Source organism: Fundulus heteroclitus, chromosome 15 (genome assembly GCF_011125445.2).
Source record: "Fundulus heteroclitus isolate FHET01 chromosome 15, MU-UCD_Fhet_4.1, whole genome shotgun sequence".
Classification (NCBI taxonomy): domain Eukaryota; kingdom Metazoa; phylum Chordata; class Actinopteri; order Cyprinodontiformes; family Fundulidae; genus Fundulus; species Fundulus heteroclitus.
Genome location: NC_046375.1, coordinates 15,186,004 through 15,330,182, shown reverse-complemented (window position 1 = coordinate 15,330,182; position 144,179 = coordinate 15,186,004). Strand labels below are relative to the sequence as shown.

At 40.2% G+C, this 144,179-nt stretch overlaps 3 protein-coding genes across 6 annotated transcripts; 2 read left to right on the top strand and 1 right to left on the bottom strand.

The window, feature by feature from the left end:
• The first annotated feature begins 38,066 nt into the window (after positions 1 to 38,066).
• On the top strand, positions 38,067 to 86,039 carry sgk1 (serum/glucocorticoid regulated kinase 1). Of its 4 annotated transcripts, XM_036147499.1 has the most exons (14): positions 38,067 to 38,427; positions 38,853 to 39,027; positions 42,793 to 43,032; positions 63,185 to 63,400; positions 65,662 to 65,725; positions 81,032 to 81,107; positions 81,322 to 81,397; positions 81,534 to 81,722; positions 81,852 to 81,983; positions 83,029 to 83,265; positions 83,378 to 83,473; positions 83,606 to 83,761; positions 83,877 to 83,966; positions 84,544 to 86,039. In XM_036147499.1, the coding sequence occupies exons 2-14, from the start codon at positions 38,905 to 38,907 to the stop codon at positions 84,709 to 84,711; spliced, it is 1,863 nt and encodes a 620-aa protein (XP_036003392.1). In that variant the 5' UTR covers positions 38,067 to 38,427; positions 38,853 to 38,904; the 3' UTR covers positions 84,712 to 86,039. The 4 variants fall into 4 exon arrangements, with proteins under 4 accessions (XP_036003392.1, XP_012724257.1, XP_021175290.1 ...); XM_012868803.3 differs by lacking the exons at positions 38,067 to 38,427; positions 38,853 to 39,027; positions 42,793 to 43,032; positions 63,185 to 63,400; positions 65,662 to 65,725 and adding an exon at positions 79,246 to 79,395; XM_021319615.2 differs by lacking the exons at positions 38,067 to 38,427; positions 38,853 to 39,027; positions 42,793 to 43,032; positions 63,185 to 63,400; positions 65,662 to 65,725 and adding an exon at positions 79,531 to 79,749.
• Positions 86,040 to 97,714: 11,675 nt separating this feature from the next.
• slc2a12 (solute carrier family 2 member 12) lies at positions 97,715 to 113,344 on the top strand. Its single transcript, XM_012868825.3, has 6 exons — positions 97,715 to 97,850; positions 98,506 to 98,629; positions 106,396 to 107,691; positions 109,733 to 109,855; positions 111,581 to 111,713; positions 111,799 to 113,344. The coding sequence occupies exons 2-6, from the start codon at positions 98,536 to 98,538 to the stop codon at positions 111,890 to 111,892; spliced, it is 1,740 nt and encodes a 579-aa protein (XP_012724279.2). The 5' UTR covers positions 97,715 to 97,850; positions 98,506 to 98,535; the 3' UTR covers positions 111,893 to 113,344.
• Positions 112,660 to 122,708, bottom strand: tbpl1 (TBP-like 1). The gene is made up of 7 exons (XM_012868827.3): positions 122,572 to 122,708; positions 120,219 to 120,433; positions 120,032 to 120,114; positions 116,873 to 116,936; positions 116,160 to 116,263; positions 115,666 to 115,760; positions 112,660 to 113,757 (listed from the first exon to the last, which is right to left on the bottom strand). Exons 2-7 carry the CDS (start codon positions 120,351 to 120,353, stop codon positions 113,678 to 113,680), a joined length of 561 nt encoding a protein of 186 aa, XP_012724281.1. The 5' UTR covers positions 120,354 to 120,433; positions 122,572 to 122,708; the 3' UTR covers positions 112,660 to 113,677.
• Positions 122,709 to 144,179: the final 21,471 nt, after the last annotated feature.

Sequence of the window (144,179 nt, the reverse complement as noted above, 5' to 3'; positions counted from 1 at the left end):
CTCACACCACACATTGTCCATAATTTCATATATGACACCACTTCATGTTGCTCTATCCTGTAAAATCTTGATAAAACACATTTGTATTTTTTGCTTGTCTCTTGGGAAAATCTTAAAACGTTCAAGGGGTAGTAACACCTGTAAATGAGTTCAGGTGGACATTAGAGCGCATTTAAGAGCACATCATATGTCGTTCCTGGATTATTAACTTCTTTTAACCAGCCTCGATTGACTCAATTCTGGTGGGAAAAGAAAAAAAAAAAACACTTTAAAAGCCAGCGCTGACGTCGTTATTGACTTTGATGACGACTGTTTATGTTAGGCGCTGTGTACAGATGAAGGGGGGGTATTTAGTGACAAACACACAGGTAGAGAGAAAAGGCAAAGAAGAATAGGAGGAGGAGGCGGAGGAGGCCAATGTTTTGGCTTTGACGACAGAGCACAGCAAAAGTGTGCGAAGGGTCCGGGCCAGAAAGGAGCCAGAGTATAAACATACAGGAGGAAATGATGCGCGTACGCCCATAAATGAACATGAATGAACACTACACTAAGGTTACTATAATACAAATGTGTGCACACACAATGGGTCATACAGTAAGCTGCATGACTGACTGCGTTGTACTACAATGGACATTTTGTCGTTCATGCCTTTATTCATACAGAGTCACCTTCAAATATGAAAAAATGGAAAATACGTAGTTGTTTATTAACAGCATCTACATCATCTACTTTACTCCTTTCGATGCGGAGAGGCAGCTGCTGTACTTTGATCTCCTGCCGGATAACAGAGCTCCTTACGCCGTCTCTAAGGTTTAGCCTGGCCACCCTCTGGAGGAAGATCATTTTGGCCGCTTGTTTCCAGGATCCGGTTCTATTGCTCATGATCCATAAAATCAGAAGCTTTGCTTTTTAGCTCAACTCTTTCCTCACCATGATAGACTGGAGCAGAATCCACATCACTGCAGAAGAAGTCCAGGTTTTCTCCAAGGTTTCTCTCCTTGACATGTAGCCCCCTCAACCTGATAAGTGGAAGACAGTGGATGGATGGATGAGCTCCTTAACCAATTTATTTACATTTATAAAAACTCAACAGCTCACAGAATTTTTGTTGCATTGTTGTTGCATTTAAAATAGACATTTCTCAAATAAAGTCTATTGTTACAACTAATCGTGGATCCCTTTAGGGCCTTGTTTATGTATTTATGCACCCTGAGTGATCAGATCATGTCCAAACAGAGAAAATACCAGATCTGAGCACTGCTTAAGAGAACACAATTCTGCAAAATTCTCAGTCTGAGAGGCAGTTGGTTCAGCTGCACAGGCAGAACGAATCAACCCATGAATCAACTGAGGTCGTCACTAGTTCTTTCCGACAGGTATTATACCGACTGTTCCCAACGCCACATCAGACTCGCTCTTCAAAAATGCCCAAACCATCTCTTTAGGAGATATGGAAGTTATATTATTCACCCTATCACATAAATCAGCCAAAGGAAGTATGCAGACAGATGATACATGATCATTTTAGGCTGCAGAAGAATGGGATTGTACTTGCTACGTTGCTTTCCTTCAACTCGTCTCAAAATCTAAATACACAATAGTTATCGCAAGCAATATGCAAAAATGGAGATTGCTGTTTACACAACAGGGATGTCCTACTAAAATCTTTGGTGTTTGGGATATTGATACCATCCACTGTTTGAATCGTTTTCAAAAAATCCTCCTCCCAAGTAAAGAGGTAAAAATGACTTGTGGGTCTAGAGTTTCCATTCCAAACTGCTGCACTTGTAAGAGGAAGCTCAGAAATGCTGGGTGCTGACCCTGGGGATAGTTCTGGGAGCCGGCCAATCAGCGAACGGAAAGAACTAGAAGTACTGCATTGCAGAGTGGACAAGCAAAGTTATGCTCTGATTTTTCGTACAGAGCTTTTTCCATTAATTGCATACTAGCTTTTTATTTTCCCCATTGATGTCCACAGTTTGCTCCAGGGAAAATGGATGAGTTCAGGCTGGTTTATAAAACCTGCCAGCATCCACCAACTGTTTTAGTAGTGCATTGAGTCTGTGCTGATGAAAAGTTACAGCAGCTGCACTTTAAGTCAGAAATTCAGATTTTTCATATTTTATTCTTATTTATCAATCTTAAAATACATTTTTAGTTATATATTATAATTATGTTGGGCTGCTTTGAATGTTTTTAGAAAAGTCTTGTTCTGGGTCTTGCTGCATTTTACTCTAAGAAAGCCAAAAAAAAAAACCTGAGCCGGCGTCAGATCTGACTTAAGTCGTGCGCTGATGCACAAAACATTAAAAGGAAAGACTGAAAAGAATAGAGGGCCATCAGCTCCTCACAGACCATCAGACGCTTTATGCTTCCTGTGGCTTTTGAATGAGCTGCCCCCACCATAAGGGAAAAAGGATGGGTTGAATAAAAGGTTTGGGTATTCTCCGTGGCTCAAAAGGTCACTGATCAAGCAAACAACATAAGGATTTTTGCATCACTTCTTTTTAAACTCTGCCTTTGCTTTTTACCAGACCTAAACCTCTTTCATGGGTGCCTTTATATAGCGTGTGTTTGCCTGTGACCTGCAGAACGCCAGATCAGACTGCTGTCTCCATGGTAAGGGGCAGTTTCCTGTCATCAAAAGGCCATATTTCCTGTGCTACGGACACAGTTACAGTGTAGTGCATCGCACATGTTTTTGCATAAAATGTAAATCCACTCACACTCCATAAATTAAATGCTGATGTAGATTTTTTTTTTTTTTTTGCCACGGATTTTACTGATGTGCAAAACCACCTTAGACATAAAAATAATAATAAAAAAAATCCCATTGTTAGCGTTACAGCATGTCACAGAGGCATCCTAGAGGAAGCTGTCTCAGCTCTCGAGAAGTCGCACCGAGTGCATGACTCATTTTTTTGATCTTGATTAGACCAAAAAGGTGGAGCTGAGCTGAAAACTGGCGGCTGAGTGAAGTTTCAGGCAGAGCTATGTGAGGAGGAAGCGTCTCAAAATAGCAAAGGCAGCCTCGTGCCATTGTCTGAACTGTTCCAGTGTCTTTTCTTTTCCTCTTGTACACTTCATCCCTCCCTGTTCACCCCACCCCTGCATTATACTGAGTGGACAGTAGACACACAGGCACCAGGAGGGAAACTGTTTCTCTGCACGCTACTCTTTTTGGATAGCGATTGTAATATATGGGTGCAGGGCTAGAGGGAGGGGATCTTAAATTAGATGATCTTGCAGACCAGCTTGCGTTGCATTGCCCCATCCAGTTCATTTTGAACTCGGATCAGTTAAAGCGCTGTTGCTTGCATTTAAAGTACATTTTTGCTCTCTGCGGGGTGAAAATTATTTATTAGCGCAACACATTAAGAGTCTGACCTTTCATTCACATGGATATGAAAGTTCCACATTACATTATGTTTGAATCAAACCAAAGAAATGTCAAAGGAATTTCTCGTGACCTTTTCATCTCATTCCAAAATAAAGATGTGACCAATTGCTATATAATCATGCAGAATCACCGAACCGGAAAGCCGTTCTGGACACCTGAGGTTGTTTTAATAGAAAACAGGTAGTGTGTGGTCCAAAATCTCTGCCTAAAGGCAAGGGGAAAATAAACTGTATTGAGAGAATTTGTTTGATTTTCTAGAGAAGCCTTTGTCCTATTAGTCAGTCAAAAGTCACAAGGCATCTCACAATGTGCAAGGACCAAGTCTAAGGATTCAGATTAGTACCAAGGATTTTACTAGATTTACTGGGATTTTAGTCTTATATTAACCTGAGTAGTCAGCCCGGAGCTGCACAGTGTCGCAGTGAGTAGCGCCACTGCTGTTGCCATGCAGCAAGAAGGTTCTGGGTTTGATTCCTACCCTTGCCCTTTCTGCATGGAGTTTGCATGTTCTCCCTTCCTCCCACAGTCCAAAACACATGACTGTTAGGTTAATTGACCTCTCTAAATTCTCCTTAGGTGTGAGTGTGTGTGTGAATGGTTGTTTGTCCTGTTTGTCTCTCTGTGTTGCCCTGAGATAGATTGGCGACCTGTCCAGGGTGTACCCCGCCTCTCGCCCAGTGAATGCTGGAGATAGGCACCAGCAACCCTCACGGGGGATAGACATGTTGGAAAATGGATGGATGGATGGATGGATGGATGGATGGATGGATGGATGGATGGATGGATGGATGGATGGATGGATGGATGGATGGATAGTCAGCCTGCCTCAAGTGGGTAGCTAAAGAACTGCAGATATTGGTATTTCTGTGTTGATTACGGTGAAAGTTGTTTAAAATTCTGATTTTCAAATTAAAATTAATTTAGCTGTTTTCTGGCATTTAATGTTTTTTTATATTAAGTACTCATATAAGTTATTATTGAACACAGTTTATAAAACTATATACAAGCTATACATTTTTAAAAATATTATATATATATATATATATATATATATATATATATATATATATATATATATATATATATATATGCCCATCTTCTGTCTGATAAAAACACACACTGACTCTTATTTGACTCTTATTTGACTGAACTCATGTATGACTGTGACTGTGGCACCACAATATCTGATGAAACTGTTCTTCTGATGGCGCTTGACATTTCAGTCGGCGTAGCATTGCTCCCTGCGCTGTGAGGCAGTCAGCGTCTTTATGTAAGAGCATATGGATCAAGCAGAACCAAAAGAGCAACACGGAGTGGCGAAAGTTTGATGAATTTCCACAACATTTCATGTGGTGTGTTTGTGTGAGAGTTTCATCATATTTGATCTTTATATAGGAAGCACTTGGAAGCACAGCAAATCTACAGGAGCTTTGAATTTGGCTTGCTGACTACTCAGAGATTAGACGAAAGACTGAGCACACAGGAGATGCCTTGGACTGAAAACCAATCACTTTATTCAGTGAGAGATTTCTTTGGTTTTATGATTTTAATTTTATGTGTTATTGTACGATCTTAAGAAGCAAACAGGATCCATCAGTTGCAAGAAAGGAATGCAAATGTGTGTTGAAATTATTATGAAATTCAGCAGGCTCAGTATCTACCTTACTCTCCCATTTACTGCCGCCCATTTTGCCCCTTTTGGTTTTGGTTTAGTATATACGACTCATTTGGGTACAAAAACTAGCTGTTTGCTGCAGGATATTTCCATTGGCCAATGTATAACAATCTTTAGTGAGATGGAGATTTGTGCATTTATATGTTCTTTGTATTAGAGTCCATGGGCTTTTGCCATTGAAAGCACTCAATAACAAATTTTTTTTACATGTATATTTTTTCATACTCGGTTACAAAGCAATGGAGGCTATATATTGAAAAAGAACATATCACAGAACAAATCACAGAATTGCATTTACATTTATTCAACTATATATTCTAGTTTCATTTGTGTTCACACACACACACACACACACACACACACATATATATATATATATATATATATATATATATATATATATATATATATATATGTATGCAGAATTTTTATTTAACCCACCAGTGATCCAACAGCCACCAATTGATCATCTCTTCACATGGTTATGTCATGATTAGATGAAGGTTGTGTGCAGGTTTGCTCCAAAGACAAATTAATTTCCCCCCCAGGTGTTAAAACATCAGTTTGTCGATAAATAATTTGTTTCCCTTCACCCACTGAGTAACTGAAATATATACACTTGTCAGGGTTTTGGGTGTGTTGTGTCTGTATGATGTTCCTCTTTTTCCTGGAGCTGCAGGTTTCCCTGGCAGGCAGAGCTGAGTAGTGCACTCCTGTGTACCTACTGTACACAGGAGTCAAATCAAGCTCATTACCTGTAGCTGAAGAGAAGCTGCCTGCCGGTCAATCAACGCATAACTTCCAACCTTTGCGTTACCTCTAGTCCTTCATGTATTGCTCTGTCTACTTCAGGCTCTGACGTAGACAGAAACATGGTTTAGAAACTATCCACACTTTGCACTTTCTTTGAGTTCATCCAGGAGTTTGAGATGGCTGTTGATTATCACGCTGGTGATATTGAAACCAATCTCTTGACTTCTGCCTGTGGTTTCTGCACATTAGCCACCACCTCTGGATGAAACACAAACACTCTTAAAGGTGCATTTTTTTTTTCATGCGCTTGATGAACCCATTAAGGACGAGTTAGCCTTACAAGATGAGCCGCTCTCTTTGAAGGAGCTCATTACATTGGCTACCAGATTGAACAATCATCCGAGGGAAAGAAGAAAGGAGAGATTAAAAAAAGAAGGTATACTCACAAGCTGAAGTTACCTCTCTCCAGCTTCACATCCACCTCTCTCTCCTCAGGCCTGCCAACAAAAGCCCAGAGAGCTACAGACTGGTCACACCAGGCTTCCTCCTGAGGAATGCATTTACTCTGGGACCCATGGACGCTTCAAATACCCCGTTACGACCGATCCGAGTTCCGTAACTGAGATAACTTTCGAGTGTAAATGGATCGCAAACTGAACTGAACCATGCCAGACACAACCGGACCGCGCTAAATCTAGACCAGTTCCATGTGTGGGCTCGGCACGGTTCTCTGATAACAAAGAGCACATGAGCAGACCGCGTCATCTCCTTACAGTCAGCTGACTAATTTTGCGGTTTCAGACATCAATAAAAATACTAGCTTCCTTACCGTGCCACACGATTTCCAGTGATGATTCTGCTTAGCAGTGTGATGAACCTCAGCGTCTGTCGTTGTTTTCTGCGTCTGTAAGCCCTGATTAGACGTTCGTTTGTCTTATCCACGTCCCACAAGCCGACTCCGTCAAGTAAATTCACCAAAGGTTGCCTTCTTCGCCTGACTCTCCGCAAACAACGAAATATCACAATTATAACCAAGCATAACTTCCTGAATGTCACGGGCGCCGCCATTTTGATTTGCTTGAGTCCCTCCTTGAATCCTAGAGAGCAGTAGTACCGTAGATTGTCACTAGGAGGCGAGGAACCTAGATAGCGTGATGTGTAAATGGTCGTCAGAACCAAGCTCGGCTCGGTTAACTGACCCAAGCTCGGTCCGAGCTCGGCATGGATCGGTTTAACAAGGGTAGTGTAAATGGGGCTAAAGACTCCTGCCCAGTATGGCCAAAACTGAAGGGTCCATCAGAAATGTCAGGGCAACTGAAGGAGAATACCACTTCCTGCAACTCTCATCTTTAACAATGATTCATGCAATCTGTGAGCCTTTTGCAGGCAATGGCTTTTGAATACCCCAGGTGATAGTACTAGCTTATAGAGCACATCTAGAGATTCATCCATTGGTAAATGTTTGTTAGGAATACATGCCGATTGCCAGCCAGAGATACCACTTTCTCTGTTAGCTTCAAGTAACATGCATCTCCAGGAAGGAAACGTGATGAGGAGAGGAGGCTAATTAAACAGGGAGAGGAGATGCAGTATGGAGGCGAGCTCAGGAGAGTGCGGGGGAAAGCACTTCATCATCAAAAAGGCTAATTAAAAGAATGACAAAACTTTGTAAGCAATACTTTTGAGCCTGAGATCCTTTTGAGGACAAATCAGGACAATAGTGGGGGAATATAGAGGCAGAAGCAGGGAGACAATAATTGCTGAAGAGAGATGAGGGAGCATAGATGAATACTACAAGTAGGAAAAATGTGACACCCCATTTCCTGTCTCCCCTCCCCATGAGTCTGACCACCCTCTTTGAGATAGATTTCCCTCGTCTGTATGCAAGGCATGTCCCCTTCTCCTCATCTACCTCTTTGTGTTCTGTGGCCATGGACACACACACACACACACACACACACACACACACACACACACACACACACACACACACACACACACACACACACACACACACACAGGCATATCAAAATGATTCAGTCACTAAGTAGTTTCACCAGGTTTACCGTCCTCAGACCTGTCCCCTGTGCTCATTGGCTCAGGCGCTGCTGTGTCTTGGCCAATACCGTCGCAGCACAATTTTATAGCCATGGTGGTTTCAATGTCAGCGTGTGCGCGTGTGAAAATACTCTGCATGCGAGAGAGGGAGAGGGGACGAGCAGGACAGATGGTCAGAACGGAGCATTAATAAACAGCAATGTGTACGCGACAATGTCTGCGTCTGACTCAGAAGCGAAGAACAGGCGGCGTACTGACACTTGAAAGGAAGCTGAATTATTTAACTCTGAAAAATGCTTGCACCCAGAGTCTTTAGGTGCCCCCCCCTTTTCCTTATCGCACAAGTTTGTAGTTAAAGAAGCACCAAGGGACAACGATCAGAAACTTTCTTGAGCTGTACATATTTATTATTTGCACATTAAACCTGTATTATTACACCTTTACGACCAAGACAGTGATGAATTATTACGTTGAGCACCTTGCAAATGCCCTCCCGGAGGCAACTGGTTGCACTTGAATTGATTTAGGGGTGTCAGCATCACGTAAGCCGTGTGCAAATAGGGTTTACAAATACGTCCTACTTTATGTTAGTGTATGACATAGAATACCAATAACTACATTCTTTGTGATTGAGACGCATTGTCAAAAATCAAAGGTGCGTGAATACTTTAGCCACGTGCTGTACGTAATATTTTAACGTCATCTTGGGAGTAAATACCTTTTAATTACAGTGATTGGCCTAAATAAACTGCAGTGTAACAATGGATAGGTTTCGTTTCACGTGGCTGTAATAAACAAGGTTCTCACGGCTAAACTATTTGCTTTGGTTACGAACTGGGGAGACGCTTGGACTTGCTTTCCGCCATGTCTGCGAGAACAGGTCCTATTTATTCCCTAAAGGCAGAAGTAACATGCGGCTAACGTGTCTGCCATCGAGCATACAAGAACTGTAAACAAGTTATTCATACGGCTCGAGTCAGATTTATGGACTTTACAGGCGCTTTCTCACACTTCAGATCCATACGGATGGATGGCTGATTGGATGGGGTATGCTACATATATGCAAACAATAAATCATTTAGCCAAAAGAAAAACAATTCAATTCAATTAAATTTTATTTATATAGCGCCAATTCATGAAACATGTCATCTCAAGGCACTTTACAAAGTCAAGTTTAATCATATTATACAGATTGGGTCAGATTATACACATTTCTCTACAATATCAGATAAGTATTTGCATAGTACTACTACTGCTAAAAGTAATAATAATAATAACAATAACCTTTAGGACATTAAACATAATAATAAAAAAGTTACATCACACAAGTATGCTGTTTGTTTTCTTTGCTTTCGGCACTCGGCCCACTCAATCTGATACAGTAGCAGGTGAAACAAAAGCCAGGTCCGTTTGATGTTCAGTAGCTCATTATGAGTCACGTTTTTTTGCTCCGCAAGGCTTTTATTTGCTGGGTATAACCATTTAGTAATCAAATGATCCCAAAGCAGATCATACGATCAAATACTCATCAGAAAATGCACATATTTGATGCCAAAAAGATCTTTCAGGCTTACAGAGTGACACAATCCCTAATGGGAACAAATACCACGGAGTGATTTGATTTGAGGCGGCGCACTTTTCTTCTTATTTATGGGGTTTTATTTTCATTCCTTTCCCTTTTTGTCAGGAGAATTCAGTTTTTTTTCTCCTGCAGCTCAGTATTCCCCCTCAAACATGACCAAAAGATTTCCATTTCAAAGCAGCTCCACGGTCTCTGAAGTCAGAGGATGAGTCTATTCGCACGTGTTTGTGCCTGGGCGAATGCATGTGCACGTCGGGCGGCGGAGCTCGTGCAAAAGCGTTAGCCTGCTCCACTCTTCAGCAAGGATAACTTCAATAAAATGCGCTGCTCAAGTGTTCAGGGAAATGGCTCTTTCCCTGTTATGGTGGCATGAAAATGTTGACTTTAATTTATAATAAAAAAAAGGCATAAAAATGAGGGTGGTGAAAAATGCAGAAAACCAGAATTAATTAATTCCGAATCTATTTGAATTGCTTTATCTTGCAAAAACAGAGGATTGTGTTAACACCCAAAATTGATGTTATTAGACTGGAGCTACATATGGTTTGTTTTATTGAAATGTGATGTAGGGGCAACGGGAAGAAAATGAAGGGGAAGTCAAACAAAAGCTAAACCAGGGGTGTCAAACATACGGCCCGCGGGCCGGATCCGGCCCGCCGAACTATTTAGTCCGGCCCTGTGGCTAAATGCATTATTATTATAAAAAAAAAATGTTTTTTTTGTTTTTTTTCCAGTGTCCTGTCTGGCAATGTGGCAATAAGATGCCACAAAGACCTCATCAGATTTGACTTTCACAAGTGGACAAGATAAAAGGAAGAGAATGATAAAACAATTATTGAAAAAAACATGTACTTTGTTTAATTGAAAATATGCAGTTCCTATATTGTCCACGAGGGGCGCTGTGTTTTAATTAGCAGATTAAGCATCAGGTGTGGAAAAATTCAAATCATTTCTTAATTTTTATCTGTTTGATGTATTTTGTCATGCAGAACAGTGTTTTTAAGTTCCAAAAAATGTGAATAAATGTTTTTCAACATTGTACGATCACTGTGATCAGTTCTTATGCATAAGTAAATGTTTAACTGAGTAAAAGTATTGTTGAAATTGCACATACTTTTCTTAAAAACGCTGAGGTTATTCATAATATATTGTGTAAAAGTGAAATTAACTCAATATAAAAATCAACAACAAGTCCACATTTATTAGTTCTATTTAATCTTGCAATGAGTTAACTCGTGTGGCCCTCTTGAGATCAGATTAAGCTGTATGCGGCCCCTCAACCAAAATGAGTTTGACACCCCTGAGCTAAACAGAAGCAGTGTTTTGGAGATAATGGTGATTTCCTATGTTATGTAGTTTTGAAGCCTTAAAGAGTTAGTTCATTTTTATTTATTTTTTATTTTTCTGGAAGTGAGGTTCTGTGAAGTTATTATTATAATGGTTTCATTACCTTTGGTAGAAAAATGTCATATCAGCAGGTTGACAAAGTGAGTCCAGCGTTTTTAATGAGCATATGCCGGAGGATTGCCGCTCTTCCCTGCAGATGAATTCTCTGCAGATGTCGGGTTGAGGAGGAATAGTGACTGCTTTTAAAACCTTTTTTAACTGTAAACAGTTGTCTCCACGCTCGCTCAGCTGCTTTGAGCACGTCCCGTTTGAACTCGGCAGCTCCCACACTGAGCTGTGAGCAGTGATTTATCAGCCTCCGAAGTACAATAAGGACTTTAGAAATGACTCTTCTGACTTTTTTTTTTTTGCAGAAGTTATGCCAAAGTTCTACTGAGTTCTTATGGTTCGTGATTTTAATATTCATGTGTCTTGTCTGTTTTTTTAACCTGTGGCTCAGTCCTTTTTAAACCTCATGGGCTTTTAATCTTGTGCAGCCTGTGACTTGTCCCACTTATGAACATGGGCACACTCTTGATCTGGATTTAGTTTATGGTTTACCTGTTTTTAACCTAGTGAATAGTGATCCAGTGTGCTCAGACTACATGCCAGTTTTAGTGCAGATTAACCGTGTAACGTTTTTTAATCTGAACGTTGCCGCCCCCAAAGACTGTATGAAACAAAACTGCGGATCTCCACTCATGGTTTTGCTCCACCTGCAAAATAGATTCTAGATGCTGTGGCGCCATTAAAAAATCATGCCTTCTAGAACTAAGTGTGAGCCAGCGGTAAAATATGACACTCTGGCTGCCAGGAGAGAATGTTGCAGATCTGAACGCAGATTAAAAAAAAGGAAAAAAGGACAAATTACAGGTTTTGTTTTAAATGTTAAAGGACTGGTGGCATCTTTACAAAAAAATGTAAAAGGCCGCTTAAAAAACAAGGGGCTGCATTGTGGCACAGTTGGTAGCGCTGTTGCCTTGCAGCATGAAGGTATGGGGTAAAAGCACTTCCATAATACAGTACATAAATAAATCTATAAAAAGTATAATGTTCTCGCCTCAAACGATCTGAAAACGTACTTTTGAACAACAGCAGCAGAAAAGGGAGTGTTTAACCTACCACTGTGAGCTCTGCGCTGTCTGGAATGAAGCTGCAGCCGCGGTGCATTCAGAGACGGTCAGTCTGAAGAGCGCATGCGCGGCTCCTATCTTCGCACTCTGTGCTCCATTAACCAGCCTTGGAAACCGTGACGTCAGACCACTGTTGTGAATTCGTATTCTCAAAGAAAAAATCCGTATTCTCAAGCAGCCGCTGCTGTTTGTGCTCATAAAGAGTAAAGCACAAATTTAAACTTGAAATTTGTATTTATTAGGCGCCCGCCTATGCATTGAAAATGCATGGCGGAGGCCTTATGTTATGCACCTAATAAGGGTCCATCACCGTTAATACAGGCCGAACCGTAGGGTCTACCCCCACATACTATACATCAAAACGTTCGTCTCGACGCCGTGAAGCGGGCTTTTTGTACTTGACGCCATTTAAAGTTACCGTGGTGACAAAATTAACCAAAAACCACTTCTCAAAACCACTTCCTAGACACAGTTGACCTCGCAAAAATGCAGACCTCGGCATGGCACTTTTTTTTGGTACAGTGGTTTAGGTGTTGGGCTGGTGCACCAAAGGTCGCAGGTTCGCAACCCGCTGGGGGTACCAAATATTTTTTATTTATTTTTTACAAGTAACAAATAAACAATGTGAACAACTGATATAAATGAATGAATGATGAAAAAATTGCAACAGCAAGAACTACCCCCCGGCCAATACAGCACCACTCACCTGTGGGAAATGGCGCTACACACCATTTTTGTCAAATGTTGAGTTCTGGGCCCAGATTTGGTGAGGCTTAGTTGCTAAAGGAGGTCGATCTGACACATGGCCTTTGGTGAGCTTTGGTGACATTAAGTATTGGCACCCTTTTTGAGGAACTTCCCAGTACAGGATTTGAACCAAACTAACAGAGTACAATCACCCGGTGATACTGGACACAACCATGTTAGTGGCTAACGCTTAGCATGTTGCTAACCGGAAGTAGCTCTAGGAAGGTCTCACTAACTTCTGCTTCACAGTGGTTGTACTTCCTTTAGTAGTTTGTAATGCCTTTAACATTTTTATTCACATATTTAATTTTTTCATGCTACACTGAAGTATTTAATCATTTTTTAATAACACCAATTTTCCATGCTGCTAGGATGCAGACCTTCCCCTGTCGGAAGCTTTGCCTTTGACGGTTACGCGCACCACCAGGCGGGCGCCTTCTTCAACTTCTTCAGAAGTTGAACGTTTCTAGTTAGTTATTGAAGTTGTAACTATTTAAACTGTATGTTGTATCTTTTGAATGCGATTTAAATTATTATGAGTTTACAAATGTTTTTTTATGCACAACTTCTGACTAATATGGACACAACTATCCTTTTATGTACAAGTTTATTATGGAAGCACTCTTACCCCATATAAAGGTCCTAGGTTTGAATCCCAGCCTGGGATTATCATGTTTGTATGTTCTCCCTGTGCATGTGTGGGTTCTCTCTGGGTACTCCAGCTCCCTTTCATAGTCCAAAAACCCAACTGGTTAGGATAATTGGTTTCTCCAAATTGCTTGTTTTGCTGTTGCTTAATTACCTATTTTTAGATAAAGAACTCATAAACACTGAATTCAAACTCAACCCTTTATTCAGCCAACTTTTTACCAAAACTGCAAGTATTTAAAAAAGAACACTATGGACTCTTTGAAGGGGCCAAGCTTGGTGATGGAGCATTACTGGATCTGCGTCTGTGATTGGTTGGGAGGATGTAATGACATGATAGGCTAGAATGCAAATGAAAGGAAAACTGTTCTTCTATTGGACTTTTTCATTTACTCTTTTTTTTCTATTGCATTAGATATCTATTGATTGATATACATTGCTACTGAATTGTTGTCCAGCCCTACTTCATACCAGCAACAGTCACCTGGTCCCTTCCAGTGACAACAGCATTCATGAACAAAATAAATTGCACAAATTGCCTGTTCCACACAATAAATAAAATGTAGACATAACAAAAACTGTCACGGTTGTTTTAAACCAAGATTTTATTGTAAATATTCTGTCACAATTCAAAACATAAATAATTGAGGGACAGTAAATGTTTGCAGACTACAGAATAAAGATGAGGTATGGCTTAATCAAACAAGCAAGAACGTTGATGGAAAATATAGAGATCAAACTCTCTGGTGCAGACAGTGTTCTCACCCACTTTATCACAGGCTCACACAGACAGTGATGAACCCTCACCTGCTGTGCGTTTAAACCTTTTGCACTTTTTTTTTTTTATTGAGAACGGTACTTCCACCAGGGCCCAGAGTTTGCCCTCTGCTCACAACCTCCTCAGTCTGCCTCTGTGACCTCGCTGCTATTTTTGACAGCTTTGAACCCGGGCCTCTGTCGTCTGTGCAGCAGAGGTTAGTCATTTAAAGCCTACAGATTCTCCAAATGATGCTATTCCTCCTTGACTATTTGAAGAGGTTATCCCCTATGTAGGGCTTCGGTCCTTGCCCTTTTGAATAGCAGTCTGTCCTCTGGTGTGGTCCCTGGAAATTTTAAAAATAGCAGCCATTGATTAAGGAACCCACTCTTGACCCATCTATTCTTGCTAGCAATAAGCCAATCTCCAAAATGCAATTCCTTTAGAAGCTTTTAGAGGATTTTAGGTCAGGTTTTGGATCTGTACACAGTTCATAAGCAGCCATTTTAAAACTTTCTAACAATTGAATTCTAGAAAAAGACTGCTGTGGCTGTGTCCTCGTCCTTTTAGATTGATCAGCCGCTTTTGACACAGTGGATTACAGGGCATACTTTTTTTTTTTTTTTACAACTCAGCTGATTTATTGCAATACACTTTATAAAGGAATCAGGGATTTTTGTATCTCTCAGCTTCAGAGGGACAGAAAATGCTATTGCATGTCTTTTAAATGGCACCTTTATAGTTTAACCCCATTTCCCATATTTAAGACTCCCTTCACTGGATGACTGCATAATTTAGGATACATTTTGAAATGATTGTATTTGTTTTTAAAGCTTCTCATGGCCTTGCCCCACCCTTCCTGTCCGAGCTGTCACACCTCTACACACCTTCCTGTTCCCTCAGGTCAGCTGATCAGCTGCTCCTGAGTGTGCCAGAGATGAAGCATAAGCTCAAAGGAGACCATGCTTTTGCTGTGAAAGCTCTGAAATGATGGACATCAGACAAGCCTGTTCAGAGTCTGTTTTCAAATCCCTTCTTAAAACCCACCTCTGCTCCCAGGCCTTTGACACCATGTGAAATGTTGGCTTATGAACAGCTTTTAGTCATCGCATTTCATATTTCATTTATTTCCATTTTACTTTTTGGAAACTCCCCATTAACTCCTGTAAATGGGGAGTTTTTCTTTCCACTGTCGCTTCATGCTTGCTCAGTATGAGGGATTGCTGCAAAGCCATGGACAATGCAGACGACTCTCCCATTAACTCTACGCTTCTCAGGAGTGAATGCTGCTTGTCAGGACTTTGATGCAATCTGCTGGGTTTCCTTATATGGGAAATTTTTGACCAATCTGTATAATATGATTGAATTTGACTTTGTAAAGTGCCTCGAGATGACATGTTTCATGAATTGGCGCTATATAAATAAAATTGAATTGAAAAATTTAACTTCAACTTGACTGTGTCAGGATCCCCACCGGTCCTATTACTTTGATTTAGATTCCTGGGGATCCTACAGTTCTGTTTGTGTTTTTTTGTTTGTTTGTTTTTTTAGCAATTGTATGATTGTCTCATTATTTTAACAGAGTGGTGTTTTATTTATTGTAGTTCATATATCATCGGTTTAACATTGTATCGTGTGACTGCTTTTTCATTTATTCTGTACATAGATAGCACTTTGGCCCTCTGGGTGTTTAAAGCGCTCTGCAAATAAAGCTGGTATGGTTTTTTTAGTTCAGATTAGTCGATTGGTAACAAGTCATCAAATTTCGGGCAGTTTTAGCTGACTTTGGAACAACTCAAAATAAAAATGTCTGATTTGGTTAAAATGCCACTGTATATTAGCAAATACTAACAGTCTACAACTGTGACTCCACCAATAAGCCCCTTACAGCTCCTTAACAATAACTTTTTTGTATCAGTTGTGCAGCAGCATTGAAAACAGTGTCTCCCAGTTGTTTGAAATCTATCCCAACTTACTCAGGATCAACTGATTTGTCAAATATGCTCATGAGGTGGCCTGATAAAAAAGGGTCTGCTTTGCTTTTTAGTCGGCTCAAGTTTTGCGCATCTACTGATCTACTCATCAGTTTTTGATTACTGCTCTGGCTGAGAGAAATGAGCCATTGTATTAAGACAAACCTATACCCCAGCTGAAAGAGAACTGAAAAAGGTCTCAAAGGAAGTTTTTACCCCCCCCCCCCCCAAAGGAATTATAGTTCATTACAATGCCTTTGTTGTTATGTATAGTTTTTAATTACACTTATAGTGTTTGTGTGGAGAACTTATCCATTAACAGCATGAGAGAAATAAAATATGTTTAGTGTAATGTCTGTGTAATTACAGCTGTTTGGTCTAGGCCTCAAAGGTTTTTACAGAACTCGTGTTGTTATAAGATGCCAAATATTTCACAGTTCCATCTGTTATAAAGCTTTTAATCAAACGCTCTGGCTTCAAAGTTCAAAAGGTACCAGTGATTCTGTTAGAAATATCTTTTTTTATTATTAAAGTGGAACCCTTTTATTTTACTTTATTGAGTTTTACGTTATTGAATAAAGTAAAATTCAATAATTTTACTTTTATTGAGTTTTATCTTATTGAATAAAGTAAAATTCAATTTAAAAATTTATTTTACTTTGTTTATTATAAAGTCACATGAACGGTGCCGATAATTGTGAAAGGAACTCTAGTTGCTGAGCGAAAAGCCAGTGTTTGTAAAGCCTTCCTCAGCCAAAGTGCTTTACAAGCATCAATAAAAGATATTTTGAGAGGCCTTCATCCCATTCTGGAAAGCGTTGCACAATCAAAGGATAGTAATGAACACAGACTTCACCAGAGTGACGAAGCAATGCGGTTTATGTTGAAAAAAACATTCCATTAAACCCATTGTCCTAGTGGGACGAAAACACCGCGTGCATTACATAGCATTCTGGGATGTGATTATTATTAGGGTTTTCCCAACAATTGATTTCCATCACCAGCAAGAACAACATGTCTACTTCAGTCACTGAGTCACTGGAAAAAAGTCAATATTTCTTATGTACAAACATTCAAAGTTTAGAAGACCTGGATGAAACCAAAGTGAGAACTAGTTTGGGTCAAATAAACGATAAACAAGGACTTTACAGACTAACCAATCAAATTCCCACACAAGCTGTTCCTGCTTTTTCATGCGTATTATCCATAAAACAGAAGCTTTAAAAGGGTGAATGTGTTGTTGTTGTCACCATGTTGTCAATCGTCACAGTGCCAAATACATTTTTACACGATAGCTGAGATTTTGTTTTGATTATTTAAATAGTAAAACAAGACAGTTTTACTCTAATTCAAAAGGAAGGCTGGATCCAAACCTTTTTTACCCAGTTTCACACTCTGGAAAGGCAAAATAATAAAGACGACAACAACTTAAAATACAACGTAAGTATTATTTGCTATTTTGGGGGGCAAGTTGATTTAGAAAATATCAATTAGAGCGTTGATCATGTTTGTGGCATAAGACAAGTTTGATCTGGAGGATATTAGCAGTATGGGAGTATATGTAGGGGAGCAGGGAGTGGGTGTAATATAAGAGCTCACAACTCTTCTAGAGATAAGAAATCCATGTAAAACTGAGAGAGTGAACCGCAAGCCTGGGAGATGAAAGAGAATAGGAGAGCAGCAGAAAAAAGGTTATTCTCACAGGAATGACATCTCATCACTTTTCCCATGCATGTATTACAATTTTGAACTTATATATAGTATGTTTCCCAATATTTTGTTTATGTACAGTAGATAAGGCTGTGAATAACTTATGTGCAATAAGCTATTTAAACAAGGTGCTATAAGCCGTGCATTAAGCCTGTGCAATAATCCTGTATAAACTGTGCAATAAGCCTGTGCAATAGTCCTGTATAAACTGTATAATAAGATATGTGCAATAACATATTTATACATAGGAGTGTACAGAATTGTATATTGTATATAGCTGCATAACTGTATCTAACTGATTGTACTTACCTACTTTGACACCTTCTTCTGACTTTTGACTATTGAGCCGATGGGACAAGTGAATTTCTCCACTGTGAGATCAATAAAGCTTATCTTATCTTAATAGTATGTAACATATTTTGTATTAACAAAAAACGAGGGCGAATTACTAGAATAAATTTTTGCTCATTTGGGTGTGAAAATCATTTCAATTAGTTCTTCAGTGTAAACAAGAATTTGATGCCAGACCTAAATTCTATGGGTAGCAGAAGATAAAACCATACCCCTGCTTTAATGCTAAGTTTCTGCCATGCTTTCTGCCAGGATCGTCTGTTTTGGGTTTTTTTGGGCGGGTTCACCGCTCTCTGCTCTGCTCCGCTAATTCACAGGAGCAGCTACACCTGTTGATACCCATTTCCCTTAATTTCTCCCGCTTCTGATCCTGCATTTACATGCCGGTCTCTCACAGTCATTCCCTGCCAGATTGTCAATAGCCGTTGAGTGAATAGCTGTCCAGCTGTCCTTGTCTGCATCGCCTGCAATGATCCCGTGTTCTTGTCTTTGGATTCTCCTGTCAAGCCTCGCTTAGGACACCTCATTGGCTCTCTGGCTCCTGGACGTGACCTTGGACTGTTTTTGACCACGAGCCCAGCCCTTTGTTCCTGTTTAGCCTCTCCTGCCTACCAACCTGTGCATGACCCCTGTTTGTCTCCTGGACCTGCTCCTTGCCTCCAGCCCAGTCGGCCATCATCTCCTGCATTATTTCAGCCTGCACAGACTCTTCTCTGCTGTCCTACGGACATTAGTTTTCCTGCACCAGGGTTTGTTTATTTTTTATTATTTTTTCTAGAAATAAAATTTTAAGTGCAACAATTATGTGGCTTGAAGCTGAGGTACTCTGTTTGAGCATTACAGTTTCTTCATAAAGAATGTGTCTATTGACACAAAACCTACAGAAAATTGCTGTGAGCATCGACCTTCATTGAACAGAGGATCAAACCAACATGAAATGTTGAACGGCTGCAGGTAGAAAACCGTGGTGGACAGTTTACATTTTGCTTCCAGCCTGGAGAAAACAGAGCTATGGCTGGTATTGGTTACATCTCAAACATAATGCATTTTATTGTAGTTACAGAGTAGGCCATTACATTTTAAACCAACTTTGTGTCAGCAGCAACAGGAAGACCAAGGTACATATGAGACAAGTCCGGGATAAACTAGTGGAAAAAACTAGAGTATGATCCACAAATGGAAAGAGTAATGGCACAAACCTTTCAACACATGGTCTTACACCTAAACTGACAGGCCAGGCACGGAGAGCATTAATCAGAGAATAGCCTGGAGGCCCTTGGTGACTTTTGAGGAGCTACAAAGATCCATTGCTTAGGTGGGAGAACCTGTTAACAAGGTAATTAGTTGTTCCCTCCATTAAGAAAACCAGTAAAATACAATATAAAGAGATCTACTCAGCACCTGGAGAGACGGCATTTCAATTTTCTGCACCCTAGAGACTTAAAGTACACAAATAAAGAATCTAATAAAAGAAGAAAAAGTGGATTTGGACATATGTCCCCTATAATAAAATTGGCATAAAGAGTTTTACAATTCTCACATTTTTTTAATCAAATTTTTACCATTCTAAAACCAATGTATACACCCATCAGTCCAATACTGGACTGCTACAAACATTTGGCCCAGTCCAAAAGTTGGTTCTGTTAATCTTTTTTCCTTCCACTGCACAATCATGCACCATTTTATGTTGGTCTATCACAAAAAAAAAAATCACATCAAAAAAGATCAAAGCTTTTTGTGTAAATGTGATAGAATGGGGGAATAAATTCAACAGGTTTGAACACTTTTGCAAAGCACTGAATGCTGAACGTCCTCTTTGCATCAGCAGACGTGTTAACGTGATGGGTGTCCTCCGTGCCACGGCGTCCCATGGGACTAATAAAGCTCAAACTCTATTAAATCCATTAGGCAAGCTCATGGAAATGTTCTACTCTCTCCCTCATCTTGAAAAACGGACGTCTTCCACTCACCGCTTTTGTATTTGTGCAACGAGAAACACAAGCAGTGTCCCCTCTCTACTCAACCCTTTCTTTATTTTTCTAAAAAAGAAGGTTTGCGCTGAACTGAATCACTAACACAGCAGCCCAAGCTAACAATAGCCCAGCCTTATAAATGAAACCAAGTAAAGCAAACTGGGTCAGTTTGCATTCTGTAGTTTTATAATGAGCTTTTTATGCTTTGATGAATAAACTGAATGAGATCTAACATTTTACTCGGTAGCCAGTGTCTGTAAAGGGAAGACTACACAACATTAAAACCAAACATATATCCACGACGCTCTGCAGTTTTTAACTTAATGTTTGCTTCATGGCCAGAAAATAAACGGGGTCAATTCATTTTAAAGGACTTCAAATAGTATGTCCACCCCCCCAAAAAAAATGCTTTGTGCGTCCAGTAGCTAAGGAGCTAGGTTAGCTTAACTTCTACTGACAACTCACTTTATATGTCACTGTTTGTGTGTGTTGAGTAAAAGAAAAAAGCGCTCTACATTCCTCAGAGAGAAAGACACAGACTCATATCCAATGCTCTTTATGAAAGAAACCTGTCAGCCCCTATCAGATCTCTCTTTCTCCCCTCTCCCTTCATCTCTCTCTCTCTCTCTCTACTCTTTATATTTGTCTTGCTCTGTTCTCTCACATCCACCCGCCCCCCCCTCCAGCTTTACCCCCTCTGTTTCTCATCTGGCTCTCTCTGTCTTTTTCTTAGAATCCATCAGGGTTTCGCTTTGAACCAGCTTTTCCTCTCGCTCCGTCCGTGTTGAGGGCATTCATGATGAAACTGAGATTCTTGCCTTACATCTGCTGGCCTGCATTTCGCCTTACAATACAGTAATAATAATAAAATAAAAAAAACTTTCAGGACTTTCCTTTGGAATCTGCTGCAAGTTCAGTAAGAGGGTAAATTATATAAATTAAATTAGCAACCCGTGAGCTTTTCACAGTTGTTCAAATCAACAGTTTCCACCTTCTTTGTCTTGCTCGGCCACTTGTGTTGCCTAATTTTGAACATGACAATGTCTTTTTTTCTTTTTTTCTATCAGCCTTCCTTGTCTTTACCCCCTCTGTCCTTGACCCTTCTTCATGGTGTTATAGGAGCCATGGGGGTTTGTGGCTGGTCACTGGTGTGGCGCCAGACAGGAAGCAGCTGACCGCATGCGCAGGAAGTTGGACAATAAAGGACACGCTGGATCTCGGGCATGAAGAGAGGGACTCTGGGTATCCATCGTGTGTCTGTGTGTTGGTAAATGTGTGTGTGGTGTGCACCATTGTTTTAAGAGGTGCCATGTTGCAATGGGACGGATGGCTGCTTGGTGCGCCTCTTACGCTTTTATCAATCCTGTCAGATGCTTAATGAATGCTCAAATGTATAAAAACTACATTGAAGTACATCGATTCTCATAAACACATCAGGTCTATAACTTTTCAAAATAGGCCTGAAGAGTGAATATTTTTCCAGGATTCAACGAAATTCAAAATGGAAATTGTCTAGGAGTGAAGGGGCTGCAATTCTTTCTGGCGAGCGATGGTCCCAAATGTGGATTTGGGACCATCTGGATCTTGATGAATACCATGAAGAGCAATGCAAAGTAAACTGACTGGCCTAAGATGAGCATAACTTCACATTGTGTGGAGGAATAAAACAATCCTGTCACAATTTCACACAAAGTAATGTGGACAGCAGAACCTTTCAAACAGCTCAGATTGGGAGAAGGCATTCAGGCCACTGGTGTGGTGTGTGGTGTGTTATTCTATGGCCAGGCCAGCCAGACCGTCCACACGTAGCCGGATATCTGGGAAAGCAGATGTGATTTTATGCGGTTTTGCCTTTCATCCACATGTAAACGACATTTTACATCCCTAAAAACAAATCATTTCAAAAACTTTGGCAATTCTGAAAACTCCAGGCAAAGTGGAGATTTCGAAAAACTCAGTTTTTGAGCCTTCGTCAGTACATGAGAAGACAGAGTTTTAGGGTGCGACGCTGACGTCACATGTTAAAGGCCATTGTTAAAGATTTGGCCATACAGTGGAGTAAAAAATGAATGCTGTCAGAGAGGTGCTGATTTGCACATTGTTGTTTTTGTGATTGACTGTTAATATGAGTCTAATCAATGTTAAACTGGACAAATTTACTAACATACAGTATCTCTGGTAGTTTATTTCCAACTGATGTTACCTGAGCTCCACACAGCATTTCCTGTCTTGGCCTCGATATCGAGATTTCAAAGTTAAAGCGTACATGGAACATTATTAACATTACAGTTGTTTCAGAGGCTTTTTGCTTATTTGTTTTTACAAGCCAAAGCTGCTCCAATATGTTGAGGTGCAAAGGAGAAAAAGCGCTTGGAGGTCAGCTGTTTAAAACAGGCACAATGCTATTCAACATCACTTTTATTTTGAAGGACTCTGACTGGCTCACATAGGTTCTAGCATTGCCACTGCCCCTATGCATGCATGGTCAGTGGGGAATTTTCATGGGTTTATGTGAATGAAAACATTTCTGAAAACGACCCTGTGTGAGTGCGGTATTATTTTTAAAAGCGATGTAGGGGAGATATTGGTTTTTATAAATACGTGTGTGCAAGGCCTTAGACTCTCCGGTCTAAAACTTACCGGATTAATCACAGCACGGGAGGCGGGAATTTATGATGCGCCACTGTTTACCCATAATGCACAAGCGCTTGTCTGTAACCATAACAGTCAAACAGAGCGATATTTTAATAATGCCCTTTATCATGTCCTGAATGAGCTGGATATATCTTTATGAATGCAACAACTGACTGCTGTAAGAGCTAAAAGAGAGCGTGTTGCTTGAAGTTTGTGTCACATCCGTAGTTCTCTGATTGGTTCTACCCTGTTAGTCCCGCCTTTGAAATCGGGTTCTACCACCAGTTTTCCCGACTGATAGGTCGTGTTTACGGAGTAAGTCAGTCTGGCTGGCCAGGCTGTTTATTCCACTGACATCTGCTTAGTCAGCTACCACATGGTTTAGTCACGTGGTTGCTGACCAGCCAATCAGATGCACATTTTTAAAAAGACAAACTAACACTGTTGACCTCACTTAAACTGTCAGATAACAAACCATACCATATGAACTTTATTTATAAAATGCTTTAAAACAACCACAGTTGTAAACTATAACCATAAATTAAAAGATCAAGAACATGTAAATATAGCATGGGAACAATAAAAGATGAAATATAATAAAACCAATTAATAAGAAATTGCAGGCAGTGGGGGCTTGTCAATAGGGGGCCCTCAAGCCGTGATCAAATTTGTAGGAAATCAGTGTAGACACTGTGAAGACAAATTAGGAAATAAATATGTAATCATCACATTTGTTCTCTCATATAATTACTTTAGATTTTTCAGCATTTCTGTTCCATTTTAGATGTGATTGTGGTTATTTGTATTTGTAGGTCTACTAATTTTAATGTTTCAATGTCGTGGGGTACCAGAGAAATGAGTGTGTATGTACGTTGTAACACTTATAGCTTCCATATGACTTACATGCTGGTCTCTAATTGGTAGCTTAAAGAGTCTCTGAAGCTCTCTGTGCTGTGTTCAATCAACGCTTTTTGTGTCATTTTTCCTCCGGTCGCATTAATTCATCATGCCTGTTAGTCAAAGCGACACCCCTGGCAGCTTAGATGAGCAGAAATGTACGTAACTCATCCATACGGATGCAAAAGGAAGTGTAAGACAACAACGACAAGACAGGAGAGACTGGTGCAGCGAAAGCAAATCCTATTATTTTTATTATTATTATTATTATTTACAAAACAATAAATTTACAAAGCTTATGCTGCAGAACTTAAAATAAATAAAGGAACTTGGAACAGACTGAGCAAACTTAAAAATCCAGGAGTAGACAAATGACCGTAGATGGATTTATGTTCAAGTAGAGTTTATTGTAGTGTGGTAATCTCCAACCAGGCACACTAATTAGGAATTAATTGAGGAGTCATTCATATATATAAAAAATGTCTGTGGTTTGAATATGATTAACCTCAAATATCATAGTTATTGCTGCTCTCTAAACCGCAGCCTTAAGGAATATCTTACTATATTAGTGAGTAATATAAACATAAAAGCACCAATCGCATGGAAGGAGATTATTGACATGCCTCAAGCTACCTTATGGACAAAAGACAGGAACAAAGCAAGTCTGTAAATAGTGCAGTTGTATGTCTGTGTGCTCCCAGTGGCTCCTGCACGCTTCCTTATCTGAAAACCATCGACTCCATTGCTCTTGTGAAGTCAACGCTTCCCATTGTTCCTGGAAAGAGTGGAATTTCGCCGCTGGTACAATGGGACAGCCGGAGCAAGGACAATAAACGAGGAAAGGTTCTGACATGGACGTATATGGCAGTAAAAACGACAACAGGAATTTTTTAGCCCTCTCTTTATATATATATATATAGATATCTATCTATATTTGTGTTTCAGGCTGTTTGATTTAGCTGTGGATCAGAGTAGCTCACTACAAAGCCAGTCCAACACAGAGAGGCTTTCTTTGTGTGCACTTGCTCAGTCAAACCAAAAACCCCATTTAGAGGTAAATGATACTACAGGGATCGTTGACACGTCTTCACTTACTTAGGCTTTCAAATGAAAAAAAAACAAAACATTCTACGCACCATTTGACTTGATCCTTAAAACCGATTTCCTGTCGTTAAATGAATCTCGTTTTGAAAGAGAAAGGAGAAGGAGAAATTTACACAGCAATTAAGATAAGATGCCACGTGGGTTGTGACAGGAATTAACGTAGGTTTAATATTGCTACATAGTAAAATGAAAATACTTTTTAAAATATTTTCTGTTGCTGTGCTTTCATGCCTTCACAAAGAGAAAAGCAGAGGGGTGGGAGTGTGATGGTATAGACTGTGTTTCAGGACAATAGCCCAATGCTTATGGGTATACTAAGATGCTGTTAGCAAATATCTGCTGTTTGTTTTAGTTTCCAGAGTCTATAAGGGGTAAAATACTGAGGTGGGTGTGTGACGGTATTAGTCTGATTTAGTGCAAAAGGTTTTAGGGAGGAAGATTAAGTGGTGGCACAATAAAAGCCTGCTGAGGGTGAACCATTTTCACAACTTGATTTTTTACTCCACCCAAAATGTTCAAGAACTTTAAAATCCAAAATATAATCGCTGGGCCCATCAAATTGATCAACTAAATATAAGTCGCCTTGAGCAAAAGGTGACTTAAAGAAAAATGAAGGAAACCAACTTTAACCCGACCCTAACCCAAGCGCAAAGCATATCTGTGCCTGTGAATGCCCAGAAATGCTTTTCAAACAAATCACTTTTATTTTCCAGAGGCCTGGGAGAGGAGATAAAATTCCTCATCGTAACTCAAAGATACTGCTTACATTATGTAAGGAAGAGTTCGGCGATGACCTGGGCAAGCGTGTCGGATGACATTCAGTAAATCAAACAGATTAGTTTTTTGGAGAAACACAGTAAATGTCTTTCTTATATGGCAGAGATAACGTCCAAAATAAGGCATATATTAAAAGAAATTGTTATGTAATATTCATCTTTCTTCCACTTTTTAAAGTCCCATCACCAAAACTGGACTTTTCATGGGCCAACAATGTGTGCTTAAGGCTTTGTTGCCCTTGTTGTGTGTGTTTGTGTGTTTGTTTGTGTGTGTTCAATAATGGCAGCTGGAATTTAAAGATGAAAAGATATGATAAATTGCCCTTTGAGGTCTGTCCTTATAGACACAGGACTCATTCGCTTGTGTGCCTGTGTGTGCATGTGTGCAGGTGACATGTTGCCGAGTCTCCAGGCTTATCCTCGTCAATCTTCCAGGCCAAGACCGCATCATTGAAAAGGTTACAAGACGTCTGCAAAGCAAGCAGACAGGCAAAGGCACTGGTGATTTTATGCTGTCACTGAAATAAAATAAAAAAAAAAGCAGGCAGAGAGGAAGAACAACAGGGTTAAAAAGAAGGTATTTCCCACAGTGCTAAGAATATGCAAAGAATTTACAGATGTTTCGGTCTAATAACCTTTGTTTGTCTGATCGTCTGGAAACATGTCATCCAAAATCAGAAAACCATTTGCAAGGCGTGAGACATGTTGCTGTTTCACATTCTTAGTTTGTGCACCGTGAATTCTAGAGAACGGAGTGTTTCTTTTCTTTGTTTCTCTGTCTGAGCAGCGTCAACATTGCCCCTTTACATACCTGAGCGCGTATCAACAACTTCTTAGAGGCATTACTCGGGTGATTTTTTGCCAGCGGCAGAAAGAGGCGGAGGCAAACACGTGAGGCAGGCCAACCACACGGCAAAATGAAACAAAACAAGGTCAGATATTGTTGTTTGAAACAGGTTTGTCAGTAAAATCAGATGTTTTTTTTCTGTTTTGGATGCTGTGGTTACATGAGATCCATCGTTGTGTTTGACTGGAATAGCAAAAATCTCCTCTTAAATATACATATTTGATTGCTTAAATTTGCATTATGTTGAAATTTTAAGGCTTATTGCTTCTGCAATATATTGTCTACTGGGAAAAAAAAAAACTTAAAACATCATGCTATTCAGAACTAATGTAATAGCACACATAATAATGCCTCTATATGTATATTAGAATATTTTCAGAATGTTAATTTGAGTACTTAATATCAAAAAGTTAAACTCGCATGTTATATACATTGTAATGAAAATCAATAAATCATTTTCTAAGAAAGTTTGAGTGTCACAAAAAACCAAAGGAAAATAAAAGTTTTTAACCAACAAATGTTATGCTATGGCCTGAGCAATCTTAAAGACTAATAGTAATGTGGGTGTCAGCCAGCAATCAGTTACTGATAGAGGACGCTGCAAATGGTGTTGCTAGAGAAGCCGGCTGTTAATGGAGCGCCTGTCAATTAAAAGTTGAGTGGAAGGAAAGAGTGCGGTAAACAAAGGTTCAAATGCAACAGACATGACCGACGCCTTGAGACGATTGTGAGACAAAGCTAATTTGGAGGAGAGTCATACGTTATGAAATGTAGCTCAAGACCCCCTGTAGACAGATGCATCCATGACATGAGCTGCAACAACTCCTGAAGCTGAGGCTGCTGCAGAAGCGTCTTCCCTGGACCAAAGAGAAAAACAAATGGAAGTGAAGCTCAGTAGTCCAAAGTCCTCTGTTCATATGAAAATAGATTTTGCATTTTATTAGGATATCAAGGCCCCAGAATTTGGACGGAGAGTGGCGATGGACAGAATGCAGGCTACTTAAGGGCCCGTGTGAAATTTTACAGTCAGTGATAATGTGTGCAGCTGACTGGCGAGAAGTTTTAGAACCCTTACGTCTGCTGACAAGCTAAAGACGTTCGTTTGGTTTTTCACTTGGTCTTAACTTTGACCCACAGTGCTAAACAAACCAATACCTCATTTAACGACCATGACGTCACTGTGCATGATGGGCCAGAAAACGAGAAAAGAAGAGGAAGATAGAAGACCGTGCTAAATCATGGAACAGGAGCCTGACCTAGTAATGACTGTATGTACTACACAGTTCATGGACATGCTTTCCCATAAGTTGACATTTTAGCATTAAAAATCCTTCTTTGCTATAACAGTCTAATTGCAAGAGGAGCTGAATTTCGGTGATACGTAGGTGTAAGTGCGTAATCATCAAAATGAACAAACTGTTTAAGTCATTCACTCTGAATTTTCCACATAGTATGAGTAACTTTTTGAATGAAGTAACTAAACTCTCTGTGATTTCCTAATTTAACATGTGTACATGTGTTCTGATTAGCTTGTAAATGCTGCTCTATATGTTCTCTGCTAGCATATAAAGGTCTCAGTGACATACTGTCATAGTGAAAGAATAGAAATATACCTTTAAATTTACTAAGAAACATAATGTGTGTTGAAATGTAAGCTATAGAATCACAGAATAACTCCGTAGACTGAATTGACCCTGGAAGAAAATAGCACATGGCCTGATGTTTCAGAGCTACTTTTCCTCGTCTGTCTTTGCCCTGCACGTGAGTCCCTGGAGATAACTGAAAGTGTAAAAGCTGACACATTGGTATTTTCAAAACTTGAGCCAAGTCTTCGAAGTACTTGTTTTTAAAAATAATAATAATAATAATGAAAACATGGAATGAATTCATGAGATGCCAGGGACTTTCAGCAGAACTTCAAAAATGTGCTGCAGGTGCAGCATGACAATTTTTTTTTAACTGCATTATTAAAGATAAAGAACAGGTTACGTAGCCTCTGCGCACGTCTCAGTAGCCATCCTGCGATCGCTCTGCATATCTTAGGGCATCCGTGACGGGTTGCAAACACTATGCGCAAACAAAAGTGAAACATCCAATCACACATCACATCCAGTCGGCAGATGGTGAACATCAGGTGTTTGCGTGTCAGGTGACTCTACCTTCACATCACTCATGCGACAGATCACACCACATTTTTCTCCCACGTGATTCTCTTTTTTAAACCACGCTTGTCCTAGTTCCCGTCCACAGCTGACAACTCGTAGAACACTGTCAATCATCGCAGATTAGAAATCATGTCTCTTAATCTCTGTTTTTGTCTCTGCTGCCAGCCCCATAACATGGCCATACAAATAAATAGATAAAAATAAGTTTGTTTTTTCTTTCCTGCTGGTTCATTATCTTATTTGAAACTCATGAAAACCTGGAACAGCTATCGCAATTTGTCGCCCGCAGCCTTACCAACATTGCTTTATGTCCAGCATAAAGCAATTTATTTATTTGTTTAACTATAATTGAATGTAATCGTCACAACCGTAATCAAAGGATCCTATTTTCACACTTGCTCATGTTAAGTAATTCTGCTGAGAAAACCGGCTTTTCTTGCCAGCTCAGAAGAATACTCTAAAGGAAGCTTTCGGCAAAAAGGGAATACAAATCCATCATTACTGAGTGAATCTTGATCATTTTTGCTGATTTTTTTAGTGCAACTATATTGAATTATTATTGTTAATTGGTTATTCCCACTAATAAACAGAAATATTAGGGGGGGGGATGAAAGAACAGCACAACAACTAGAAACCAATCATTTCACAAGACTGAATCAGCATCCATCCATCCATCCATCCATCTATCCATCCCTACATCTATCAATCCAGTTTTTATTACTTAAAATGTGCAGGAACCATGTAGGTTTAGCTTCCTATTAGTTGCTATAGGATTGCCTATGTGCACAATTAAGACATAAACAAAGATATAAACTGATATTATAGGATTACCTATATAATATCAGTTTATATCTTTTTTATAGTTAAACTGTTCTACTGAAACATCATTAGTTCAACTTATTTTTAGTCCAACTGTTTTTAATGTTCTATTTTGTTTCTACATTTTATTCCTACTTGCTTTTATTCTGTTTTATTTTCCTATACTTTAATCATGTAAAGCACTTTGCATTGTCTCTGTACTGAATTGTGCTATACAAATAAATTTGCCTTGCCTTGCCTTGCCTTATGTCTTCATTTTTTGAGGGAAATCGATCTGACAGAACTCCTCTTTCCCAATAAGTACAGAAGATAGAGATTATTACTGTCATGCCAAATAAAAACCTTGATCACAATATTAAAAAAAGGAAATAAAATATATCCCACAATATTGGAAAAAAAATAAACGGAAATAAAATATATCCCAAATTCAGGGACTGCCAGAAAGTGAGCGATGCGGTTGCTGCTCTTGTTTTAGCCGAGCGGGCTGTGGGATGATTGTCAGCTCGTGAACCAAGCTAATTGGTTCTCCTCTCTTCAGCTCTTTCCTTCTGTCTCCTTAGCTCAGCACTGCAGTATTGTGAGTTCCGCCGGGAGTTCGTGGCTGCACTCTGTCGCACACAAACAACACACTCACGCTCCAACACAGCTCGGGAGTGTGGCCAATGAACAAATTACCTACACTCCCAAAGAGATTCAGACTCTTCCTGTATTTGCAAACAGCTTCTGTACCAACTCCCACACATCTCTCTCTCTCTCACACACACACACACACACAACTCAGCACGAACAGTAGTCTTATAGCTGTGTGTATAAAGCTCATTAGACAATGATAAATTCAGTAAGCTCGAGTTTAGGCCCTGAGAGAACCTTGAGGCAGATTACACCTAATTAAAAGGTACGACGGAGACTGAAAGTCATATCCACGCACACATTTAAACAGACCCTGACATACAAAGTGGTGCTCATCACCCTATGTATTATTCAGATGTAGTTGTCAAAGTGAATAACTGTTGTTTACTCGCTTGTCTCATGAAATCCTGCATTTACTTGCAGCTTGATACCCTCACACGTTTTTTTTTTTTTCTTCAACGTAACGTGCCTCAGCTTCCTGTGTTGTTCCAACGCCTTCTCCCTCTGCAGATTATTCACACCTAACAAGCACTGTGGGTTTGTGAGGAATATGTTCTTTGCAAAACAAGTACTTATTTTTGAAAACATATGCGTTTTTTTTTTCTTCTTTGTTTGTTTGGTTTTTTTTCTCTGCAAGTCGCATCTGATGAAATCTGGTTCTTTTTTTGTTGCAAACGCACACAAAGTAGGGCTTCTATTTTAGGTGAGAGGAGAAAACCTCTGTGAGAGGGAAAAAAAAGCGAAGCACTTCTCCCTTTTGCAGACCCTCTTTGCTGCAGAGAAAAACTATGGTTAATTAATGACATTTTGGGGAAAATGAAAGATGGTGAGGCAAAAAAAAAAAAAAAAAAAAAGGGAATGTGTTTCAGAGAACAGCACAAAGCGTATACATTTGGGCTCACACGGTCTGGGCATCGTTCCCAAATTATGAGCTCACCGCCGCATATCAGCGGTCAGCCGATTTGTGTCCAGGAAACATTCAACCTTGGTCAGACGGTGCAATTTTAAGCAGATGAGCAGAACTCAAGGAGGCATGGGAATTGGCTGGGAGTGATGCACTGCAAACAGCTCAGAGAGCAAAGACAAAAATCACAGAAAAGTGGGAGAGAACCACTAACAAATTCTCAAGTTTAATTAGAGTCAACGTTTTAATGTGGACCTTTCAAACCCGAGGGTCCATTTTCCAAAAAAATGCATACTCATAGGCATTTCTCCACTTGTACAATGCCTAAACTTCTAATCTTGTCATTAACTAACATAGAGGTCCTGGAGGATGATGTGGATGTGAAAATTTGAGAGTATTTTTTTCTGAGCCTAAGTAAATGAGATTTAAATGCCACCAAAATAAATGTTTTTGTTTACGTGCAAAACGTATTACTTTTGCCGTAAAAAAGGAAATAAACATAATAAATTGTAACTACAACATCTTGGTTACATCTCTAGCAAGTTTGGTGTCCACACAACGAGCAATTGAGAAGGCATACATGTTCAGATTGAAAAAAAATGCAGGTGGACCCCTATTGTGCCAAAACTGTGCCATTTTGGCACAATTTTGGCACAATTTTTTGAAATTTGGAACTTATTCTTGAAATTAAAAACGTTGGATGCTATTATATATTTGTTAGATACTTTTATAGAGGAGTCTAAGATAAAGACCTGGACACATGATAAGTGTGTCTCGGTCTCAGTTAGTCAGCTATAAGCAAGTTGTTTTTAATAAGGAGCTTGAAAGGGGGCTCGTGGGCTTAAGGGGTTAAGAGGAACCTGTTATTAATGGGGTTGCTCCTGAAGTAGCACATCCTAACATAACATCCTATTAACATTGCTGAGGCAGCATTTTCAAAAACATGACCAAAAGTGTCAAAATACAGAGACCCACATATTTATTTTATTCAAGGGTATTCTTCGAGAGATTTTCAGCAAAAAGGTTGTAAAAAGTTAAGATATTACCTACCATCGCTTACTCTCTTGACATCTTCATTTGATATGCACGCATATCCCAGTGAATTACAATATCACTGAGATGTTTTTACAATGTACATCATTTCAACACATACGTTATAGATTCATTTCGCACATAACGCTACGTTTTAAATGTTTATTGTAGTTATCTTTGCTGATCATGGCTTATACTGTAACTGATTAGAATACGACAAGAGACCAATAAAGAAGTATTTTTAAAACAGAAAAGTTACGTCACGGCCAGTGATGGACAATAATTGGATACACTTACTCGGTTACACTTTAATCTAGTAACATTTTGAAAAAGTAGGTGGCAATTATCACCTATTTAGTATGTGTGAGGGGGGGATGCTTTTTAGTTCTTCCTTTGCACATTTAAATCATTCAGTTTTGGTCTATATGAAGTGGAACTACAACACTTTGGTCTGAAATCACAAATCCATATTGCGGTATTATTGCTAGTGGAAGTATTTGTGTTGCAGGATGTCGGATAGGTGAGCCCAAATTGACCAAAGATTTTAACCTGGCTGCGCGATTCAACACAGTGGGACCAAAATACAAAGGCGAACAGAGTACGGCACGGCTGTTGGTGTGCTCTGATTGGAGAATATGAATTAAGTGGAAAATAGAAAATTAAACTGTTTTCAGATCTGACCATTTTTGAGCATAGAAACAAAGCTGGCTGCCCCTGAGCAGGTCCTTTGGTATTCACTTTTGACATTCACACGGCCTCATCAGTGCACAATAGATCATATTACACCCCTAAAACCTCAGAAAATAGGAAATTTGTTGTCACGGCCCCTTTAAGAATAAATTTGGAAGAATACCTCCTTTAGGGTTGTTCAGCAGACAATCATTGACACCCTGCACAAGAAGGGTAAACCACCAGGCCATTGCCAGAGTAGCTAGTTGTTCTATCAATTAATCTATACTGCCCAGAGCACCATTTCAAAAAAGAAAGCAGGAGCACTTGGAGCAAAATAAGCTCCAAGATTAATTAATCATGGCCTGCTGCATATGGTGTTACACTGTAAGCACCGTAAGACAACATGCATGTACCTCTAGGAGCTAAAATGTCTGAAGGTGGTGGTTGATTTGTAGATTCTCACTTAAATTAGTTAAACTGGACAGAACTGAATGGAATAATTCTGCACATGACATAGAAATACATAAAAAAATCCATATTTATACATATTTATGAAGCCTTTCAGTTGATGAACACATACAAAAAAAGAGTCTTCTCAGATGTTTTTAAGGCATTAGGACCATAGTGGACTGAAACAAGCATGAAAACTGCACCGTGTAGATAGATCAAATCTGCAGTGAAGGATAAAAAACCCAGTTTGGATTTGTAAGATCTTTATTCAGTATATAAAAACAAAATAAAACTTCAAAGAATACCTGACCCAAAATGAGGAGCTTGCCCAGGATGCAATTTATTTAACAGTCACAATTGGCTGTATCTAAGAATAATAGGAGAAAAGTTGAGTGGAAGGAAAAAAGTGTGGTAGCAAAAGGGTCACAAGCAGCTGGGAAAGGCTAGCCTTGAGAAGCCTTGTAAAGCAAAACAAAGGGTTTCATCAGTAATAATCCATAACCACCCTAACAAGCACCTGAAATATATCACAGTGTGTGTCATGAGTCTACCTAGACCGTGAGTTTCACTTTTTAAATTGAATTTGAGAAATAAATAAACATTTAGATGATATTCTAATTTATTGAGATGCTACCATAAATCCAGCCAAGTTGATCCAGTAGGCTGAATCTAATGGCTGGTGTAGGAAGATCCATGGCCAAAGTAAACTCCCTATATCCAAAATGTCAAAGCAGTTTATGTGAGCAACACCTTTTGAAGTTTTAAACCTTTGCCACATTTTGACTGGATGCTTATTTACATAGAAGCCAATCGTTAGTTACTCAGAAAATAGAGGTAGGAGGTCGAAGCTTCCAATTGCCTTTCTGTATGAGACCCGTAGAGAGACTGGGACATGTTGTGCATTTCAGGTCAGCATGAGTGTCTGAAATAAAGGTAAAATAATATAAAAAGCTAAAATAGTAAAGTTCTTTAAGTGAGCACCATTACTCTAGTCTTATTCTAATATAAAGCAGTTTCTCTGACCAAATATAATTTACACACCATGGTCTCAGAATGGGGTTAACTCCAGAGTTTATTGGGGATTGCTGCAAAGCCATGTACAATGCAGACGACTCTCCCTGTGGCTCTACGCTTCTCCAGGAGTGAATGCTGCTTGTCGGGACTTTGAAGCACTCAACTGGTTCCCTTATATAGGACATTTTTGACCAATCTGTATAATATGATTGATTTTGACTTTGTAAAGTGCCTCGAGATGGCATGTTTCATGAATTGGCGCTATATAAATAAAATTGAATTGAATTGAATTGAATTGACCTCAATTTTATTTTTATCGTAGAAAAAATTATTAAATTCTGTGTATTGTGTGTATTTATGCTAAGAAATTCATGCCACCTTTTAAAGGTACGTACAATAATGTTTGCGTATTATAGTTCTTTTCACGTGGGGTAAATCTGCCTTGGTCCGTTTTTGAACCAGACCTTCGCTCTAGCAATCTACTGCAGGTATCAACTATGTGTTGTTCATTATTTGATGAGCACATACCCCATGGAGCTCATTAACAGTCTTAGACGACAAGTGTGTACCATTTCTGACCATCAGAGGGACTTTAAATGAGCCTCCATTGCTTCGTGTTGCAAGCTCTTCGACTCAAAGTCTCGCAACATGAGAGAAAATTTAAGACGTAAAAGAATTACCCAAATCAGAACCCTCTCTCATGCAGATGTGGTGCTTCTAATATTATTTTTTGTTTGTTTGTTTGTTTTTGATGAGGCTCTGGTTAAATATCACACTTTATCAGGCCTAAATTTATAGTAAATCTATAATTTATTGATTTTGGGAATATTCTATCGCTGTGTAACAATTTAGGAGAATCTGTCCTTAATTATTCTGAAGCTGCTTTTTTTTTATTCCACAAGAGCAGCATTGAACCTTTTCTTATACAGAATTATTCATGTGCAATGCAGTTATCCAGTTGACAGAGAATCTGTTGTGGTTATGTAAGGCTGTGCTGCTGTCAGACTATGTAATCGCACCCCAGAGCCCTCAAAGCTTTATGAAGAGATGTTTCGGCAAAGTAGGGCTGTTGTTTTTATCCTCCTGGCTGGATTCGGTGAGGTATTCCACAGGTGCTTTTATTCTTTATTCATGAGATGAGGCAAGCATTTAAAAGCTTGATCTTTCATCACTTCTGCGGTGCAACAATCCCTGAGCCGAGTCTATTTTCTTTTTCTCCCAGATGAATTTTTGAAAACCCAGAGCAATTTGGTACTGCAGCAAAATTTAATAAAGTCGCAGTTGAAGCAAATGTTGACATTAAATCATGCCTCCCCTTGCCAATCCTCAGAAACACTGTATCTGCTGTGAACCACTTCTGGGTCCTATGGAACCACACTTTCAGGGGTCCTGAGCTCGTCCTCACACACGGATACTTCTTGCAAGAAGGTCCAGCCGAGACTCTACTTCCCGCAGCAACTTCCAGCAGCTGCTGGTCATCGTCTACACTGCCAATATTCAGTCTGTTTTGTGCACATCCATCACTGTGTGGTTTGGTTCCTCCACAAAAACGGACAGGTCCAGACAGCAACAAACAATTAGGTAAGCTAAAGAGGCTCGTTGGAGCTGATCTTCCCTGTGCAGGTCTAAGGTCAGAACAAGGGCAGCTAATATCTCTGCAGACCGCACACATCCTTGACACAAACTGTTTAGACCGTTACCATCAGGTTGGAGCAACAGAGCAATGTTTGCAAAAAGAAAACAAAAAAAAAAAACATCCGGCACAGGAACAAGCTTTCCTCAAGCTGTCTCTGATGAACTGGCATGCTATTTGCAGCAATCCAACCATGCCTTCCTCTTTTGTAAAAACACAGTATATATGCATATTATTACTTTTAAAATCTTTATATCCCATTGCATAAAGCTGTATGCAAACGAAATTTTCGTTCTGAACGCACTCTTTGCATACAAAATGACAAATAAAGTTGTCTAAGTCTAATAAACTTGTACTTAAAATGACCATTGAGGGCAAAGTGGAACCAAAGTCAAATTCCTTGTTTGTGTGCACAAACTTTGGTGAACAAAGCTAATTCTTACGCTTGGAGGGGAAAATAACTGCTTTTTTTTAATAATACATTTAATATTTTACTTAAAATCTATCCAAGTTTACCTTCACTTGCTGGATTTTTACAGGACAGTTTGGTCCTTTGACCCTCCACTCATGCCAGTAAAAATAAATGTTTTTTTGTTGTTGTTTTTATTGCAAGTTGGTCTATTGCTTATTTTGGTATTTAAAGTTTTATGTCAGCACTGCTGAGTCACTTATCAATAATTTAATTACCAGAGCATAGCTCATTCATCATTTCCCTTTTAGAAAATAGGTAAGTATCTTTTATACAAACCTAATCAAAACTGACTCACATTCTGAATATTATATGAATACCAGCTGAAACTTCAACAAATGATTACGAGTATTATTTCATTTAGGCTGCGTGAAGGGGCTGTGATTGTATTATATTGTATCTGTTTCTAACTTTAGTTGTTTTTAAATACTCATCTACTCTGACATCCCAAAATAAAATTCAGTGCAACCAATTCCCCCTTTGTGTAATTTAATGTCAGTGTAAGCACAGCTGTTCTGTGAAGGCTTTAGGTGTTTGTTAGAGAACATTAGTGAACAAACAGCATCATGAAGACTGTCGGCAGACAGGTCAGGGGTAAAGTTGTTCAGAGCTTTAAAGCAGTGGCAGGCTTTAAAGCAATATTTCAAGGGGGCGTGTTCAGTCAATCATCTCAAAATGAAAAGATTTAAGTGGGTACGACTGCAAACTTACATAGGAATGACCGTCTACGTAAACTGACAGGCCGTGGACAGAAAGCATTAATCAGGAAAGTGCCCAAGAGGCCCCAGGTACCTCTGGGGGAGCTGAGCTGCAGAGATCAACAGCACATGGTGGAAGATCTGCTGAAAGAACAACTATTAGCTGTGCAATGCACAAATCTGGCCGCTAGTGGCAATAAATAAGCTGTTGTTAAAGGAAACCCATAAAAAGTTGAAATTCCAGTTTCCCTCAAGCCATGTGAAAGAAGGTGCCCAGGTAAGATGAGACTTGAGTTTTGGGCCTACAGGAAAAAGTTTAAGAAATCTTTTAATTTAAACATGTTTTACTTTTTTTACTTTTGATTGACTGTTTTGATGCACTAATGGCTCTTAAACAAAGCCATCAGACAATAAGTGAGCATAGTGAGAAGGGGCAAGACAAAGGTCCTAAGGTAGGAATCAACTGATCCCCTCTGTACTGTAAACGGGATGCCTGCCGTACAGCTACGTCGTGGTGTGGTCCAGTCAGAGCCCCAACTAAAGATTAAAGTGACATTGAGGCCATGGACATGGCATCATTGCATACCGAAATTAAAGAGCTAGTTAAACAGGAAATGTCATATTTTGAGCTTTCAATGTGAGCCAACATGGATTTGAGAGTGCTGGCTAAGCGGGACGGGTTATGAAAAGTTACATTTTTGCAACCGTCCATCCTTTCTTACAACTGTGCACAGCCAGGACGTGGAATCCTGTTAAGAAACGCCAAACCAGGCGATGGAACCGTTGCAGAGTAACAGGGCCGTGAGGCACCAAGCTTAAACCCAGCCAGAGCAAGTCAGATGAAACACGATTAAAATGTTCCCTGTGTTGAGCCTTTGCGGAGTTAAGAGACAACACTGCTCTCACTGCCCAATTTGGCCCTTCGCTGGGACAGTTTTAGCCGAGAGGATGAAAATCTGCGAAGGATGAGGTGTGACAGAGCGATGGATGGAGAGAAAATGGGAGGGGCTAACCTCGACTGCAGCGGAATGATAAGTGAAGGGGGGGAAAACAAGAGAGGGCGAGACGGAGGTGAGGAACAGTGCTGAAGCTGGATGGAGAGAGAGAGAGAGAGAGAAGGGGAGGGGAGGCAGCAGCTTCTCACTGCAGATCCTTTCATTGATAAAGTAGCAGCACTGCCTCTGGACACATCATCCTCCCCTCATCATGCACCCACACACAAACACTCCTGAGTTTTCCCTCTCACCTCAAGCTGTTGCACTGCTGAGGACACACACTCACGCACACACGCATCTCCCCGAGTGACATGCTTTCGCCAAACAACAACCTCATCGCCAACTCTTCTCGTCGTTTCCTCTCCATCCTGCCTCCAGGGAAGGAAGACTGGTAGTTGAGGAGGGAAACGGCAGGAGACACCTGTAACCGAGGACCGAGGACTTTGCCTGCTCTCTCTCTCTCTTGATTTTTGGGACGCTTGAAAACGAACAAAAAGGCTGCAGTGGGATCGGCGGGCTCAGCGGAAAACAACATCACAGAGGTACGGATGGAGGCGAGCGTTACGGCACACTTTCTGAGCGATATCTGCGGAGAACAAAGCTGCGCGAGCCTCGCACACGTTGCAGTTCAGAGATGCTTCAAGTGTGCTGAGACTCTTGTAAACAAAGCCATGTCGTCTCCACAGATCTCCATCTCTCTACCCATTTATCATCGAGCCCTTCTCTCTTTCTACCTTTTCTCCACATATCTTCCCAGCTTTGTTGAGTGTCCAGCCATCCCACTCTAATCGCAGCATCCTGCCTCTCTTTCTCTCGCATTCTGGACCACCTCCTCTTGTCTCACTCTCCTTCGACCCTTTTTTTTTTTTTTTTTTCCCGCTGCCACACAGAACCTCTCAGGTCTTCTGTCCCCTTGCTCTCTCGCCAGCGCTTTTAAACACCGTGTGTGTCGTTTGCTCCCTGCCAGTCCTCCCGTCACCCTGGGATCTACGGAGACAAGCGGAGTGCCGGCGTCGGCCATGAAGATGGTACACGGGGGAGGAGGATGTGGCGGAGGAGGCGGAGGAGTGGGAAGAGGAGGAGGAGAGAAAACTGCTTTCTCTTTTAAGAAGTGTTCTGCCTTTCAGTTTGTCAAGCGAAAGGTGAGGTTTTTTGTTGTTGTTTTTGGGGGGGGGGGGGATGGATTGGTAGTTTGCCTATTCATGCACCTGCAGATGCAGCTGTTCCCAATCCCTCGCCGTCTGGCTGTGCGTGGGTTTGAGCGTGCGTGCCAAAGATGATGTCATAGTTGAAGTTAAGCCACTCTGATCAGGCGAAAGATTGGATTCCCTCCGTGTCTGTGTGTGTGTGTGTGTGTGTGTGTGTGTGTGTGTTATGTGTGTGATTGCATCTTTCCCTGTATGTGTGCGCACTCCACCAACACTGTCGGATTAACAGTGTGAAAATCCTTCAGTTCAGCCTGGTTTGGATCATCCAGAACATACTGCTGCTGTGCTGTCACAAAGACAGCTCCCCTGTTAATGGGTTGCATGTACTCCCTTTGCTATTGTTACGTTTGCAAAAAAAAAATTGAGAAACATTTCACATAAAACTTAATCTGGAGCAGGTTTTGATGAATACTTAAACTGCACAATTAGGGATTTGAACAGTCCCCCCCCGCTCACCCCCCCAAAAAAAAAAATTCCTGAAAAGTTCAAGATCTACAAAAATATTTATCTTTGTTAAAGTTCAACTTAAAGTTATCTTTAAGTTGTACTTTGACTGTAATCTGATGATCTTCTGATTAGCTTTAAGAAGTACAAACATACCAGTGGGTTTTCCTCTATGGGGCCTTCCTTCAGCCGTTCCACAATTTGTCAAGAATAATGCCTATTTGCGTCATGAAAGGAAAACGAGATAGGGTTTCTCAAATTGTAGATTTTTTTCCACCTCCAGAAGTAAAATCGAATAGTTTTGGGTTATTCAATCCCCTTTACTCTGACGGCGCTAAATGAAGTGTAGTTAAGAAACAAACTTAGTAATTAGAGTCCACCTGTGAGTACTTTGAGAGGTTTGTTAGAGAACAGCTGCGAATAAACAACATCATGGAGACTGAAGAACACAGCAGACAGAGTTGCGGCATTTAAAATGTAAAGCAGGATAGGTTGCTCCTGATAGGGAGCGGTGGTTTTCTGCAAATGGCATAAGGAGCCCTGGAAGGAGCGATGGGAGCTTCCTTTTCTTGCCCCCAGAAATGATCTGACTCATATTTTACTGTCAGTACATAGTTACAGTTTTAACAAGTATTTCAAAAAATACATTTACAGAAAAGTTACCTACTGCAGCAGCTTAAAGATATAAAAGAATATTCAAAGCTATGAACATCTCACAGATGTTTAATACTACTCACATAATGAATAGTATGGTTTAATAGGAAACCAACCAAGATATGGCCTAAACTGAGAGCGTTAACCAGACAAACCGTTACAAGGTCCATGGTAACTGGAGAACATGAGAGAATCAGTCAACAAGAAAAAAAAATATTATTATTGAAGTCTACCACTTTGGCCTTTATGAAAGAGTGGTGACAAAAAGCCATTAGAGTTTTTTTTCCCTAGTTAGCCACAAGCCACATGACCTATGGAAGGTGTTCTGGACAAATGACACCAAAAGTGAACTTCCTGACCTGAATTTAAAGCTGTGTGTGAGATTAAACTAACACTGCAGGTAGAGACATACCCTAAAATAATAATAAAAAAAAAAACCTTTGCACCTGTAGTTGCAGGGAAACATGGTTGTACAAAGACTTTACTTGGGGGGGGGGGCTAATTACGAATGCACACTACACAGGTCCCCATAACCGGATGGATGGGGTTGAAATGTTTCCAGTTGAAAAAGTCTCCTCATTAAAAAGAGAATCCAACTGGCCATCCTTTGGATCCCCGGTGCATAGTAGCAAAAACAAAAATATCTATTTTGTGGCTTAAGTTTTCAGGAGGGCGCTGAAAAACAAACAACACAAAGCTCCTTATTACATGTTTCAGCGGTTGCTACCAACTGCAGTCATAATAACGCTGTATTTTACTTGGACCATTCCTAGATATATGTGGGGAAGTTGTTTCGTAAACTAAATTATCAAGTACAACGGGTGGTTCTTGCTTTGTCATACACCCTTGATATGTTGTTTTTTGTCATAAAACCTTCATTTTGTTGTTCGGAGGATTCTTATTGGTCGTACCCTGTAGGATGAAATATCAATATTAGAGAAACAACAAAGGTGCCTTCTTCACATTTGAGGGTTTTATGTTGAGTTGAAGATTTTTAGATAATTGGAACCAAAACGGTGCTGACTAAAAAGTGAGGCAACGCATTAGTCAGCTCGAGCCTTGCTTAGCTGATGAGCACAAGTGTGCCGCATGCTGTAATTACACCGAGCTTGACAAGCAGCACAGCTCTTGCTTTTCCCAATCTGAATAATTTACTGCTGAGATCAAACAGAGTGTCCTGACCGCAAGCGGTAATAGGAAGGAAACGACTAATATTTTCTTCAAGCTTGTGGAAAATCTGTGGACTGATGCATTAACTCAATCACTTGTGTTCTTCTCTGGGTAAGAAAAAATTAAGTTTTGTGCCTTTAAACTGAAGAAGATCACAAAGTATATCAAGCCTATCTGTCTGTCTCCTATGTGTCGCTGTCCTTCTGTCCCTGGATCTATTTAATGATCGGTTTGGGCAGCACTCCCTTCTGGGAGCAAAGATTAAGAAAAAAAAAAAAAAAAAAAGCTTTCAGCCAAGCATGAATTCACAGCCCTGAATCAGACATGACACTCGCTAGTTCTCTACTACACCACTGCGACCAAGAAACACGGTAGTGGCAGCTTTATGCAGTGGGGGTGCTTTTCCTTAGCAGATCTTTCCTTGCAATGTAAAGGATTAGATCGAAGTATGCTCCCGTGTGTTAGAGTGGTCTAGTTAAAGTCCGGTCCTAAATGCAGTTGAGGCAAGACTTGAAAACCGACGTTCACGCGCATAATTCATCCTCATTTCTTATCTTAGATCTATGTGCTGTTTTCGGATTTCCTTACCGCTCCTGCTGTAGTTGTTTTAGCTTTCACATGCTGGGGTGTTTTTCCAGGTTCGTTCTTCCTCTAGACCCAACATGCCATGACATGCAGTCTCACTACCCTTGACTTTAGGCACTCAATCTCAGCATCTCTCTCTCTCTCTCTCTCTCTCTCTGTCTTTGAGTCCCAGCTGCATGAACTTACTCCGTCACACAGCCCCGCGGTGTGTGTTTACTGAGTGTGCGACACGCGCAGCAGGGTGTTTTCTCAAAGTCCTCTCATTAAATAGCCTTCTTCTCCCCGTCAGTCAAGTGCTTCTGTTTTCGTCCGTGGCCTCTTCTCCTCCACTATATCTTTCCTGTATAGCTGCTCACGCTTGCCCACACTCACCCACGCGCATATTGTTTTGCAGGTGGTGGTGGCGGCAGCGGTTACGGTAAAACGGCTGAGTCACCGTGTGTGTTGTTTGCGTTGTTTCTCATGCACCGACCTGCACCAGCGCTGGGTGTATAAGGCTAGTAAACATGATCAGCGGCAACTGGCCGCACACGTGTTTAGAGCATGGACCTAGCAGAATTTAACATCCGATGATCATCAAAGGATCAGTTCAACATGGTTTGGCAACTGATGTATGTCAGTGTGTGTTGTTCCTATCAGGCAGGGCATAGCTGCACCTCCGTTTGAGTGCGTTTGTGTGATCCTCTCGAGCAGACATGTAATTTGGAAAAGCATGAAACTCCTCTGACCTTGCTCAAACACTGCAGCTGACAATGCTGTGGCTGCGTTTGCGTGCGAGAGCCGGAGGCAAGTGAAAGTAAGCTCGAACGGACAAAAAGTACATCGCTATTACTGTTTCCTGTCCAGGTACGGAGATGGATGAGGAACCCCAAGGTGAATGTGGAGAAGACCCAGGGGAAAAACCTCGTCTACCCATGTCCAAGGTGTCCACTGGCTGAGGACCTGTGGTACACACACCTCCCCTCGTCGTACGGCTGCTGCCACTACGCGGGCCTGCAGGGATGCCAGTATTACCAGCAGGAGCCGTGCTCGCCCTTCACCAAAACCGGGCCACCCAGCGGGCATGAGAAAGGCAAAAGCTGCAAGGTAAAAGATAAACAAAGGACGGTGTTTGTATTCTCATGACTCTGTTTGCAACGTCACCAGCTTTTACTGGGGTCTTTACAGGATTACTTAAAAACACAACGCTGACGCCACTACAGGGTGTAGTGTTTCTGAACTGCTTCTGGATTGTTACCACAACAGACTGCAGCTAACTTAAAGGAGCATCACGCAAGGTTGAGGGTTAAATATTATTTATTTTCTATATACATTGCCTCTATTTACCACAGTTGCCTCTATAGGATCCATTAGTCAGTTCATGAGAGAGTGATTTCTGTCGTCTTCTTCGGGCGTGTGCATGGGTGTGAAGCCCTGCAGGCTCTCGTTCACCTGGCTACTTTGTCTCTACCGCCATCGACCCATTAGCGGGAGAACACGGGCTGACTTCAGTACTTATTACTTACCTCAAAAGACATCACAGCTCTGAACAAAAGACCTGTGCAGTTGCAGCAGCAGATGCTTTCCCGCTTCTCTCATACACGTGCACAGTGTTGCTGTCATTTCAACTTGTCGCCAGAGGGGGCAGACCTCAGCAAAAACTCTGGAAGTTGTGTCATCCTCCTTTAACGCTCCTTCAGAGCATTTAGGTAGATTTACACACTATAGTGATATGTGTATTTAACATGTATATGGGTTTTGTGTTTAGTTTACACAAAATCTTTCATCAGCTGTATTTGTTTTAGTCATATCATCAATATTTATTTATTTATTCATTTAATCTTTTTTTTACTCTTAATATAAAATTATTAAAAACCACATGAAGTTTAAACTAGAAGCTCTAAAGCGCTTTTCAGCTTTCATTTATTGTTTGGTGTCAACTAAACTTTTTAACCTGAAAAAACTCATTTTCAATCAGGGATCGGACATTTCGTCCCTCAGTCTGTACATCTGCACCTTTTGGTCATTTAGAAAGTGACTTTTTATTGTATGAAAAGGAACAACATGTCATGGGTTGTGTGTGAAGTTTCTATCCGCTGTGAGGACATGACAGCATATTTTCTCCTTCAGCGATGTCTTTTGTATTGGCCTTGACGTTTTGCTTGTCATACTTGAATGTTTTGGATCATCAAGCATTTTTTTTTTATGCCAGATAAAGATAACCTTGAGTAAATGCAACAAGTAGCTTTCAAACTGCGATGAGGAGAGGGAGGAGTTTGTATCCAAATAAACTTGACTGTTTGTGAAATTATGTCAAATCGTGAATTTACTGTGACTTACCAGCATTTTTACTTAATCTCACCAGCCATGCCCAGGCCTGATCCCTGCCAGACCTGTAGAACGACAAAATCACTTCAACAGAACCTGTCTGACAACATGAAGTAGGCTGAAAGATCTCAAAAAGCAACATATTGTGCCCTGGTCTACAGAAATTAAAAAAAAAAAAATCAGTAAAGGGTTACAAAACTTTTTTGAAGGGTTTTCAAACTCCAGCGAACCACAGTGGGAACCAGACTAGGCAGAAATGGCATCCATGAGAGACTTCCAATATTAAAACCACTGCTTGGGTCATATTTACCACAAAACATCTTTTTATTTTAAATTCACAAAATGTTCGGGGCGGATCCCAGCTGCATAACGTTCCTGTGTCGCAGCAGTGCTGTAGCAAATATTACCAAATATTTAACACAATGAGAGACTCCAAATAACATTTATCGCTTCAACAAGTTTAACTTCGTATACTATCATTAATATTTTCGGGCTTCTAAAAATCAGCCTAATATACAAATGATGAAATAATGAAATTACTACTACCATAAGATTCAGCAAGGCAGATATTTTAAAAAGCAAAGAGCAAACATTCTGTTTTCTGTCCAGGAAGTCCTGAAGTTTTGTGGGATCTGATGTTTTTCTTACAGCGGTAGTGCAGGGAAGGGTTGAGACACGTGTTTGAACTATGACCATGACACCAAAAGCTTCCTATCTTAAGAGATTAAAAAGAAATACAAACCATGTGCCTCTTAAACTCAATTCAACTGGCTGCATTACTGCTTTATATAACTGAATTGAATAATTTATTAGGTATAGATTCCAAGAAAATACTTAATAAATTTATAGCAATGCCCTCATCATCTATCCTGATGGCAAAGTGACAAAGAGTGTTATTGTCCTAAAAATAGTATGATCTCCATTTACTCTAGCACACATGTTGTTAGACTGTGGGAGGCAACAGCAGAGACAGGGACACCATGCAAACTCCTAAAGACCCTCGCCAAGGCTCCAGCTGATGATGCTATTGATGCTTTTCAAACATCCCACTCTTCATAAATAAACTTAACTTTACAGTTATGCCAACTACTATGTATTTAGTGATGGTAGAATGTGCTGTACTTACCTTTAAACAATAATTAACCAAATGCGGGAAGGTACATGAAGGATTATTCAGGACAATATGCTCTATTTCATACTGCCTGTGATGCAATGGGAGTGGCCACCGTCTCACCTGCTGTTTGCACAGGCAATAATTTTTCCTCTCTGGTCTGATGGTGGGAATGTTTTCCACGCCATTATTTCGGTCATTTCTCAGACATGCCTCAGTTAATCCATTAGCATTACCAAAAAGAACCCAGGGAAGGCAGCGGGTAATAAAAGGATTGCAGAAATTGCCTTGTTTCTCTTTGTCCCGTCTTTAGGCGCCACCACGATTGCTGTTATGCAATACGGGCACAAAAGCAAACAAAATACGGAGGTTTACAGCTGCCCACAGTTTGTGAGCATTTCGAAAATGGACAGCGGGAGGCCCGCTTTCAGCCAGGAGTGCTGAGACTGTCAACAAACGCCTTGCCTTATAGCATTGTACCGTAATGTCACCGTAATGTGGCTGCAGCTAACCTTCTGCTTATCACTCATTCCACCTATCACTTCACCCCCCCCCCCCCTCCTTTGTGTTTGTGTGTGTTTTTCCAGTTTCCAGGGCATGAAGAGGGAATGAGTCATCACTATCCCATTGTGGCTATAAGCCACAATCTTTCAGAGTAAAGACTAGTTGTGCTGTATGGAAGAGTATTAAAGTGTTTAAGGAAATACATTTTCCTTGCAATCTGTTCTTTTTCCCATTTTTATTATTTTTTTTTTTTGGGTTGTTGCTTGAGGGAAGCTTCTTGCGCTTCACACTCTCTCTATTGCATATGTTTGGCCCAAGGGATAGTCAGGGATTTTTTGGAATGGGGTTATGAAAACGAACAGTTATAAGGTTGTGTAACCTGCTGTAGATCCGTTTTCGTTTTGTGTAAATCCAGAGTAATTGTTCTTAGAGCCCAAAGCTAATGGCTAGTTTGAAAGAGGCCAAGTCCAAAGAGAAACTCTTCCATCTAAATAAAAAAAAACTTAAATGTCAAAACCTCATGGTGGCATGCAGTAGCTAGTTATTGAACCTTTAAACCGTTGTCACATTTGAATTGTAGGGTTATTTTCACAGTTCGTTTACTCACAAAATAGATGTTGGAGGCAGATGATCTTCCTGTGTGAAACACACACAGAGGAAAAAAATAAATACAATTCACCATATTTCCAGTCAGTATTCAGGTGAAGCAGCATAAATTGCAAACACAATGCAGTGGTTATGGGGGGAACTAATTTAATTGATTTTTGCACTGCCTTACTTTTTAATTAGGTGGTTAATCGGACCAGAGAAGCCATACGTGTTTTGTTCTCAGTGGGCGTTTTTCACAGTGAGACCACTGGGGGTGCACCTCCAAACTCAGTTTCCTGCATAAATATTGACCGCCCAAAACAAACATAAGAACTGTCTTAAAGTTCTTACCACTGCATTTCTATAAACAGCTATGACATATTTGTGCTTTTAGTGGGTACATGACGTTCCACTTTGGTTTTGGACTCATGGAGCCGAGGCGTTAGCGTCATCTTCCAGAGAGTGACAAGCTTGGCAACATACCACATGGCTCACTGCCTGGAGTGCTATTCCGTCCGGGGGGGCAGCACAACTACTGAAAAAAAGCGAAAAAAGCTACGATTTCTTATTGTTATGTCTGTCACATAGCTATGCTGCATCATATTAGACACAAATGGAAATAGCTACACACAGGGAAATCAAACCTGATCCTAATCCTTATGCACTGATCTTGGATTGTTTAAAACAACCAGGGCACCATCGATTAAAGAGTTGCCACTGCCACAACCTCATTTGGCTTTATATTAAGAGAAGACGTCGTAAGAGTGATCTACTGCTGAAGGCCTTATTAACTGTTCGTAACGTTTGAACAGGACCTCACTTTAAAACTCCTGAGCTCGCTCTTTAAAATGTATGAATCCATAGTGTCTCTTATCTGGGAGAATAGCCTATGAGTGTGCAGAAATATTGCCTGGTTGCTCTGAGGTTAGAACAGGCTGCACAGAGAACACGGTGTCGATTATTTTGCTCTACAATGCATGTGGAGGCATTGTGTGCCTGATGAATGATTGACAGCAGGCCCATTTATCTCACACAGTAGCAGTCAGAGTGGATGTCCTCATCTGATCTTGCACTTTATTTCCAAGTACTGCAGGTCAAACTTTATTGTACACAAACACAATGTTCCATAAACACAACACGACTTTCTTCAAATCTATCCGAAGGCTTTGCGAGTCAGCCGCCTATAAATGGTTTAGTAAACATTTAACAAGCTTGGAGCTAATTTTGCTTCCAATGTAGGTTTCTGCTTCCCCCCGGCGACGGCCACCCTCAGCATGGCTCAAATGCAAATGGTTGAGCTTTCACCTTAATCTATCTGCCCATCTAAGTAGATCGTAGTTGTCAAAAAGTCTGGGACTTAACTGTGACCCTGATAAGCTATAGGTGATGAAAGCACATTTCTCCCCCTTATTAACTTTCTCTGCTCATTGCCTCCGTTCTGCTTGTGATACAAGAATTTGTAACGTTTTTAATCAGCACTTGGCAGCTCATGTGTTGCTGTGGTGGTCTGTTGCCAGAAGACCCGGGACCTGCGTATGAACTGAAATTAAATTTTCCTCAAAGAGGCAAAAAAAAAAGTAAATAAAATATAAATCAACGAACATCGGATTCAACCCCAGAGTTTTAATGAGCTTTTAGCTGCTGGGAGAGTAAATCCTACCTGACAGATCTCACCACCTTCTCCCTCCACGATGAAACGTCGACGCGGCATCTTTTTCTTCTAATTACAAAGTGTCAGCAGGATTAAAAATGCAAAAAGCCCGACCCATTGCTTTTTAGCTTTCGCCCCGCTGACACTTTCGATGACTGCGGGGAGGAAAGGGTCGCGGTAAGTAGTGGGAAGAACGGATCGTGAAATTTGGAGAGTGATGTCTGGTTGTGGCGTTGGAGCTGATGTGAACGGCATCGGAGGAGGAAACAACAGAAAGCAGAGTTCCCCCGCTTTATTACGAACCAGATTATGAGGTCATGCCGTGCCCTGCCAATGAGGAGGAATCAATAAATCCCCCTTAAAAGAACACACTGTGCTGTTCTGTAAACACACCAGCAAGACTGCCAGACACTCCCATGCATAAATGTAACGCAAGCACGGCCCTTCTGGTGATCTCTCCGATCAAACCTGTACGGTCCCCCCCATGAAGACTTGGTCAGAACCAAAAGAACGTGAACGCTCACTAACAGCTGCTTGTCCTGACGTGTTATCGCCTTCTGTGAGGAATTTCACTCACTTTCCAGGAAACGAAAGGTGCTGTCACGCTTCCCATCCTTCGCTGCCCACTGATGTTCAAGAAGAAAAGAAAACAACGTGCCAATGATATTTGCTTGTAGATGAATTACAGTTGACATGTGGAAACATGCAGTAAACACACTTACACTTCAGGGTGATTTAGAGTTGCCAATTAACTTACATGTGTACATGTTTCTGGACTGTGAGAGGAAACCGGGGCGCCAAGAGAAAACTCCAGACAAAAAGATCCCAGTTGACACTTTGGTGATGGAAAGTTACAGTGCCGGCGTTCTGCAACATGTTCTGCAAGTAATCATGCTGTTTAGAAATTTTATTTGGCCAGATTCTAAAAACACACTGGAAGGGTCAAAATTAGGGCTGGCCGATAATTCAATAACAATATATTTCAATCGATATACGTATATCGATGATAGAAAAAAGGGTCAATAAAAAGTTCAATAGAATAAAAGTTTTCCTTCCTTATACATTCTAGCCATGTAGGTTAATATTACAGTCATTACATCCTCCCAACCAATCAGAAACGCAGACCGAGGAACCTCTGTCACCAAGCTCCGCCCCCTTCAAAGGGTTAAGAGAGCATGCGTTCTTTTTTTTTCTTTTTAACTTGCAGTTTTGGTAAAAAGTGGGTGAATAAAGGGTTGAGTTTGAATTAAGTGTTTGTGTGTTCTGTATCTAAAAATAGGTCGCTAAGCAACAGCATTAAATGGTCAGGGCTGCACTTAAAGTATATGTTTTGAATTTGTTGATAATTATCATTATCTATCAATATTATTTGTATTTTATTGATCTACTTTTTTTCTATATGGTCCATCTCTAGTCAAAATATAATTGTTGAACCTATAAGAGCACAACAGACTAGCTTTTAAGGGTTAATATTTGCAATGCTCTGGTCCTTCTGTAGACTAGGGCTGTAGCAATCCATTCAGTTTACCACATGAGATAATGCACAATTTTTGGTCCACAAGAACAAGATGAAATTTGAACAATATTTGAGGAAAACTATCGTAAGAATGACCCTTAATCAGTTTAGGATATTCCAATCTATGTTTGACTGGTCAATACACTATGTTTTTTTTTAAAGCCTTCCTAATTATAAGATTGCAAAAATAAATGAATAAATATAGAAGAAGAAGAAAAATGTAAAAAATGCTCGTTCAGGTTTGATCTATCTACACACAGTCTTATTCAATGAATTCAGATTAAAAGTACTTTTTGAAAATAACAAACTCTAAGCTGGTATTAAACATACTTTTCATTAAACCGATTTTTTTCTGTATTAAAGGTGTTTTTATGGGTCTGGTGTAATATTCTAACTTGAAATGTTTTTGTATAAGTAATCTGTATAATTTGTTGCTAATGATGTTAATTGAGTTACTGAAATGAATACATTTTTCAATATTATTGAATATTTATTCAATGACAGCATTTTAAATTTTTATTTGCTAGGAATGATAAAAGGCAGGCCAAATATTCTAAAAACTGTGAAATAACCCTCTAGTTTTGAAAGCTTCTAAGCAGATGGTAACTTTACTGTTGTTGGCAGCTGATGGTTATACTCACCACAATGCTCACAAATTATTCAGGTTTTATCTGTCTCTTTGCCACTGCTTGCACACAAACTACTGCCACAAAGATGATTATAAAACCGGCGGAGGATTCTCACATTTTTGTATGCAAGGGTTTATCGATCAGCCTGACGAGAAAGAAGTCTTTGGTTAACTTGTCAGAACAACAGAACAGGGAACTAGAATATCAGGTTCAGGTGCTGTGAGAAAGAATATATATATATATATATATATATATATATATATATATATATATATCTTTGTCTTTGAGCTCGGGTCGATTGTCCCCTTCATCCTCCCAGGTCAATCTCTGTTGACTCAAAAATTTGCATCAAAGGAATTTGTTCCCTTTGCTCTTGTGTGTTTAAACAAGAACCACACTTTACAACTTGAGTTGAGGTGGAGAAAAATTAAAAGCAGGTCAATACAAAGAGAAATTTTAATTTTGAATTGGTCGCATCTGAGGAAATTTAACTTGAGCCTGTCAGATATAGCTGCCAGTAGCACCGGGGGGTCTAAGGGATGTGTATGTTTTTCATTTATCTAACCAATAGCAGTAAATGGTAAATAGCTTATACTTGTATAGCGCTTTATCACCCCCACCAGCAGACAATGGGGGTGTCTTCCCCAAGGACACAATGACTGAGACAGTCTGAACGGGGGATCTAACCGGCAACCCGCCAGTTAAAGCGCGACCTCCCTAACTCTTTCACCACCGTTGCGCATTAATTCAAAGTCCGGCCAATTGGGTGGCTAAATCCACAGATGTCCCAGCAGCTCTCAGCTTGATAGCATCTAACTCTGGACAGATTTGTGGTCTGGTGTGATGCTTTTAAACGGCACATTAACACAAATAAGACAGAGGAGACGTCAATGTTCCCCAGGAATGTATGGTCATACACGGTCAAAACATGAAACCGGCTGAAATATACAAACATCTAGGTGTTCCCATAGACTCTGACTTCAATTGGAAAACATACTTTGCAGTCATCGGCACCTTAAAACCATCAGGAGAGTATAAATGTTTGATGTCACCATGTTAATCTTTTACAAAGCAACAATAGACTCTATTCTTCGATACGGCGAATCCAGCTGGTTTGGAAAATATAAAAGTTAAATCCAAATCCCAGATTAACACAGGAAAAATCAATTGCGGGTAGAAACTATCAGGCATAGAGATAACACGATGTTTGTGTTGAACCCTGAGTACATTTTATCGACATCAGGACGACGGTACAGCATTCCACTCTGTAGACCCAACCGATATCAAAATTAATTCATCCCTCTGTCTATCAGCCTCATTAATGATTTAAGAAGGAGGGATGAGCTGGAATACAGGAGGCCTCTGAGGGCCTGTTGATGAATAGTTTTGAACTAGAACGGTTGTGGCTGAGTAAAATGTGTGTGAAGATGATTGCATGCTAATGACGGAGGTTTTTAACTTGTCTTTTGGTTCGCTTTGTTTTCTATGATGATTATGCATTTCATTTGACATTTTTAACGTTTTGTTATGTGGACTGTCTGGTGTTATTGCTGTGGATACTTCACTCCTGTCCAGAAAGAACCCCCCCCCCCAATAAGTCTTGAATATTGACATTTAAAAACTGGTGTTTTAATGCGTATTCTTCATTTGGCTTTGTATCATATCTAAGCAGATTTCTAAGTTTTTACAGCAATTTTTGGAGATGATTATATTGCAGGCAGCATTAAAAATATGGCCACATTATGTCTGAGTCTTCAGATCTGACTGAATTAGGACACCTTGTGAGGACTTATTTTCGAAGAATTTGCAGCAACATGATGCGCGGGGTGCTAATTACCTAACACTTTTCCAAGTATAGCTCCAAGTTTTTCAACTAATTCCTATTTATATTGTAAAAAGGGCTGTATTTTCTTATATAAAGCCAGACCGAAACTGCTTATCGAGCAAGATCTCATACCGTATATTATGTAAGGTCATAGTTAGCATCGAGGTTATCTAATAGTGACATTTTTTTCAGGCATTCCGTACAGTCTGGTGTAATTATTGATGGAGTGATGGTGTTAATCAGTGATTGTACTCAGAATATCCTGAGTTTCTCTGGCCCCCGTTTGTGTTTGCTGTCCAAAACTCAGTCATGCAGCACAACGGAAGGAAGGCAGGAAGTGAAGCAGAGAAAATGAAGGCTGGAGAAATCCTGAGAGAAATATGAAGGCGTGTGTGTCCAAGAGCAACCGGGGTTTTTATCTACTCCCATGTGTTCCTGTGAGACGTTGATGACTTTTGATTCAACCTAAGCCAAGACAGCACTAAAATCTAGTAGATAAAATAATAAAATCTAAGAATTGCTTAGAAAGCCTTAATGCAATTTGCCCATGACGTAAGCTAATTTTGTTACATTTCTGTGAGAGTCAGCTGGACCATTTTGTACCTTTGTCCTCAGGGACCAAAAAAAGCTCCAGCTCAGATGATCTGGCAGATGATCAGTAGGTCATGTTCATTTGTGATAAGTGTGTCAATGAATCAGGTGGCCACGTGTTTCATTCTCAGCAGAGATAACGCGTAGGCGTGTCCCTGTTCTCAATTGGGCGAGCTTCTTTCAACATTGAACACCAGCAAACCAGAGGAAGGGATTCACACAAAGACTGGTATTTAAGTTGGACTTTAGCTGTACTTAAGTGACAAAACTTGAGACTTGGCTTACAGACTTCACTCTGACTTGAGGTGCTGGACTCAAGTCTTGCAGCTGCAGCCAGCATAAACAGACAGCTATGAACCATTGTTCCCCAAAGTTCATTTGGGGAACAACGGCCCTCTGACCACCGCCAGCAGGCAATGCAGGTGAAGTGTCTTGCCCAAGGACACAACGACAGAGACAGTCAGTGCGGGGGATCGAACCGGCAACCCGCCAATTGCAAGACAAACTCCTTAACCTCTGCGACTTGGCACAGAGTCTTCCTCTCCTAAAACTATGTGGCGCTATTGAAGGCGTGATTAATTTGATGTGTTTTTAGATTGACAGGTAATAACTAAGTAATTCCCAAAACACTTTTGGTTTGTCGCAATAATGGTACTCCCTTTTAGTTCATCAGAAACGGGATATTAATAGATGTCACTTTAGATTTGTTATTGAACGTTGACTGTACTTTACAGTACAGTCAACGTTATTATTGCACCTTATTAGTCCCTCTGACCCCATAAAATAAACCACAGCAGTCAAGGAGAGTTTTTTTTTTTTTTTATTGTGTTGAAATAAAAAATGGTTCTTCTTTAAATTAGCCCGGACTTGAACTTGTCCCTCAACAACCCTGACTTGGTTTGCCTTTTAAAGACTTGGGATTTGATTTGGATTGTCCCTCGCAGAACAGAGACGGGGGTTGTACTTCCCCCTCAGAGACCTCTGGGTTTACTCAAATAGCCTCTCAAAGGCATGAGATTGGACTTGGATTGCCCCCAAAAGGCTTGACACTGAACCTGGACTCAGAAAAAAATACATGTGAACATCTCTGCATTGAGCAGACAAGGACAGTGAGCTGAAACAAAAGCTAAAGTCAGGTGTTACATCAGTTAACTTGTAAGTGAGATCTCAGTAATATAAATCCTCTCATCCACCTCTTACATGTTACCTGTAAAGGTTTTCTCAGAAAAATACAGGTGCTTTACTTTTGAGATGATTTTATAGCTGAGGTCAGAATAAACTTTTACTGGACTTTGTTCTCCAGACTTTGGCTCTTGACGTCGTCTCGTCTGGGAAACGGATTTACAGGTCACTATCAGCAGGGGAGAGCTCCTCGATATGGCTAATGATTGACGTGTTAAACGTCATATTTCAAATTGCAGAGCTTTACTAGTCACTTATTATTGGTTATTTTTCAGGCAAGGACATGAACTCTGTTCTCCAGCCATCACCTGTCTGAGTCTAAACTCTAAAGGCATGATGGAAAAGCAGGATCTGCTGCTGATGTAACCACTTTTCTACATTGTCAGGCATTCCTCTAAACGCAACATATAAGGATCCCAACAATAAAATACAGTGAGCGTGGAAACTTTTTAATTCCTCTGAGCCAGTCCTTTTTCATCTACTAGTTCATACAGTCTTAAGAACCCCTCAGTTGGAGTTAAGAGTTAGCTGCATTAGCCATTAATTGAATTACTGTCAAATGGAGTTTTAGCAGGCCCTGGGAGCAAGATGGCATTAGGAGGTATACCCCTCAAGGTCCAATTAGAGTTACAGCAAGAGCACTGGGAGCCAAAATCCCTTTCCAAGATGTTGGCTTGCCATGCATACTATATCAATATTAGGGCAAAATGGCTCTCATTCCTAAATTCAGCTTGTGATCTAATTGGCTCAGAACTTCCCTCTTGCTTTGTTACTTAACTCAGCAACAAAACCTTAACTCTGAGACCCCCCCCCCCTCCTAATTAGGTGTTTCAATTTAGAAATGCCTAAATAGAATGTTAATTAAAGAACTCACCCCAGACCTGGAACCCGAATCTGTTTTGCAGAACCTCCTAATCCTCTCCCCTTTCTTTTGTTGCACGGCCAAGCACACTGGCAGTCGATGCATGTGGCTTGTGCAGTGAACTGGAACGTGCATGGCACAATCTTTCATTTCTGTTCCAAACAGATGAATATATACTGCCTAAATATGTAGAGGGAATTTATTTCCACTGCTCCTGCAGCATTTTACAGCCTAGGCCTATTCTGTACCAAAAGAGCAAAAATATATCAGCTGCAGCTCACAGGCCTTCCTGGGATATGAGCAGTTATTTGTTTTACAGTTGTTTCACTGAAATCTGTCTGTTAAAAAAAAGAAAGAAAGAAAAATTAATCAGACAAATCTCATAGCAAATGTGTTTGAGAGACATAATTTCTGCATCACCCTTATTGAGTCAGAAATCTATATATTCAATTGGGATTTGAGAGTTTTGTTGTAAATCTGTGGATTATATGTTCCAGATAAAGCATCAACTGTGTTGGAGAAGCTATTATTTGCAAAGATTTCAGTCATCTGGAGGTCCAGCATCTGTCTATGCATGCATGCATTTCTATCACTGTCTATCATTGTCTATCATTGCTCTCAGTTTGAAAACTTTTAACATAGCAGGGATGTTTTTTTTTTTTGTGGGATTGAAGTAATAACTGTGCAGAACACTTTTAAGAGTTCAGCATCCACACTGCTTTTCACTAGTTTTGGTAGACATTTTCTTAAATCCTTTCATTTCGTTAACCCCTGCCGTATTCCATTTAACTCATGAACTTCATAACTTAAAAAAAACAAAAACAGTACACTTCCCTCCAAACAACTCCTCTTTGACTTCTCAGTTTCAAACTGTGTAACGTCCTAACATCATCCCAAACAGCCGAAACAGGAATTTCAAGATCCTTGAGAAAAACTCTCGTAACGATCTCAACTGTCCTGTTTGTGGACAACAGCATTTGAAATGCTCACAGCCGCGCTGTTGGTTGATTTATTTTGTTTGAGCTCTAACTTGTAATTAAGTAAATAAGCGCTGAATGATGCCAATTGTCCATTTTTTATTTATTGGGATATAGCTTTGATTGGAAACTTTATGCCTTGACATACTGGTTTTAAACAATTGATTCGGCATTGTTCATTTTTAGAGGTATTTAAAACAATGGCTGATATATTATCACATCTCCCTTTTACCATGTCTTTTTTTTTTTCATTTCTGTTCACCAGACATAACCAAATAAAAAGACAAAGGGGGAAAGAGAGTGGAGAGAGAGATCACAAAAAAATCCTCAAAGTCCCTCTTTTTTTCTACAGTTTTCATTATGAAGGATTTTGGAAATGATTGTCGTCCTAATCTCCTCTGAGAACCCAGTAATACTCATCTTCCATCTCCATGTTCTCGAGCTGAAGCCAAAACGACTGTATCACAAAGGTGCAGCCGCTGCCTGATTATCCAGTAATAATTTGCTCTTTGTGCTCCCCGAGTTATACACCACTTGTGTGGTTTGGCTTTAGCGAACAAACTTGATGGCTGAGCTTGAAATTGACCTAATTTGCATCCTTGTGAATTGAATGCGGCGCAGCTGAACAACTGTTGGACGGGATTTTATTCTGAACCGCTTCTTACTTTCATTTAAAGCTGCCGTATCTGTTTTAACGTCCTGATTACAGGCAAACAAACCAGTTTAGTGAATTATTGTTTTACATTTTCATTTTCTTGATGTGAAAACAAAATTAAAAGAAAAGCATTTTTCAGAATTTTATAATTGATGAAAGCTGTACGTATTAAAGAGGAAATAATAATAAATGTTTTTGTCAAGAATTTAACCACTGGAAACCTGATCTCAGTGTTTCTTGAGATATAAAGATGAAATAAGTAATAATGTCACAAAAGCAACCAGAACAGGTCCAAACACCGAGCAAGTGCCATTTTTCAGTCTTGAATTCAGAATTGTTCATCGATCGTTGCTCTTTAAATCTGCACATGTAATATAACGTGGAAAGACAAAACAGAAGGCAAAGAGCCAGGACCTTTGCAAGTGCAGGTTTGTATAAGACTGGCTCACTTTTCAAATTCTTTGTTTTTCCATTTGTATTTCAAACCAGCTTTGCTGTGGTTTTACAGCATGCTTTCATTTTGAAACTCCCACAGGTCAGTTAATGAGAAGTGAAACACATTTTTATTTGAAAATATCAGACTTTTCCAAAACCAAAAAGAAAAAAATATATATCTACAGTGAAATTGATGAAATTGTGGCAAATATCTCCATAGTGTCCAGGACACAAGGAAGGACGAAATAAAGCACATAAGAGATAAAATATGGGGAAAAAACACAATAAAGCAATGAAAGTAGGACACAAATCAAGGACGGGAAGAAGGTCATCAAAAAGGAGCTGATGTAGGAAACAAGGAAGGAAGGAAGAATCAAGAAAAAATGTAGGAGGACCCAATGAATGAAGGAAGGAAAGACAGAAAGAAAAGAGTTGAAGGAAGGAAGGAAGGAAGGAAGGAAGGAAGGAAGGAAGGAAGGAAGGAAGGAAGGAAGGAAGGAAGGAAGGAAGGAAGGAAGGAAGGAAAGGGCAAAGGTACAATTGAAGGAAAAAATGAAGGACACAAGGAAGGAAAGAAGCAAGCACGGAAGGAAGTGATAAAAGGTAAGGTCAAAGGGAAGAATGAAAGACACAAGAAAGGGAGAAAGTAATGAAGGAAGAACGGAAGGAAACAAGGAACAAAGGACATGACATTTTGATAATGGTTGGGAATAAAACTATTATCCTCATTCTTATGGACTGTAGAAGCATATGTGTTTATCCATCCATTTTCTGACCCACCTAATCCCTCATGGGGTCACAGGTGCCTATCTCCAGCGTTCGCTGGGCGAGAGGCGGGGTACACCCTGGACAGGTCGCCAGTCTGTTGCAGGGCAACACAGAGACAGACAACCATTCACACACACACTCCAATTAACCTAACAGTCATGTTTTTGGACTCTGGGAGGAAGCCAGAGTACCCAGAGAGAACCCACATATTCACAAGGAGAACATGCAAACTCCATGCAGAAAGACCCAGGGTTGGATTTAAACCCAGAACCTTCTTGCTGCTAGGCAACAGCACTACCCACTGTATCACTGTGCAAGCACTTGTGTTTACAAGAAGTAAAAGACATTTCATCCAAACATGTTTGTTTTTCTTTGTCACCGTGTTCTAAACATGATAAGGGGTTGATTGCTGATTTATTGCGGGGGGTGTTTCTGGTTGTGCACCAAACAGGGGTAAAGGTCACACCTTTACTTGCAAAACTAATAAGTAATAAAGGCAAGTAGATTTTAAAGAGGTCAGACTGGACAGAGCTAAGGAAGATATTCTGATGAGGTGTGAAAGAAGCAATGTTTTCATTCCCTGATTTATTGAGCCACGGCGCCAACGTGAACATCCTGGCCGTAGTATGAGAATTTCCTTTGGGCATAAAGTATCCTGAATTTGGGAGGTTAAAGGACAGATCTTTAGGGTCTTATGCAACTTAATCACTGATGGTGGCACAAAACGAGGTCAAAGGGCAGGAAGAGGGGTTGACAGAAAGGGGAGTCTGTCAAACATGTTCACTTATTCTTCTTCTCCATTTATTTTCTTGGCCCCATGAAGGAATGTTGGTAATTGTCTTAGGAACGCGGCGGCAATACTGACAGTACCATTCAAGGTTTCATTCAAACCTAATAATGGGAAACCTTGTGAAGAAAACAATCACACACTTACACATCACTCTCTCACTCTCTCTCTCTCTCTCTCTCACTCTGGCATTCAGTGCTAAAATCCTGCCGTATTTATATGCATGAGCGTAACCATTCACAGAAAGGAAAGGTTCTTCGCTGAGCCGCAAGTTCAGCCTCAAAGCCAGACGCACCCCGTCTCCCTCGCTCCTGCTGGAGTCCCATGCTGTTGTGGAGGTGATGCGGAGGGGCTGCCGGAGCAGCAGCCTTGATAAGATGTATCTGAAGCGACTGCAGTCTCTGAAGCTGTCAGCTCGCTGTGCCAAGGACACCCTTTACCAAACGAAAGGGCCGCCCTGGGTCACCCGGCCCATCCAGCTATGTAATTTGGTTTCCTCCAGAGCCATTCTTACCTTGACCCTAGCTTCTAATCTCCTATATTGTCCTGTAGTCATCTAATCTCTCTTCAGTGCGTGTGTGTGTGTGTGTGTGAGTGTGTGTGTGTGTGTGTGTGTGTGTGTGTGTGTGTGTTCAGAGGACATATTCTGTTTCTGCTTGTGATATGTATTCAGTCAGCATTGTCAGACACATGCTAAATGGTGATTGGGAAAAAAGGAGGTCTGTGGGAAGATTGTCCTCTGGAGAGTGTGTCACTGCAGCTGTCACTCAGGAGCAGCTCACTGCTGAGGCCGACACACGACTCGCTCACGGCCTCCTGTGCAAAGCAAATGTGTTTTATTCATGAAGTGGGAATGTTGGCTCTGTCGGTGTCACACATTTAAGAAATACATCCAAACCAGTCAAACAGCCTCGGGTAATTTAGTTCAATTCTGTCCATTTTGTATATATACCACCGACTCGCAACACTTATCAACTTAAGGCACTTTACGAGACAAACAACTCCAATTTTTATCAAAGGATATATAATCTAATTCTGTTCAGGTCAGTCCAGTTCATTTTAGTACTATTTAATCATTTTTTCAGAGTCAGATCACTGTCTTTAGTGCAACATAGTGAAATTCAATTAATCATTCAATACCAACTTGTAATTTTCTTTATTTTATTCAAGAAAGCCCATTCAATTGTTTTGTCGTTGGCTTTCCAGTAACACTTCATCTTGACCAAGCATTTGGCAACAGTAGAAAGGAAACACTCGTGTTTAACAGGACAACACTCTAAATACAAGATTTGCTTCACAAATATTTCTTCAATAGTTTGATAAAATGTTAGTTTCACTTAGTTTATGTAAATGTAAGACAACCCAAAATACCTCTTGTAAGATTAGTAATGTTATTATCATGCAACAAACTTCAGTACAAAACTTTGCCCCATTTTCAGCTTTATCAAGTAAATAACAGCGTAACAATTGTGCAAGTTTGGGTCGGATCAAGCTGCAGCAAAAAAAAATCATGTTTGATTTATTGCTCATATAATTAAACATTTGCATGTCCTGCTAAGTTGTAAAAAAAGAAAAGCAAATAGAAAATATAATTAAGAGCTCCACTATATCTGCGACAGGAAATTGCATCTAGCATGACCGGCTCATATCTATATCTTCAATAAAAGATCAGGTGGAATGACGTTAATAGTAGTAACTTTGCAAAAATATTGAAAATAAATCTTTAGTTTCACATCTAGCTCCGTTCAGGCTTGAGCAATGACAATCTTTTTTTGTGAAATGTCCATTTCTTTTTCCCATAAACATAACTATTACAATTCCGTCAAGGAAATGTAAGTATCTTTGTTCTGCCACAGTGGCTATAATATAAAGGGCATATAATAAATGATACCTTTTCAATTAAGTTCAGGATTATTGTACCTTTCCTGCGGTATGAATTCTCGCGGTATTTGTGCTTTCACAAACACACGAGCATCCAACTTGTACCGCTCAGGCTTCAACCGTTCGTATCCGCACCAAAAACGGTTCGAGCCAATCACGTTACAGTATTAAGGTTTAAGGCGGGACATACGGCTGCTGAGCTTACAGCCAACCCAACATAAACATGGCAGCGCAGGACGACGCACGTGTAGCTGCTGCTGTCACATCTGTTTTGTAAGAATCCACGATTTCTTCTATGATAGTAGAACAGCAAGAAATGCCTTGACTACCTGGCCTTCTTGTGGTTTCTCTTGCATATGTTTTAATTTGATACCGTGATTGGCTACAGCCAACCTTTGCTCGGCGAGGTCACTTCGCACAATCAGCTCAGAGAGTTCTGCTGAAATTCCCTCCTTTCCCCAAACGGATTCAATGGAAGCAGGCCCAGACTGATAATGTGCAGAACTAGAGTGCAATGGATTATCAGTCTGGCTGGCCAGGTTAAGGTAATTGCCCCAGAAAATTCCATTAAGAGCTGTAGCTTTGAGAGCAATTGAACCAGCACCCTTTAAAGGCATTTGGAAGCCTTCTGTCCCTATCTGGGTTTTCTGTTAATTTAGCGCAGAGGTGAATGAATGTTTGTGTAAGACATTTTCTGCCAGCATTTAGATAGATTATTCAGATAGATAATTTCTGTTCTAGTTCTGTCAACATGTTTCTCCAGGCAACTGATCAGATTAGCCTATTTTATATTAGTCAACAAGGTTGGGTGTGTCAGTTTAGTACCATTATCTGTTTTACTCATAAGGGTTTCACCGCAGGAGAGTGACATAAGTATCTCTGAAGAACGTTTTTCTCAAGCCAAAATCTATCATGACAGTCACTTTGTTAATCAATTTTTTGGTAGTCTTTTGCAAGAACAAACAAGACAGCATGTGGTTATGTTTAATGTGGTCTGCAGACATCAGCAATGTGTACTGTGGACATATAAAGCACAGAAAATGCAGTGAAGACAAATTGTTCTTACCCATTGAACTTTATGCTCACAAACAACACAACAGTGCTCTGGTTGTTTAATCCTTGCTAGAAATACAGATACTGCAAATAGCAAAAATGTATTGCAGGCTCATCTTTTGGGTTTGGGTTGTTCCTTCCCTAAAATGTAAGTATAGAAATCCTTCATAATCCTGTTGCAAAAAGGATTAGATACAGAGGGACTGTTTCTTGTAGGTGATGAAAAATGCATCTTCTTCACCCGATTATTTACCTGACTCCGCCAGATAGATTTGCTCCGCATATCCATCTGGAAACCTTCCGTTGAAGTAATTTTGGGAAGGGGCGGAAATACTGGTTAGCTGATTGGCCTATGTTGGTGATAGACGGGCCAAATAAACCAATCAGATTCGTCGTCGCTCTGTTACGAGCGACGACGAAAACACAACCACAAGCCAAGCTACTCTTGCTGCTGCAGGTAAAGGCTCGTTAGCTCAGCAAAGAAATACTCTGTAATTCCGATAAAACTTGCTCGATAGCCACGCTAACGCTAGTTTCATCGGCTGAAGCCGCCATGTTGTTTAGACTGAACTGTCGCGCTTCCCGTTGCGTCACACCTCAACCCGCCTCAAAGCCAACGCTGATTGGACGTTCGTTTGGTGAACGGCTCCAAATTTTCTTCAACGGAGGGTAACCAGACTGATCTGCGAGTGAAACCTTGAAAGCTCGCGAGATCAGGATGGTCTCACGAGGCTACCCGATTATATCCCTAAAGCAATTTTCTGCAGATGATCTTTGTAAAGTCTTCAGTTTACCCTGTTCTATGTTCAGTTCCCTTAAATACATTTGACATATTACCATTTAAAGGGACTCTTTTGTTAAGAAAAATATATTTTTTCCTTTTGCCGCTCTCCAGGTGTTGAGAGGTTTCTAGATGGTGCCCCCACAGTTATTACTACATCATTAAGTTTTTTTATGGGTATCACTTAAATTATTCAGTCATGTATATATTTATATGACAAATGTAATGTAAATTATTTCAATTATGCTGCGTTTTCTGATGATCTGTCAGCTATGTTAGAGGTTCCTGTTGTTTAGACCTGCCTCTATGGCTTGCTGTTCCTGAATCATTAGCGCTTCCACTGCCACTCTGAGTTTCACTGTTTTTAATCAGAACTTTAATAATTGTACGGTGGGTCATGACACAGAGCAACGTAGTTCCTGGTTCCATACAAGCTGTCAGATTGTTGTGGACACTGTGGCTCCTTTAAAGATGAGATTAATTAAAGCTGAACCTGAGCCGCAGCTCTACTCGTACTACCAGACGTGAGTGTCGCAGAGCTCAGCACATGTGGAAGAAGAGCAATTTTAATAATGACAATGGTAATAAAATAATTTACATTTCTTTTAAAAGCACACCTTTTATTGCAGGCCTTTAATGCCCAATAGGGCTTTGGTTTAATGATGGGTTTTGTACATTTTATATACTTGTATTTTATTAATTTAATGTTTATGTATATTTGATAGTAATTTGTACAGCACTTTGGTCTGTTTGTTTTTTAATTGGATTGGATTCATGTTTCACACTCAATATTGTTAGGTTATCTGACTCTAAAGTATGTGATATGTTCCCCTTTAAAGTTTTACAAATATTTGGGTTTTATTTGTCTCTTTTTCCCTTTATATATTTGATTCTGATTATGATCTTAGTGGATATTTGTTCTAAATGCACTAAAGTATGCTTGAGTCGTATTTTATATGAACATGACTGATGTTTAGCCTACACAAAGTAAATTTTTAGTATAGTTCTTAATTGATTTTAACCCCCCCCCCCCCCCCACCCCCCAATTAGTCTTTTTCCAAATTCACATAAGTGAAACCACTCTGTTCCAACTATTACCGAGCAAACAAAAAGTTTGATTCATCCTGATTTACAGGTGCGTAAGTGGAGGATGCTCTCTCGCCACCACAACGAGAATGCAGGCAAACAGAAGGAGGTGGAGTCTGATGTTCACATGGAAGGCTGTCAGTGCTGGGCGCTTCACACCTCGCCCCTCCTGGCCAGCCCGGTGATCTTAGAGTGCTCCATCTGCAGCGGACCCTACATCAGCTATGCCATGGAGGATACCTGGCAGCCCCGTCAGCGTACACAGGTTCAAGCTACTGATTAAGACATCCTACACACTCTTAAAAGTAGAGACGTGAAAGGTTTTTAAAGGTTACTCATATTTAATTAGATTACATAATGCTGTAATGTATAATCTAATTACCATTGATCAGAACTTGACCTATCTAAAAGTTTGGACTATTTTATTACTTTATTGTATGGGAAAATGTATCAGTATGAGACCGCCGGATTCGTTTGAGGGTTTAAATGCAGCTAATAGCCAGTTTGATTTAAATAGAAATAAAAGTTCAATAGATAATCAAGTGTGTTGCTGAATATGATAATCTGTACAAGAAAGAAAATAAATAACAGTTTAAGGATCAGGACGGCTTATTGCTGGTGTGAGGAAACCATTATTGTTGTTTACAACTTTTTCTTACTCAATAAAACTCAACAGTTGACGACAAGATAAAAAGCTACTATGACAGAAAGTAATGCCAGAAAATAACAATATTATCAGTTTTCCTCTTCAGGCATTTCTTTTACGTTAAATTATGAACAAGCCAACATAATCATGGTTTATTGAGCTTTAAAAGGATGTGCTATTGTTTTTCCTCTTCATAAAGTAAAAACCCAAAAAAGTAATATGATGGAACGTTGGTTTGAACAACAGATGGTTAAACGGAGTCTATGGATACACAATCCTAAAGAATAAATATACAAAATCAAAGAGCGAAACAGAGGGAGTGTGGCAAGCTTTTTACACTGCAAAAACGGAACTAGAAATAAGTAAAATCTTCTTAACATTAGTGTATTTGTCCTTGATCTGAGCAGGTAAATAAGATGATTTGCCAATGGAATAAGATTTTGTGCGCTTAAAATAGTAACAATTCATTTCAATCATCCTTTTTCAAGTGCAGGATGTCTAATTATCTTATTTTAGGGGTCAACATACTCATTCCATTGGCAGATAATCTTATTTACTTGCTCAAATCAAGGATAAATACACTAACTTTAATAACATTTTACTTATTTTTAGATCCGTTTTTGCAGTGTATGGGCCCAGCCCAAATGCTCAACTCAGCTGCTTAACTCACAAATCAATTTTCTGACAAATAAATGTAAATATTTCCCTTTTATAGTCCCACAGAGAGGTAATTTATCGCTGCATTCAATCCATCCCTTGGGGAGAAGTGTGCTGCCAACCCTGAGCGGCTCATGGGGAGGTTTCTGTGGTCAAGGGTCTTGCTCAAGGACCCAGAGTGACAGACAACCACCAACCTTTGTGGCCTCTCAAAGACACTATTACCTGGCTCTCTAACCCAATTGTCTAAAGGGAAACAAACAGAATCCGCAATTGTATGAGATTTATGGCTAAAAAGCTTTGCTAAAATAAAGATACAACCAACCAAACACACACTTATTTACTTTTATGGCTGAGATTATGAAAAAAAAACCTACATAAAACCCCTTATGAATTACTTGCTACTCATTAAGGGATTATGCAAACTGTACTCATATGTAATTGATGAATAAATAAAATAGTTTATTGTGTTATGATAATAATGGCTCCATCCTTTCAGAAACACACGTTGATCATTTCAAAATCTCCTTCACCCTTGAACACAAACAGGCACACGCTACTGCTCCCAGAAGCCAAACTTAAAGTCTGCTTTCAGAATAATAAATATGCCATGAAATATTAATGATCAGAAACTCCAGATTCTCTATCTCTATGGCTACAACTCCATCAGAGCTCTGCTGAATCGATAAACAACATAAGAGAGAGGGCTTGACAGAAACCGGGGTGGTGGGGAGTTGGGAGACTGTTAGCTTGCAGTGTAAATTTAATACGAACCGAGATGCCACAAAAAGGAGATGTGAACAGAAAACTGTATAGTTGTGTATGTGCGAGAGAGTAAATAGAAAGAAATGAGGCTACTGTCAGCAATAGCTCTTAAACAGGGATGAAGTGATTGGCAGAGGAGGCAAGCTGTTGAACACCCCTGAATAAGTGATACAAGAATTGAAATTGAAATAAACCGCATGCACATAAACAGACAAAGCGAGTGCCTCGTCTGGGACTGGCTCAATCTCAGGAGAAGACTCACGAGGAACTGTGGAGAGCAGCAGGGAGGAATCACAAACTAGGCTTTAAAACAAAAACAAGACACTTTAGAAAGTGGTTAACTGGGGAGGAGTAGACTTCTGTGAAAAAAAAAATCAGATATTCCTGCATTAATACCAGATTAATATATAAAAGCAAGAATGTAGATGTTGTCTGACTTCCCTAATTTCTCTCCCTAGGCGATGGACCTATACTACCACAATGAGTCGGAGCCGGACAGCTACTGTTGCCCTGGCGACAGCAGTGAGTACTCTGCAACAAATGTTTTTGTTGTTTTTGTTCTCTGGTTCCTCCTTTTCCTCCCACCTTGTTCTTCACAGCTTTCCAAAAAGCTGTAACTGCACAGCCATTCCCATACTCCCAACTTTTTCTTTTCTGATCATCACCCACGGTCGAATCACCCTTTTTTTTTTGCGATGAATTTTAAATGATCCACTATTCATTTTGTTTTGCTCTTCTCATGTTGTTGCCTTCCCTTCCGAACCCGATGACTGGATCTTACCTCACCGCTTGGTCCTTTAAGCCAGGATAATTGCCGTTGTCGGAAAAAAAAAAAACAGATTACTGTTTGTTTTGTGGAATGTGCCAAAGCAGTAGTTAGAGACACAGTGCTCAGGATAGATCATTGAGCACAAAGCACGGTGACCTTCTCTGTTTACAACCTCAGTCCAGCTGCTGATAGCATGTGAACTGGTGTGATTGCCTCTTGGCCTAGATATGTGCCACTGGGTGAGAGTCCATCTCGGTTTATTGCCAAAATGACGGTAAGTCATTGAACTTTAATTTTCCACGGGAGTCTCCATTTGTGAAACACATGACACTCCAGTCTAAAGGACAAGAGCTAGCACAAAATTCTTTTGTTGCTCCCAAATGTGATAGTGATAATGTGTGGATTCACACATCTAAGAAAAATATATGTCCTTAGCAAGTATACCAGGGACCCCATGAGGGATAAAGCGGATCAGAAAATGGATGGATGAAGTATCAGGGAGTTTCTAGATGATGAGATAATTTATTAGTGGGAACCAAGTGTGTGTATGTGTGTGTGTGCGTGCGTGTGTGTGTGCATGTGTGTTTGTGTGATGTATGAAAAAGTAATAACCTCCTTGGTACTTTATAAAGAGCAGACAGACAAAAAAAAAGACATCATACAACTGCTGCTAAATTTTGTTGTATATTAGTTATGTTTATTCTACATGAACTGTAATAAGAATCAATATCATAGATTGTAATTGGGACTCTTCATTAGCAATAGAGACTGAAATACAGTTGCATCGTTTGTGTGTGTTTTTATATGGGGTGACCATATTTTGATTTGCCAAAAAGAGGACGCTGAAACAAGGTATCCATATTTTTGCTTACTTAAAGAAAACTCATAGGTTTAACATATTCGAAGTATGTTTTCTCTGTGTGGTCAGAAATAATAGTTAATTACTGAATTTTAGATGGCCTGTAATAAATCAACAAGCACAAAAATTACTTTAAAATCACCAAGGTTTTAAAAGAATGACTCTTCTGAATTTTGTATTCAACCTCCTTGTTATCCATTTATTTATTTTTTTGCTGTCGTCTTGGTTTTAAGTATCAGGTTTTCGTTGCTCAACAAATCAGCGTGAACGTTTTTTTGCAAGAAGCGTCTTGGAAATGATATTGCACAAACAGAATCCCATACAGTGACTCAGCAGTAAGCAGCTTCCTCTCCTTGAGTCCACCTGCTGTGCATCAGTGAGAAAACTCTCCCAACATTTGCACTGTGTGAAATCTTCAGTGATTCTGATTGATGGTTTTTATGCTTATGGCCTCTTCAAAATCTCTGGGCCGCTTCTGGTGCACACGAACCCTTTGCCCAGGTGTAACAACAAACTCAGTCAACTTGTGCAGCCTTTTTATGTTTTTCAGTCTCCGTGTGGCCGTCGACATCTATGACACCTTGGTCATAGAAGGAAGCACACATGCCAGCTTTCAAAGGGTGCCATGCATCACACCAGTCAATTTAAGCACATGCCTGTTGGTTTGATTAATCTACGAATCCCCCACACCACTCCTCCCAGGAAGCCCCGGATAAAACGGGGAAAAGCGAACACATCCCGACAAAAGAGGACGTTTGGTCACCCTGGTTTGCAAGCATAAAACTGGGTCAGCTCTGTGCAACGGCAGCAAATTCAGTTTAGGATCTGTGCCCCCCTCGTGGAACATTCTCAGGAAGAAATGTGACAAGAACCACTTTTTGATGAAAATGCTTCCTTTTGGCAGTGGTCTGCCTGTCAGTAAAGAGACTTCTTTTTTTTTTTTTTTTTTTTTTGGGAGTGTGCAGTGAGAAATCCAGGCAATTATAGAAGCTGCTGACAAGTCGCTCCTGTGGCCTCTGTTGTCACACCGCTACACCCTGTCGCTCCAAGTTCCGCAATTAGTGGCTGCAGGAGCGCTTAAAAGTTGCACAGTGTAGCTTGTGTGAGTCGTTCTCAGCAAGGGGCGGCGGTGTGCACAAAAAAAGGAACCGTTAAAAGAAAGGGATTTATTTATTGGTAATAATCATAGAGCCAAACTTGTGACTGTATAATCTTACAGAAGCTGCACCTTTATTGTGTTCTGTAATATTGGAGGCGCAGAACCTTTGGCTCGAGGAAGTCTTAGTAAAAGCAGCAGTAAGTTTATCATCCAGCTGCAGTGCAACGAATCAGCATTTCAACTCCCAACTGTGCTGCTCCTCTTTATCAGGCACTATTGTATAACATGTAATAAATCCAGGATTTTAACACTGTGTGTATGTGTGTGTGTGTGTGTGTGCTGTTGTGCCTGTGTTCGCTGTTCAACTTTCTGTCCCACATTATTAAGATTTAAAACACACTAGTACCAGCTTGCCACCCCAGCTTAACGGGCGCACCTACTCCATTGCACGCACACATTCGCAAATAAAGGACAAACATATACTTTACTGATCCTTTAAAAGAGACTCCATGTACAAGTACACTGAAGCATCTGAGGTGCATGTCTGAACATGCTGGCACATCTACCTGATTGCATAATAATTAGGTCAGAAACCATTAGAAAAGTGGCGAGATGTTGGTAATTCTTGATAACTTTCCCAATCTCTTTGAATTCTTCGTTTGGGAAACATACTTAAGGATGAAATTTTAAAGCTTTCCCAGTAACAGCTACAGTGTTCATGCACCTTGAAGGATTTCCCATTCTACATGTTTCAGTCACAAACCTCTGCACATTTTATTGGATTTTGATGCAATAGACCTACTCAACATAAGGTATTATTATGAAGTATTATTCTCACAAACAAGTCTCTGAAAGGCATGGCTGCATCCGTGCTCAGGGAGCCAGTCGATGTTTTGTGGAACCACCTTTCACTGCCGGCAGGCTTCCCTAATTGATGTTTTTCCTGCCCAGCCTGTCAGTTTACATGAACGGCCATGTCTGGGTAGATCAGCGGTTATGCAATAACCCTTTTCAATTTTAGGATGATGGATTGAACAGAGCTCTGTGAGCTGCTTAAATCTTAAGATATTGTTTTATACCAAACCCTGCTTTAATCTCCTCCGCTACGTTGCCTCGGACCTGTCCAGCATGCTGCTTGGTCTGCATGATGGGTTTATTCCCCTGAAGGTATTTCACAAACCTTTGAGGAGCTTAAAAAAACACTTTCACTTACTGAGATCAAATCAAACACCGACGGATTAATTGGGTGGCTTCTGAAAGCATTTGGTGGCGCTGTATTTTTATTTAGGGGTAAAGCGGGGAAGCATTTTAATGGACATTAGAGTTTTCAGATGTCAACTTGTAGAAAGAATAAAAACCATGCGGCCTTCGTGCTGCCGCTGGCCAATGATTCGTCACTTTGTGTCGGTTCATCACATAAAATCCAAATCAAATGCGTTGCGGCTGTAATGTGACAATTGTGTGTATTGGCACATCTCCTCCAATAACGTGCCATCTAACCAATCCATTAGTTTCAAAGAGCGTATTGTGAGCTTCAAAGCAGATTTACAGCAATCCTGCACCATAACATAAACAAAAAAAAAGCCGGTCGATATTTGGAAAAGGTTTCCAAATATCGACGATAAGCAGCCAAAGGGACTACATCTATACAAACCGTGTCTGCGGACACTATAAAGATGTAGTCGTCCTCCTTTGAATACCAATAAGAACAGTGTCATTGAGGATTGTTCACGTTCATCAGCAGAGCGGGTGATTCCCAAACATCCTCTTTATCTTCGACAGAAAGAGCGGTTGTTACTGAGAGAGACTTGACGGGCAGATTGTCGTCTGACTCAGACGGGGTGAATACGAGGACATGCCGATCACTGCTGGTCCTCCGTGACAGAGCGAGATTTCTTCTGCAGTTGTCACGTCCCCGGACCCCAAGCAAAGCCTTTCTGTCCTTTTCACAAAATGGCCAGCAGAGTGTTTTAGAAAGTGTGAGTCGGTGCCTATGCTGGGTTACATAACCTACTCGTGCCCTGAGCACACATATAGAGGGGTGACAGATAATACAGATTGGCTGTAGTGGAGCCTCCTCTTGTTCGGGGGCCTGGGTATAGAGCAGCCTGTGAATTCAGAAACAAATGAGAGCCAGAAAGGAAAAAGGCTGGGAGGGAATTGCCCCCTCCACCTCCTTCTCTTTTTCTTTGGTTCATTGCTATTTGATCCTCAGAAGCAGACTCGAAAGAACCCCAAAATAGATCACATAGGAGTGTTATTCCTCTGTTTTCGACCTTTGACTATATATTCTTTACTTCTATGTGATTTTGCAAAGAAAAGAAGGACATTGTCACCACTTCTCTCTGCTATCCAGGTAATTTTATTATTCTCTTTTGAGGATGGAGGAACGCTTGATCCTCCGGCGCGCGTCGTTTCCGCCTCACTTTGTGTCCCGTGAGGAAGACGTCTTTGTTCCATGCGCTCTGAAAGATGGCACTGCTGCCACCTGTGCTGTCTCAAGGCAGAAATGCATTTGTCAAACTGCACGGCGCGAAAGTGTAGCAAAGTTCCCGGCCGTGCAGCAAGAAAGAGACACGAAGGACACCTTGAAAGGATTTAGAAAGAATGCCCTTCCTCTGTCACTGCTTTAGAAAAACGTATGCTCTGTTGTCTCTCTGCAGGTGTGCTTTGTCCTCCAAGCGTCTGTGTGTGTGTGTGTGTGTGTGTGTGTGTGTGTGTGTGTGTGTGTGCGTGTGTGACTCCATTTTATTTGCCCCTCGGCATTGTTCATATGTTTCTGATTGCATCAGGAAGCTACTAGAACACGGCTTTGATTTAAGTTATTGAATAAGGAGAGACAGGGTCATATTTAAAAATTGTTTATTGTTAAAAAGATCCCCATTAGCTGTCACCAAAAGTGGGATAAACTAGTCTTCCTGGGGTCCACAAGACAAAACAAAAATCACTAGAGAATTAAACATTGTAGACATTGCTATAGATGTCATGAGAAATCATTCCAAGTAAGTTATCACATTCATATCTATTACATTATTTCTCACTTTCATACAGTAAATATCATAATTCACTACTCACAAATTTAAATAGTGCATTCTCAAGTAATAATTAAAAGATACTTTACTATTCAGTTCACGTATATTCTGTGGGCAATTATTAGAGTCACACATCCAGATAAGTTTCTTCTAAACTATAATTGAGCCTCAATGGCTTGCCTGTCTAATAATACCTACACAGTGTGTATGGGGTAAGAGAGCTTTCTAAATAGATTTGTACATAAAAGGATAGTTGTGTCCATATCAGTCAGAAGTTGTGGATAACAAACATTTGTAAACTCATAATAATTTAAATCACATTCAAAAGATACAACATACGGTTTAAATAGTTACAACTTCAATAACTAATAAATACAAATTTCAAGTTTAAATTTGTGCTTTACTCTTTATGAACACAAACAGCAGCGGCTGCTTGAGAATACGGATTTTTTCTTTGAGAATACGAATTCACAACAGTGGTCTGACGTCACGGTTTCCAAGGCTGGTTAATGGAGCACAGAGTGCGAAGATAGGAGCCGCGCATGCGTTCTTCAGACTGACCGTCTCAGAATGCACCGCGGCTGCAGATTCATTCCAGACAGCGCAGAGTGTCTGATCCATGCTCCATTCTGGAAGGTGGCGGTAATGCACCTATAAGTTGTTTTCCAACCGCCATTAAAAACAAGAGAAGAAGAAGCAGCAGAAGAAGAAGAAGAAGACAGCGCAGAGATCACAGTGGTAAGTTGAACACTCCATTTTCTGCTGCTGTTGTTCTTCAAAAGTACGTTTTCAGATTGTTTGAGGCGAGAATAATATACTTTTAAGCTTCCCAATTTACAGAGTTGGTGCGTAATTTAAAAAAAGAGTCTGATTTATTTGTTTTGTGTTTATCAGACTGACGCGTGTTGCTTTATTAACTCAATAATTGCTGGAATAAATTGTAAATGTCTCCCAAGGGTGACAGCATCATATAAAATAGGGCTGGACGATAATTTAATAACAATATATATCAGTCGAAAGACGTGTGGCACAATAAGGGAAAAAAGGATCGATAAAAGTTGGTTATACAGACAGTTTTCCTTTCTTCCTTTTAACCTAGTTGATGCTACAGTCACTGCTTCCTCTCAACCAATCGTAATCGCGGACCCAAGCACGCCGTCACAAAGCGCCGCCCTCTCAAACCACAACACAGAGCACGGGAATATGTCGCAGCAAGGGAAACGGTCCCAAAACGGGGTTTTACTTGTTCGCCAGCCTGACTGAAATAAACCAGTGATTTGTAAAACTTGCAAGGAACCGGTAAAAACAAAGTCTGGTAACGCAACCAACTTGTTTCTTCACGTAAGTCGCTCACTACCGCAGCAGCGCGAGCTGTTTTAGCCCCGCGCGGCTCCGCGTCATCTTCTTAGGAATCTTCTGGAAGTTCTTCCAAAACAAAGCAGGTACAGCAACTAAACTGGGCTTCCTTCTTTGTGATAAAATGACAAAGCGTCCTGGCGGCATAAGGACATCACGCATGCAGTAACATGCTTCATAGTGATGGACATGAAAAACCTGGCTTCAAACTCGCCACTCTTGATCCGCAATATAAAGTTCTGGTACGCAAGTTTTTCTCTAACAGCGCTGGTCACTTTAGTTTATTCTTTGTCAGAATTTAATAACCTCACTCAGGTCTCTTAAGTTGAGTTATTTTTCTTTTAAAAAAATCAGTTATGGTTAAAAATGTTGGGTAAATAAGAATTTATTTGGGATTGAGTGTTTGTGTGTGATATATTAAAATCAAGTCATTTAGCAATATTATAAGAGCCAGGTTTTAAATCTTTTTGATAATTATCTATCCATCAATATGCATTTTTTTTATCAATATGCTTTTTTCTATATTGTCCAGCCCTAATATAAAATCTATAAATAAATAAATTCTTTAAATGTTTTTCCTAAGTGAGTTTCCTCTGAGTGAGGACACGAAAAATTGAAAGGAGAAAGTGGGAAAGAAAACAATAGTAACAATATATGAAAAAAAAACAGATATTTATTTTAGACAAATGTTTTAACTTTGGAACAGAATGAAGGTGTAACATATTCAACAAATTAACAGTTACTAACGTGGTTTAAAACAAATAACTTCTATTAACATCTTATACAAATAGACAACACCTACAAACATACAATTAAAAAAAGTTGGAATGGAAATTAATTCACTGATTATTTTATGTATTGTTACAGGTGATGAAAATGAAATGAAGCAGCATGTGGACATGACTAAAACTGATCTACATTAGGTCAGGTGTAGTCATGTTCACTTAAACATGCAGCCAGCTGGAGCAGCTCCCTGTCTTCAGCCGCCGGATGGCGTCCTCCTCTGGGTCGACCTCCTCATCTAGCTGATCACCTGCTGCTATACTAATACTGTGGAGGATGCAGCAGGCGGCGATTACGTTTTGGGCAAACGTCGGGCGGACCTCCAGCACCCTTAAGAAGATGGAACGCCACCGTGTCTTCAGACCACCAAAGACACGCTCAACGATGTTTATCAGCCTTGGCGTGGTGTCTGTTGTAGCGTGCCTCCACTAGACCTGTACCAAATAAAAAATTAACTTGTAATTTAGGTAATATGCTGATATGTCTTAATCTTCTATCCAATTAATATAATCTATGTATCAATTGTGTGTCATTGTTGGCTCTATTTAAGGACAAGAAGGTAAGAGATCTTACTGGCAAGCTGTTTCCCTATAGGATGCACCGCAGGCCAGCCAGCAGAGGGTCTCCAGCACCTCTATCTCCTGTGGCCATCCATGGACCTTCTGATGGGCAGCAGCTAAAGGAGGAGGACGATGGTGGCCCTTCTTAGCCTGAAGGCTGGTTTCAGGTCCCCTTCATTAAAAAATATTTGGAGGATTGGCACAGAAGTGTTTATCCTCACATATTTTGTTTCTGTTTCTTCCTGTAAATAAAAAATGCCAAATGTTACCATAATTGTTTTTTTCAATTCTCACCTTTTCACAACATAAAACTATATGTGGTTAACGTGCAGATTATTATAGTTCTCAAGAAAGAAAGGGTCAAATGTATAGTAAATGTAACAAATGGCTTCCCTTCTCTGGTATTTCTACCATTTCACTGAAAGAATGAACTGAACTAACTGCACATAATTTATAGATTAATCGCTGTAAAGGTGGACAGACAGAAATAACTTTTCCTTAATGAACAATGCTGTGAAGGTTAGACAAAGTAGCTTAACTCTACTCCCTTTACTGTTACTAATATATAAAAATTGTGTTTTCATTTTAATTATTTACAGATAAATAGTCACAATTTCAACGTGATCACATGTTTAATACCATCCTCAATGTTGTTTTTTTAAAGATAAAAGTAGGAAATAGGCTGTCAGTCTTAAAAAACCTACCAGTTGGCACAGACGCTCAACGTCGGACTTTTTATTAAAATTACGCACTAACTCTGTAAACAGGCCACATAGGGAAGCTTAAAAGTATAATGTTCTCGCTTCAAACTACCTGAAAACGTACTTTTGAACAACAGCAGCAGGAGAAAAGGGAGTGTTTAACTTACCACTGTGAGCTCTGCGCTGTCTGGAATGAATCTGCAGCCGCGGTGCATTCTGAGACGGTCAGTCTGAAGAACGCATGCGCGGCTCCTATCTTCGCACTCTGTGCTCCATTAACCAGCCTTGGAAACCGTGACGTCAGACCACTGTTGTGAATTCGTATTCTCAAAGAAAAAATCCGTATTCTCAAGCAGCCGCTGCTGTTTGTGTTCATAAAGAGTAAAGCACAAATTTAAACTTGAAATTTGTATTTATTAGTTATTGAAGTTGTAACTATTTAAACCGTATGTTGTATCTTTTGAATGTGATTTAAATTATTATGAGTTTACAAATGTTTGTTATCCACAACTTCTGACTGATATGGACACAACTATCCTTTTATGTACAAATCTATTTAGAAAGCTCTCTTACCCCATAAGTGTGCAGCTGAGACACAAAAGCGTTCATTTTCATCTTCAGCTTTGTGAACAGGAGCCTTCAAACGTATTTTATGAACCACCTACAATAAATCACCAGAGGCAAAAACAGATATTTTCCTGCTCACTACTGTCTGACTGACCCATAACAAGATGCCAAAACAGAGAGGGCTTCACTGGGCTTGGCATCATACGAGTTTTACATTTATGATAGTAGCCTCATAAAGGAGGAAATACACCTGCGTTCCAGCGCGTAAGCGTAGTAAAGAGGCGTAGCACGTCCTACGCTTAGCTTAGCTTTTCATTTATCAGCGAATACATTTACATTGGAAGCAGAATCCGCGTGTACCAAGCGCGTATTTATGCTACGCGACGGCTAAATTTGATTGAAACTCTAATGTCAGATGCGTACACGGGCCTGTTTGGCAGGGAATGAACGGCAATACAACATCCCGTGTCAACAAGAAGTCACCTTGTTGTCGACGGTGCGGATTGATGGCATGCACCCATTTTTGCTTAGCACTCTGCCTTTCCTCTCGCAACGGTACTTCATCAGCTAGGTGTGCCTTTTACTTGGTGCTCTTCCCATGTGGTGAAGTCCTTATCTGCACAGAAACACGCAGCTGTGGAGCTACTTTACCGCTTCTGGTGTAAATTTACGCTTTTAAAAACCCGCCCTTGGCTTACATCACGCCTCCAATGTATTTCCTGTTTAACCCAAAAAGAAAATGAAGGAAACACATGAATGATGTTTTTGCATTTTGTGCTCTGGGCAAAGTAGCAACATGCTAAAGAAAAAGTAGGTTAAAGTGTGCAATAAAATTTGTACTGTATTTTTGTTGTAGGTATTTACACAGTTGGATTTTATTTATGGGCATCAGAGTAAATGGGGCTGAATACAAAAGACCACCAGCCATTTCAGATTTTTTTTTTTTCAGTATCATCTTTCTTCCACACCACAAATGCGTAGTTTTTGCTTTTGATCTATCACATATAATCCCGCAAATACGCAAAACGGAAATCAGTTGTAACGTGTATAAACGTTCAGGGAGTATGTCTATTGTGTTTTAAGGTAAGGGATGGTAAGAAAAGTAAAAACAAAATGCTATTTTACTCTGAAATTTTACTTCTGAGAAGCTTTTAGCTGATTTACATCATTACAAAATAGGAAAGTTGCACTTCTGCATAAAAATATCAGATATAAGTAAACATATTTTAACCAACCATGCAGAGCCAGTTAATAAAGTTCTTGTTACTACGGTATAACTCAACAAGTTGAAAAGTTTTTTTGCAAGTCTTTTTTCAATGTCTGTCAAGACGTTTGTGTGAATCTTCTTGATCTAGATATTCTTTTCTGCTTAGTGACATCTCTCTAAGTGCAAAGAAAACCAAAGTTCACTTGTTACAAAGCAGTTAGGGGAAAGTTTTTAGGTCTAAAGTTCAACTATTTGCATCAGATTTGTGAGAAATCTGACAGAAAGGGATCAAATGCTCACTCTGTTGTGTTTCCAAGACATTATGCATAAAATTGCCCTTTTATATTGTAGTGGGACATCATTGCGTATTAAAATAACTGAAAATAAACCAATAAAACGATCAGACATGGGGGCAGAAACAAATTGAGGAGCACGCTAATTAAAAGGGATGCAATACAAAACGAGGGATTCACTTAAAACACTGACTGTAGGAAGTCAAAATTTGATCGAAGTAAATATAGACAACCTCGCCTCTCACCTATTGACCGCTGGAGATAGGCGCCAGCGCCCCCGAGACCCTGCATGAATCAGCAGATGTGGAAAATGGATGGATAAATACAGACACTGAGAATATGAAAGCAGAAAAACTCTCCCATAACAACACACAGGTAAATATTAAACCAAACATTACCCGTAAAAATAAAGATGACATTCATTTTTCCCATTCTTTGAACTCCCCCGAAATAAATTTTCCAAACACTATTCTTAGAAAAAACCCGGGTGTGCGCGTGTGGCCAAAATATTGAAATAGCACATATATCAGGAGACGGGGTTAATAATTATAGCTGCATTTCTTGACAACCGCCAAGCCTGAACCCTTGCCCACCCAGTAAATTTCCAAAGCAGAGTCCAGTGTGTGAACGGTCTCAGCTGGGAATCGTGGGAAGAGACAACAAACCGGGGAGCGGGTCTGTTTCAGTAAAAGAAAGAAGAGTGTATCACACTGTGGTGTAACGGTGCACAGGTTGCATGCAGTTTATTTGGGTGGGTTTTATTCTGGATTTATGAAGAAACACTATGTGGGATGAACATCTAAAAGCCACTTAAATAGATTAGTGACCTTTTAACTGAGAATTAAGATCATGTTGCTTGTCTATTTTGTCCTTCCATGTTATTATATGGGGGGAAAAACAAGAATTGGTTTGGGCTTAAGTCATAGAACCTTAATTGAAATACAAAAAAACTTTCTAAACTTATCCAGAGATGAATCCCAGGCATGTAACCACAGCTGAGACAAAGACATTTTGGCAGCTTCAAGTCTTATGAAAGCTCTTGGCTGACATATTATGAATTACAGCTAAAGAAAATGTTTCTAAGAATATTAATTATTATATGAGAAATAGAAAAAATAATACACAACAATGTAGGCCTGCGTAAAAGTATGCCCATGTCCTGTAGAGTGTATGCACTCAATATTTATTATGGGGTCTTTTTGCCTGAATTACTGCATCAGTGTGATGTTCCATTAGGTGTTTGTTTCTCATCTTCTTGTTAACTATACTCGACAGATTACCTGTGGTCTAGGCCAGGCGGCTCTGCTGGCAAATCAATCACAGTGATAACAAGGTCCTTAAACCAGGGGTTTGGTGCTTTTTGGCTGGACGCCGAACCCAGCTGGAAAATGAAATCAGCATCTCCATAAACATTATTAGCCGAGGGAAGCATGAATGGCTCTAACATTTCCTGCTAGTGTCTGCTCTGGGTTTGTCCGTGACGAAACACAGAGGATCAACGGCCACAGAGTACTTGGCTCCCCGTATCATCACTGAGTGTGAAAACTCAATCAGCTTGGATTCTTTGCTTATGCCATAAATATGCTTATACATTTCTGGCTCAGGTACAGGAGAGGCTTTACACAAGGAACAACAAAGTTGAAGCTCACTACCTGGCTACTTCTCTGTTTTGGCTCCTGAATTACTGACAGCAGCGCGGTCTGTGACTTGTGAATCTCCTCCAAACCTTGAACTTTGTCCACGGTCCTCCCAAGGCTGCGGTGATTGCTGTAGCTTGCGCCGCAGGTTTTTCAATCACACTTTTTCCTTCCGCCCAACTTTCCATCATCACGCCTGGATATAACAATCTGTAAACAACCAGCTTCTTTAGCATTGGCATTTTGTCGCATAGTGTGTGCCCTCTTGTTAGGGAGTTCGTCCTGCAATTGGGGGGCTGCCGGTGCAGAGGGCCCGGTGGCGCCGATGTATGGCAGCCTCGCTTCTGCCAGTCAGGGCAGCTGTGGCTACTAACACAGCTCACCACCGTCAGTGTGTGAATGGGTGAATGACTGGTTGTAGTGTGAAGCGCTTTGGGGTCGTCAGACTAGTTAAAGCGCTATACAAGTACATTTACCCTCTAGTTGTAAACACAACAATCAACACCAACAGGGAAAGTTAGCCCTCCATCGCCAGTGCAGTGTCCAAAATGTCTGCCATGCCTATGAAAGTCAAGTAGGCTGGTATAAACTTTTCTAGCACTTCTGATAGTTTTCATCTCATTGCACCTGAACTAAACACGATGGTGCAAAATGTGAACCTCTGGACATGTTCTATTTGTGTTTTAGAATAAAAGGTACTTATCACATGTACTTATAACACAAAAAGAAAATCCCACTGTTTTCCAAGTTTTAATTGCTGTTATTTATTACCGTGTAAAATTCCTTTTGTTAGTTAAGGGTTGGGTTTTAAACCATCAATCGACTCCTTTCTTTATGTAATGAATCTGGATTATTGGAGTGCTGTGATTGGTAAATAAACCCCATCCCTGTCTGGACGCACGGCTCTTTTGTTACCATTTGTCATTTGTTGTTTGAAAGGACGAACAAAGATGCGCTCCTAAACAGTTCTGTCCACTTTTGTCAAACAAAAGTGGAAAGCGGTGGTTTTAATGCGGGCTGAACTTGAAAGTGGATCTCACGGGGAGCAATTGAAGGCACCATTCATTCACCACCCCCTCTCTTGTGAAAAAAAGTCATGCAACCACCCGTGAAACACAAAACCGTGGAATGGAAGGAAATAGAGGCGGTGCGTCTCCGCCCTGATTAAAATGAAAAAAAAAAAAAAGAAAAGCTGAAAGAAGCTCTCCAAGAAGAGGAATGCGCTGTAGTTTTGATTACATCGCTGCAGAGGAACCCGCAGCCGTCTCTGCTTGTTGTGACCCGGGAGTTAAAGCATCCTTATGAAAGACAAAACGGCCGCTGTGACCTGTAAGTATATAGAGAGCAAATAATCTGAGAAATCGCCGGTTTGGCTACCCCCGGCCTTCGGGATTTCTTTTCCCTTTTTTTTTCAATCCCTCTCTCCTTCTATAAAGTAGTTACCAGCTTCTAATCCACTTTCTGCGCCTTGAATGGCAGAGAGAAAGCGCTGGCAGACATAAAATGTGGGTTTTTAATCAGCGGCCTGGATTTATGATGTTGTTATCAATGGAAAGTCCTCGCTGATAGGGAGTCCGGTAGCTATAAGTGCCTCAGCAGCCTTGGCAGCTCCCTCCTGCGACTTGTTGAAGGCTGGAGCTGCAGCGGGCAGAGTATAAATGAGAACCACATCAGAACTTGAAGGTTTGTTTGCGGGTTTTTTATGGTTTGTTTGTGTTTTTTTCGTTTCATTGCCAAACGTAGGACCTGTAATGCCTCACTGTAATACTTAAGGTAAAGTTTGTTACAGCTGTTCCTTGGTATGTTTCCGTTTTGCAAAACTGCGGCGCCGCCGTCTGCGTCTTTGTCCATATTACGCACCGCGATCAATATTGATCGCGTCTCGGTGGAATGAATTTGCCCCTTGCAGGTGATGTTTTTTTTCCAGAGACCACTTTCATTCCTCAGAGGGGTGTCGGTTAAACTTGAACCAGGTGCTTTATATAACTGTTGCTCTCTCGACGCTCCAAACGCATCTCGCAGTTGCGTTTCTCCGCCTTTTAATCACATTTTAATCGGCCTCTTAAAACGCCTCGGCTCTTTTCTGAAAAGTGACCGCTGCAGATTGTTTTCTCCTGCTCTTGGACTAGAAGTGTTCAGGAGTTTCTCGCTCTGTACTTTTCCACTAGCAGCGGCTTTTCTTGGCATGTGTCCTCCCCTCCGCGCAGACTCTCCCTCCCCTCCTTCCCTTCTTTTGTGCCCCTGCGTCCCTCCCCGGCTCTTTCTGTGAGGAGCCAGCCTAGCAAAACCGATCAATTAATTTTTCCCATTAAAAGTGTCTCCCTGTATTATTGTAAACGTATGCAAAACAATATGTTTATATTTCTATTTTGCATCTTTTGAGCTTGATGCGTTATTGGAATACTTTTTTTTTTTACTTTGACCGGCTTGAGCAGACTTTAAATGTTGCAAAACCAGAGCAGCCATGGAATTGCACAAACCTATGTGCAAGCAGAAATGTTCCCGTGAGCTGTGTTAATTTTTTTTTACCCCCCAAATGTCTATGACGCAAGCGCACCGAAAGGTGCGGCTCTGACGCGTCAGCAGCGCAGCTGCCCTCTATTGGTCTGAAGGGGATCGATCACCTCACAATATTTTCACCAAAGCTGAACGTTTCCAAAGGTTAACGCCCCCCAGGAGGCGTGGCTAGCCCCTCCCTCTTTAGGCCTTCCTATAAAGAAGGGAGCTGGAGGTGGAAGGTTACAATTTGGATTTTGGCTTTTGATGAGTGCAGATCTCGAACTCATCATGACGATCAAAACAGAAACAGAGAAGCCTGCCCTGACTTACTCAAAGACTAGAGGCCTTGTGGAATTAATTACCGGTACGGATTATGGCTTCACGCGTGGAAGTGTCTCATTGCCTCACCCGTCTTGTCCCTGGGAGCCGTATTTATATTTTTTTCTTTCTTCTTGTTGTTTTGCAGCTTTTATGAAACAAAGGAGGATGGGTCTGAACGACTTCATTCAGAAGCTCGCCACAAACTCCTACGCCTGCAAGCAGTGAGTACCGTCTGACTCATGTGATTGTTCTGCCTCCGCCAGAGGACAAAACGCCGGGGAACCCAAAGTTGCCCGGCGTTTTGTCCTCTGGCAAAACTTCCTGACCTAATCTGACTCCCAAATCAGCTGATTGATGTTTCAGAACAACCGATGATAGTTTTCTCTGATGCAACCCCATCTAAGCTCAGACGTTCTGTTTTGTTTCTTTTTCCAGTCCTGAAGTGCAGTCTATCCTGAACTTGACTCCTCCGCAGGATCCTGAGCTCATGAACTCAAACCCCTCTCCTCCCGTGAGTATGCTTGCACTCATCGGCGAATTATGTAATTTTTTTTTGTTTATTTGTTTGAGGGAGTGCATACACATATCTTCTGCAGCAGCTCATTCTCTGACTCAACCCTCATCTGTTTGCATCTTCGCTCTCACAGCCCAGTCCATCCCAGCAGATCAACCTCGGCCCGTCCTCCAATCCCTCGGCCAAGCCCAGCGACTTCCACTTCCTCAAAGTGATCGGCAAGGGCAGCTTCGGCAAGGTGCTGCTCGCCCGACACCGCACAGACGACCAGTTTTACGCAGTCAAAGTTTTACAAAAGAAGGCCATTCTCAAGAAGAAGGAGGTATGCGACGACATGCCCGTATCTGCAGCTACGCACACATCAGCAGCTCAATACGTCACGAGGCGTGTTTATGGTAAACCTCTCTAACCCCCTGCTGTTTTTTTTTTCTTTTTTTTGCTTTTGTTTCAGGAGAAGCACATTATGTCAGAGAGGAATGTACTGCTGAAGAACGTCAAGCACCCGTTTTTAGTGGGCCTGCATTATTCTTTCCAAACAGCGGACAAACTCTACTTCGTCTTGGACTACATCAACGGAGGAGAGGTGAGTTGTTTTTGCTCATCTGGAGCCTAAAAGGAAACGGAATAAAAAAAGAGGTTAAGATGATAGAGGAGAGAGTGTTTAGTCCACTAAATTGTTCATCTGCTCATCTGATTTGTCCTACTATGTTAAAACGATTACAGAAAATAAGAATTGGCTTGTGTTTGATGCATACAACATGAGTGAAAGAGTAATAAACCTTTTCAGTGTTTTATAACAAGATGACACCGAAACATTTCCCTGAGAACCACAGCTAAGATGTGCTTTTCGTCAGCAACAAATGTCTTTTTCTTTTTAAATTACTTCCGAAAATACATTTTATAGTGTACAGAAACAGGGAGCTAAAGATAGGATAGGATACTTTCGGTGACAGTCTGCGTATACAATACACATTAGATAAAAAAAAGAACAAAAAAAACCTTTGCAGTAGCTCAGAGATGAGGATGAAGTGAGGAGAAAATTTGAAAGGGTGAAAGCTGAAACAGATTTTAGAGAGACAGAAGGGAAATCCTGTCATGAAAGGCAGATTTTTCTTTCTTTTTTTTTTACTTGGGGAAACACCGCTCAGGAAACCATGGGGTGGGCTTTGGCGGCGAGGGAGAAACTCAGCTCCAAAATTAGCAGCGCCACAGAGACTCTATGTATGTGTGTCCAATCGAGCTAATTTCCTGTGATTGTTGCACGAGCGAAGACAGCGCTGATTAAATATGAACCTCATCAGGAAGTGGAGCACATTTACTCTTTCATTTCTCTTTTTTTTTCCTTCCATCCTGCCGTCCCCTCTGTCTCTCTCTCTCTTTTTCTCCACCTTTGGCCTTCGTTTCATCTGTCTTCTCTTGTCAAACATTTTTTTTTTTTAAAGCCAGTCGCCTTCCTGTCTTTTTTATTTCCTCCCTTCCGGTTTCCTCTCTTGGCTCTCTTTTTTTTTATAATGGTCTTTCTCCTAGTAATTCACTTCTGCCCCTCCTCTTATATAGACTATGTCATTTCAGGAAAGTAAATATAAATGTATAATGTGTTTTTTTTCTCCCTTCTTCTTATATTGCAGCTGTTCTACCACCTGCAGAGAGAGCGCTGCTTCCTGGAGCCCAGAGCCAGGTTTTATTCTGCAGAGATAGCCAGCGCGCTGGGCTACCTGCACTCCCTCAACATCGTCTACAGAGACCTGAAGCCAGAGAACATCCTGCTGGACTCACAGGGCCACATCATCCTCACAGATTTTGGCCTCTGCAAGGAAAACATTGAACCCAACGGGACCACGTCGACGTTCTGCGGTACACCGGAGGTAAGGAGACGGTGTTCCGTTGTTTGTAAATGTCATTTTTGCTGCTTTTTTTTTTTTTTTTTTTCACGCCAGTCGTTTGAGTTTAACTCACTTTTTTTTTTCTCCTTCATAGTATTTGGCTCCTGAGGTGCTACACAAGCAGCCGTACGACAGGACAGTAGACTGGTGGTGCTTAGGAGCTGTTCTATACGAGATGCTGTATGGCCTGGTATGTAGTGCACAGTACTTACCAAAAAAAAAAAAAAAAAACCTAAATTCACTCCTTTTACATCATTTCTGCTTAATGCATAAAGCATACTTAGCTGGGATTGAATATTCTCTGTCTCTGTCGTCTTCGCAGCCTCCGTTCTACAGCCGAAACACAGCGGAAATGTACGACAACATCCTGAACAAGCCTCTGCAGCTGAAGCCCAACATCTCCAACGCAGCCAGACACCTGCTGGAGGGCCTGCTACAAAAAGACCGCACCAAGAGACTGGGCTGCAAAGACGACTTTGTGAGTATTCATGCATTTTTATTTATTTTTTTGTGTTTTTTTTTTTTTTTAACTGTTACTATGTAAATGCACGCTGATGGACAACTTTGAACTATTTTCTGTTTGTGCTCCTCAGACTGAAATCAAGAACCACGTATTCTTCTCTCCTATCAACTGGGATGACCTCAATGCCAAGAAGATGACCCCTCCTTTTAACCCCAACGTGGTAAGGGTCTTTAAATGCGTTAACATCTATTTACCGGACAGGATCTCCGTTAGGCACAGGCTTGGTCTCAACCTATACAGAGATGTTTTAACAGATATGGTTCCAAAACTGACCTTTGAATTAGATATTTGACTTAGTGTTGGAGGTGCCATATTATTTTTCCTGCTTTATGCAGCATAGAGAAGCATAATGTTGATGGTAATTACCAGTCAGCTTGCTCCCAAAACCTTTGCTTCGCACACAAATACATTTTAATTTGGCTGTTAGGTAATACGTCTAGTTGCAGGAAACACAGTTAGGCTGTGAGGCTAAAGGAGCCCCACTCATCACGCTTATTAGATTAAAAGTAAAGATGGCAATTCACGAACTGCCAAGCTGTTTTAAATCTTTTATTTTGTGAGAATTTCATTTTGGCCTGTGCTGAGGCACCTTATTTACTGCCTTATTTGCACTTATGCAACAAGATCAAAAGTATGGAACATCTGCTGTCTGATTCTGAGCGTGTCCAATTAAGGCAAGGTGCTTGAAAGCATCACTAATCCCCTCTGTTTCTCTCTTCTCTCTCTCTCTCCCGCAGACTGGACCTAATGACCTGCGGCACTTTGATCCGGAGTTCACGGATGAACCGGTTCCCAGCTCCATCGGCTGCTCCCCAGACTGCGCCCTCGCCACTGCCAGCATCAAAGAGGCAGCTGAGGCCTTCGTGGGCTTTTCCTATGCCCCATCCATGGACTCCTACCTATAGGATTCAAACTGAGGCACTCGGTGCGGACACTGGTTTTGCGCTCACTGGACACAGATCCACCGTGCCATGTCGGTGGGCGTTGTATCTTGATCCACTTTGTTTCCCATCAGATTGATGGTTTACTCCCAAACCAGGCCCCTGTGAGAGCCCTTCAGCAGCACGTGTACTTATCACATTCTCTCCCAACACTTGAGTGCGTTTAGAAACACTTGCACAGAGGGAATGTCTGCTGTAACTGTTAGGTTGGGATTGTTTTCCTCCGTTCCTAATAATCCCCTTTTAGTCCTAAACTCCATTCACTTACCTGCTAGTGGAGGATCTTTGCACATAGCCCAGGCAGCTCAACAGCTTCCTTTACTTTCCAACTAACAAGCACACGACTAAACGTCCGGCTTTTGTCCAAAAGACGAAGGCTGGTCGGTTAAACAACAACAGCAACAACAAACAAAACAAACAAACAAAAAAAAAAACCTGGGATAAATTTTCATTCCTTATAGTGAAACATCTTCCCTCCACTACTCTAGGGGGAGCCACATGTTTAGCTTGACCAGAGATGTTATACATTTTTGGTGTTTTTGTTTTTTTTTTTCTTTTGTGCTTTCTTTTTTTTTTTATAAAAAAAAAGGGAGTCAGAAGAAGCCGAATGTTACAGAGGGGGGAGTTTCATTTCTCTTAAGAGGTGCCATTATTTTCCCGTCTCTCCGTCAGCTTCGAGTCATTTGGGTTTTTTCGCTGTGTGGGCGCTGCAGTTACATCTACCTACAGCAGGTGAACTGAGATGATTTATCACGCTTTACTGTATATGTAAATATATATATATATATATTTTGAAGACATCCGAGGATGTAGCACTAAGTTTGAACTTGTTTGACGTAGGGACTCAAATGATGTTTGAATGCCTTCATTTGCACATTACCGCTGATGGAGAGACGGCAAGAGAGCACTGCTGCTGGGTCGAGGATGAGTGGCGCGTGTTGAGAAGTATTTCCCGTATTTTTCGCCTGCCGGCCACATCCCCCCTCATTTAGTCTTCCAAATTGCCTCACACTGACGCAACGACGGCCTGCCGACAGGCTCGCAAGCATTCAATGAGAACATTCCACTTTAATATTGCTGTAATGCATCTTTGACGGTATTTAAGTTTCTTGTATATTTGGAGTCATGTGTACTAGTTTTAATGTATATTGAACGACAACAACAAAAAAAGTGACTAAAGGTATGCTTTGTTATGTATATGTAACTATTCATGTTTAATGTATTGTAAATTGTAAAATTGTTTATGTGACCATGTTTGGTTTGGAATAAAAGTTTAACTTTATTACACGTAATGAGCTGGTTTTGGATGCTTTATTACTTCTGATCATATTCGGAAAATGCCCCTTTGGATGTTAATGGTGATTTCCCAACGCACCTTTGGGTGACAAAGCCAATTAAAGGATTTCGTTAAAGTTACTGTGTAAACTAAGGTATGCGAACAATGAAGAGCAAAGGGCAACATTTGCTGGCAATGACTGGAGCTGGTGACTGATGTCCCAGATTACATTGGACTTTTTCCCCCCCTTTGTACGTCAGCAGCCTTGCACAACCATCAATGTCAGATCCAACTGCGTGAGACCTTCAGGTGTCGGCTTCGCCCAGCAGAGCAAAGGGTTTGTAATATAGGTATAAAAATACATGCTTGCGGGGCATAACTCTCTACATATTTAATCGTATGGGTTCAAAGCTGGAGTGTTGAGCAGAAAAGTCCTCCTGTTGGAGTTCAGATCTTCCAAACCGGCCTCATTCCTGTTCAGAGCTGCACGCTTATCGGAGCCCGACCCAGCCGTCAGCGGCTAAGAGGCCAGTGCGCACCTCGGATGGGTCACCGATCCAATCAATGTTAAGTCTGAGGTCAGTATCTGGTAATAAATCCCTCTGAGAGGTTTCAGTCAGAAAAGGCTGGATTTCTTCAAATAAGGATTCAGAGGCGTTGTTGACAGAATCACGTAAATCATGACCTGAAGTGACTTTTAAAGGTATACATGCCCCATTGGCTGGTTCACGTTTTGTCACGTTAAAGCCATTGACTTCAGTGTGTATTTATTGGTTCTTTATGTGATAAACCAACACATAGCAGCACATATCTGTGAAGTAAAAAGCGACACACGCATTAGTATTCAGCTACCTGTGAGTTAATAATTTGCTGTACCAACTTTGATTTAATGACCCCAGGTCTTTTGGAGTATGTCTGTACCAGTGTTGCACATCTTTGAGACTGAACTTCATTTCCATTCTTATAGGCTAAATGGGTCAAGACCAGTCATTTTGGATACAGACTGTCTGAATATCAATTACCATGCGTCTCATTTTAGAAATTCTCACTGGGAATTAGTGCTGGACTTTGGGCCATTCTAAGACATGGATACCCTTAGATCTAAACCATTTCATATCAGCTCTGCATGTCTGTTTGGTGTTGCTGTCCTGTTGGAATGTGAACCTCCACCCCGCTGTCAAGTCTTTAGATGTAGTTTTATTTATATTTTCTTTACATTTAGTTTTCTTACATTTAGTCCTAATAGATTTAGCTGTCACTATAAGTGGGTCACTATTAGTTTATACTTCTCTCCACCTCTTTTTCTTTTTTTATATATTCTGTATATGTTGTTACATATTCAAAACAGATAAATAAATCTCTCACCAGAATCTCTAATAACCACAGTAGACTCAGTGGCTTCTTTTTTAGATTAAGGCACTCCTTTCCTTCCCTATTTGCCTACTTCTCTAAAACATTATCCCTGACCTGTGTGGTGCAATGCTTGATCTATTTATTCTGTTTCACCACTAATGCTCTCTAATAACCCCTGAGGCTTTTGCATCACCGTTATACTTAAACTGTGCTTAAATTATGCAGAAATGCATCCTGTTTGCTTTATTGGGTTGCACTGTGTCTTATTTTGGAAAATGTTTAACCCATGCACCCCAAACAAATATTAATTTGGGAATTTAAAAAAAAACGTCTATTTTTTTTTACCTTCCACTTTGATATTTAGTACTGTTTTGTGATGCTCCATCATATAAAATCCCATTAAAATACCTAAAACTCTGTAGTTCTGACATGAAAAGGTTTAAGGCTGTATGAAGACAATTTACAAAGCAACTAATTACATAATAGTTACATGTCTTTACTACAATAATAAGCTTCATTAAGTCTGCCTGTTCTATAAGAAATGTCAAAAACATCAACAAAAACCTTACACCTGTGGTCTTTCACCATTGTCTTTATCTCACTAAAGTTGTTTAATCACTCTCTGTTATGAAGTTGCTGTCTTTGCCACACACCTGTAATGCAGCCTCAGGGATGCGCTGCCATCTGCTGGCTAAATCGTTAAAACCTTTCTTTGCATCTGACAAAGTTCTCCAGAACAAACGGAAACTGAAGCAGAAGTTTGTTTTATAAAGCCCCTTTCGTGTCTAACATCTATTGAAACTTGAACTGAGAGGAAACTTAAAAACCTGCCTTGGTTCCACTCCACTCTTAAAGTTTCTAAACATAAACTATGGGAACCATCTTAAAGAAACTGTCTCTCAGATGATTTCACAGTGTCATCTGTAGTTACAAAAAGCTAAAACAAAGTGTTATAGCCCCTTAAATTAACTGCCTAAAAGGAAGTAATTTTTATTCCTTGTAATAATTAACTCCCTATAAGCAGGGCTGCACAGTAGCACTGTTGCCTTGCAGGAAGAAGGTCCTGGGTTTGAGTCCTGGTCTGGGGTCTTTCTGCACGGAGTTTGCATGTTCTCATTGTGCATACGTTCTCTCTGGGTACTCCATCTTCCTCTCATAGTCCAAAAACATGATTGTTAGATTAAAGGTTCTTTGTAAAGACCCCTTAGGTGTATGTGTGTGAGTGTGTGCACACACGTGTGTGCGTGTTTGTTTGTCCTCTTTGTTGCCCTGTGATGAATTGCCCACCTTTCCAGGGTGTACTCCATCTCTTGCCTAATGGTAATGGATACCAGCCCCCCACCGTATAAAGTATTGTTATATTCTATATGCCGCCATAGGAGAGCAAGTACATCCTAAAACCCGGAGGGTAACATCAAAATGAAGGAAGCGAACTTCCTGGAATGGATATTGGGAGGGCGAGTTAATAAGCATAACAACCAGAAATGATTAGTGAAAGGAAATCTTAAATTTACGTGGAATTTTACTAACACTACAGGATGCAATAATGAACTGGAGAGAGCAAGGGTCAAAATGCTGCAGGCAGGGCGGCAGATGGGTGGAAAGTTACACAAGTGGAAAAGTTGCTGACTTAATTGTGGACGAGTTAGCCAGAGCTCAGAGCAATAAAGTGAGCTCCCAATACGGAAGAGTTTATAGAATACGAAGATATCCATTTAGGAGTTTGGGACAAAACTCGTCTTAGATGAAAAAAGGACACATCCCAAAATTATTAGACCACCTGTCCAAGGTGTACAAAAAAGCCTTGAATAAATTACTGCTAAAGAGTCTTTGTGACCACTATAACAACAGGATTTTCTACAGTCCTGGTGTGACGGTTTGAAAGTTTTTTTTCTCTCTTATCATCCTGCTTACTGTATGTGGCAAGATAATTTAAATCCTCTTCCAGCTTTGTTTTTCAGTGTCCCAGTTCTTTTTTACACATTTTTAACATGGGCACACACACTGAGGAAATGTGTTCAAGCTTAAAAGCTGGATTTATTACTGTAAAATGTAGTATAAGGCTAATCACAATCCTTTCCCGTGCCTCTCATTCCAGTTGTGCTGTTGTTTATATCACTTGGTGGCTCATTTCAACATAAACACAACAAGAAACAACTGTGCGAGCAAACCAGAGAAGCAAACACAGCGCACAGGTCAAAGCTGTCATGTTTGAGTGTGGTTTTACTAACACATACAAGACTTTACCGAGCTTTACTGAGAAAAACGTCATGATGTAGCTTCGCGATATGTAGACCCAGTAAGTCATGTATCAGGGAGGATGAATAGATTATCTAAATCTGTGTTTGGAAAACACACATCTTATAAACATTGTTATAAAATATGCGGCACATCCCAAACCATGATGCTTTCTGAATTTAAATAGTCACAGCTCCATGCTACTGCCAAACGCACTGTCTTGGATGTGTAAATCTTTTTCTACCTTTTCATTTTTACAGTTGGATTTTGAAATTTTTGCAGATAAATCCTCACTGTGGTGGTAAGAAAAAGTGATGTTAAAGGGGGCATAATACTCCTTCATGTTTTCATTATACCTAGCTATAGCGATGGAAATATTTTTGTTGGATTTGTTGGGTTAAAAGATACGGCTTCACAGTCAATGCACATGAAAACTCCTTCCACAAGGGGTCAGCGTTCCACTTCCATTACCTGTCTGACTTCATCCCAGGACCTCTTGACCTCAGTTGCAACATAGTTTTTTAACCAGTAAAAAAGGCAAAATTAAGGTTGAGGTTCAACAAGCTTAAATTTTAACAGTCTAGGGTTGTATTGTTCATTCCTATACGTCCAGAGATAATAAGCAAAGGCTGTGTTCAATTATTCAGGTTATTACAGCTTGCAACTTTACTATATTACAGTTTAAATATATTTTCAGTCTAATTCATTACAGTTAATTTATGTAGCACAGATTCACAACAATGGCTGTCTCCAGGCACTTTATGAAACAAAAAGATCCAATTCATATTCAGAGATGTATTGATAATTCATAGGTATAATATATTTCACTAATGTTCCGTTTATTATGTCAGATTGTCTCTCTTGATTTCATCTCTTGAAATCCAGGTGACCGCAATACGTTTGCAGCAGCCTCTCCTCCTGAGCACGCATGGGGCAACAGTGGAAAGTTAATTGCATTGAGTCGATGACTTCACAGCAATCCCTCATGAATCACACATACATTAATAAATGTTCAATTCACTCATTCAAAAAAATAAAGAATCTATATATTATATAGTAAAGTACAATGGTAGAAAGACCATGAGTAAAACACTTTGTTCAAAGATGACATATCACACAGTTTTAAACACTTCAGAAACACTTTCTGCAGTCGCTTCATTTCAAGCAAGGGAAGCACTTGAACGTTTCAGAAAAAAAAAAAAAACATGGTAGATTAGAGCGGTAAGTAATGGTGGTGGGGATAATGCAAATGGAAGCCTCAGGTTTTTATTTGTCAAGATTTTGATGCAAACATAAATTTCCTCCCACTTTCCAATTCTTTTTCAGGTTTCACCCTGTCCAATAAAATCCCAATAAAACACAGTGAAGTTTGGAGTTCTAATGTGAAACAAATGGCAAAAGTCAGGGTTGTGAAAACTGCGCTACTCACCTGCTCCCTCCTGGTAGCAGCTAAAGGAGTGAGCTACTTGAATCCAAAGCAACATTACAAACGTAGAGATGCTACTAATTAATTGTTGTTTAAAGTAGCATTTCACGAGGATAACTTATCAATTCTGCCGCTATGATACAAGGTGGTGCCGGATTTGCAGCACAGCTAACCTCAACATGAAGTTAGAAATGACACAGTTTAAATTCTGAGCCGTAGCTTTTAAAACAGAGCAAGACTCGTGGTCTGTTTTCTGTTTTTTGCAAGAGGGCGTTGCTTAAGGCACTTTCACATCAGGACAGGTTGATCTGCTTTAAATTGACCTGATTCGGTTTCCAGCGTCGTTTAGTCAGTTTGGTCTACTTTCAAAAGTGAAATCTGAAAATGAACCAATCCCAATTAAGATGTAAACATTGCCACCTTTCCCACCATACACTGAGCTGTCCACAGATCATGTGCCAACACCCTTAGGCAGATGATTAATTAATTGTAGAGAGGTTTTTTTTGTTTGTTTGTCTGTTTTTAAGTTTTCAGTGTCGTTGCACAGAACCTTCTATTAGTTTTGGGCAACGGATAGTTTTGGACAATGGATAATCCATTGTGGCAAATACATAAACCATTGGTTACCAGTGCTTGTAAAAGTACGACACGTAGTTTACAAACACAATAATTTCAGGTTCAGAATGGAGCAAAACTACTTTCTACCAAAAAACGAGCTATAGTGGTCTCCTGCCCAAAAAAATCTAATAAATTTGCCTTTTGTCATCTAAAGAAGTCTAAACACAATATATTTCCTCACGCATGAGTTCAGATATGAGCATTGTTTTCAAGAATTGCATAACTTTATCTCTTTACTCTTTAATAATCTTACTGGTATCATAAACCTGTCATATTTAAGATTCATGACAGCGTGTGGCCAGATCTGTCTAAGGGAGTTAAACTAATTTGCTAAGCTGTATTCATCAAAGCGATCCCAGTAACCGTGTAAACCTATTTTGTGTTACCACTTCAAAACGTCTTATAACATTTAACAACAGAGAGGCTTTAGCGAAAGTAAAACCGCACTATGCTTGCGGTGTAAATTTACCAAGCGGAGTCAAGCGCCGATTTATGATCGTTGGAAAAGTATTCATGAACTATGACCTTTTAAACATTGTATAATGTTCTAAACAAAAACTTCAAAGTATGTCGTCGGGATGTTTTCTTCTAGCCCAACATATAGCAGCGTGTAACTGTGAACAGAAGGAAACAATACACGCAAATGTTTTACTAATACAAATCTGAAAAGTGTGGCGTGCACGCCATACGTATTCGCCATCCCCTTACTGTGATACCCGTAAATAAAAAATCTAATCTTAGCATATATGCAGTTGTTCTGTGGGATCAATTAGCACTATAAAGACCAGGGAACACCCCAGATAGGGCAAGCTAATGTTAAGGAGAGGTTTAAAGCAGGGTCAGATTATGAAACATCAGCACAAGCTTCAACCATCTTATGGATCAGGGGTTTCCACACTTTTCAGCCTGCGACCCACAACATAATAGTGCCACAGATTGGTGGCCCCTTTTAGCAGGTGGGATTTTTTTCTTTTTTTGGGGGGGGCGGGCGGGGGGTATGAGAACAAAGTCATAATATTATGAGAATAAAGTTGTGAAATTGCGGGCATAATGTAGCGTTTTTATAGGAACTTAAAAAAAAAAGGCCAGCCTTTTCTCTGCGTTAATCGGAGGAATGATGAGCATCTTGTGAAGTTATACTTTGGCATTGGTTTTGCAAATATGGAAATACTAAATCTATTTAGCACATCAGCATCAAATCACCTTGCAACCCTCAGGGGGGGGGGCTCCCGATCCCCACTTTGGGAACCCCTGTTATAGAGAACTATTCAATGCATCATCAGAAAATGGGAAGAGTATGGCACAACTGCAAACCTACTAACACATGGCTATGCACGTAAACTGACAGGGTAGACAAGAAGAGCATAAATAAAAGAAGCAACCAGGAGATTCAAAAGGAGCTGCAAACAGCTCAAGAGGAATCACTATCAGCTGACAGGACAGACACCCTTTGGTGCTGCACTCTACAAACCTGGTCTTTATGGAAAATTGGCCAGAGTAAAAATGTCCATGTGCAGTTTAGCACAACTCATGTGGTGGACACAGAAAAGATACATTAAAAAGGTGGTCTGCATGTGGAGGAAAGCTTACGGCGCACATCACTCTGAAAGCAACATGCCCTCAATGCAGGAACATGCAAGTCTACAGTGATCCGTTTACTTTTCTAAGACATTATGGATATATCCTGCTGAAAGCAGAGCTTTAACAAACGGTGTGGAGTCTGTGGTTAAAATAATTTAAAACATTTGTCCCGAATTCAAAAACTTCTCATAAGAAAAAGTAAAAATTGCTCTAATTTCATCAGCAAGAAGGACAACATTGGAAAACAGCTATAGACTTCATAAGTAACCTATCACCAATTTTGTTTTTAACCTCCAGGTAACAACTCTTTCTCAATCACTGATTTACGATGAAGTTGTTTATTAATCTCTTATTATGGTCACTGTGACACTAGCAGGTCTTTACCCAAAAACACGATAAAGATAAAGCCTGATTCATCATTTCACACACTAAACTGGATATATAATTGTTTAACGAATATATTGCATGGAATATTTAACTAAATAAATTTGCAGGTGGTATTATTTGGTAACCCAACATCTATGGCAACTGAAAAAAAAAAAAAAAACATTTTACACACTGCATTTTTATGCAACATTAAGAGTTTTGTTAAACATTTCAGCATATTGATTGCTTGCACTAAACACGACAAGATATAACTTGACATCTGTGGCCGTTTGCTGAACTTACCCAGATTGCCGAGTTTGATGTAAGGATTCATGCTTTTTGGACTTTAACACAGAAAAATGCAAGCACTGGCAACATTTGCTAAACGGTGTTCTGGTTAGAGATTGTTCATAAGAAGAGGATGTGCCCACTAAGACGTTACTCATTGGTTACGCAGCTGTTGAGAAAGTGTCTGTGGCATTCATAATTTTTGGTTGATGTAGCTTAAAGTGTGGAGTCACATTTAACCTGATTAAAGGTAACAAAAAAGATGCTTCTGCGGAGTCTATCATAATCTGCCCTTTCCCAGGATCCGAGAAGGTCCTCACACATACTGTTGGGCAGAAGGCCCAGCAGAGACTGGACTTCCGGCGGCAACTCAAGAAGCACAACCTCCCACGGGAGTTCTTCTACTCTGCCATATGTGCTTGTCCATCACTGTGTGGTTTGGCTCATCCACACAAAAAGGACAGGTAACAAATTGTACCTAAAACGCCATCTTTAAGAGCAAAGTTGGAAAAAAGCCAAATCCTTAGTTGCACGAAGCAGCTTGACAATTAAAACTGATTCTGGTTTAGACGTCGTTGATTAATTATGGATCATAATGTTTTGTGTGTTATGAACAAATACACGGCAGTGGTCAGAGGGAGGGAATTCAGCTAATGACAATGGAGGACCAAAACCACTATGAAGGATATTTACATATTTCCGCTTTTATTTTAAATTCTTTCAGTTTCGCTCCTCCATAGTTATCTCCACAGTAACTTTTCATTGTTTTTTTTTTTTTTTTTTTTTTTACAGAAATCCAATTTTTTCCCCCTCTTTTTTGTAAACAATTAAGTAAGAACTCCACGAAGTGATGTGAATTTATGAGACGTGTGACTTGTGTGCTTGCTCCCTAAAATTACTTCTCTTGAGAAAACACAACTTCATTTATGTCCCTTATATCTATCTAGTATGTCTGACTTACATATCCTGCCCTGAAGGAAACAACGTTCTAAGTCATTTTGTTTGAAAATCAGTTTTCATTGACAATGGACCGCAACAGTGAGACCAAGAAGACCCCCACACACACACCTCACCAAGCAGCTGATCACGCCTCTGAAACCCAGAGGCTGAAACCCAAGGCACACAGAAACTGATAATCTCTTTAGCATTTCAAAATAACTTATTGTGTTATAAATGAATGAACTGAAATGGAGCTGATATCGCCCTGCAGCGGTGATCTAATTAGGATTTGATGATAAAACACATATAGTGGCACATAGAACCACTCAAGAGAAATTAGAATAACTTTGTACCAACAAGTTGATCGCTTAAAGAGCTATCAGCTGGAGACTTGGCATAAACGGGTTGGGTGAGCATTGGATTATCTACCAAGTTTTTTGTCAGGTCCCCCTTTTTCTTTTCCACATTTTTCACACAACCAGAATCTTCTTTTTTTGTTGCTGCTGGGATTTTAAAGGTATATATTGTTTGTTTGTTTTTTTTACAGAAATCCAAATTTTTTCCCGCCTCTTTTTTGTGAACAAATAAGTTAGAACTCCACGAAGTGATGTGAATTTATGAGACATGCGGCTTGTGTGCTTGTTCCCTAAAATGACTTCTCTTGAGAAAACATAACTTCATTTATGTCCCTTATATCTATCTATTATGTCTGACTTACATATCCTGCACTGAAGGAAACAACGTTATAAGTCATTTTGTTAGAAAATCAGTTTTCATTGCTTTTTTTTTTCCAACCGGGCATTGCTTTACTGGGCTTTGCTCTTTTCCGATCGATTTTCCGACCAGTTATCGTGCCACCTCTCTACTCTTCATCTAAACTCTGGGGCTTTGATTTATAAAGGACATGCAAACGTCACTTTCATTTGAAAGGAGAGCTTTGGGCCACTGCACAACAACCCCAACCAGTTCAGTGAATTAATTTTGCTTGACAATCATGTCAAGGCTGTGGTTGTTGCTGGGTTACCTTTACCCATCAAACTTCTTTCTGCTTCTCAACATTCTCTGAATGTGCTTGAATCCAGCACTCTGTGAGCAACCAGCCTCTTTAGCAATGACCTTTTGTGGCTTATCCTACTTGTGGAGGACGTCAATGACTGTCCTCCGATCATCTGTCCAGTCAGCAGTCTTCCTGATGATTGTGTAGCCTACTGACCCGGACGGGAGGGACAACTCAGGGATCCAGAAACCTTTGCAGGTGTGAGTTAATCAGCAGATTAGGGTCTGACACCAGATGTTTGCAATATTTGACTTTTTCACAATGTTTAAATTTTCTTAGAAACTGAAGTCTGGGTTTTTGTTACCTGTAAAATATAATCATCAACATTTAAAGAAATAAAGAACTAAATATTTCACTCTGTGTAATGCATTTGGATATGAGTTTCACAAGAAGCAGACCGAGCAATAATTACATTTGCGGCGTGTATCTCATCAATACACGATTTGTTGTGCCCATGTGTTATCAGAAGCTCCACTGCTATTTGTTAACTAAGAGTAAGACAAACAGCAAAAACAGGATGGCATAGTGCTCTGAGGAGCTTTCCCATATAAATATAAATTTCAGATCATGTTTGATAATTAATAAGAAAAATGTGCGTATTGGTCAGAATTTGTTATTTTAGTGGCAGCTGGTACAGAGTTTCATTGGTTTTTCAGTTCAAGGATCTTTGTTATATAGATGACTGGGTCTTTTATAAGGTTTGTAAGCAGTCTGTTTTAAAATCCATTGGTATTCAGATGAGAGAAACAGACAGGTTGAACAACATTCTCCCAAGGAGGAGTCTCCACCCAGTAAATTAAACTTTGCAAACTAAATGCTTTTTTTAAAACTAGCCTATAAATTAACAAATCAATAAACTTTTCTGTTTTATAATGCATACAGGAAGACTCTGACACCCAGATATTACTGCCGCTCAAAAATATGCTTTTTTTTTTTTTTTGCTCAAACAAAACATGCATCAGTCTTTAGAAAGTAAATTTACACACTGCTAGATAGCTATCATTTAGGTTCCAAAACATTGGTGCTAAAAATCAAAAATGATCAGTACCTTTTTTTATGCAAAACGCGTTTTTGAATAAGATCACACTAACTTTGTGAATATGTAACACTGCATTCAAAGAAATGGTTATCTTTGACTTTCTAGGGAGCGATTTAGTAACTTAAGCACGCTGACAAAGCAGAGCAGAGACTCCAACAAGTAGGCCACTCCCAAAATGCTTGCCTATCAGATCATTATGTAACACGTGCATATGCTCATACACAGCATTTTATATCTTCCAGCAGGACACTAACATGCATTTGATTTAAGCAAACGGTGTACATAACCATCATTCCCGGCATGTTAAAAGCTACATTCTGTCATTCGCAAGGCAATGGGGGCTGGCGTGACAACTCAGGCCTGAAACATACAGAGGAAATGGGATTAACTGCAGGTGGCACAATATGTTTGTTTCCATTTGCTGTCTGAGAGAAAAAGCAATATTGATACAGGTGTATTTTACTGTTGGTTACAGAGTAATAGGCCTACTAAAAAAACAAACCAAAAACACCTGTAATCACAGTAGGTTGTACAACTAGACCAATTCAATATATCGATTCTCCTGTTTTGTTTTTTTTTTGTTTTTTTTTTTGCTGAGCAGCTCATTGTTCCTACTTGATTTATTTATTTGAAGCATAACTTCCTATGCACGTTATTAGCGCTTAGATACGCTCGCGCCAATAGGATTGCACATTGGGAAATCTTAAAACCAAACCCACTCCTCCCATTGGTTGCCAACGACACCAATAGGCGGGGTTAAGAAAATGCCTGACCATAACAAGAATGAACGCGTGGCTCCGACACGAGCTCGACGGGGAGTTTTGCAGAAGGCACCTCGGTGAGGAGGCGCGAGGAAGCGGCACCAATGGGCCGACCAGCGCGAGCTTAAACCGACCACAGAGCTGACAGCTGGGGCGCTCAGGTAGGACACTGTCGCTCTGAATGGCTGACACACAGCAGAAGCGCTTCTTTTTGCCTTCGTTTCAAGTAAATTAGTCAAGGTGTAATAGAGGCAAAACTTGCATCTTGCATGTACCTTTATGTGGTTTTGGCTGTTGGTGTTTTTTTAGATTTACTTTGGTGCCTTGTAACAAAGTTAAAGGGTGTGTGTATTATCGACACGTGATGAAGGAAGTTGTCCCATTCTTCAGCCTCAGTTACAAAGGCTTGCACTACTTCATTGCCAGTTTGGTGACAGTTTCAAAAACCGACGCCTGCGCATGTACGAACTTGTCTTTGAAATAATTATCCCAAACAGCTTGGTATAACAAAAACAGCTGTAATTTCCCACAATTTGTTATGTAATATTTTGGGAAAATTGAAAGTAATATTTTGGCAGTAAACTCATTTATTTGCTTACCAATAGAGTACAATTTGCAGAATCTCCAAGTCAGCAATAACCAGTACCCATGCAATTTGTATATATATATATATATATATATATATATATATATATATATATATATATATATATATATATATATATATATATATATAGGGCTGCTGTTGCATAATTTAAAGTTCAGTTGATTTTTGCATATTTATTCGGACAACTAACACTGTATTATGCTATTCAGGCCTAGGTGTACTTTCAGTTTTTGTTGACAATGGACCGCAACAATGAGACCAAGAAGACCCCCCCTCACCAAGCAGCTGATCACGCCTCTGAAACCCAGAGGCTGACCCCACCCAAAGGACCAGGTACACAGACACTGATAATGTCTTTGGCATGTCAAAATAACTTATTGTGTTATAAAAGAAGGGACTGAAATGGAGCTGATATCTCCCTGCATCAGTGATCTAATTAGGATTTGATGATAAAACACATATAGTGGCACATAGAACCACTCAAGAGAAGTTTGAATAGTTGTGTACCAACAAGTTGATCACTAAAGAGCTATCAGCTGAAGAGTTATATAGAAGACTTATATGAAGACCGCATATAGATTGGTTGGGTAAACATTGGATTATCTACCAAATTTCTTGTCAGGTCAGGTCTCTTTTTTTTCTAATCCCTCACAGTTTTATGGTATTGCTATTTAATATTTAGGGGTTTGTTATACATTTATAAGCTTTTGGTTGGAGAGAAATTAGTATAAATCAACTGATGTGCAAAGTAAACCTTTGGAGGGACTTGAAAGAATTGTTAGAACTCTTGTTAAAATAGCTTAAAAAGCATTACATGAAGGTCTGCTTCTGAAAAAGTGGCCTGTCTGAAAATGTTTTTATGTTGGAGGATTAATCCTAAATTCTCGCAGTGGAAGTACTTGTTAGTTGAGTGTACAACTGGCCTGCTGCTGATCACCTTAATCTATTCAGCCTCCACAAATGCATTTGCATAATTTAAAAGTGGCAAAATGGTCATGGGTGGTTGTGCAAAAGATAACAAGATCTCATATTCAGCACCTTACAAGAGTTTTAAATCCCCCTTTTCTTTTCCACGTTTTTCACACAACCACAATATTCTATTTTTTTTGTTGCTGTTGGGATTTTAAAGGTATATAGCCACATTATATGCTTAATAAACACCAAAACACCTCTGAAATGCCTGGCAGTAAAGTGGCAGCTCAGTGTGATCGAAAACCAACCGTTATTAATTAAATAAAGCGATCTAACAGCAACCTAGAGCCTTATATAAGAACATTTACTCACGTCAGTCAACTCTGCGGTCACCATTGAGCCTCGGCAGGTTTAGTGTCCGCTTCAGTGAACACCAATAGTCATACTGTATTCCCAGCGACATTCCAGTCTTTTCCTTCTTGGAATAATTGTTTTTTAACGTTATTTTTCACTAGATCTTGGACCATTTTACATTCTTCATTGGGAGATGCTAATAGCTGTTAGCTGCTTCCTTGTTTTAACCCCTGCTGTGCATGTGCAGTGCGTATTTCCGTTAAAATCGTAAATAAACACGAAAGGCTTTATTTACTAACAAATTGAGCAAAAACAAAGCATAAAACACCAAAATAACAACTAACACGCCAGCAGGACGTGATAATCTTTCATAAAAACGTTGTGTGCAACCAGAGTGAGGTACTGACGTACAAATTTAAAGTCAAATAACGTGGCTATGCACCTTCAAGATAAGTTTATTTGTCATTGCAAACCATTGTCACCATTACAACAAAATCGCATTAGTTCCCAGACTGACAAATAAAGTGAACAAAGAGAAAAAATAATTAAGTACGTAAACACAAGCCGTAGTTAAAATGCAAAACGTGCATGCGTAAATGATAAAGAGGGCTGGGTGATAAAGACTATTTTTTTGACTATTCCCTATTGGAAAATTGGGATTTTATTCTGCCAATGCAATCTTTGGGCTTCCATGAAGAGAATACCATGCAATGCTGAATATATTTTTAGGAAAATATATTGTTAAAAATCATTAAGAGGAAACTTTTTTACTATAAGATGAGCCACTTTAATTTATTAATTTATTTTCTTAAGTTAGTTTGAAGTTACACAAGTGAAGTGAAGCCTATTCTTGGCTCATTGTGTAATTCCACCTGCAGGAAATATTTTGCTATATTTTCATTGTTAACAATGGCAGAGCCACCATCTTGTTTTACAAGCATGTTTCTCAGCTTGTATTTAGTTGCACTTTGAATTCAGGTCAATTCCCAAATGAAATGTCTTTTTGTGAAACGAAAAGGAAGAAAAAGAAATCGATTAATCGGATTTGGTATAAAACAATTGGAGATTGTTAAGCCATATCGCCCAGCCCTAATAATAAATAAATGTGGCAGAGACATCAGTATTAGTAGTAAAATGCAAGTAATAAACAATGGATAGAAATTGATTGCACATTTTATCATATATATATATATATATATATATATATATATATATATATATATATATATATATATATATATATAATATATATAGTTTATATACATAGGTTTGGCAGCTGTTGGGAAAAAGCTGTTTTCCAACATTCCCCCACGCCAAGACTGACGTGGTGGAATGAGTCGGCGGTAAGGCAGGAGCCTAAAGAGGTGTTGGGCTGGAAATGTTTTGTCTGGGATGATTCTCCTGGCCCTGCTTTGACATTACGTCTCAAAGATGTGACTGATGGCTGGGAGGTCAGATCTGATAACCCTCAATACTGCGTTTATGACTTTCTGCTGGGAGGGAGGGCAGCATCTAGCTTAATGGTTTGCTTTACTAAATCATGGAAAAGGAGCAGAGTTACCCAGTTACTAGGAGTGTGCAAAATAATCGTCATGACGATGCATCGCAATTCTAATTTTCGTGATATACTGCATCGATTCTTGATGTCAAGTATCGATTATTAATTTAAAAAAAATAAAAATAAAATTGCATGAATAATGGGTGAATATCAGCCAAAAACATGTGGAATACAACTTCACTGGTTTTAAGGACCACTGAGGCCATGTAAACGACATTGATTATCCTTATTTTGGTATTTTAACTTTTATAAATCCTAAACACCTTTTGTCAGTGTGTCCACTCCAGTACCAGTAATATTTGTTTTCATGGCAATACCTCCAAAAGTCGTTTCAATAAATACAGCTATGTATGAATGCAGTTTCTTTCAGTTATGTATCAATTGAAGACACTATCCAGATCATACACAGCCAGTCAGCCGGCAACTGGTAATGGCTGTATTTATTTCTAACAATGTTCAGTGAAAATATAACAATGCATCGTGATACATCACAATAATTGAAGTATCATGATGCATCATGATAGAATCGGATCGTGGCATGTGAATCGTGATTCGAATCAAATCGTGACTTCTTTGGCAATACCCACCCCTAGTAGTTACCCACACGGCTTGGTCTTTTGAGGTGGACCATATTTCACTTCCCTCAACACCGGTTGAGGGATGTTTTATGGAGCCCAGCGGGCCAGAGCCTTATCACTTTGAACCGCTGGCTCAAACATAAAGTATCAACATATCAACTTTATCAACATAAAGTAGTAGGTTTCCAATTTCTATAATTAAAAATCTGAAGTGTGTATTTGTATTCATCCCCTCTAAATAAATTCCTTGTAGAACCCACCACCATTAATGCAATAACAGCTACAAGTCTTTAAGGGATATAGTATCTAATAACTTGTGTTGCGTTATGTGTCTCGAAGGAGGAGCGCTACGTGGTGTGCGTTGAGCTAATAACAGCTAGCACGTTAGCTACTTCGCCCGTGAGGCTTTTACTAACCCTTTTATGTCCCTCTCAAACATTGATGCATTTAAATTAAACAGACAATGCTGCTGCCTCAAGACTGAAAAAGCAGAACAGTTGGTGGTTTTATGTAAATTTGCCAATAACACATAAAAAGTGGCTAGATTTATTGATAGTGTTTTTTTTTTTTTTTTTTTTAAGAAAAAAAGTCGCCAGAAGGTTTGAAAAGTGCCACAATGTTCACAAGAAGGAGCTATGTCACAAAAAGCTTTTGAACCAATAGCAAAACGGATTGGAAATTCAATGCAAGACCATCGTTTAACCCTAGGAGGGTGCCATACTGATGATTTTGAGACACAAAAGCAGGATTTCAACAAATACAGACTAATTTTGTCGAAATAATGACCGGGATATGTAGACAGTACTATAAGACAACTATGTTAGTAGTTTATTGGCAAAAACAGTTGATTTGGGGGTGAGTTACCCTTTAAAGTTGGGGATCCTCTCTACTGCTTCTTCGTTGATGGTTGCGTGTGTAAGATGGATTTTTGTTTCCGGCTTGATTCCAGGGAGAATTAATGGTCCCATCATTAGCAGAAAAAGAAAATGACATAAGCTTGTTCGTAAGACGTACAGTGAGGAGAGATGTGCTGTTTTCCTAATGTGGATAATTTATCTTCCACTGACAACATAGATTCAAAAACTATATTGAAAATCGGGTGAGAAAGAGTTTTTTTTTCTTCTCTTCATTGGAGTAGATTGTGCCACTTCCACTGTATTATCAGAGACTGTAGTGAACCTTATCACCAATAGAATGCCACTGTCCAACTGAGCTAAAAATAGCACGAAAAGGAGGACATCCAGTCAAGTTCAAAGCCGCCTGCGTACAGTCACACGGAGATGACGTCCTTAATTTTGAAGTGACAGGAAAATGATACAAATTCTAAAATATTATTGTAAAAGTTTTCTTCCAGATTTTGTTTATCTCCATCTGTGTTCTCAACTCTGACCAGCTTCCCCGATAAAAGGAAAAAAAAAAAACATTCCTGCACCATAATGCTACCACCACCATGTTTCACTATTAGGTTGCTATGCTCAGGGTGATGAGCCGTGTTAGTTTTCCAGCACTCGCTGTGTTTCCGTTCACCAAGAAGTTTCATTTAGTTTCTTCTAAACAGAACACCTTCTTTCCAATTGTTTGCTTTGTCTCCTTAAGGACTCACGGCAAACTAGGGCTGCCCAGTATATTATGAATATGCCGTCATTGCATTATCAGCTTGTGCAGTACCAACATTGCGAAGGACTGTTTGGAGTGCAATAGAGTTACATGCATCAACTGCATTTTACAAGTAAATGTGATATTTAGCCAGTGGGATTGAGTCTCATGGCAGCAAATGCTCTCACCAGATATAAATGGCATTGCTCAAAATGCTAAAAGTCATAAAGTGATGGAAGCACAGATGGAATAGAAAGGAAAAAAACAATAAGCATAAATCAAAACAGGCATCCATAAATAGTAGTTGTCTTCTTTTTTTTTTTTTTTTACAGATTCTCTGATCTGTGCTGTGGATCTTTTTAAATCACCCAGTGTCACCACAGACGTTTGGCTGCTTCTCTGATTCGTGTTGTATTTGCCAGGCCTGTCATTTGAGGTGTACAACTATGCCCTCCATGTTTAGAAGACTGATTGGTTTCTGTGAGAAGTCCAAAGTTTGGGACAATATTTTATAACCTAACCCTACTTTAAACCTTTCAACAACTTTACTGCTGACCTTTATGGTGTTCTTTGGCTCTCTAGACGCTGTTCATGAATGTTCTGTAACAAACCTCTGTGGCCTTCAAGTACAGCCGTATTCCAAGATTAAATTAAGCACGTATTGATTCTATGTACTTAGTAGATAACTTCTGATTGCAGTTGATTAGGTCTATTAGAGCAAATGGGGGTAAATACAAATGCAAGCCACATATTCGAGGGTGTTATCTGTAAAGGTTTTCTTTCACTTCACAACTATGCACTGCTTTTTATTTGTCTAATTCTTAAAATGACTATCAAATAACTAGCGTGGTAGCTACTTCTGTGGTTGCAATCTGAAAAAAAAAATGTGGAAATGTTCTAGGGGTGTGAAAACTTTAGCAAAAAACTTGCTCAGTCAACCCCACCACACCTTATTACTTATCTAGCGAATCAACCAGGTAACGCAGTACACGCTGTTGTTTAAATTGCTGCATAAAAGGTCTGACTGTGCTAACGGGGTTCAGTGAACCAAAAACTAAAAACTAGCTTTTTTCACTATGGTGACTGCTTCCAAAAATTGCTGATTTGTGATGAAACCACCAGTTGTTTATGGCTTCATGGCGTTTTTCTCCCTTTGACCTTTGGTGGAGCCGTGCAAACATTCAATAAGACTTAGATGTTTAGTGCCCATCCCCACCGGGCCTAGGACAGGTCGCCAGTCCATCAACCACTCAGTCACCCCTAATGACAATTTTGGAGAGACCCCAAATGTTTCCCTCCTTACTCAATGTACTCAAATTAAACCTAGAATTTGCCAAAGGTTTTGAAAATGCTTGTGCAACAAATCCTGATTTAATTTCAAGGCTTTTTACACATCTTTACAAGGGGGTAAAAATAATAGTGGAGAGCTCTGTAAGTTCTCCACTGCGTTCTCTTTGTAGCCTCGTTATCTTTCTAGTCTCATGGCAATGATCCCTCTGGTGTATTAGGTACACACACAGCTGCTTACAAGACTGCGTTATCATTTCTCCTGTGAACCTCTGACCCCTATTTCCACAAAGTCAGCTTGGTTAAAGTGATTATAGCTTGTGGAGGTCTAAAGCAAAGAAAGCTTCTCTGTTTTAAAGAAAGAACTGATCAAAAAAACATCAATACGTGGTTTCATCAGGATTAATTCATCGTGGTCACAGCACCACAAGTCATCTCCATATGCTATACAGAAAAGGCAAATGGGTTCAATTCAAATCCAATTAAATGGAATCTCATTCATTGTAATTCAGTTCAAATAAAGTTCAATCAATGCATTCAGATTCCTATCTGGTTACAGGCCAGTTCAGTCAGGTTTAAATTCGATGCAATCAGACTTTGTGAGTTAAAAACTGCTAACCCCCATTCAAATGAGATCAAAATTGAGCTTAACGATGTCAGAACATTTCCTATTGTCTTGCTCTCTGACCTTTATCACTCTCTTTAAATGCTATATTTACAGAGGTATTCCTAGTTATTGAAAGTTTTATATGTTTTTTTTTTATTGGGATTTAATGTGATACGAACTGATTGTTTGTTGCATATTTGCACATTGGATACTTTAGGTAATTGTATGCTGAGATATTCTAGCCAAATATTTTCATTCAAACAAATATTTTAGTAATTATTGATTGGACTTGCATATCTATTGTAAAGTTTATTTGTACCTTTGTCTTATTTCCATTCTTATTTCACTTTGTTTTTAATGTCTATGTCTTGTCCATGTGGTAAGTTTTTCTTATTTCACAATTAATTGGACAAATCAGTTTACCTGCGTGGATCAATTAAGGAAAAAGAAAAGGTGGTTCTTAGACATTCTCTATCTCCATCATAGCTGTCACATTATTTATTTCTAACTAATTATTGAGATGTTTAACCATGTTTATAAAATCAGCTTAGATAAGACACATAATATTCATCCATTTTCTATACCTGCTTAACCGTGCAGGGTATCTCCAGCAGTCAAAAGGCAAGAGGCAGGGTACATCCTGGACAGGTTGCTAATCCATCACAGGGCAACACAGAAAAAAAGAGCCATGCACACATGCACACTAACACCAAAAGGGAAATTTAGGGGAACCAAATACCCTAACAGGTAATGTTCTTGGACTGTGGGAGGAAGCCGGAGTACTCAGAGAGATGCACAAGGAGAACATACAAACTCGATGCAGGAAGGCCCCAGGTCGAACCTAAGGTTCAAACCCAGGACCATCTTGCTGCAAAGCTATGCACAACTGTGCAGTCCAACATGTAATAGGTTTGAGAAATTCCAACTTAAAACATGTTTGTTGACATCAAATTACCAAATAACAAGCTGTGTCAGTATTATCCAACCTAGATTTGCAATTGATTTGACCTCACTAAACAGTGTGTTAAGTAGAGAGCCTTTGTGTCAATGCGAGCAGCAGTTCTCCCAAGATCAGCAAATTAGGAATGCTGTAATTTCTGACCTCAGAATGCTGGGACAAGGAAATTAACAGTATTTTAACATTCTATTATTATTATATTTAGCTAATCCAGCTGTCTGATCTCTTTATCCCTGCTTCTTCCTTCAGGCTGCAGCTGGCTGGTGGTGCTCGCGGCTGTAACCGCCTCCCTGAGCGGCTTGATGCTGGGTTATGAAATGGGCCTGACCTCTGGGGTCCTGCTGCAGCTGCGGAGCATCCTCTCCCTCTCCTGCAGAGAGCAAGAACTTCTGGTGAGCTCCCAGCTGCTCGGGGCTCTCCTCGTCTGCCTGGCGGGGGGCCCCATTCTGGACCGCTACGGCCGCCGCTGCTCTCTGCTCCTGAGCGCCGCCCTGGTGGTCGGAGGGACCGTCGTCCTCGTCGCTGTGACTTCCCTCGTGGCGCTCACGCTGGGCCGCGTGATAGTCGGAATGGGGACGTCGCTGTCGGGGACCGCAGCGTGTCTGTACATTGCAGAGATCTCGCCCAGGGAGAGGAGGGGCCTGCTGGTCACCCTGTACGAGCTGATGCTGGTAATAGGGGTGATGCTGGGTTTCAGCTGCAGCTACGCCTTCGCTACCACGCCCCACGGATGGGTATACACATTTGGACTTGTGATTCCTCCTGCGCTGCTCCAGATGGGTGCGCTTCTCTTCCTCCCGCCTAGCCCCCGCTTCCTTGTTGCTCAGGGCAAAGTGGAACAGGCGAGGGTGGTGTTGGCCAGAATGAGATGTGGCAATAAGGAGAACGTGGCAGGGGAGCTCATGGACATCCAGGTGGGGCTGAAGGAAGAATCCGAGCACAGTTTCTGGGAGCTCTTCAGCGCCAAGGCAAACCTGCGTTTACGGTTGCTTACGGGCATTTCCTTAGTTTTCCTCCAGCAGGCCACCGGGCAGCCCAACATCCTCTCCTACGCCTCGCCTCTCCTCCGCAGCATGGGCTTCGACAGCGACGCCGCCGCTACCTTGGCCTCCACGGGCTTTGGAGTGGTCAAGGTTGTCGGGACCATCCCTGCTGTGCTGTTGGTCGACCGCGTGGGGACCAAGAGCTTCTTGTGTGTGGGTGCCGTCGCAATGGGAGTCTCCCTGGCTGCACTCGGCACTCTGACTCTGCAAAGCCGCACTCACCTCACAAGCCTGTGTAAAAGCCAGACTTTACTAAACCACACAAATTCACTGTGGGATTTAAACCAGACCGCAATAGAGCCGGACATCGGTGAGATTTTTTCCACTCAGCTCCCCAGCCACTGGAGCGCTGAGGAGGCGCTAAGGACTGATACTGAGAGTGACAGCTTTCTAGGCTTAGATGAGGGAAGGACTCATGTAGAGCTGTCTTCCTCTCTAAAGTGGGCGTCACTGATAAGCCTGCTGGTATATGTGGCAGCCTTCTCGATTAGCCTTGGGCCCAGTAAGTATCCTTTTCTGTTCCTCCGCTACAAAAGTACTAAAACAAATTCACTGAAATATTTAAAATTAAGTACTCATGCTTATGCAGTACAATCATCTATAAACAAAGTCTTTGGCTTTCAAAAGTAACCACGGCCCTTTGAATTCTTATTACAATTTCACGTGTTACAATCACTAACTTCAACATACTTTGTTGGGATTTTATCAACATAAAGTAGTAGGTTTCCAATTTCTATAATTAAAAATCGGAAGTGTGTATTTGTATTCATCCCCTCAAAATAAATTCCTTGTAGAACCACCGCCATTTATGGAATAACAGCTACAAGTCTTTAAGGGATATAGTATCTAATAACTTGTTTTACAGTATGTATGTGTTTAGGGTGATGCAGTGTTAGTTTTAAACCACACATAGAGTTTTACATCCCCACAGCATAATGCTGCCTGCACTGTGTTTCACTGAGAGGTATATTCAGGTTGATGTACAGTGTCAGTCTTCCACCACCGATGGCGTTTTCCCTTCGGGCCAAAAGTTAAAAAAATTTGCACCTTCTTCTTGCTTGTTTTCTTTACCCCCTTTATGACGTGTAGCAAACTACAAATGGGACTTCATGTTGCTTGTCTTGAAACAATAGCTTTCTTTTTGCTACTTTTCTAAAACAGTCCGATTTAATGGGGTGTATGACTTTAAAGGTAGAGTCGTTGATTTTTCCGTAAGATTCCCCAAGTTCCTTTTTGATTAACTGCACATATGCAAGATTTTCTTACCTGTTCTTCCTATCGCCAAGGGGATCTCCTGAAAAAAAATCTCCCAAATCCACTCTGGTCTTATTTCTTTCTACTGGGGCCGTCCTCTTCTTTTCATAGACTTGTACGTGGTTTGCTTCTTGTGACTCTCAGCCATGTTCAAAGTATACAGTAAGAGCAGCTGAGCTACAATGAACGGCTAACACCGAAGCTAACCGCTAAGCTAACCGGATACATAAACACTAGAAGTGTGTAGTCAGCAAGCGGAAACTATGAAGGAATGAGCTCCCATAACGGCGTTACGTGAACGCATCTGAAAGACTGGCATATAGGGCAACCAATAGGAATTTGAGGGACAGAGGGGGGCAAGAGCAGGGCCAAAACCCAGGACAAAAAATTGGTCAGAGTTTTTACAGGCCCGCAGCTTTCACAGAGATCTCGTTTTTAACTCCTTTTTCTGAATACATAATGTATTGCCTACTGTCAGGATGGTAGGAGCATTTCAGCCAGTATAACAAAAAGTGTTTGAACAGGATTACCAACTATAGCTTTAATTGCCCAGCAAACAGATTCTTCCACCTGAGCTGTGGATCCCTGCGGCTCCTCCAAACTTGTCATGGCCCTCTTGGCTTGTCTCTCTGATTATTACAATGTTTGTGAGTTTAACTGGACAGCCATGTCCCTGTCTTCGTGATGGTGTTTATTTCCCAGTGTTCCCCAAAATCTCCGAGGCCTTCACCGAGCAGATACCGAGTAAATTACACCAATGCGGATTTCATTTAGCTTCTAGGGGTCTTCAATATGTACTGGAATTTATTTAGGGACATCAGGGCAAAAGCGGCTGACTACGGCATGCACTCTTTAGTGTTATTTAGAAAAAAAAATGAAATCTGTGTATTTTCTTCTATTTCACAATTATGCACCACTTTTTGTTGGTACATTACAAAAAAAATAAAATAAAAGTCTGTGGTTTTAACGTGACAAAATACAGAAAGGTCCAAGGGGGTTGAATACCTTTGCACACACTACTTTTATCACTAGCTAATAAATACTAAACAAGTGCAATTTTCCATCCTTCTTTTCCTTCCAATAAATATATATTTATGTAAGAGACAGCAGTAAAGGAACACACTGTTACAACCGAGAACAAAGTTTGAGTTACAGTTGTATAGTAATTAGGATTAGGTAAACTAGCTGATAGATAGGAACCCAGCTCCCCAGATAATGCATCACGAACCCTGACTCCGAAGTTTCTACTAATTGCCCTTTTCAATGTCTGCGTTTTCTGCTCTTCTCAGTGGTGTATGTGGTGCTCAGTGAGATCTTTCCCATGGGAGTCAGAGGCAGGGCTGTGTCGGTCGTGTCGGCGGTAAACTGGGCCACTAACCTGCTCATTTCCATGACTTTCCTCACCGTCACAGGTTTGTATGTTAGCGACTGGGAAGCCTTTTAATGTTTGTATAAGTTGCATAAGTTTCATGTAACCATAAAGCAACGGAAGGAGATCTCCAATGGTTATACAAACGGCTTCTGAGCACAGTAATCATTAGTAAACAAATGATTTACTCGCAACACTTCTTTAACCTTTGCCTTAGGTAAGGGAGAAAATTGATTATTTTGTGCGAGATCTGCAAAATCCCTGACAGTTATGTGAAAGAATCAGGACACCCCATTAAATATTCTTTGAAAGAAATATTCACATATTAATGTCTAACCTTCTGTTTAGTTTATTCCTGGAAAAGAGTGTGGTTTAATTTCAGATGAATACCAAACATTTATCTTGTTTTGTTCATTAAACAGTAAATGAAGATTAGAATATTTTTAACTAAGGAAAAAACAACCCTACCCCCTGGTAGCTGATGTTAGTTGAAATGCCTTCACTGTAGACATCCGCCAGTCTCTGTCTTCAGTCTGAAGAGTTTCCCCCACTCCTCCCTTTCAGCTCTGGGATTTTGGAATTTTTTTGTCTTGCATGCATTTTAACAAAATTTCAATGATATCAAGATGTTGGCTTTGACTCAGTTCAGGATTTTCTATTTCTTGATTCTCTGCCAGTTCTTGGTCGATTTACTGGTATGTTTAGGGTCTCTGTCATGTTGCAGAGTTCAGCTCTGACTGAGCGTTCAATATTTTACAATTTGGTTTCTAATCTTCCTATAGTACCGTAATATACGGTAGAATTCATGATTTGGATATAATGCTGAGCTGACTAGGTCCCTCTGTAGCAAACATTGATAAAACCGTGACACTTCCTCGTCTGGGCTCCAGTTTGCATATGGGTACTTTTCTGAAATGCTGTACTGGGTTTATTCCACACGTCCTGTTTTCTGATCCCAGGATAGCATTTTAGACCCATCTTGTCTAAAGAGCATTGTTCCTAAAGTCCTGGTTTTTATCTACTGTACATTTTTTTCCCCACAAACTTCAGTTTTACCATCATGATGTACAAAGGTTTCCTTGTTGCAGACCTCCTATGAATGTCTCCTTATTGTATAGCCGTGCACTTTTCTATGAACTGCAGTAAGAGCCTGCTGTAGGTCCTGCGATGACATTTTAGGGTCTCCGGAGAGTTCTTTCGGCATCTTCAGTTCAGAACAGGGTGTGTTGGGAGTTGTTTTGAATGTTGCTTTCCATTCAGCGGATTGGCCGAGTTCAAACTCTTTTGAGACTTCCATAAATCCCTTAGCAAACGCATAAGCTGCTACAGCCTTCTTTGTGAGGGTCTCAGAAGGCACTTTCAATCTTACCAGGGGGCTACCAACAGGACAAACCTCCTTCTACATCATGATTATTGATGTTCCTATCATTTATACAAATGTGCACGTGATTCTAGCCATTTCAGGTGGGAAAAAAAATCAAAGGGGTGTCCTAATTTACTCTTCTCTATAAATTGTAATTTGATTACATTTTACAGAAAAGTGTAAACATTTTTATTCTTTCATTATATGAATATTAATATCTGCTTATCCAAATATGTAAAGAAACAAACACAGGCTTTAATGTGTCCACATTTTTTCCAACTGTATATGTACCTGATTGACATTGATTAATAACACTTGTAATTTTATAGACTATACCAAATAAATTATCAATATTTTTTTAGATGATATCCTTAGTGAAAGTGAATGTCTTGTCTTTCTCTCTAGAAAAGATCGGCGTTCCCAATGTGATGTTTCTATACTCCGCCATGAGTTTTGTTCTGCTGGTGTTCGTCATCCTCTGCGTTCCTAACACCAAAGGCCAGACACTGGAGGAGATATCAAAAGAGTTGGCCAAGAAGTAAATAACTGCTCATGTCCGTTAAATGGTGTTTGTGAGCTAAAAGTAAAACTTGTGTTTTCTGTTTCTTTCTCTGGATCACCAGGAAGAGCTTTGAGGTAAAGCTGTTCAGACAGGCACCGCCCCAGGAGTGCCTGATCAGCAGAAGCCCATCCACAGAATGTCCTGCAAGCATCTAACGCCTTTTTGCAACATGCAAAGGTGCACCTGCTGTAACCCAAGACATGATCAAAAAAACAAAGACGACGCACTGAAAATATACAGCAGATCTCAGTTACATCTGTTGGTCCCTGCAGTGTTAGCTGGTCCACATTATAAGGCTCAGTCATTTGGTTTCTGTAATGTCGAGATCAAAGATGGGAGGATCCAGCTGAAAAGTGGAGAGATAAGGAAATGTTCTCAGATCAGGCTAGCTCAGGGTTCACATATTTAATACTTAAAAATACTTTGACTTCAAATGTATTTCCTTTTTTTATTCTTTTTACCAAAACTAGAGGGAAAAATTAAAGTATTTTACTTCTATTTAGGCAAATTTCCTAAGCAAAGATTTTCAAACCAGTCTTATTGAAGTACTGCCAACTATTATGGTTAAAATCTGTGCCGTCTGTACTATTCCGTCTGAGGTTGATAGAACTATTTTTTTTTTCTTTTGATCAAAAATAGCCAAAAATATGTTTAGTTGTTGGGTAATACCAGGTTGATAATATGACATCAGCAACCGTTAAGAGTCTGGGAGGTGATTAACTGTTTAGTGGATGATGTTATAACGGTTTCACAATTTTTAATGGTACTTTTAATACAAACACTATTTTTTTTAATGTTCATTGATAAGAATGTTAGAGTAATTGCTGAAAACCTTTGTTGCTCTCCACAATTAATCAGAACACAACGGCAGCACACACTACTAATAAACTGAAACCAAACAGTAAAGAGACAAAACATCAGCTGCTGTTTAATGGCCTTTTTATTTTTATACAGAATACAAAAAGTTTAAGTGTCACAAGTATTTACTCGCCACCGGTTCAGAAAGTACTCAGTCACACATAAAAAGCAGGTTTTATTCCAACATCTTTAGGAGATACTTAGGTTATTTATGTACAATATAAGTTGCCTCGGTGGTGCAAAGCTTAAACAGAGTGCTCGGCTGTTACGCAACCATGAAAGCACTGCTTCCTGGTCTAGAGGGGCCCCGTGTTAAAACTCTCTACAGGGTTCTGTCTATTTTTCTTAAAGAGTTACGCACCATTTCAAATCAACTGCTGCTGAGAGCCTTTTGGCAACTTCTTTATTTCGGGACAATAAAAAGATAGCTCTGAACGTTAACGAACCAAGTGAAATCGAATCGGTTTCCGAACACTCAAGTGTTGTGAGAACCTGCGATAAAATTCACATTTAAAAAACAAACAAACATGTGGGTGATAGTTTACACTAGTACACTATCCGTCATGTGAGAATAAATATCTACAAGTTTAGCAAGAGAGTAAAACTATTTAGGAAAGGACACAAAGTAACAACATCTGTTCATTTTGATTGAACAACGGGCGGATAACCAAACGTTAAAAAGGAAAACCAAATCAGGAGTGAGGCCTTTTGGGATCTCATCAAGATTTGTGTACATTCCTAACGGAGGTCTGTATCTGTTAAAAAAAAAGGTACAGTATGGGTGGATATCTTATCTCTGTCTACAAGTGGACGGAAGTTCTTATTAAGAAAACACGTAAGGAGGACTTTTGCTATGATCAACACTGTCGAGCCTTTTTTCTGTGCCCATGCAAAAAGAACCCAAAGCAAGTTTCTCCTTCCAACAACAACAACAACGGGGGGTAAATACGATTTTGAGATCCAACACCAGTCTGTCAGGAGGTTCCGATACATGTCGCTGTCGCCACGTCCGTCCCAGGACGAGGTGCTTCCTGAACACCCTCACGTTCTCGCATGGACTCCCTCACTCCTGCGGTTTTGCTTTATTTACGAGGCTTTTGACACTCGTATAGTAGTGGGTAGATGTGCTCCACTGCTGTCGCCACGTTCTGCACGTTTGGTCCTAAACGTGGGGGGAGAGGGAAACGGCATCAGAGCGTATCCGGAGTGGGATAAGATACGAATGGACGGCAGTTAAAAAGGTCATTTATTTCAGTAATTTCTTCAACAAAGGGAAACACGTTCATTACACCAAGAGTTTATGTTTGTGGATTAAAGCTTATTAAGAAAACTACAGGGGACATAAAGGATTTTTGATATAGAAAAATCAGCCAATTGAAAACGATGTACTGTACTGTATTGTATATGCAGTCAATAGTCAGGGGTCCCTTTGCATGAATGACTGCATCAATGCAGCGTGGCATGGAAATGATCAGTCTGTGGTTCAGCTGGAGTGTAATGGAAAACCCTGGTTGCCTTAATATTGGCCTTCAGGTCATCTGCATTGATGGGTCTGGTGGGTTTCATCTTTCTCATCACAGATTTACTGTGCGATTTATGTCAGAGGAGTTTTTTTTATGGTCAATCATGCAGTGACGGCATGTTTTTTAGGGTTAATTATCAGTACATTGGGCAGTGTGAGCAGGTGCCAAGTCCTGGAAATGACAAAACACTGGACCAACAGCAGCAGATGACACGGCGCCCTAAATCATCACTGACTGTGGAAATCACACACTGGACCTGAAGCCAGGTGGGTTAGAGAAGGGGCGTGGCCTAGGGGATAAATTCATTATAGACAAGTTAAAATCTTACAATTGAATGCTCAATTGATTGTTCAGTACAATATAAAACATTTGTCTTTTAATAAGCACACTTTTTACATTTGCTTTAATTTCATAGTAAATAGGACAACTTTTACTCAAATGCAGACTTTGGTGCCTTAAAATCTGATTGGAATTCCTTTATTAAAATAGGCTGAATACAGTTTAATAGCTTTTCTTAGAACAATCATATTTTGTTGGACAGGGTTAGTATTTTTGGTTATATTATTTATTTTTATGCATTTGATGGCCCTCGAGTACTTTTCTATTTAACAATTTTGGCCCAATAACCAAAAAGTTTGACACTGCTGGGTTAGAGTGTGTCTCTCCAGTCTTCATCCAGACTCTGAATCATCCTTCATTTTCCAAATGAAATGCAAAATTGACTTTAATCTGAAAAGAACACAACTGAGGAACAGTCCAGTGATATTTCCTAAGAGCATGGAGCATTTCTCTGGTTTATTAGAAGCTTAACCACAAAGTGCGACAGCTATAGCCTGTGCCTTCAGGTGGCTCCTGAAGAACTGAACCCAGAAAGTCAACACCTTCTGAATCACCCTCACACTCCAAGCATTGCTTTTAATCCCACCACCTTTTCCTTCCACCCAATTCGCAGTCATTTTTGCTCACATAAAGCACTCTGAACTGCCAGCTTCTTAGTGAAGACTTTTTTCTTTTTTTTTTTTTTTGCTTTGTCCTCCTTGTATAAAGTCTTGTTTGTCAAGTCAGCAGTCTTCTCCGTGCTTATGCAGGCCCCAACATGACCATAACCTAACATTTCAGAATCAGAAATCCTTTTCTGTTAATCTTATGTAACCTAAGAAACGGCATTTTGGAGTTTTTGTTAACTTCAACCTAGAATCACTTTACTATGTAATCCCTCAAATAAATACATTTTTTAATAATATTCTATGTTGTGACGACACCCGAAACTACTGACAAATTGACAACCCATAAAAACATGATTCAAGAATCAAAACTTTACCAGCGTGGAGTGCACAGGACGCAGTAAATTATATATCAGCACAGTACTGCAGTGCAGTAAAAATGTATCGAGAAAGTTCTGGTAACAGGCTGGAAAAGTGTATTACAGCAGCATGACCCCAATCCCTTAATCTTGTGTGCCCTCTAGCTGCAAATAAAGGAGAGCAAGAGCGGTGCTGTGTGTGTGTGTGTGTGTGTGTGTGTGTGGTCATGTGAGGGTAGCATACCTGTCACCGTGAGGCTGCCAGTAGAAAACACTTGGACTGTAGCCTTCAGATGTTTGATTCGATACGTAGCCGCGGGATGGAGCTCAGGTTCATAACTGACAAACATTGAAAGAATGACAAATTTTTAATCATACAGAAATGTAACTAGAAGCAACTAAACAGATTCGACTTTCTCGGTCGTGCAAAAAGCTGCCACTAGAGGGCTTAATTTACCAGCAAATAATGTTAAATAGCCATGACATTATTACAGGCTGGCAAATTACTTTACAGTAAACACAAATTAAATGAAATTATGGACAGGAACTGAATCAAAATTAATGTCAAGGATTTAAATTGTTTAAAAGCAGGATAACTATATTAATTTCAATCATGTGACTAAAAGTAAATGTGGGAAACTTTGGGTTAAAATGTGAGTCCAGCACTAACTAGTACAGCCTATATTCAGAAATGCTGGGATCATAACTGTGGCTGTGGTGCACGTCAGTGTATATTACCTGGCAATGGGCCGGTTGTTATTTGTAAAGTTTACAAGATGCACTGCAAACGGCATGGAGCACACCGCCAGCACGTTCACGACTTTGAAAGCCGAGAACCTCACCTGCAAAGACAAGGCGTGCGAGGAAGTTCAACGGACCAGAATTTGGGTTGGACAGAAAACCAATCCCGTTCGTATGACGCTGAAGTCAAACTAAATAAAACAACGTGGCAACAGACAAGAACTGCTTCCCTGAGTCGCTGCTTCTTTGTCTGACACGAATGAGAAGTAGAAAGACTAATCCGTTATCATGTTATTCCTCCGTCAGATTATAAATCAGTTTAATTCTCTTAAATCCCTTTTAATGGACCCTCAAACAGCCTAAAAGACTGACAATAAGGCGAGTAATTGGAAATATAAACTATAATATTACAGAATATTATATTTAAAAGTGGAAAACAGTTGGAAAAGCAAGGCTATCATCATCTCACGTTGTTAATCAACACGATTTAATCTACAAATGTTTCCCCTTTTATTTACATGAAAGACAGCAACACGATCACAAAACCTGCAAAGCTACATAACTATATCTAATCATACATTCTTCATGAGTTTTCTCTGTTGGTGATGGTTACTCTGCAGTTTGCATTTACTGTGTTTGATAAATACAACAATATAAAAGTCTGATTAATAAACAGTCACCGGGCAGCTCCAGTGTGCGATGCTTCTCACCTTAAAGCCGAGTTTCTGCAGACAGCGGGCTAACCTGCGAGCGCCCAACTTTGCCTCGTCCTCACTGAACAAGAGAGCAGAGATGATGAGTGATGGATGCATAAAATATAAACCAATATCCATGTACAGCACTCCGAAATGACTAGTTTTACTAGCTTTCCAGTGTATCAACATTGTCAGCATTTTAAGGATGAGTGAATCGTAAATTTTTTACAGGGTGTAAAGCTGAATTATTCTGGAAAATAATGTAGGTATGGATCAGCATGAAATTCTCACTGCATTAAAACCTTGAGTAAAAATTGCAGTATTTACAGGTACATCTCAAAACTATTTAGATTGTGTAAAAGTACGATATTTTTTGGCCAGTCATTTAAGGTTATTTTATATTCCAGGCTTTTGTTTCTTGTAACTTCCATAATTATGGCTTACAGATAATGAAAAACCCAAAATTCAGTGTCTCAGAAAATTTTAATATCGCATTAGAACAATCAAAAAAAGGATATTCGAAGCACAAAATGTCAGGCCATCTGACTTGTTGGGTCTGGTGTCTCATCTTCCTCTGGACGACAGCCCAGAGATTTTCTATGGTGTTTAGTGACGTCTCTGCCGTCATAAGTTAAGTGAGGCCCAAAAACTCAACACCCATTAGCAGCAACTAATTCTTTTTGATGCATGCAAACTGACTTTGATCAATTTTTAAATAAACGGATAAGTTAGCATAAACCAACAGACTGGAAAGGCCATTTTATAAAAGCTAAATGCATTTTGATTTTTATACACACAATTACAAATAAAGGCTCACTCATAATGTTCATTTATTGAACAGAAAAGATTCACACCATTCCTTCAGTGATCCAGCAAGGACAACCAAGACTAGATGGTGGCACACTATCTGGCACAATATAAACATAAGGTGTGCAATTCCAGGATTTTTATTGGACGGTCCAAGCTTGGGGCTGTAATATCTCTGCCCCACGGTAGTCTACTGAGAGCGTGTTGGGCATGCGCACTGCGATTTCAGATGTTTGTTATTTAAATAAATGTTGGTGGGCCCAGCATCAAGACGTCTCAAGAGGATTTAGCCTACTGAGCTTGTCAGTTTTCTGGCAGACTTAGATATATAGACACAAATGTTTCTAACAGAATTTTATTGGTAAGGGAATCTGTCTTTTTTTACAATATTGCTCTATAAAGAACGATCCTGTGCCTCTGATTATTATGAACATAGAGCTCCACAGCGACACCTGGTGGGCTGTGTTGAAGCAAAAACAAAAAAAGTAGCAGGACACTGAACCTCGAGGACTGGAGTTGAAGCTCTCCGCTCTAGATGTTGACACTGGTAACAGGCCCATGAATTGTCACAGAACTGCTTCAATTCCACTTCACATATAAGTGCTACTATTTCAGTGGAGTTTTTCCTCTCCCTCAGGTAATGGTTGAGGTTCTTGTATTCACACCTGACTCAATTGGCCCGCTTTAAACGGACCAGCATTCATTTCCCTCCTTTGTGCAGTTGTGAATACACACAAGTGAACCCTGGTCCGGACCAAACAACTGGACCGAGTCTCAGTCCGCTTCCAAAACACACTCTGGTGCGGTTCGTTTCAGGCCTAATAGAAACCGGCCTTGATCCGACCCTACAAACGGGAAACGTACGCCTGCTTTGGACTTGATGAGCCACAGTTGCAGGACATCACAAACCCCGCGTCCAATGAGCCGCTCTTCACATTCAAAATGATAACGCAGCTGTAATAACGGCACCGATGTGCACAGCAGCAAAGCCGCACGCAGGCCTTCCATGTTTGTTTCTGTAAATTTCCGGGTCTGGGTTGCTTCCATTGGACAGAAATGACTGGGTTACACCCCGCCCCAGTCTTTCTGTCCAATGGAAGCAACGACTGTCGCACCATTAGGGCCGGGTATTGTGAAGAACCTCACAACTCCATCTGATTTTGATTCTTTCGGTCGAGATTTGATATTTTATTTTTTATGCTTCAATATTGATTTATTTTGTAATAATTAGAAGTACACAATTTTGTAAGAGCACCTGTTGTTACATTTCAGATATTCACTTATGTTTTGTCCATATGAACAGCCATAGTACACCAGTGCATGTATTAATATAAAACAAAGGTAAAGTTTCCTTCCTTGCCACAACATAACTTATAAACTTAACTTGAAAACAAACCTACATTTATCACTCTATGAGTGACCTCTGCATAAACGGACTGTTTTCTGCTACACTACAATCTTATCACTCTCCAGCATTTTATCCTATTCATCTTTAGCAGAAGTCAGAATTGTTCAATGTGTTGCTGCATTTTCCTGCAGGTTTTTTATTTTTTATCTCTAGACTCCCCGGTGGTCCCAGTCCGCAACTGTATTAACACGGCAGTAAAATTATTACTCTATTTACATTAGCGCTGTCCCATCATACAAAGAGAATCACTCCAAACAGTCGCTCATGAACCCTGGATTCAGATTTTTTGTATTGATATTGAATTGGGAAAGAATTGGAATACATTTATGAATAGATTTTTTTTTACCCTTCCCTATTGGCCATGTTACAAATCATAGTTCACCTGCAACAAGTACAACATGAAAACAAACCACACCAAGCGGGAAAAGAAAATTAAATGCACTTCCATTTTGGTCTGGACCAAACAAGCGGACCAAAGGAGGTTCCTGGTGTAGATACACAAAATTAAAGCTCTGTGCAATTCAGTTAAGTTTAATTAATGTCGCACCAAATGTGATCTCAGGGCACTTTACAAGGCTTTTATTTTTGTATCATACAGATATACACAATGTATTAAATTCATACCAATACAATCCAGTATATGAAGATTAGATCTATAGGCACAAAGTCCTATCTCCTCCTAAATATAATACAAAACAGCCTGTACATAGAAATATAGTACCTTTTTTGCTTGTCCTCAAGGATATATAATAAATCAGCCTCTAATCTGAGACATTATTCCATAATCACCCATATCCACTGAAATATTTGCAATAGATCAAGGACTTTGAGATTCTTTTAGCTACAAAGTGGCACCACAAATGCTTCTGTAGTTGGTGGAAGGTTGATACAGACCAATACCTATGGTTTGTCATAATGTTATTCTACAAGTGTAGGTATGTTCTGTCCAGTTTGCTCACCTTGTTGCTCCAGTGCAGATTATTTTCCCCGAGGACCAAATTGAAGCGGTTATGGTGGGTTTCCGGAGTTTCATCAGCACTTTCTGTGAACAAAGAGCCGACAAACTTTCAATGAGCCAGCATGGCACAGTCCCCAGGTCTTCCTAATCTGTAGATACAATTCCTCAAGGTTCTAAGTTTGCCTCACCCCTACTTCAGGCTTGTAGATGACATTGGTTCCCTCTAAAGCAATTTTGCGCAGGTTGAGGTGACACCTGGTCCTGAAGGTCGCCACCACATTTGTAACAATGATGTCGAGTGCTTCATCGTTGTTGGAATCCATGGGGAAGGTGTGCAGAAGAACCACCGGGGCTTTCTTCTCACTCTGTCCTCACCATAACTTCAAGGAGTGATGAGAAGAGCCTGAGGAAAAATAAAAAGAAATAATTAGAAAAAAAAAAGAAAAGAAAAAAAAGAATTCTTCAATTGAGTCTTTTTATGTCCAACAACATTTCCTTTAATTAGTCGTCTTCGTGAGAGTAGTAATGAAACTTTGCCAACCTCAATTGTCCAAAATATATGTTAGACTGTGTTAGAGCTTTTATTTTGCAACAGTGTAGAAAAAGAGTATAGGGCATGAGATGGTCAGGTCCAGTTCTCAACAGCCAGCCAGAATCCAGAATCTTCCCCACTATCGGGTTTCAAAAACATTAAAATCTGTTACAACGCAACTAAGCTGGATTTTGATTACTTTTCCCAATTAAAAGGTGCACAGCCACGTTATTTGACTTTTTATTTATTTATTTATAGATCAGTAGTTCACTCTGGTTGCATACAAAGTTTTTATTATGTCCTGCTGGCGTATTAGTTGTAATTTTGGCAGTTTTTGCTCAATTTGTTAGTATAAATAAAGCCTTTCGTGTTTATTTTTAATAACAACAGAAGTATGTCAATGCACATGTGCAGCAGGGGATAAAACAAGGAAGCGGAAAACTGCTATTAGCATCTCCAGGCGAAACAATGAAGAAGGGACCAAAATCCAGAGGGGGGGGACGCAAAAAAAATGATTACGGAAGTTCTACAATGCAACCTGTAGATGGCGGCACGTCTGTTTATCTCTGCTCATAGTGCCCATTGCTGGATTTTATTTAGCCTTAAAAAAAGGACCATCAAAACTATCAGGATGAACGCTTGGTGTATATAACTTTATTTTCTCCTGATCAAACGGTTTTTGGTCTTGTTTTTAAGCATATAACGTGGCTATATACCTTTAAGTCTTTACCCATCATTGTACTCTGATAAAAAAATAATAATAAAAAAAAAATCTCTGAATTCCTAAACTTGTAAAGCAGTCCTCTCCTGGGATTCAATTGGGCTTTAAGCAACTGATTAACTCTAACAAAACTGTAGCTGTCATTCATCAATAATACACCCATCAACCTATACACAATCCGTCCCTGCATCCATGAATCATCACGGCCACACCAATCACCCATCCACTCATTTCTCTCACATCCAGCACTACAAATTTATCTATTCCTTGCATGTACATGTATTACGAAATTTGTCAACAATACGCTTTTCCACGCACCCAACATCACATAGTTGTTCTTCACAAATCCATCTATTAAAAATACTATTATTCATGCATCCATCAGTGCATTCAGCCATCCCAGCATCCACTTGCCCATTACACAGCCATCCATCGATTATGCTTTTATCTATTCCATTTATCCAAACACACACACACACACACACACACACACACACACACACACACACACACACACACACACACACACACACAATCCCTTCATTTAGCCATCCGTGTTTTGTTTTTGCAGCCACTGACTGAGTCATGTGCATCTTCAGCTTTAAGAAGCAGTTCCTGTTGTGCAGTTTAAGCTTTTATTAAACCCCAATAACTGAAGGCCTACAAGTATTTAAAGTTAATCGCAACAACCCTTTGCACCCAGAAGTCGATCATCACCCCCAGAATCAGCAGGAAACGTGGGAATGTGCGTCTGGGAAACCCTGGTAACTTAAAACGGGGACGGTTTGAACCCCGCTGACCACAACATTTGGACATTTAAATGGACCAAACGCGTTTATACTTCCCCGATCACACAGACATCGCAAATAGATCAAGCTAACCAAGCTATTTGACGTGTTAGCATTATACTGTCTAGCTTCTAAGCGATGCCAGCAAAGCGATGAGCTAAACAGTTGAGCCATCAACGAAAACGGGGAGCTAGGTCTGAACAAAACACCCCGCATAAACCATTGACGTGTAAAAAACCGACGACCATAGCTGGACTCCTGGGAACTAAAACGTAGAGTTAGCGACGTCTGACTACCAAAGCGCAACCGGCTAGTGTTTTTTTCCTTGGGACAGCTACAACAAAGAGGAGTGCACAGGCTGCAATGAATGAAAAGTTGTTAGCAACGACACGTAGCTACGAGGCTAAGTGCTCCACGAAGACTAGCTTAGTTACTCCAAGGTGAGTCTGCGTGTGAAGAACCAGCCACAGATACATAAACCAGGTCATTAGTTTAGCTACCTCCGTTGTAACCCACGCAGCAGTTCGCAGCCTCTACTAAAGTCAACCAATGGTTAAAAACAGAAGAAAAAAAAGTGGATAAAACAGGAAAACATGCCGGTTTCCGGTTTCCCTTTTCACAATAATGCAACGCTAGGATACGCGTCAACGTGACGTCACTATCGGAAACGCGTTTACCAGAGAAATAAAAAAGGAATCAAAACCTTTTCAAAAGTGTCTGACCGACAAGGCTTTTTTTTTTTTCAAACTGAGGATAAAATCATGTTTTACAAACCTAATTGACTGCTAACACAATTATTTATTTCCCCAAAAAAATATAACGTTTCAAAAATTTACGGGAAGAAATAACTTACCACTCAGGGGTCTGTAATCTAGCATTTGTAAAATTCTTAGGCCTGTTTCAGTTCAGTTCAGTTAAAAAATACCTTATTTATCCAAAATAAATATTATTAATCCCAAACAAATATACGCAATAAAATGAAGATGATCTTTTAAAAATTTTCATTACTGTATACTCGATGTATCTCAAGTTTTCCTCCGTGCGATAGTTAAAATGACTTTATCGCGACCATCGAGTGTAAATTTTCATGCCAAGATTGAGCCGCTGTATTTAATTTACTGTAAGTTTAGTTTTTCCCACATGCTGTGAACGCATCACTCACTCCTCCTCCAAACCAGAAAGCGCTCTGGCGCGCGCACACAACGAACCCGTGCGCTTATTAACGTTGACTAGACAACAAGAACTATGGCGACAGCGGGAGTTTCAGGCCGTGGTTTGGATTCCACAAGAAGGATGTCGAACAAAATGCGGTCATTTGCAAAAAATGCCGTAACACCATTGCATCAAAAGGTAGCAGTAGCACAAATTTGTTCCACCTAAAACGTCATCCAGTGCAAAATGAAGACTCTTGTAAAACAGTTGAAACTGGCGTCTTCTTTTGCTAAATCCCATATGACAGAAAAAAAAACGTTTGTTTAAAATTTCCCAGCACCTAAAGAGCAACGGAAATATTTTTGAGATGCTCTGAATATGTAGCTGCGACTGGTCAGTTGATTTTATAGTCACAATACAAGCTTTTGTTTTTGGGATTGTCACATTTTTATTATACAATTTTTTGTCTTAAGCACAACAAGTTTATTTTATTGTATTTTTATTTCATTATTTTTATTTTATTATTATTTTATTTTTATTTTATTATTTTTTGTATAATTTATTTTTTTTTCTGCACAATCAACACCAAGTCAAATTCCTTGTAAGTGCAAACCTACTTGGCAATAAACTTGATTCTGATTCTGAACAAAGCACCTTTTATTTCAGGTTTATTTTGTGTCAGATTTTCCCTTAGTGTTCCTTTTGGCCGCTGGGGATGTTCTGTTTTTAAGGTCCAGTGTTGACCATGAAAGAGCTTTAATGTGACAATATTGTAATTTGTGAAAAGCATCTATGTGCAATTGTGGTTTAAAAATGGCCAAAATAAAACATTTTAAATTAATTTTTATTTTGCAATCAATTTTTCAAACAAAAAAAAATTGACACGTTAATATGAGATATACCAATGCAACTTTAGGCACTATTTGGCTAAAAACATTTGTTATTCAATGTTATTGGAACATATTGCGATATATATCGTGTATCGTGATATAGCTCAAAGATATCGGGATATTAGATTTTCTTCATATCGCCCACCCCTACTTGTATGTATGTATATGTGCATATGTTATCATCACTTAGACTTTCTTACAACTTAGACATTTCCTTACTTAGAAAATACACCTTTCTTGCCCATCAAGGCTGTCGAACCAAAATCAAATTAAGCTTCCCTGATGAGGCACACCTTGAAAATTACATCGTGACATCAAACTCACGGTGTTACATGAGAGCACAATAAAAATGGTAAAATAAATAAATCAAGAACCAAACAAGCTTGTTTATGAAGTAAGTATTCACCACATATCATTTTATGGAAACAAAACAAGTGCCCCCAAAATATTTTATTCCTTTTTGATTAAATAACTCAGTAAAACTGGCAACAACAAACTCCAGTCTATTTTTCCTTACCACAGCATTTTAAGTTTTTTTTGTCAGAAATCATCTTCTGATACTAAACTAAGTCCTAACACTTTTTAAGTAAAGATCAATTCAGACTGACTCGTAAATATTTTAATCAGGTTGTAAGAGGCCCCAAGCACAATTTAAATTCAGGGCCCCTTTCCAGATAAGCACATCACAATTATTTTAGAGTTGGGGATGAGGGCCGAGTCCTATAGTTTTGTTCACAAGCAGCCACTGCTGATTCTACAAACATTTACAAACGGTTACAGTGGGCATGAAGTATGAAACCAGCACCAGATGTGATTACATTAGCATTAAATCTGAGATGGTAAAAAAACACTTCTAATTATGATTTTAGATGGGTGAGTATATGAATAACTTTTTACCAACTGGCATTTCACAATCAACTGGCTTTGTGCTGTCCAACTATAAATAAAGCGATTGGCTGTAGGGTTTGCACAGTGGTTTGTCCCTTTTTGTTTGTTTCTTTTAACATCAATCTGTCGAGGGGCTGCAGATGTAAAGGAGTGTTAGCTGCATTCTGGCATACATACATGTAAACATCTCTCAACTGGAAATGTCCTGACAAATAAATAAATAAATAAAAAATGGGAATGAATTGCGCTGAGTCTGGCTTCCTCCCACAATCCAAAATGTTAGGTTGATTGGTCTCTCTAGATTACTCTTTGGTGTGAGTTTGTGTGTGCATGGTGGTTCGTCTTATGTGTGTCTTGTTCTGTGATGGGCGACCAGTCCAGGGTGTACCCCACCTCCTGCCCAATGAGCCCTGGAGATAGGCCCCTGTCTTGTGTCATTTAAGGTGCTCTTGGGCGCAGTTTGAAGCCCTATGCAGTCGCAAAGTCTGCTTATACCTCAGGCTTTTCAAACCAAGGAATGATTGGTAGTCTTTTCACTGTGTGTATCTTGCGCCACCATGTGGATGCTTGTGTAAAGGTAGGCCATCGCATTATTTTGGTGCAATGTGAAGACAGAAAGGCCATCCCTGCAACAATCAGCACATGACGTAACCATTAGACTCAATCCTGCTGGGGTTTGAAGATCTAAAAGTGACATTTCAGTTTCTAAGTATGAACTGAAACTTCTGATAACTGTGACTACATTTTAAAGTTCATAAATTCCCCCAGCGTGATCGCGCGCCAACAATAGTTTTAAAAAATAATAAATCAATACAATCTTCACACAGCAGTGCGTAACCCCTTTATATATGTTAAAGAGTACTAGCATTTACGCCAACAGGCTTAACGAATTCTCCTGGGAAAATGCGCCCATCTGGGTCAGTAAACGTTCCGGTGGGAATTTTAAAGCCTGCCACGAAAAGGAGAAGGAGTAAAGTGTCGAGGCAGCTGGGAATGTTTGCGATATCAGCGAGAGAATAAGCAGATGCTCCTGTGGCCCATGAATGAATTCAGTCAATGAATGTCATCCTGAGGGACCTGTGTAGTGTAATATTCCACCGTGGCCGGGATCCTCAGGGATGAGGAACGAGCCTCTGTGAGCTGTTTCTCCCCCAATTTGAGATTATCTTCGGCCGCATAGCACCGCATAGAAATTTAACTGATAAGAACGTCATCTCGATAAGATTAGGCTGTTCAAAACCAAAACCCGGGTTCTGAACGCGTATGTGTGCATCTCGCCTGTTTGTTTATATGCCTGCGTTGATACGCATGACTTATTTCTTGCTTGTGAAGGCACCGAATGCTGCAATCCGCTCTTCCCCTCAGATCCCCACACGCTTCTCCCGCCTGGCCCGCTCCCAAGCAAAACAGAAAAATAACTTCTTTATGATTCAGCCGAGCTGTGATTGTTTTACCTCCCTGGATACCAAATTGTCTCTTTCCTCCTCTCGTTAAATACTTGTGGGGTTCTTCGTCTTGCTCAAATACATCCTTTTAGTTCACATCCACTCTGGCCCAAGAGCCATGTTCCCCTTGTCCCAAGATGTTTACTATAAAAGTTTAGATTTAGAGCTGGTTAGGAAAGTCGGACCACTCGCATTAAAGTGTGTGTGTGTGTGTGTGTTTCTGTGTGTGTTTTGAGATAGCTGACGGAGGGTGCAGGAGTGTGTTTACAGTTTGTTTGTCAGAATATATCTGGTACAGCTTCTTCCCAGGAGAACAATGCTCTTATTCTCATTAGGTCATCAGATACAGTACGTAAACCCACAGATGCAAGCACTTACGACTTAACAAACGCAAATATGCGAATGCGTAAACAGTCGGTAGATCACTTTGAGCGTGTCAAAAAGACAAAACAAGAACAAATGAGGATGTGATACTGTTTTTACCCATTGGGGAATTCGGGTCATGTATGTATGGAAATCTGAAAACGACTTTGGAGTTAGCAATACAAGGAAAAAAAACATATTTTTTACAGTTTCTGCAGCTTAGAACAACTAGAAAAAACATGTTTGTCTTGTGTTCACGTGGTGCCGTTTTGTTACCAAGTAGTAAAAAATTAAACATTTAACAATCTCATCGTCGAACATGAAACACGTAAATCACAAAGACGTGAAACAAACAAGAAAAAAAAGTCATCATTGTCATCGGATGTGTCTTTGCAGAGAGGCGCTGTTGGCGAGGGTTTGCTTTTCTCCATGTTTGTTAGGGCCCTAGTGTTCTGTTTATGTTGGGTGTACATCACAGGTCCATTTCAAAAGCACTTAGAAAATGAAGTTAAAGCTTTCGGGAGTCTATGTGGCTGTTTGCAACACTGACATCACTACTGGTCCGACGGCCTCGAGTCAAATGTTTGTCGGCTCTCCTTCTTGGAACGACAAAGGAGTGGAGATGGAAATAAGAAAATACAGTCAGAAAAAGTCCACATGATCAAGAGACGTGTAAAAAAATCAGATCTGCAATGGCTTTGTGTTCAGGTGCGTCTCTACTTTAAGCACACAGTGTTTCTGTGAGTGTCTCTTTATGAGGTGGAGATTAATGTTGTGTGAAACTCTGGTATACAGAGAATCCAGATCTCTGGCGGTGCTGCTCCAGGGTCTCCCAGTGTAAACAGAGACGTGGGAACGACCAAGCGTGTTTATATGAGCTTAGTTCTTACTTGGACCAGTGCAGGTTACGGGGGGGCACCTACCTACTCCTGTTGTTTCATTGGTAACTTTAAACAGATATAATGTCATGGATTTATTCGAGGGTTTAATAAATCTGTAGTAAAAAACGATCTGGTCTTCACCAGGTTCTAAGATTATTTAAATCTAACCTCAAGCGTACAAAAAAAAAAAAAAACTTCCACATTCTCATTCTTATTTAAGGATAAAAGGAATGGTATGAACATCGCTCTGTAGCGTTGACCAGAAAGTAAAAGTCTTAGCGATTTGTGTGCAGGATGAATGAGGTCTGCAGGGATATTAGCCGCCCTTTTCCTGACCCTAGACCTGCGCAAGTCCTGGATAGAGGTTTAAGATCGGCCCTGGTGATCCTCTCTGCAGACCTAACTGTTTGTTGCTGTCTGGACCTGTCCTTTTTTTTTTTTTGGTGTCTGGATGAGCCAAACCAGGCAAACATAGGAAAGAAGGAATAATTGGCAGCTTGGGAGATGGTCAGCGTCTCCTGTGGAAGGTTTTACATCTTGAGCTGCTGCAGGAGGTAAGGACCTCTCTCGGACCTTCTTCCAAACACCGCCTATGTGCGAATCTCAACTTTGGTCCCGAGAAAGGGCGGTTCCGGAAGCCCACGTCTTCTCGAAGGTTTTAAGGGATTTTAAGCTCCGGGTGGTTCTGATCGCACCAGTGGACCAGTCGATCAATCCACCTCCTGTCTGCGTGCAGACTGATTGTCCTTGTCTGGGATAACCACCATGATTCAACGTTTGGTACAACCACCACTGTAATAACTTTAATCTGTTGCTTTCTTCTTGGCTTTTTCAGTCTCCCACATCATCGAGGAAGGCGTTGGGCTCAGTCTTTTTTACATAAATTAAAATGAAGCTAAATGCGGAAATTCAGACTGAAGAAACTCATTGCTTACCTCCATCAATCAAGGACTCATTCGCCTCCGACGCAAGCCAATCAGCTTTGAACTGCTCCTCCTCGAAGCCAATCGGTGTCCTGGATTCGTTTTAAAAGAACTTCAAATCCATCTCAACTTCAACCCAGCAAGCAAGCAGTCGCTGTGCGATGTCTGATCTGGACTCTGATGACTGGATTCAACCCACCTCCATCCCCTTCTCCACCATCATAGCAGCTCCATCTGGCTTCCCTATGTGCTCCTACAACCTTGTTCCTATTAGAGTGTAATTCCTCCTGGACTCTACAGAATTCGCTGTCACATCTCAATCGGTCCGGCAGAAGACCGCCATGCTGAGCCTGGTTCTGCCAGAGGTTTCTTCCCAAAGGGGAGTTTTTCCTCTCCACAGTCGCTTCAAGCTTGCTCATCATGGACGATCGTGCAAACCTTTGTTTATCAAATTGGACATCTAGCTCAAACAGATCATCACATGGACTGAACAAACTTTGTCTATCTCCACTCCACCACCAGTTTCAGGCCTGGGGGATCATTCCTATTCTCATACACCTGCTTATGCATATTGAAGTATAATTCAGCGTGAATGTTTCCTGCCGAGGTCTGAGCTCCAAAGTCTTAAAATATTGTATCAATAAATTCTTCTAATTGTCTCTTCTTTCCGTGTGAGTTTTTCAGATTGAATTACGTGTTGATTGCATGGCCTATGTTTTGCTAGGCTTCGGCTGTCAGAGAGAGGGCTTTGCATTTGGAATGTCATAGACAGATTAGAGACCGCAAAGTGCCAAGGTGCTGTGGTTGCAAATCAAGATCTAGTCATCACCCCTCTAACACCATGCTTGATAGTCAGCGTCAGGGTTTGGGGCCGGACATGCTTTACCGGGGTGTTGCCAAACATGGCACTATGCGTCATGGCTAAGCATATCTACTCATCTGACCAAAGAACATTGTTTCAGAGTGTTGTCGTTCATTCAAACACAATTCTGTCGACCTAAGGTGTGCTGCCATGTGGTTTAAGAGAAAAGAAACTTTCTTTTTGTCTTATTTATCAGTATTTCTTTACCATTTAGCTGACCAGCACTGTGGGCTGTTTTCAGTGTTGTTTTTCTGAGCAACGATGGTCTGACTGACTACACAGAAATCCACTTCTGGAATGCTTGGCTGCTGCCTAAAATGTTTTCCAGTTGTACATAATCTTTATCACTGTAGACTGATGGAATCTAAATAGTTTGAAAATAAATGCATAATCCTTCCGAGCTTGCCGGTCATCATCAATTGCTTCTCTAAGGTCACGGCTGATGTCTTTCCATTTAGGCACTGTGTCAGCACACACAGGAATGCTCCAGTGCCTCACGATGCCAAGACTCCTGCTTTTACAGTGGTGGTTATACTTACCGATGATCAATTCTTCAAGCACTTTAAATGTCAGTACTTGGTTGTTGCTTACTACTGTATTAGTAAGTAAGTACCACCGTCTACAAGTGATGTAAGTAGAAATAAAAAAAAATACATCAGCAGTCACTGATCAGACAAAAAGGACTTCCAAAAGTTTTCCGTCCGTTTTCATCACAGCTCCAGAGGTGGGGGTGATCTCGCACAGACAGAAAATCACTCCAACACTCACCGTGCAAGATTTACGGCCCGACGTTAACACATCTGCGAAAATGTGACGGAGCTCCCTGCAGGGCCATGTTTAGACTAGTTGTGAAAATGATGAAGCAGGGGGCTCTATATGAGCTCTATATTCCACTCTGGTCTGCAGGGAAAGCACCTGCTGGTTTGAGAAGAGAAGTAGAAAACCGCACAACATAGGGAAGCAGGAAATCCAAGTTTTGTATCTTTGGGAATTTTGAGGACTGAAGCACAGCAGTTGTGTGTTTTGTTTTATTTATTTATTTATTTTCATTGCATGCATTTGTTTTTTTCCAAAATGCTTTTTGTTTAATTTCTGAAAATTTTCAATTGACACAATACAAAGAATGAAATTGCGCATTTTAACTATTTATTATGCTTAAATGTGGTTGTCTTTTGGGGATAAACCCCAGAACAAATATTTAGAATTTCTAACCTTTTTCTAATTTCTAACCAGACATGTTTCTGGAGGTCCAGACCAGCAGGGGGCTCTAACAAGGGGGCCCTATGCATCAGGTTGTCTCTGAGTAAAATGTGTGCATATCTACAAAAAGGAGAACACCTCCCAGGTCTAGTGTGTGGGTATCTGGACCGTAAAGTATAGGATGTGTGTGATGAGTGCAAGTGTGTGTGCAGTGTCTGTTCTCATGTATTATTAGACTATGTATTGTTATGAGTGTTTGCCTGTGTGGGCATTTAGAGGGGGAATGTGTAAATGTGACTGTGTGCCTGTGATTATGTGCTTATGTCTTTGAGGGGTTGGATTTTGGGCTCCCCCTTCTTTTGGGACATCTCAGGTCTCCACAAAGTGGAGCCCATCCCCTCCGTCAGGCTCCCTGCTGGTGGCCGCCACCTTGACCTGCTGGTGCGTTGGTGGTTCTCGGTGTCCGGGGCTGGGTGCTCAGGTGTGTACTGGATCCCTCCTGGTGGCTGCTTCCTGGGGCATGAGGCCCCTGGCTCTGTCAGGGCTCTGCTGGCAGGTGGCGTGCCCTTAGGTTTCTGGGCCCATGGCTGGATCTGCTCTGGTGTAGCTGGTTGAATGGCAGAGCCTGTGGGCTCGTCGCTGCAGCCCCCGGGGGCTTCTGCACTTTGGGTGCTGGGGTTTTCTGCTCTTCTCTGGAATGGACGTCAAGCAACCAGCTCTATTACCTCTAATTTGTAAACAAATAAATGAACAAGCCCAAAGTTGCCGATAATAAGCAGACCTGGCAACACCGAAGGAAGCTCAGGACACAGTGTTGAGTGTTTCTGGAGGTCACTTTTCTATTGAGTCCTTCCTCTTCTTCTCATAAACATCAATGCAGTTCACTCTCAGCCATGTTCAAAGTATACAGAAAGGGGGGGGGGGGCTGAGAATAGGTAAGAGAAGGAACAAGACTTTGACAAATACATGCCCTTCAGACCTGAACGGCAAAGATTGGTTAGAGTTTTTACAGGCCTGCAGCTCCAACAGAAAATGATTTTTTTTTTTTTTAGCTCTATTGGCTCGCTTTTTATTACAGTAGGCTGACGGTACGATACTGTTTTTGTGTGTTCTGTCGTTCTTTCCGCCTCTCTTTTTGCAGGTGTAGAAGCAGGCTCAGAGGATGTTATCTTGTATTCTCTCTCTCTATTTTTGTCACCTTGTCTCCCTTTTAATGTTTTGTCTCATCTTTCCTTTTTTTTCCTTTCTTTCTCTTTTAACTTTCCGTTTCTGTGTCCATTGAATTTAAAATAGTCCCACAATAATGTGAGATAAAGGTTTTTGCACGAGTATCAAGCGGAGCATCATAGCGAAAACAGTAATGCTCCACTTGTGAAAGTAAATCTGTTGGGTTCTCTTTGGCACAAAGAAAGCAATTCCTAGTACTACACTGCTAGAAAAGTCACGTAAAAAAAAAAAAGACTCAAATACTACCTAAAAAGTGTTTGAATATTTAGGATTAAAGGGAAATATGTATTTTATTTGAAATTAATTTAAAAACTAATAATCCAAAACTGATTTTCCTGTTGTGGGGATCTGAGTTCTTTCGAGCTGAGACGCAACGGTCCGCAAACGTCTCTGTACGCACATTTTAATGTTGCAGCTTCAAGTCAACCCGGCTGTTAAATATTGCATTAAAGTCTTTTAGGACAACGGAAAGAGGAAACAAAAATAACATTACAATGCTGACAACAGTGACAAAACAAAACAGTCTTGCTCCAGAGCTGGGGCCTGTACAATTTGTCAGCACTTCAGGCAGACACTGTTTGGATTGGAAAGGAGGCGCTGTAAGCCCTGTGGAGTGGATTCTTCCTCTCGTTCTAGAAAACAGATCACTCTCAAAACAAACGTTTGTAAGAACATGGAGGAGCATGGTCTGAGCAGCCCATAATCACAACTAAGGAACCACACACGTGCTTCTCACTGCAGGCGTTTGGAACGAGGGGGGGCGTAGGGGGTGTCAATGGAGTTGCCTTTAGGTACATACACAGTCGCCTCCTAATAATTCAACCTGACGATGGTTCAAATGCATCTTGCTCTAACTAAATATACAGTCAGTAGATTGTATATTGGAGGAACTTTGAATGCAAAATGTGATTTAAAGTCAGAATCTTTGCGCTTTATATGTTTTTTCTGCACGTGCAGATGTGTGTGAGCGGCCAGATTTATCCTGGTAAAAGTTTAAAACTGTGTGGAATGGGGGCGGGAGGCGTTGACATGGAAGGATGTTTTGGGGTGGCATTCGGGGAGCAAGTCGGGGTAAAGGTGCAGAAGGATGTCCGGAGATGGAGGGATGCGTGATAAGGGGGGTGGGGGGGTGGTGTTACGTTAGCAGAACCAAGACGGTGTTGTTTGTGCAGTGAATCGTATTGTTGTGTTCTTTCAGACAAGCACTTCGCAATCGATTCGCTTTTGTACACGCTTGTATCCGTGTATGATAAAACAAGGCAACAAAAATCTTCCACTTGTACGGGAGCGACACGCAGACTGCGCACAAACACACTCACACACACACCAGCACACCAGCACACACACTCACATATACACACACACACACACACGCAGATATCTAAATTAATGGTCTCCTTGGGGAGTCATCCAAAGGCCACAGGCGTTTGGGAGAAAAGATTCTCGGAAAAAAGACTCATCATCCGAACATTTGCTCATTAGTAACCCCATCTTAGTCATTCGGAGAGACGTTGAAGTGCTCTACCAACTTAAATTTACTTTTTTTCAGCTGAAGAGTACCTCATATTCTCTAAAAATACCCAGAAAACGTGGGTGAAGAGATATGCGAATGACAGATAAGCTTTTGGTAAGCAGCTGAGGCAGGTAATGACAGTCAAGGCAAGTATTGTTTAAAGAGATGCCCAAAATAAAATGAATGAGTAAAAAAAAAAAAAAAGCTTGTTTTCCTCATGAGTTAGACTCCCTCTGTCCCTTTGAGCAGGCCTCTTTGCAGGAAGTCTTTAAAGAGCAAGCCAATAAAGCTGTGTCAGATATATTGTATTCCCAGTCCTCCATAAAGATATAAAATATTGGCCTCCCGTTCACATCAGACATGTGGATCAGCATTTTACAGGCCCACAATGTCCTCCTTTGGAGGTTCAGAGAGTTTACTCAAACAATCAACTGCCTTGCTTTTGGGTTTCAACCTAATTGTTTCCGTTTCTGTTGAGCATGACTCGCAATAACGGAGCTTCCTAGGTTGCAAGAGTCTTCAGTGTGAAATTTTTCTTCATAAGGCAGTGGCTGTGATTAAAAAAACTTTGCATTTGTAAGAACAACCTGTCAGAATTTTAACATTTGTTGTGAACTGTTACTTATATAAATAAACTGAACATATTGATTTCCACATCTTGTGACAACAGAGCTTTAGAGGTTGACAATTTATTTTTTTCACCAAAATATATCAAACATGGTTTTCAAAAAGAAAATTCAAAGAAAAGATTTGAAAAGTTTTCCGTGCATTTGTATTCAGTGTCCCTGTTCTCTAATACCCCTGAACAAAATCCTGTTCAACCAATTGACTTCAGAGATAAACTAATTGGGAAGCAGTTTCCATTGCACTGCAAGCCTACCAAGACACGCCTTTCCACCTAAACTGCCAGGTTAGCTTTACTGTTTTTTTTGTGCTGAAAACAGAAGGTTTACTAGATGTTTATTAGGCCAGTGGAGTATCGGGCCAATACCAATGCAATGGATCAGTAGCCATTGAGTGTTTGCATGTTAGCGGCACATGTTACGATGTCTTCCATAGTCCTGAAGCCTTCTCCTGTTTCAGGCTCTGGTTCAATAGGTGTGGACTCTGAAGCTAGGCCTTCACCTGACTGTTGGATGTAGACATAATGGATAGTGGACTAAAGGAGGTTTGGATATCTCCCTAATGATGAGGAAGTTATTGGTAAGTCTTTAGTAAACACTATCCCTGAAGTGCAAGGTGGGACTATAACAATATGACAAGGAAGCTATGGATTCAGGCAGTGTGCTGTGTTATCTGTGAAGCAGGTAGAAAGGAGTGGAGAGATTTTAAAAATCCTTCTTGAAGCTGAATTGGCGAAAAAGACATTTAGCTTTGGAGGCTTAGATCCTTCGAAACTGAATATGATCCTGCTTCATCCATTTTTCCAAAAAGATCACATATTTCAAATGCTGGACTCCTTTAACTTGTTTAAAGATTTCTTTAGTCATGAATTATTATTTCATCTTTTAACTTTTTGTTCTGTCATTTCTCTTCCTTCATAGAAGGTACACCTGGTCTGGCGTTCTACACCTGGTCTGGTGTGATACCATATAACTTAGAAAGGATTCCTGGAACAATGTGTGCTTCTGTGCTTTTTTTTTTTTTTTTTGTCTCTCTTATTGTGTCTCTGCTCAGTTTTCCTCCCATGATCAGTAGTTTTACATATTTGGAAAAATATTGTATGTGTTACGCAAACAAGGATGCTAGGGAACACAAGCAGCCCCTGGAGCATTTTTCATGATAAGGCTTCTTTAAAAACAAATATGTAACTTGTTGTTATCCGAGCAAAAGAGGACCAAGGGAGAGAAACAGAAACTCAGACAAACAGACAGACAGACAGACAGACAGACAGACAGGCAGACAGACAGATATAGAAGAAGAGTGTAATAAAACATGATGGAAGCACAGAGAAGAAGGGGGAAGGGTAGGGGAGAAGAGGCCTATCCAAACAGAACTGTGCCAGGTTATTTTTACGACTGTACCGCGCCTCGGCCATTGTCTGCCGGCTCTGTTATGGTTAGCAATAAATACAGACATGGGCAGCCGAATTTGTGTGAACGGTTTCGAGTCAGCGTAGATCCGATGCAGCAGCCAGCAAAGGGAGAAGTTAACCGCTACAGTTTGTCCCGTTTCATCCGACATTCTCCTGGACCATCTGAAACCCTAACGGACCTCGTCTTTTTATCCTCCTGCTCCGTGAAATCCCCAGGAGCGGTGTGCTTATAAGTCTCTGAGTCTGTGGAAAAAAAAAAAAAAAAGGTCGTGTCAAGTTAAAGCAGGATCTGCTGTGTGGGAAATTATAGAGAGAGAGACGCAGAGAAGTCAAACAGATGATATCATTTTATCTGGCCTCAAGCTCTCATCTGTGCACTCTCCAAACACCTGTGTTTAAGGCGTGGAGGGAAGATAAACGAGGGGTTTAAGCTTAGACATACAGAGGAATTACTCTGTGTGTGTCTGTGAGTGTTAGAGAGAATGTGTGTCCACTTTTATGCTTCGTGCCGTCATGTGTTTAAGATCTTGTGTTATGCGTCTGTAACAGCCATTGACACTATTTTTGTCATCCAGAGCTTATTTAAGCGCACACGCATTGTGTGTTGAGGTGAATCCGAGATGTACGGGGATGTTGGGTTTACACCCACCTGCCGCCTCGGGGGGGGAAAACGTACGAATCGGCCCGCTTAATGAGCTCTCACCCCATCTGGCCATGTGTGCGCGAGTGTGAGGGGAGCAGAGGTGACGGTGAGTTTGAAGCTGCAGAGAAATGATCCGCGAGGTTTATTATCTTTAATTAGCATCCAGGGGGAGAGAAATAGATAAGGACCACCACTTAGCTGATGGATCTGTTCAGTGTTTATTCCCCGGACTAAGAAAAAATAGCATTGTAAAAAAAAAAAAAAAAAAAAAAAAAAAGAGCCGGAGGGAGGTATCATTAGTTCTGCAAAAAGTCCAGATACCTCCAGCTGAGGCTTAATTTACTGTTAGTTGTACAGTACAAGGCACGTTTAGTGTATGGAAAATCAATGACACGATTTTTAAAAGTAAGCATGTAAATGCCAGAATTAGCGAACAGCTTTAGATGCCTGTAGCTGATTAAAGCAAACACACGCTCAGTTTGGGTCACAGACTTCATCACTTAAATGAAATAGCAAAAAAAAAAACGTATCCAACTTGGAGTTTACACAGTGACGCTTCTTCTTTACTCAAATTCAGTCAGGTTGGATAGAGAGCATTTGTGAACAGCGGTTTGCAAGTTATTAAGAAGATTCTCTGGTTAGATTTTAGGTCAAGACCAGGTGTCTCCAACCTGCCGCTCTGGATCCACAAGTGGCTCTTTGGGCGCCGCACAATTCCACTCCATGTTATGCCCATACCTCACCATACCGTACAATGCCACCATTATTTATGAAGTACTTCAAAATAAACCAAAATTCACAAAGTGCATACAGCATTCAAATGACATACAAGATAATTCAAGTTAAGAATAGAATGATTATTATTAACATTGACAAAAGTTCTTTTAAAGATTGTTGTCATGTTTTCATATAATATTAATAGAATTTTCCCCAAAACTGACACTAATGGTTTAGTGTTCTTTTTTTTCATTGGGTGACAAACTACTAGCTTTTTACTCCTTATTTTTCCACAATTATGGCATGTTCTATTCAAGAATATGAATACGTTTTTATAAATATATGATGCTTTTCTTTGTTGTGACACCTAAAGAAGAATTAAAATTGTAGTTCTTTAATTTACCCAAAAAAAACACATTTTACATTATAACATTGTTTAAATTTCATCCATTATCCTTTTTTCTGTTTTTTGTTTAGCCTGAGATGTCATTATTGGACCTTACCCAGCCTACCCAGCCTCTAACAGGGTTGCTCTCTGAATTAGCTCCCTACATTTTTTTCATCACCTTTGACAAATTTTCCAGACCTTACTGAAGAAAACCATCTCCGAAGCCCAATTCTGCCGCCCTCATGTTTTGTGTGTGTTCTGGATGGCACTATCAGTTTTCCATCATGCATAGGGGTGGAAAATAGTTTTGCTATTTGGTCAACGCAGTTCGGTTTTAGTCTCATCTAGAGCACCTTCTTGCACGTATTTGCTGTGGCTTGTAAGAAATTGCAACCTGGACTTCTTCCGGCTTTTCTTTTCGAAAGAAGCCAGATTTGGATCGTGCTCTACTTATACCTGTTCTCCAAATTGAACTGTAGATCTCTGCAGCTCCTCTAGCAATGCTATTCATTGACCATAGCTCTTTGCGACATTTAAAGTATCTGTATATTGTTTTACAGCCAACCATTGTTTTAAACTCTTCAACCACTTCGATGCAGACTAGTTGGTTAATTCACTAAAGGTATTCCAGTAAAGATATTTAGGACAATGAAGGATAAAAAAAGGCCCAAAAAGATATTTTACATCAAAGTAGGTACTTTCTCATCAATCAGTCAATCAATTAGACGCAACCGAACAAATATGGTAGTACTTTCCAACAAAACCTCCTGGCAAACAGTCAAATACAAATAACAAAAATAGGATTGATGTGACCCAAGAAGAAACAGAAAAAACTGTGTAATTAACTGTGGCTATTGGTGCAAATTATTTATTGAAACTGATTGAGCTTAGCACAACGGAAAGGGGCAGCAGTTTAGAGGGCACTCTAAACTATATTTTATATAGTATTTTATGTTCAACATGTTAAAAAATTGTGTTGATCGAGGACGGACTGATTTACCTGGTTGCTTGAGACATTGTTGAAGGCTTTCTCCAAATATTATTGCTAATTATTATTCATGGTGAAGCTGAATGGCTTGTAAAACATTGCCAGAAAACTTGGTATAGTAAAACACAAGCCCTGGTAACGCTACAAATTAGAATTCTGAAATATGCATTAATTTAATGTTCCCACGACACCCTGCAATAGTGCAAAAAGCAGTATGTAGCAATATAAACTAACAATTTAACGCAACAGATGTGCTAAGGTGTCCGTTTACAGTGTACAGGCACGGTGCTGTTGTGTCTGTGCTGCTCTTCTAATTCAGCCTGTCTGTAAACCGCTCACACACAAACAAACACGTGCACACGCTAATGAGCCGACAGCGCCGCTTGCTTGCTTGCTTCCTTCCTGGATACTTGGGGTTCAGAGGATCTAAAGGGGGTCTCTTGAGACTCGGTGTGTATTCATGTAGATGTGTGTGTGTGTGTGTGTGTGTGTGTGTGTGTGTGTGTGTGTGTGTGTGTGTGTGTGTTTGTCAGGGACACTTTTATCACAACTCACATCTCACCTCCCAGTCATCTCCTGTTAGCCTCCGGTAGCATTATGTTTTTGTCTCCAGGGAAGGCTGATGGACAAACTCACACAGAAATCCGATTAGGCTGAAATGAGACCTGAAGGGGGTGTTGCAAAGGTTAACCTTTTACAAACACACACACACACTCACACACACTTGTGTCAAAAACATCACACTGATAATTTTATTTTTGGGCCACTCTATGTATGTGTCTTAATAATCTAAAATTTTGTCTTGAATTGAACTGTGAACTTTTGAGATTATGGCAGCATCTGAAAAGTCAGAAAATATAAAAAGATCTAACATATATTAATGCACTTTTTCTTCAACTAGATATATAATTAATTCAGGTGTGTATGAATCATAAACTGCGTTGGGGCTTTTCTACTGGTTCCCTGTGACAATCACACAATATGACCCAATTTATTTAGTGAAATCTTAAAATATGATCAAAAACAACACAGTCCGAATAGCATTTTTATTTAAAAAATATGCAAAATTCAGAGCCTAGTTTATTAAAACAGTGAGCTGTCAAAAATGTACCTTGTCTGTCACCTGAGACATATTGAAGCTGATGATTTAAGAGAAGAAAACAGATTTTTCATAACTTCCAATCCACCTTCAAAACGCACTGAATGGGTTTGAAACTAACATGTCAGTCAGAAGGAGAAAGCTATTAAATGCAAAATGTCTAAACCCTTTTAAAGTGTGCCTTCGATCTAAAATAGATGAGTTCCCATTGAGCTTAGCAAAACCGAAAACGTCTATAACTAAACTTTTGCCCCGCATAATGTGTGTGTAAGATCTAGTGAGTTTTTGGAAAGTGTTTAGGACTTAATTTAAAAATTTTTATCGATTTTATTTCTATAACACAAGACATATCATCTCAAGGCACTTTACATAGTCAATTCAATACAATCATACAGGCGGATTGGTCAAAAAGTTTTTGATCTAAGGAAACCCAGCAGATTGCACAGAGTCCTTGACTTGCAGCATTTATTTTTCCCAAAAGAGCTTAGAGCAACAGTGGACAGTCATCTGCATTGACTTTGAGTCTACAGCAATCCCTCATACCGAGCATGCATGTAGCGACAGTGGAGAGGAAAATACTCCTTTAATGGGAAGAAACCTCCAGCAGAACCAGGCTCGGTGTGAATGGCCACCTGCCACGACTGACTGGGGGGGGTTTGAGAAGACAAAATAACACAGAAACATTGATCCAGGAATCTTTTCTATGTTAGAAAGGTAATAGCTCCACAGGTGGCTGCGTCTAGGAAAGACACACAGTTAAGCAGATAGGCTCCAAATGGCAACGCATTTAAACAAACGAGTCGAAGAAGAAGTGCTGTTCTCAGGTGAAGCTTCAATGAGCTACTGGCTGAAACCTTGGAATACGATAAACTAAAGGATGAGGGCCTGTGTCGGGTCTGTTTCTTAAAGACAGGACTTTCAGATACTGATTGTCTGAGGTAGACATCTTTTCTTACATCTTATTACTACATAATTACGGTAAAATCCCAGGACCAAAACTTTATGAAAAGCAGCCAAATTTAGGGGTGGCTGGTGCAGAAATGCAAAACACTGTCACTTCACGGTGCATTTCATAAAAGTAATTCAGGAAGGAGTCTCAATCCTGGACCTGGTGGGGGTGATCATTTTCTTTAGGTCTAGCAGGGAAGGCTGCAGACTGGATGGAAGCAAAGGGGAAGGGAGGATAGGGATGTGTGTAATGTCTTTGTCCAGGAAGGCAGGAGTTTTCCTGCATTTGGAGCAGTCAACACATCCCACATATCTTGCGGTTCTGGATGGCTTATCCAGAGATATCGGCAGGTTATGTGGGTTTATCTGAGTCAAGCCTGGAGTCTTTTCACGTAGACAAGAGCAGGCTGATACCCCCTTTCACAGAGACCCAGGCAGAAATGTATTAATGCTAAATACACATGATTCACAGAGGAGTTTGTGATTCTGCTCCAGTCCAACTATGTGGTGTCTTTGGGGACCACTCCTATCTCTCTTCCTGCTGTCTGATAGCAGCATCACCGGCCACAGGAATTACCACTGCACACCGCACCGAGTTGAAGATAAAGTCTCTCCATGTATCTGTGGGCATGCGTAGGCTAACTAAGCTGTTGACAAAGTTGAGATATGACGGGATGAGATCACTTCATTTACTCGGGAGAGGAAAAAATGAAGTTTGCTTTTCAAAATGTCTTAAAAGCGTTCCACTGGAACCATTTGGGGGAGTGGTGGCCTAGTGGTTAGAACGCAGATGTTCGGTCCCAGAGTTTCTGAGTTCAACTCCCACAAGCTGCCCTTCTGGGTCCCTGAGCAAGACCCTTAACCCCTGATTGCTCCCCAGGCGCCGTGGCATCCCACTGCTCCCCAAGGGGATGGGTTAAGATGCAAAAGTGAATTTCTCCATTGTGAGATAAATAAAGTTAAATTAGTATTCAATTATTATTATTTGTATGGAGCAACAGTGATGATCCTATAATACAGGTGACCCGATATCAATATTTTCCCCTTGTTAACAGCTGAGACACATTTGCACCTTACTAACATTGATTGAATCAGTTTTTGCCGCTTTGTTTTCACCCCAAAGCAGTTGGTTCTCTACTTTGGTGCGTATAACATATTCCGTTCTCTAGACTGGGCTTTTGGCTTGACCAGCCCGAAAGAACTATCAAGAGAATAAGACTACTCTGACAGCTGTATACTGCAGATTAGCTACATGCTGCTTATAACAACCCTACATTACACATTTCTTTAAATTTATTTTTAGATCAGACCTCAGAAACCCTGTCAGTGTGGCAGCAACACAGTGATGGACGTAAAAGTGATTATGGTGTTTATAGACAGTAAAAACCGATTGCAGTGAGAGAGACCAGGTCCCTCTATGCCACTAAACGGCCAAAACACACCGGTCGGCCTCACTTTTATCTCGTCGTCCAATCACCAAGACACAAGTTAGATCAGCGTTTGATGTACGGGTTAAGCAAGCGTAATAAACTGTATCTACAACCCAATACATGCAGAAACTGCAGATGCCTCACTCATTTTAATGACGACTCAATTTAAACCTGAAACAATTTCTCTGTGTTAGGGAAACAAATTCTTGGCTGAAATTTTACAGGCAATTAACCAAACAAAACCTGGAGACTTTGGCCCCCTAAATAATACATATATCGGTTTCTGCTCTTTTACAACGATTAATTGGCTTTTACTTTTGTCTTGCTCATCTATTATGTAGTAATACATGTTGTCTTTTAATGATTGGAACAGTTCTCCCCAATAGTCCTGTTCCACAGCGGACATTGCGTCTTCAAAGTAGGGCGACAAGCATTAATGAAGACTGGGTTCAAATAAGAAGTTATGCATTTTGTGTTGCTCTACAGCTAAAGCAGAATGCAAAGGTGCAAAACAGCTGTCCGTAATGCATTTGGGAATATTATAATGTTTAACTTAAATTGCCAAATGATAGATTTATTCCTCCAAACACCTTCAGTGATTTTTGGTGAATTATTTAACAGACACTTTCAAATCTGACCATTTTAATTGTGCAGATGGGCACAATTTCTATATTCCTATGATAAAGAGGTATGCTGAATGTCCCATGCATTCATACCCATCCATCACACGCATTGTGAAACCAGCACTTTCACCACAGATGCACACACTTGCATGCGCTCACATTCCAGAGGCCAAGCGCTCGCTCACATTGCAGGGCCAAGACTTCCGGGTCAACAGCCTGAACCATGACAGAAAATTCGTCTTGTTTCACAGAATCCCTTTCGCCTTCCCCCCGGATGTTCCTGTCACTGAATATCAATGGACTGTGGCTTTTTTGAAATACAGCATGATATTCCTACTCCCATCATCAAGCACATAATTCTCTCTTATTGCTCAGTTTGTCCGCCTCATCCCTTTGGCCCGACTTTCTTCACTCCCTGCTGTGTGTTTGCACTCTCTGCAACCTCTCTGTTGGTTATTTTTGCTTTAAGTTTTTTTTTTTCATCTTTCTTTGAGGTATTTGAACTGAGGTGAAAAGCAATTTGTGAATATGTGTGCAAGAGTGTGTGTTGGCGGGGGGGAGTACAGCTGTGATAAGGGACAGGGCAACTGCAGCGCTTAGACATAGATGGATGATGTTTTCTCTCACCCTAAGCCTGACTCCAGACTTCCAGTACTGGTCTGGTTTGTAGAGCTACCAAGCAATCAGTTTCTGTCTCTCATTTCTTGTTTTGTTTTTCTCTCCATTATCATGTGCAACAAAAATACATGGGAAGGTTTCTCTTGTAAATAAATGGTATTTTGATTCACAACGAAACCCATTTTTTCCCCCTTGCATTAATCAGTGGTTTCACACCCACTTGTTTCCTTTTACAGCAAATACTTTGAAAAAAATCTGCGCTAAAAAAGCAAAAACAGTAACATGACACTGATGCTTAATCTTCAACTTCCTCTCCTTACAAAGAATTTCCAAATAAAAGGAACGTCTTTAGCCTTTTTAAACATTAGCCACCAGGGATAACTGCTCATTAGTTACTGTGAATACAGAGCAGCAAGCAGCTGATGTAACGGTTTTGCCTTAAAAAAAAAAAAACAACTGACAAGAAAGAGTTGAAAAGAAGGAGTACACAGAGGCTCCTTTTCTGAAATCCATCCAAGATTGCACCTTCTGCCATGAACAGCCACTGCTTTTGTCATGCCACTCTGTCTGCAGTCTCTCTCAGTTCTTGGATTATTTAGGAACGCTTTGGAGTTTGACTCCGGCAGCTGTTTTTCTGCTATAACTCATACTTCTGTAGTGTTTTCACCACTGATCTAAGGTCAAATGAATTGTTACTTTTTCTGCATTAGGTATGTACATGAAGAAAAGAAATGGAAGAAGATTATTTCACCATCCTTTCAGCTCCTACTTTACCTGTTCCAAATTATCTGGCTATTTGTCTACAGCCTGTCTTAGTTTGGAAATATTTAAAGTTCGGTTGGAAAATGTTTAAACAACCATTTTTCAATGTAAAGGAAATTTTAAAAAGACACAATTTTCAAGAAATTCTCCTGTATGCTGAATTCTTTTATGACATCGTTTCTGCAGGAACATTGAATGTTATGAATAAACATCCATGCCTACCATAGGATTTATTTTCTTTGGAAGTCAAATTCCTGTTGCTTTCAAGTTGATTAAACACACTATACACGGTATACTGTCACCGGTCACTTTTTTAGGTACACCTGACATATAGACTGACATACAAACAACATATAGTCGTGATGGAGTGTTGGAAATTAAATATAATGAATGTGCTTGAGAAGGCTGTGGGACAGTAAACCATTAACTAAAATATTACATACTACATTGGTGAAGTTCAATTGCTTGGTAAAAAAAAGTGACTGACATCTTGAAAGTGAGTGTGTCTCATAG

Bases quoted from the DNA above. Each gene is read 5' to 3' on its own strand.
- tbpl1 (XM_012868827.3), bottom strand. From the start codon at position 120,353: ATGGATTCCAACAACGATGAAGCACTCGACATCATTGTTACAAATGTG. The intron at 116,264-116,872 runs GTGAGAAGCATC...TTGTCTTTGCAG, and splicing joins TGCAGAAACTCGGCTTTAAG to GTGAGGTTCTCGGCTTTCAA. The intron at 115,761-116,159 runs GTAATATACACT...AATGTTTGTCAG, and splicing joins AACAACCGGCCCATTGCCAG to TTATGAACCTGAGCTCCATC.
- sgk1 (XM_036147499.1), top strand. From the start codon at position 38,905: ATGAAGATGGTACACGGGGGAGGAGGATGTGGCGGAGGAGGCGGAGGA. The intron at 81,108-81,321 runs GTGAGTACCGTC...TTCTTTTTCCAG, and splicing joins AACTCCTACGCCTGCAAGCA to TCCTGAAGTGCAGTCTATCC. The intron at 83,474-83,605 runs GTATGTAGTGCA...TCGTCTTCGCAG, and splicing joins ACGAGATGCTGTATGGCCTG to CCTCCGTTCTACAGCCGAAA.
- slc2a12 (XM_012868825.3), top strand. From the start codon at position 98,536: ATGGACCGCAACAATGAGACCAAGAAGACCCCCCCTCACCAAGCAGCT. The intron at 98,630-106,395 runs GTACACAGACAC...TTCTTCCTTCAG, and splicing joins GACCCCACCCAAAGGACCAG to GCTGCAGCTGGCTGGTGGTG. The intron at 107,692-109,732 runs GTAAGTATCCTT...TGCTCTTCTCAG, and splicing joins CTCGATTAGCCTTGGGCCCA to TGGTGTATGTGGTGCTCAGT.